This window comes from Hylobates moloch, unplaced genomic scaffold, assembly GCF_009828535.3.
Source record: "Hylobates moloch isolate HMO894 unplaced genomic scaffold, HMol_V3 SCAFFOLD_22, whole genome shotgun sequence".
Taxonomy (NCBI): domain Eukaryota; kingdom Metazoa; phylum Chordata; class Mammalia; order Primates; family Hylobatidae; genus Hylobates; species Hylobates moloch.
The window spans coordinates 29,065,128-29,179,753 of NW_026652297.1; the positions used below are offsets into that span (position 1 = coordinate 29,065,128).

Below are 114,626 nucleotides of genomic sequence, written 5' to 3' on the forward strand. Positions count from 1 at the left end.
TTTTTGTATTTTTAGTAGAGACTGGAATTCACCATGTCGGCTAGGATGGTCTCCATCTCTTGACCTCATGATCTGCCTGCCTTGGCCTCCTCCCAAAGTGATGGGATTACAGGCGTGAGCCACTGTGCCTAGCTGACACTGTATGGCTTTTGAGGGTAGAATATAAAAGACAACACAATTTCCACCTGGTCTGTCTTGGGACCCTTGCCCTTAGGACTCAGATGCCAGGGTCTAATGAGAACCCAGGCCACATAGAGCACTTTCATGAGGGTGGCCCAGATGGCGCCTGGCTTGGGTCCCAGGCAGCAGCCGCAGTTACCACCAGACATATGAGAAAATGTGAGCCTTTAGATGTTTCCAGACCCAACTACCGACTGATGACAATTGCATGAGAGCCTCTAGGCAAGAAAGTCCTGGCTAAACCCAGGCACATTCTGGAGCTGTGAGGGATACAATACTCATAAATGTTTGTTTGATGAGTATTAAAGTGTGTGTGGTGGTTTGACCGGCTGCCATGAAGAATTAGAACAGATAGTAAACATTTTCTACCAGAAATAGTTCTATGATCAAATATCTTCTGAAAATTCTATGTATTATTTTGGCATGTCACCAGGCAAGGTAACTGTCTACTGAAAAAATCATGACATCTATAAATTTGGAAAGAAGACTTTATTTCTTGTAAAGAGCTACAGCCTGCAAGGTGACCCTTCTGATAGGCCAGGAAGCTTAGCCTCCAGCAGAGCCCCAAAGGCAGGCACTCTGAAGGAGGGGTTAGAACAGGGATTTGTGCTGAATAGGTTGGCTAAGTATTCAGATTCAACAGGCTATAGGAGGAGCTATTAATATCCATGAAGGGGATCCTGATGCATGTGTACTGAATAAACGTGCATGTTACCTACCACCCATGTTCACATTCCACCCTGGTGGAACAGGGGCTTATGAGTCAGGGTCTGATGTTTGGTGAGCTGCATATGTTTTGATATTGCTTATCTCAAGGCTAGTGCTCCCTTAGCTGCTAGAGAAAAAGAAAAGCCTTGTAGCAGTTACAACATAGTTTATTCTTTAAGTGTAGGGGTGCAGGACTTAACCCTCGCCTACATGACCTTAGGTCTCATTTATTAATTTAGTATCTTATTGCCACAAAGAGTTCATTCTGTCAGTCTTATAATCTCTGTTTTAACATTAATGCTGGTCGGTTGTTATGTCTAAGGCAAAAGGCAGGAGATACAACAAAGTGTGTCTGACCTTCCATCCCATCGTGACTTAGGTTTTAAGTCACAAAAGGCAGGAGATACAACAAAGTGTGTCTGACCTTCCATTCCATCATGACTTAGGTTTTAAGGTTTCTCTGAGGTCCTCTTGGCCAACAGGGAATCTGTTCAGTCAGCTGTGGGGCTTAGCATTTTATATTTAGCTTTCAAAACACCTTAAAGTTTCTGAGAATTTGTCATTGCTTAAACGGTGCTTTCAATGACACCACCCTCCCCCACCCCTTGCCTTTTTTGGTAGCAATAAAACTCTTAATGTCTCAAAAATCACAATGTTTCACACAGCACAGTGAAAATACTTAGAAACACTATTGGTTTCAACGTGGTGTTCTAAATTGTTGCTAGAATATCTCATTAGGGGCTAAATTTATGCTTTTATGTGCATTGCTATCTTTCTAATTTCATCCTCTGCAACTTAGCAAGAGGTTTTGATCCAAGCCACCAAAGATCCTATCTGGACAGTAAAAACCTTTAAGAATGGGCTTGAGCTGAGCTAGACAGAACCCAGGAGTGATAGCACGGATTATTAGGCTTCAATGCAATAAAACTCAGGCCTCTAGTTAGCCTGAGCTCAAATGATCTACCTGAAGGTCTCCTGAATATCTAATTCTCATGTAGAAGACAACGTTTGCTGAAGCGTCATCTGAAGTTCACCAGAAGTAAACCATACAATGCTGCAACACAACCAGAGCAACAGTAAGGAGTACAGAACTGTGATTAATATGCACGTAGGGCTTTTGAAGAAAACACGAGTGTGACACACAGTTGGCTCTGAAATTAAGCTTTGACAAGAAGTGATAAAGGGAAGTGTAAGTTGATCATGACTCACTTGGTAATCTGGTTCCAACCACTTCCTCCTGTGTACAAACATGGCAAGCTCTGTCCTTCTTTTCTATCCAGAAATGGTGGGAACAGATGGCTTTGGAGAAATTTGTTTTGTAAGAGGAACTTCTAAATTGTCTGGCATGAGTTGTTTTTTTTTTTTCTTTTAACATGAGCCTTAGCTCCAAACACTCAGGCTTCCTAGAGGCCAATCCTCTATCACATTGTTGGGAGATGCCACTTTCCTTCTGACTACACTGACCAATCTCTGGCCTTGGCCCTTCTACATTTCTGCCTAAATTTCACAAATGAGGAAAGCTATAACTGGAGCAGAGATTTGTAGCAAAACAAAACAAAATAAAACCAACATAATACAATTAAGAGACAGAACTGAGTTGATTTCCTGCTTTGGCATTAACTGGTAGTGGAAGTTTTTTCAAAAGTAACTTGTCCTCACTGACTTCAGATTTCTTGTTTGGAAAATGAATAGGTTTGGCTCAAAGGCTAAGAATTCTTCTCACCTAACTGGTTATTCTGCAGCTCAAATCCCTGGTACATCCAGCAGCATCTCTACTGGACTCAATGGTGGTGTGTTGTAGAAAGCAGGGTTGTTTTTTGGTTTTTTTTTAATCTATCTATACCTTCTCTGGTTCTGTCATCTTCCTTTTCTCCACCTGTTCAAGAAAATCTCACACATTAAATGACCACACACGTTATTAGTTAACTTTGCCTCAAATAGCATCTCTAGCCTTCTCACCCCTTGTATTTTTCATTTGTTTTAAATTCTAACTACCCTTCTTAAACTCTACATACCTTCTCCTTATTTCCTGGTTGGCTCTTCCCTGTCAGCCTTCAATCTTGTCTCTAAGTCATTGGCAATCAGTAAACTGTTCTGTTGTGTCTTTAGCCAGCTTCTTCCCCTCTAAGCACAGTTTATTCTTATGAGAAGTCCTTCTTTCCAGGACAGAAAGGCCAATTCAAGCCTCATAAATGAAAATGTTGCCCCTCACCTGCTATCTTTTCCCATATGTGTGCTATTTGTTTTATTTTCCAGTATTTTGCTTGCCAGTTCTTTACTGCAAAATTCAGAGGAGAATGTTCTGCACTTGAGTAGGGTTTGTGAGATAACTGAATTCTCATGCTTACTTTGTTATTTGCTATGTGTTCTTCCGCAAGGGATTGGTGTGTGGCTTACGCAAACTCATTCCTTAGTAGAACCTGCCCTTCAGTCTTACAGTGTCCTCATATCGCAAATTAGCTGCGTTCCTACCTTGCTCTACTTTTTTCTAAACTGTATACATTAGGAGCTTATGTGAACTTCTTTAACATCTGATGTGTGTGTGTGTGTGTGTGTGTGTGTGTGTCAGAAAGAGAGGAAGAGAGAGAGAGGAAGAGAGAGAATATATGTGTGTTTGGTTTTGCCATCTCCCTGCAGAGTGGTAGGTAATGAATAATCGTTTATGGTATGAATGAATACAATTGGATAAAAGATGTGAAGATTAGTGAGGTTATAGCAAGTATCAATTTCTATTAATAAACAGAACAGGGAAACACCTACTAATTCACTTTACTTACCTAAAAAACAGACAAAGTTTTGAAAAACTCAACAGTATTTTTCTGTAGCTTCTACTGTTCATATTTATTTTAGAATTTTCCAAATCTTAAATCTTGGAATGTTTATTTAAGGGTGTAAAATATAAGCAAAATAAATCCTGACCTCTGGCAAACATTACTACACTAAGAATTAGTTGATTTCAAATTCTCAGACAATTCTGTTAATTCTCAGTGGATGGTGACTGTGTGAACACGCTGTACTCAGTGGGGTTAGATTTACCAATAAGAAGTACATTATTATTTCCAGTAAAATGTGCTGTCCACTTTGGCAAAAGTGGAATGAATTTATTAATTACTAGCTTACACTAATGCTGTTTTACATATAGATCCCAGTAAAGAACCCAACTAACCAAGACTGCAATCCACTTTGCCAGTATCAATAAAAATTGGCTGAAATGCCAAAGAAGGTTACTGAAGGATGTTGTACAAAACACCAGCTACTTTTAAAAGTGGTGTGTCTGTCTTCAAATGGTGAGTGTGTGTACAAGTCTGTGCATGGGGATTCTCTGTAACATCGTTTAGGACAGAAAAGTGTCAGAAGCCATCCCAGCAAAAGACATCAGTTAAATGTTGTATGTCGATAAAATGGAGTGCTATGAAGAAATAAAACAGCTTCAGAACTGCATCTCTTGGAAGATTTTCACAACAAATTTTTAAATGAAAAAGAATGTTATATGTTATAAAATGTATGAATACCACGCTCTCATTTTGAAAAAAGTAGGCCAGGTGCAGTGGCTCTACAAAGCAATATTAAAATTATGACATACTCTCAGAATATCATGCTGTAATTAAAAATGATGTATATCTGTATTTATTCAACTAGGGAAAAGTCATGTCACATGAAAAGGCAAATATATTTATATATGAAATATTTTTATATTACTTTGAGATAATATGTCCTGAAACCTGTCAAGGCAAACAAACTGGAAAAAAGCTAGCATCCAAAGTTAGCAGTGGATGAAATTTACATCTAGAGACTAGCATTCCAATTTGCAAGACACATTGACAAAAAATGGGGGCTATGCCATGTTTTATGCAAGTATTTCCAGAGTACATTATCCTTGAAAAAAATTATTTCAGGTTTTGTTGTGTTTTTAAATAGCACAAGCAATAGGCCAGGTGCAGTGGCTCATGCCTGTAATCCCAGCAATTTGGGAGGCCCAGGCAGGTGGATCACCTGAGGTCAGGAGTTCAAGACCAGCCTGGCCAAAATGGCGAAACCCTGTCTCTACTAAAAATACAAAAATTAGCCAGGCATGGTGGCATGCACCTGTAGTCCCAGCTACTTGGGCGGCTGAGGCAGGACAATCACTTGAACCCAGGAGGCAGAGGTTGCAGTGAGCCAAGATCGTGCCACTGCACTCCAGCCTGGGTGACAGAGTGAGACTCCGTCTCACAAAAAAAAAAAGAAAAGTAAAAAGTAGCGTACGTGTAGATTTGTAGAGAAATTTTCTAAAAGAATATACCCTGGAGTGATAATTTATATCAGTTTAGAGAAGTTAGAACCTTTAAAAACATTTTTTTCCCATTTTTCCTTGTTTGTCCTTTTTCTATTTTTCAATACTCAACATCAGTTAACATTATAATAAACAAAAATATTCCATGGTGTATATGTGCCACATTTTCTTTATCCAATCTATCACTGATGGGCATTTGGGTTGATTTTAAGTCTTTGCTATTGTAAATAGTGCTGCAATAAACATATGTGTGCATGTGTCTTTATAGTAAATGATTTATAATCCTTTGGATATATACCCAGTAATCGTATATATCATTAATGATTATAGTATGTATCAGTAATGATTGCTGGGTCAAATCCTTTGCAGGGACATGAATGAAGCTGGAAACCATCATACTCAGCAAACTAACTCAGGAACAGAAAACCAAACATCGCATGTTCTCACTCGTAAGTGGGAGTTGAAAAATAAGAACACATGGACACAGGGAGGGGAACATCACACACCAGGGCCAGTAGGTGGGGTAGGGGGATGGAGGAATACAGGAGAGAGAGCATTAGGACAAATATCTATTGCATGTGAGGCTTAAAACCTAGATGGTGGGTTGACAGGTGCAACAAACCACCATGGTACATGTATACCTATGTAACAAATCTGCACATTCAGCACATGTATCCCAGAACTTAAAGTAACATTTAAAAAAAATTCTCTTTTGAATTAAAAAATATATCTTCAAGGGGACTATTTGCTTCTATTAATATATGTTAAAGGTCAAGGAAAATCATGCCCTCTGCATAAGAAAATGTGTATAGATAACCCAAGAAGATGATTAATGATATAAGTGACATATATAAAAATTGAGCTAATTTACCCTTTCTTCAGCAGTGGCATCCTTAGGAATACCTTTGAAAATACCGTTTCATTACCATTTTTTAAATCTTTGCAAATTTGATGGATGAAAAATATGATCTACATTTATATTTTACATTTCAATCTTTAAGCAATCTGGAATGAGTAGATAGAAGATTCTAAGTTTATGTTTTTCTTTTCCATACATAGCTCTTTTTTTTTTTTTTTTTTGAGATGGAGTCTCGCTGTGTTGCCCAGGCTGGAGTGCAGTGGCGCAATCTCGGCTCACTGCAAGCTCCGCCTCCCGGGTTCACGCCATTCTCCTGCCTCAGCCTCTCCGAGTAGCTGGGACTACAGGTGCCCGCCACCATGCCCGGCTAATTTTTTGTATTTTTAGTAGAGACGGGGTTTCACCGTGGTCTCGATCTCCTGACCTCGTGATCCGCCCGCCTCGGCCTCCCAAAGTGCTGGGATTACAAGCGTGAGCCACCGCGCCCGGCCTCATAGCTTTAATTACTAAGACTGCTAATTAATATCATGTTTTGAGCCCTCTAAACTTTCTCCTCTGATGTGAAACTATAACCTTATCATACATTAAATACTTAGGTATATTTTGGTGCATTTCTGGACTCTCCTGCTCCACTGATCTATTACTATGCCTGTACAAGACCTTTAACTTTTTTAATTTAAAGGTGATTGATTTTAACATCTGGTAAGATTTTAAAACCTTCGTGATTGATTTTAAATCTTTAAGATTTTAAAATCTTCGTGATTGATTTTCACATCTGGTAAGAAAAAAAAAGTATGCTCACTTGGACTCACTTTATTGTTTGCTAAAATGAATTGAGAACTATTAATCAATACAGTTGGAACATGAATAACAGTGCCCTTGGGCCCTTTACAAGATTTGGCAGGTAAACTGATGATGTATTTCTCTAGGTCTCTGAGTCAGTAATTTCATGAGGAATTGTTTACATGTCTAGACTATGTTTCTCTTGCAGACCAGTATTTCTCCTGATCAGCTTCCCTGCTGTAAATGTCCTTAATCCCTGCCCTGGCTTATTTCCTAAGAACAAGCAGTAACCATGTACCATGTAGAACCCCGAACCCCCCTGGAGCTTCTTGGATTGTGTGGTTCATGTTTCGTTCTATTTACTCTGTTGCTCTGGGCCTGTTCACAAGATGTCGCTGTTTCTGACAAATACTTTCCTATAATAATACCTTCTAGAGTGTACCCAATAGGTATGGTATGCCAAGCAACACTGGGCAGCAGCTAATTAGGAAATGCTTGTTGTAGACATTTGAGAGCTTCTGCAAGTTTCTGTGATCTACATAGAGGAGATAAAACTCCCACCTTCCAGCTTCTGTGCTCTTATTCTTCCAAGTATTTTCTCCTAGGACTGTACCTTTTTCTCTCAGGAGTCTGCCAGCCTTTATCAGCTTTCCAAATGCAAACTACTTCGGTCGATCTTTTCCGATACTTTTACCTCAGTATTTCCCTGTGCTTCCTTTGGGAATTTGTCACCACACCATGGCTGTCTCTTCTAGACATTCCACTGTGCTTTCTGAAATGACTGTTCCTTTGTTTACAATTCATGCCTCACTTTTAACATTTCACCTTGTTTGGCTACACCAAGGATAACGTGCACCTGCAGGCTTTTAGTAGACGACCCTCATTCTACCACTTTATAACAATGACAAGCCTAGGATCCAGTGTTTGGTTTCTCTGTTTTCCACTTCCAGTATTATACTTTTTTTTTTTTTTTTTTTGAGTTGGAGTCTCGCTCTGTCGCCCAGGCTGGAGTGCAGTGGCACGATCTCGGCTCACTGCAAGCTCCGCCTCCCGGGTTCACACCGTTCTCCTGCCTCAGCCTCCCGAGTAGCTGGGACTACAGGCGCCTGCCACCACGCCCGGCTAATTTTTTGTATTTTTAGTAGAGACGGGGTTTCACTGTGTTAGCCATGATGGTCTCGATCTCCTGACCTCGTGATCTGCCCGCCTCGGCCTCCCACAGTATTATACTTTTTACATGTGTGCAAGCACCTCTTTTTCTATTAAGTTAGGCACCCCTCTACATTTGCTTAACGTGAAAGCTACTTCTCCATATTCACCCGGGATCTACTGCTCATTTCACAGGTTTCCTATTCTAATCCCCAGTTCCTGTCACAGTCCTGAGTGATAACAATGTCCATGCAATCCTATAGAAAATGCTTCTGTCTCAGTTCCTTGATAATCAGTTGCATTTTTCTTACCACTTCCTACGCCACTCGGAAATGGTTTCATCCTTGGCCTGTTCGTCACTTGAAATTCTCCAGCTTTGAAACAAAGTTTAAAAAGTTTTTGATTTCCCATTTTCTAAAAGTAATAATTTTCATCTTAGAAAACATTTAAGAAGTCATAAATAAAGTATATACAAATCACCAGTAAGCTTATAATATTGGTAATTAGTAGATTATATTTATCTATCCATCCTTCCATCCATCCATCTATTATCAATAGTCCATCATAAGTATGTTATCTAGTTACTTAGCTACCTGTCATCTAGCTATCTATCTGTATATTTAGCTATAATTCTTCCTCTCTACACCCACTTCTGCACACTCACACATGATACTAATATATAGGTACACATCCATATTTTTTCTGTATCTTTTTGAAGTGGCATTGGAGCCTATTCTGGCCTGACCTGCCAGAAGTAAGTATATGCTCTGGAGAAATGGATGTGTGAATGAATTTTAAAAGCTGTGATGTTTTAGTAAGCTCTTTTGAGCAAGATGCACAGTTGTAGCCATATTACCTCCCATAGTTTAAATTAAAGATCTAATTGCCTATAGCTCTTGACTAATAATCAACAGTGTGAAAAGTTGTGCTCTGTTCTGTGTATCTCCAAAGGACAGAGTATCAGCAGCAGAAAGATTAGACCCGAAAGCTCATGTTGGCATCTTACCCAATGTTCTCCTGCATGCTTTTCCCAAGATAGGCTGCTTCCTTTGTAGCTAGTCATTTAAGTGTGCTTCCTCCTTGTGGCTTTATTCTCTTGTTTTATAGAGTGGTTTTTTTAAAAAAATCTTTTTTTGGGGGGGGGGGTAACATAGGCCTCCTAAATTGTTTTACATACTTTTCATAAAATTATTTTAACAGCCATGCTTTGTTTTTGTTTTGCTTTTTTGGGGAGAACTTCAGAGAAGTGTTCTATCACCTTAGTTCTGCTCAAGTTGGTTATTTTATGTATATTCAACTTGGTTAGTATGATACTTGTACTTCTGTATTTTTCCCAATATATGTGTCAGCAGAACTGCCATGAAGGATTTATTGATCCCAACATCCAACGTGCTCCTTGAGACTCTCACTCAACTCTCAGCCCTCACTCCTAGCAGATTACTTTGTTCTTGTTTCATGGATACGATAATTTCCACAGTGTGCATACTTCTTCATTAGACCCCAATATTTTTTAGGTCTTGTGATAACCTCTATTGGATCTAAATCAATACAGGTTTTTAGGTTATGATAAACTATGTTGGGTTAGATCCATTATAGGCTATCACTTATAATCCATCACCCTAGTCGAATCCACTTACCTGCTTTCTTAATCCCAGCTCATCTCAAGCCCAATGAGAATGAACTCTAACCTGCCACTCTATAATTTTCATCCTTCTAGACTCTTTCAACTTACAAATAACCAGTTTCATCTTGGGGCAAAAAAAACAACTTGTTATTTCTCCTTTCCTTCCAAGTACAAGTTCTATAAACAATATATTTTAATTCATACTCTTTACTCAATTCTGCCTTTACCTCTCCACTGAAACGATCCTTGACAAAGACATCAGTGACTTACTCATTTCCAAATTCAAAGACTACTTCTTAATTACTATAATTTCTCGGGGATATTTGGTGTGTTGACTACTTTATTTATTTAGAAAGTCTCTTCTGTTCCCTGTTTGTCCACCACTCTGATTTATTCTCAGTAACCTGCTCAAGGCCCAGTTTCTCCATCTTGTATTTACTGAGTGTGAGCACATGTCATATGCTGGGTTCTATCAGCATGGCTATCTCCATGCCCTGTACACTACTAAACATGACTAGTGGGATAAGAGTGGTGATTTTCCCATTCTCGGAAAAAGTATTTGCACAGCCATTTTCATAATTTCTTCCTCTATCACATCTTAAGTGGTAGAAAGGGGAACATGGAATCCAGTATCCAAAAAATCCTAATTCCCATAGGAAGTGCAGGGAAATGAATGAATACTTCGTATTCATCAGGGCTCTCCAGAGAAACAGAATTAACAGGGGGGGTGTGTGTGTGTGTGTGCGCATATACACACACACACACACACATATATATCTCACATATGTATCTCTTTCCTATACATATGAAAGAGATTTATTTTAAGCACTGGGCTCACACAATTGTGGAAGCTTGGTAAATCAGCATTTTGTTTTCCCTGGAGAACCAGAGAAGAGTTGCAGCTCAAGTCCAAAGGTGGTCTGCTGGCTGACTTCCTTCTTGTTCAGGTGAGGTCAGTCTTTGTTGTACTAAGGCCTTCAATTGATTGGTGAGGCCCACCTGTATTATGAAGCATAATCTGATTTACTCATAGTCTTCTCATTTAAATGTTAATCTCATAAAAAAATCTTCTCAGGAATGACCAAGAATAAGATCTGACCAAATATATGGACATATATGGACATTCTGGCTCAGTCAAGTTGACGTATAAAATTAACCATCTACCTAATGCATGTGGGGCTTAAAGCCTAGATGATGGGTTGATGGGTGCAGCAAACCACCATGGCACATTAATACCTATGCAACAAACCTGCATATTTTGCACATGTATCCCAGAACTTAAAATAAAAATAAATTCAATGCCAAAAAGGAAAAAGAAATTAACCATTACACATTTATAGGTTAAAATTCCAAATCTTAATTTCTTCAAACTCTTATCTCTCAGTTAAATGACACTCCATTTAATTTATTTTCTCTCTTTTTAAGCCATTTTCACAAATGGCTTCATTCTCGACCTATCCCCATCTGTTTAATCCCAAATTAACAAAATATGAATATTTGGATGGCTGACATTCATACACATTGTGCATAAATAATCAACCAGTTTTTAAGAGGATGGGTTAACGACCTTCTTTGCTTGCAAATTGAGAGAGAAATCAGAATTGCCCAGTCTTGTATTTTGATTCTCTCACCTGAGCACCTCTTATCAATCCAGAAGCACATGACACAGAAGCAGGTAAGATTGTAGAATGACTCATTCCTAAAGAGATCAATATGTTGAATGTATTCTTGTCAGTGTTCTTCTACATTGCTTATTTAAAAGTGAGGACAGGGCTGTCAGCCTCAGAATCTGTTGGTCCTGGCTTATAAGATTTTATCTGCTCAAAAGATGAAGAATCAGTATATATATATATATATATATATGTCTATATATATACATAGACATACACATATATACACACACATATATACACACATATATATACATATATATACACACAATTTTCTGAATATACGTAGTAGGTTCATATATATATACACACATATATATGTATTTGTATTGTATGTTTTTATATATAGCACATTTGGGAGTATATATGTGTGTGTATATGTATGAATATATGTAAAATATATGTAAATATATATAGTACATCTGGGAGTTTGTATATGTATACATATACATACACATATATACGCACATATATATGTGCGTATATATGTGTATATGTATGTGTGTGTGTGCATATATATATATATGCGTCTACATACTCCCAGTTGTTTAAAGTACATTTTAATCCACTTATGATATCTTTGGGTATTATTATTCATGTGGGTGTCCATTACTTTGTAAAGTAGATCTAGGATTTTCAACCCAAAAAAGCTGATCCTCTTTGTCCTACAAAGGATCCACTGGAGGCCTTCTTAATTATGCAGCTATATAGTGAGCAGTCTTATCTGCTTTTATTTGCCCTGTTGGCTGGGGAGGGATTCCCATCCTAGGTTTATGGAGATGCTGAACACATGTTGCCTGGTCCTGGACAGATAAGGTTGACAAATGCTCATGTCACATATACTCATCGCTCAAGGAAGAGGACACTGCATGCCATAAAGGCCACATGAGGAACATAAGTACAGGGAACAGGGAACAACTAGGGCTGTGGGAAGCAGGCTTTGTAATTAGTATCAAAGGGGTGAGGTGCCCTCTGGTTCCTGTGGGAGTATGTGATTGCCTTATATGAGTAATTCTGTAGCTGGCAGGGAACTGAAGCTCACTACTCAGGGATAAGCAGGAACTTTGCCTAGTCCCTGTGATAAGGAGAGTTGTTTGACTAGTGGATGTTATCCATGGGAGAAAGGTGAGGAGCAAGATTGGTGGTTAAGCCATTCCAGGCCCTACCAGTTTTCCCCAAATGTCATGTCATACATAACATTGGACCTTAATTTTAGTCCTTATATCTCATCATGCCAGTGGAGAGTGTAGGGAGAAGAAAGAAAGCATAGAAGAATCATAGATATAGAGATGGGTGGTGTCTATCCTCATTCTACTTGGAAGGCAGATTGTTCTGCCAAGCCCTGTCTGCTTGTTAAGTGCATCAAATTCTGCAAATAGTGCGTCCATTGACTGTACACAATATATTGACATATCTGCTGATTACCTATTGCTTTAAAACTTAGATATTGTATGATGAGAGGATGGGCTGTTTCATGTTACAAAGGACCTAATAGCATGTAGCATGTCTTAAATACATAGCTAGTAATTCAGGGCCTGAGAGGTTATTAACTAATTATAAAACAGCAACCTAAGCAAGAGGGTAGAAACTTATGTAAATATAGTACCTGAAAGGTGATAACAAAATCGCTTGGCTTTCTTTTGTGGAAATGTATTTACTAAGCGCAAAAGCAAATAGCTTGCTTTTTTTTTTTTTTTTTTTTTTTGAGACAGAGTCTCGCTCTGTCGCCCAGGCTGGAGTGCAGTAGCACAATCTCGGCTCACTGCAAGCTCCGCCTCCCAGGTTCACGCCATTCTCCTGCCTCAGCCTCTCCGAGTAGCTGGGACTACAGGCGCCCGCCACCACGCCCGGCTAATTTTTTTGTATTTTTAGTAGAGACGGGGTTTCACCGTGGTCTCGATCTCCTGACCTCGTGATCCGCCCGCCTCGGCCTCCCAAAGTGCTGGGATTACAAGCGTGAGCCACCGCGCCCGGCCCAAATAGCTTTCTTTTCTTTGTGCAACACTATCTACTTACCACAGGTGGGAACACAGCAAGTTAGAATAGGAAACCCTAATAGCTTTTTTTTTTCCTCCTCTTCTAAGGCTCAGCAGTTCATGACCTGTGGTTCTGAGGCTCTGCTTGATTTTGAAGAGTGAACCTCTTTCAATTATGAATTTAGTGTACAAATATTTAGCAGCTACTATTTTCTAATAATTATATTGGAGTCTTGGGGATTTAATTATGAATAACACATATATCTTAAAGAAAATCTTGGTTAGGGGAGAAAAAGCTTATTTTATTAAATTTGGAAAATATTTATTTACCATGCTTATTTTTATGTAATTGTTAAATTATAAAAGTAATACCAACCACTGCTTAAAAATTAAGAAATAGAGGAGATAAAAATACTTATCTTCTTACCACACACACACACACACACACTTTCACACATGCCTCTAAGTAGTTTGGATTTCTTTTTCTGTTCTTGGTTTTTTATTCTTAATGGATTCTTGACGTTTTTATTTAGTTTTGATCTTTTTTTATATAACTGTAGTACATCATTTTGGCCTTAACAGTATAATGTAAACATTTTCTATAATATAAAAATTCATTATAATGGCAATTTTACATTATGGTTCAGTATTTTATTGAGCAAGCATGAAACATTTACATAACCATGTTCTTATTTTGGGACATTTAATTTTGCTTTTATCTTGTATTAACAATATAATTAATATCTTGATACATTTTACATTTCAGACAATCAATGGTTGAAGTATTTGTTTAATATTTAAGAAAATATTTTGAAATCTTGTATTTGACACTGACCAGCCTGTTTTTCTTTTGGAGGTTACTCTCTAACTCTAAGTTTGCACTTTTGTCTGTTTTGCTAAACTCAACAGAGGAAGGAAAGAAATCAGATACATTTTCAGCACATATACAATGTATGTAGTGAGCAGATGGAAAGAATGTGGTCAGCCATGTTAAAGTCCAATTTCCTGAAACCCCACCAAACATCTCTTAAAAGCATCACCAAAGCATTCACTCAGTGCCAGTTTTGTGCAGGCCATTTCTAGGTACTGGAAACAAATACAGTGCCTTGGCACTACATGACTCTGGTCTGCCTTTGGGTTGAAAGAGTGGTACTTTTCTGTCCGTTCCAGGAGCAATTGTAAGAGCGCAGCTTTTAAAATATTACTGACTAACTGAATAAAAACATATGTTGAAGATCCCACATCTAGCGGCCCCAAAATTTGTCACACATGATCAGAAATGTCTATTGTCTCTGATATTTCCACGATATTTCCTTCTTAGCGTTATGGTGAAGATTGATATGTGCTAATATAAGCCATCTGGCACATCCCAACTGCCCAGTGAGCATGTGATCCTCTCTCCTTTTCCGCTTAGCAAGACTGTGCACCCCCTGACCTGAGGCCGGGGCTCAGTAGGCGTCATCCTTTTTCTCTCATTCCCAGCTTTCAATTAAAAAACCATTTACTCTTCTTGCTACATGACCTTCTTTGAAATAATCCAACTGGCAAGCAGAAGGAAGGGAAAATTCTGGGCTGAAAAGAGGTGTTTGTGAAGTTCTTCGGAGAAAAGATACAATCTTTCACATGTACAGCCCTTCTTCTCCCCTAAGTGAATAGAGCACCTGGGAGCATAGCTATTTTGTTTCTGAGAGTGAAAGAAAGTTACGATGAAGTCCTTCTGGTGCTTCAGTAGTAAACCCCCTTATCTGGAGTTGAAGAGACAGTTTCTCTCACTCAAAACCACACGACTACGTGGATATTGAACAACCTGCTCCTGAATAAGTCCTGGGTAAATAATGAAAATAAGGCAGAAATCAAGAAGTTCTTTGAAAACAATGAGAATAAAGAGAGAGCATACCAGAATTTCTGTGACGCAGCTAAAACAGTGTTAAGAGGAAATCTATAGCACTAAATGCCCACATCAGAAAGCTGGAAAGATCTCAAATTGACACCCTAACAAAACAACTAAAAGAACTAGAGAAGCAAGCAAACAAATCCAAAAGCTAGCAGAAGACAAGAAATAACTAAGATCAGAGCAGAACTGAAGGAGACAGAGACACGAAAAACCCTTCAAAAATTCAATGAATCTAAAAGCTGGTTTTTTGGAAAAAAAAAAAAATTGGTAGAATGTGAGCTAGAATAAAGAGGAAGAAAAGAGAGAAGAATCAAGTGGACACAATAAAAGATGACAAAAGGGATGTCACCACTGATCCCACATAAATACAAACAACCATCAGAGAATACTATAAACAACTCTATGCGATAAACTAGAAAATCAAGAAAAAAATGGATAAATTCCTGGACACATACACCCTACAAGGACTAAACCAGGAAGAAGTCGAATCCCTGATTAGACCAATAACAAGGTCTGAAATTGAGATAGTAATAAATAGTTTACCAACCACAAAAAGCCCAGGACCAGATGGATTTACAGCTGAATTCTACCAGGGGCACAAAGAGGAGCTGGTACGATTCCTTCTGAAACTATTCCGAACAATTGAAAAGGAGGGACTTCTCCCTAACTCATTTTATGAGGCCAGCATCATCCTGATACCAAAACCTGGCAGAGATACAAGAAAAGAAAACTTCAGGCCAATATCCATGATGAACATCAATGCAAAAATCCTCAATGAAACACTGGCAAACCGAATCCAGCAGCACATCAAAAAGCTTATCCACCACGATCAAATCAGCTTCATCCCTGGGATGCAAGGCTGGTTCAACATATGCAAATCAGTAAACATAATTCATCACATAAACAGAACTAATGACAAAAACGACGATTATCTCAGTAAATTCAGAAAAAGCCTTTGATAAAATTCAACATCCCTTCATGTTAAAAACTTTCAATAAACTATGTATTAATGGAACATATCTCAAAATAATAGCCATTTATGACAAACCCACAGCCAATATCATACTGAATGGGCAAAAACTGGAAGCATTCCCTTTGAAAACTAGTAGAAGGCAAAGATGTCCTCACTCACCGCTCCTATTCAACATAGTATTGGATGTTCTAGCCAGGGCAATCAGGCAAGAGAAAGAAATAAAGGGTATTCAAATAGGAAAAGAGGAAGTCAAATTGTCTCTGTTTGCAGATGACATGATCCTATATCTAGAAAACCCCATCATCTCAGCCAAAAAGCTTCTTAAGCTGATAAGCAAAGTCTCAGGATACAGAATAAATGTGCAAAAATTACAAGCATTCCTATACACCAACAATAGTTAAGCAGAGAGCCAAATCATATATGAACTTCCATTCACAATTGCTACAAAGAGAATAAAATACCTAGGAATACCATTAACAAGGGATGTGAAGGACCTCTTCAAGGAGAACTACAAACTAGTGCTTGTAGTTCAAAGGAAATGAGGGAGGAAAGATAGAGGACACAAACAAATGGAAAAACATTCCATGCTTGTGGATAGGAAGAATCATTATCATGAAAATGGCCATATTGCCCAAAGTAATTTATAGATTCATTGCTATTCTCATTAAACTACCATTGACATTCTTCACAGAATTAGAAAAAACTACTTAAAAATTCATATAGAACCAAAAAAAAAGCCCATATAGCCAAGACAATCCTAAGCAAAAAGAATAAAGCTGGAGACTTCATGCTAAATGACTTCAAACTATACTACAATGCAGCAGTAATCAAAACAGCATGGTACTGGTACCAAAACAGACACACAGACCAATGGAACAGAATAGAGATCTCAGAAATAAGACCACACATCTACAACCATCCAATCTTCAACAAATCTGACAAAAATAAACAATGGGAAAGGAGTCCCTATTTAATAAATAGTGCTGGGAAAACTGTCTAGTCATATGCCGAACATTAAAACTGGACCCCTTCTTTACATCTTATACAAAAATTAACTCAAGATGGATTAAATACTTAAATGAAAAACCCAAAAATATAAAAACCCTAGAAGAAAATCTAGGCAATACCATTCAGGACATAGGCACAGAAAAAGATTTCATGAGAAAAACATCAAAAGCAACAGGAACAGAAGCAAAAATTGACAAATGGGACCTAATTAAACTAAAACGCTTCTGCACAGCAAAAGAAACTATCATCAGAGTGAAGAGACAACATACACAATGCGATAAAAATTTTGCAACTTATCTGACAAACGTCTAATATCCAGAATCTACAAGGAACTTAAACAAATTCACAAGGTGCGGTGGCTCACGCCTGTAATCCCAGCACTTTGGGAGGCCGAGGCGGGTGGATCATGAGGTCAGGAGATCAAGACCATCCTGGCTAACATGGTGAAACCCTGTCTCTACTAAAAATACAAAAAATTAGCTGGGTGTGGTGGCAGGCACCTGTAGTCCCAGCTACTCAGGAGGCTGAGGCAGGAGAATGGTGTGAATCTGGGAGGTGGAGCTTGCAGTGAGCCAAGATCGCGCCACTGCACTCCAGCCTGGACTACAGTGCAACATTCCATCTCAAAAAAAAAAAAAAAAAAAAACCCAAAAAGCAACCCAATCAAAATTGGGCAAAAGACACGAACAGACACCTCTCAAAAGGAGAAACTTACGTTGCCAACAAATATGAAGAAAAGTTCACCATCACTGCTCATTAGAGAAATGCAAATCAAAACCACAATGAGATACTATCTCATGCCAGTTAGACTGGAAATTATTAAGATGTCAAAAAGCAACAGATGCTGGTGAGGCTGTGGAGAAACAGGAACGCTTTTATACTGTTGGTCGGAATGTAAATTAGTTCAACCATTGTGGAAGACAGTGAGGCAATTTTTCAAGGATCTTTAACCAGAAATACCATTTGATCCAGCAATCCCATTACTGGGCATATAACCAAAGGAATATAAATCATTCTATTATAATGATACAGGTATGCACATGTTTATTGCAACACTATTCACAATAGCAAAAACATGGAATCAACCCAAATGCCCATTAATAATAGACTGGATAAAGAAAATGTGGGACATATACACAAATGAATACTATGCAGCCATAAAAAGGAATGAGAGCATGTCCTTTGCAGGGAAATGGATGGAGCAGAAAGCCATTTTCCTCAGCAAACTAACACAGGAACAGAGAACCAAACACTGCATGTTCTCACTCATAAGTGGGAGCTAAACAATGAGAACACATGGGCACAGGGAGGTGAACAACACACACTGGAGCCTGTCAGCGGGGACAAGGTGGGAAAGAATCAGGATAAAAAGCTAATGCATGTGGGGCTGTGGGGCTTAATACCTAGGTGATGGGTTGATAGGTGCAGCAAACCACCATGGCACACATTTACCTATGTAACAAACCTATACATCCTGTACATATACCCTGGAACTTAAATTAAAAAAAGACACAGTTTCTCATTCATATAAACTGATGGTTGTTAGTAATTACTATTAAAAGTATTTTAAGCTCTTGAATATAATAAATATCCAGAGAACACAGCATGATAATTATGTTTATGATATCTATTATTTTTTAAAAATAGATCTCAATCCTGAATTCCAAACATTTTTTTTCTAATTAATGACTGAATATCCTGTCTGTATGTAACATGTCCCAAATTACAATTACACATTTTTCCCCTTACCTGCTCTCTTGTGTGAATCTCCACTCTAAGGGAACAAGGCAATTACCTAACCCAGATTCTTACACAAAGATCAGGGAATCAAGCCATAAGCAAACATTGGCATCTCTACTGCCTAAATACGACCCTAACCTGAGCACTGACCTCCATTTTCACTGCTTCCTCACTGACCCATTGTTTTTTGGATGTGTTTTAGCAGCTTCTGAATTGGTCTGTCTTCTTCCACTCTGTATTTCTGTCTCTGTGGATAAATTTTAGAAATGTGCTGAAGTTCCACCAAGGGTGTTCCATTGCACTTGAAATAAGCCACTTTCAGGCTCAACATTCTTACACCCCTACCCCACATCTCCCACTGACTCTTCTCCTTCAGTCGCTCTAGCCACATGGATTCGCTTTTTGTTCTTGGACACGTTGAGTGTGCTTCAGCCTCAACCTTTTGCATTTTCTGTTCCCTCTACCTGAAATGCTCTTCCCTCATGTTTTTTCACGTTTAGGTTCTCATTATTTAGAGCCCAACATCTGTTACCTCCCAAAAGAGGAATAAGTAGCCCCAGCTCTCCTTCCTTCCTACCCCTTCTTGTTGGTCTTTAAGATAAGGCAATTAAAAATATTCATCTTCCTCACTATAGCCCTGAGCCATCTGAGAAAGCAGGCAAGGAAAATAAAGACTAAAATAGCCCCCTTGTAATTGTTAATGCTGGATATGACCAAAATGGGGTTTATAACTTTGGACTAGCATGTTTGCTAGCACTAGTTCCCAGAATTCACTAGGCTCATTTACCTTTCCCAGGAAGTCCAGGGGGCTGGCTCTGTTCCACATGAGGACAGCTCTTCACTGCACCCCTGGACACTTAAGGATGGAGAAGCAGAACATACATGTGCTCCCAAGAGGAGAAGAGAAACAACGCAGATGGGTCCCTCTACTCGCCTTGGCAAAATAAGACAAGGGTCAGAAAGGGGCTAAGAGGTTATGCTACTGGGTAGTCTTCCCATGGCAGGAAACAGTAGGAATGAGCAATGGATGTTTGTTCAGAACTTGTCATCTAGTTTAATTTTTTTCATAGCATTTATTTTGCTCACGTTCCCATTCCAACTAGATTCTAATCTCCAAGCACGTATACATTTTAATCTCTGTGTTGAAAGCCTAATCCCCCAAACCTATTCCAGTAGTTGGCACATAGTAGACACTACGTAAGTACTTAGCGAATAAACCCTCTTAATTTCAGCACCCCCATATCTAATTAATAACTATCTCTCTAATATACTTAATAAATATTTCTCAAACCTCTCCCCTTCTTTCCATCCCTATTGTTTCTGCTTAAATTCAGACTCTTGCTTTCTTTCATTTTCACTTACAACTGGTTTCTTTTCTCTTCTCTAATCAGGCTTTAGAGTCATTCTCTACACTGCTGCCAAGGTAATTGTTCTGAAATTTCCATCTGATTTTACACCATTCCATACTTCCTTTGGCAGCACTCATACCTTGTTGTATTATTTCTCTTTCTGAAATACTATCCTAAATATATTTATATTTTTATACACATACACATATATACATACAATTATATGTGATGATGGACCACCATCATACGGGCAATCCATTGATGACTGAAATGTCATTTATGTGGCACATACCTGTATATAATAGAAAGAGGGTTTAATCCAGGAGGCAGAGGTTACAGTGAGCCAGGATCATGCCAATGCACTCCAGCCTGGGCAACGTCTCAAAAAGAAAAGGAGGGTTTATATATATTTATGTGTGTATATGTACGTATATTTATGTGTGTATATATACACATATAAACGTATATACATAGTTATGGACCACATAAATGACATTTCAGTCATTGATGGATTGCATATATGATGTGGTCCTATAAGATTATAATATTGTATATCATTTCTATACTTAGATATATTTAGTTTCATGATACCATTGTATTACAACTGCCTACAGTATACAGTACAGTAACATGCTATACAGGTTTGTAGCCTAGGAGCAATAGGCTATACCATACAGCCTAGGTGTGTAGTGGTCTATACCATCTAGATTTGTGTAAGTATACTCTAACACAAACCAATGAAATCGTCTAATGACATTTCTCAGACTGTATGCCCATTGTTAAGTGATCCATGACTGTGTGTGTGTGTGTGTGTGTAATGAGTCAATAGTAATGATATGTATATATGCATGCATTATTCATGTGTGGAATTTATTTATATACATATATATATAACATTGTTAAATATGTTTTAGCACAGGTTTTGAGTGCTACCTTGTGCTTTTTCTCATTCTACTGTACTCCTCTTCATGCATTATATATGTTTTTTCACTCATGTAGTTCTTCTTTCTGCCATTTATGTTTTATATTCTGGCAAAGAGTTTGACAAGTCATGACAATGAAAGATGTCAACAATAATGCTGTATTTATCACAAAGAAACAAAGGAGAAAATTAAACTGACTGTCCAAATTCCACTTTTACGCTTGCTTGATACATCTTTGAGGAAATAACCAGGGAAGCAGAAAATAAAATTCATTTAGAGATTGGTATAAATTCTTTGACAGTAAAGGGAATTATAAATATAACTCTGGGCTACGAAGAATGATGAAAAATTATGAGAATGATAACTGGAACAAACTGTGATCAAAGGCATGTCACGACTACAAGAGAATTGAAAAGAGCCAAAGAACAAGTGCCAATTTAAAATTCCACATGTATCAGCATGCAGACTGTCATCATTCACCATTTCCAGTGCACTCTCCTCCTCAAGAGGCAAGCAGGAAAGTTAAACTTCTTCTCATTCGATCCCATCAGTGGTGACCATTCACCACAGGGTCAAAGTCAAGCATAAATTCTTATACTTAGCAGGATATCTTCCCATTCTCTCAGGCATTCTTTGCTCCAACAATTCCAAACACTACCAGCCATAAACTAATGTGCTATAATATATTGTCCTTACTTATTCTCATAATTCTTTTTTTCCAACTTTTATTTTAGATTCAAGGAGGTACATATCCATTTGTTACATGGATATATTGCGTGATGCTGAGGTTTGGGGTACAAATAATCCCGCCACCCGGGTACTCAGCATAGTATCCAATAGCTAGGTTTTCAGCCCTTTCCCCTCTTCCCTCCCTTCTCCAGCGTCTATTGTTGTCATCTTTATGTCCATGGGTACCCAGCGTTTAGCTCCCATGTATAACTGAGAACATGCAGTATTTGGTTTTCTGTTTCTGCATTAATTCACTTAGGGTAATGGCCTCTAGGTGATCCATGTTGCTGCAAAGAACACAATTTAATTCTTTCTTATACCTGTATAGTATTCCATGGTATATATGTACCACATCGTATTCATCTATTCTACCATTGATGGGCAGCTTGATTCCATGTCGTTGCTCTTGTAGATAGTACTGTGATGAACATACGCATGTGTCTTCTTGGTAGAATAATTTATTTTCTTTTGGCTATATATACAGTAAAAGGATTGTTGGGTCAAATGACAGTTCTATTTTAATTTGAGAAATCTCCAAACTGCTTTCCAGAGTGGCTGAACTAATTTACATTCCTACCAACATTGTGTGTTTCCTTTTCTCTGCGGCCTCACCAGCATTTGTTATTTTTTGACTTTTTAGTAGTAGCCATTTTGGCTAGTGTGAAATGGTATCTCATTGTTTTGATTTGCGTTTCTCTGATAATTAGTTACGTTGGGCAATTTTTTCACATGTTTTTTTAACTGCTTATATTTCTTCTTTTGAGAAGTGTCTGTTCATTTCTTTTGACCTTTTTTTTTTTTTTTTTTTTTTGAGACGGAGTCTTGCTCTGTCACCCAGGCTGGAGTGCAGTGGCGCAATCTTGGTTCACTGCAACCTCCTCCTCCAGGTTTACGTGATTCTCCTGCCTCAGCCTCCCAAGTAGCTGGGACTACAGCTGCCTACCACGCGTGGCTAATTTTTGTATTTTTATTAGAAATGGGGTTTCACTATGTTGGCTAGACTGGTCTCGAACTCCTGCCTTCAGGTGACCTGCCTGCCTTGGCCTCCCAGAGTGCTAGGATTACAAGCATGAGCCACTGCACCCGGCATTTTGCCCATTTTTAAATGAGGTTATTTATTTCTTGCTTGTTCAATTGTTTAAGTTCTTTATAGATTCTGGATATTAGACTTTTTTCAGCTGTGTAGTTTGCTCATATTTTCGCCCGTTATGTAGGTTGTTGGTTTGCTCTGCTGATAGTTTCTTTTTGCTGTACAGAAGCTCTTTAATTTAATTAGGTACCCCTCGTCCATTTTTGTTTTCATAGCAATTGCTTTTGAGGACTTAAGTCATAAATTATTTCCTAGGGCCAATGTCCAGAATGTCATTTCCTAGGTTTTCCATAGTTTGGGGTCTTACATTTAAATATTTAATCCATCTTGAGTTAATTTTTGTATATGGTGTAAGGTACGGGTCCAGTTTTATTCTTCTGCATATGGCTAGCCAGCTATCCCAGCACCATTTATGAAACAGGGAGTCCTTTTCCCAGGACTCCTGCCTCCAGGATGCACTCCCTGCCCTGTTTGGTGTAGACCTCTGACTTCTATTGATAAATCTATTGTAACACTAAACGCCTTGTGATATTGTGATCATTTATAGGTGGTACTAATTCTGTGCAATTATGGTAATTGAATTTATCTTTCTCAGATTGTGAACATCTCAATGAAAGTGATTGTGTTTTTTGTTTATTTGTTTGTTTGTTTGAGACACTGTCTCACTCTGTTGCCCAGGCTGGAATGTGGTGTTGCAATCTCAGCTCACTGCAGCCTCTGCCTCCTGGGTTCAAGCAATCAAGCAGTTCTCCTACCTCAGCCTTCTGAGTAACTGGGATTACAGGTGCCCACCACCACGCCCAGCTAATTTTTTTTTTTTTTTTTTTTTTTTTTTTTTTTTTTAGTAGAGATGGGGGTTTCACCATGTTGGGCAGGCTGGTCTCAAATTCTGATCTCAGGTGGTCTGTCAGCCTCAGCCTCCCAAAGTGCTGGGATTACAGACATGAGCCACCATACCCGGCCATGATTGTGTTTTTTCAACTGCAATCTCAGTGTCTGACACATAATAGCTATAAGTAAAATTACATTGAATTAATGGAGAAAAAACATGCAGTAATTAAAAGCTGAAGTATCCTTTCTGTTTCCTGGAAAAGACAAAGCAATGGAACTTGGGTTGAAAAGGCAAGAAATCTGTGAATCACAATCCTGATGGTTAAAATGCTCAGTAACTAGACTCAAAAATTCCCCTGTGGTTTTAGCTGATGACTGTATGATCATTTAGAGACATCAATAATCACTGTAATCCCTCTAGTATGAGAATGTGTTTCAGAATCTGTAAAATGATGCATGATTTTAGTGGACTAGGACTAGGTTTTGTGGTAATAACTGGTCCTCAGTGTTATTTCTATTCCTTAGGAATTTCATAATTATTTTTATTCTCCCAGAATCTTTTCAATAGAAATAATACTGGGAGTACAAGTCAGCTAAGCCAAGGGAAAGCATTAGAGTATATGACTAAGAGCCCAGACAACACATATTTCAGATTCCACTTCTACCACTTACTGAATAGGTGACTTTATCTGCTTAATCTTCTTAATCTATACAATGAGGACAACTGAGTCTTAATCTTTCGAATTTTGCCTTTAAAACCCCAATTTTTCACTTGCAAAATGATTGTAAATGCATAATACATGAGTATCATAAGGACTAATAAAATAACAAGTACAGTAGATTTAGGAGAGTACCTGTATTAGTCCGTTTTCATACTATTACAAAGAAATATCTGAGACTGGGTAACTTATAAAGAAAAAGAGGTTTCATGGCCTCACAGTTTCACATGGCTGGGGAGGCCTCACATTCATGGTAGAAGGTGAAGGAGGAGCAAAGACACATCTTACATGGAGGCAGGCAAAGGGTGCCTGAGCAGGGGAGCTGCCCTTTATAAAATCATTGGATCTTATGAGACTTGTTCACTGTCATGAGAACAGCATGGGAAAAGCCGGCCCCTTGATTCAATTATCTCCCATCGGATCCCTCCCACAACACATGGAGATTATGGGAGCTACAATTCAAGACTAGATTCGGGTAGGGACACAACCAAACCCTATCAGTACCTAAACTTAATAAGCAGCTCAATTGATATTAGTTATTTTATTGGTTATAAGTATGATTTTTGGACATGCCCATTTTAGCCTTACTACCACCAGTGACAGATCCTAAAATTGTATCCTTTGGGTCGTGAATCCTTTTTCCACACTCCTCGTTGCCAGTTATGATACAAATACCCCCACAGATCTAAAAATTATTGTGCTTATATTGTCAGATGTTCTTAGGCTAGTCCAAACTTTCTGAGAGTACCCTTCGGTGAGAATAGAACATAAAATAATGGAAAAGAGAACGCTATGTAGTGATTAGGTTGGATTAGAAATTGCTTTACATAACCACATATGTATGTGGGGGAAAATAACATTCTTATTAACTTTTTTCCTACAACTATATATATGTAAAAATATATTTAAATATATATATTTATATATCATATCCATATATCCATAATGTAAATAAATGTCTGGCATATTTTTCAAGTCTCATTAATGCAGTTGCCTCTTTCCTTATAGCTTATCTGGCTATAGTAATACGTTGGAAACGTACTACTTTGGGGTGGGGAGTATGGAGAAGGAGAGAAAACAATAGTTCAGATCAAGGAATCTTAGAGACAGGAGGCAGCCAGGACTTCCGCCTGCTGGGCCATTGTTGCAGGACCACAGCTTCGAGGTTGTGCAACACCTTTAGTAAACACTTCCTGAATCAGAGACAAGAATGAACCAGGGAGTTTCATTCTGTGTCACTGGAGAGGAGGCAGGGACAGGCCCAGCAGCACCCATCTGAGTGAGAAGAGCAGACACCATGCTCCTGGAATCACCCAGCATGTTGCAAGGTCTCCTGACAGTTAGTCTCCTCCTCTCTGTTCCAGGTACGTATTTAGCTCTTTTTCAGGTTCTATTGAATGCATTAGCGAACTTTTCATAGTCTCCTAATAGTTTTATTGTATAAACTATTTTGACTTTTTTCTTTCTCTTTTTTTCTCAATCAATTTTACTAACCAGTTGGGCTGGTTTTAACCTGTTGTTTCGCGGCTGCAAGTGATACAAAGACAATGTTAAAAAGAGGCAACAAGAGGTCTTGAACCAATATGTATGCATCTCATCCGAGAATATATAGAAATAAAAGGGACAATGTCATACAGCACAATTTAAATCATGAATATGATTTTTGACTGAAAAAGTGGAATTCATCAAAACCCAGCTTGTCATTTAAAGAATGGTAAAGATGTGGCAGATTTGGCTATTGATTACTGTGTACAAGGCTTAGGAAAATACCTGCTATTATTATGGGAGCCAGTTTGGCTCTTTCTGTTTGAGTGTAAATTTTTGTATTTACTCAGTATTAGTAATAATACGTGTGACTAACTGGAAATAATTAATACTTTTTATTTATAAGGTATTGTGATATTACTTAACAAAACAATATCGCCGTTAAGCTTAAATTGATAATTTACTTCTGTTTTGCTGGTTATATCAAACATTTAATAATTTGAAAGGAGAAAAATACTACTTCCTAACAAGAAATTATGTCTAGCAAGTCTCTCAATTTCTGGTGAATTCTCTAATTAGACTTTGGTTACATTAGATTGGGTATTGTTGATTCTTCAGCTTCTATTTCCAGAGCTTATTTAACTCAGCACATGAACTGCAGTGCCTCCAATTCCTCCCTAGTAAACCTGTTCTTGGGTCTTAGAATGTTTGCTGGGACCTGGGGATGGGAACAGATTATCAACTAGAGGTATGGGCTTAGGGAGGGAAAACTTTTCCTTGTCCATGCACCCTCTTAGTACTTTGTTGCTAAAAATGATTTTCCTGCATCTGATTTGTTTTCAAGACTTATAAAAATTTCACCTAACCTAATATCTTTAAATATCTAATTATTTTCCTTTTGTTTCTGTATATTTTTGCTTTATATAATATGTACCTATATCTGAACTGAACCTTTTCCCACTGTGCAGTGATCCTCTTCACCTCTAATGCCTTTTGCTTTGATACCTATTTTGTCTGACGTGAACGTGTTACACCACCTTTCTTTTGGTAAAATGAGCCGGAAATATTAAAAAAATATATAAAACTCATGCCAGGCATTTAACATTGACCTGAAATTCCTACTTTTTCAGTCAGACTTAATAAAAATCTTTTTTCTCTCTGTTCTCCAAAAATGTTATCACCAAGAGCTTTTCCAGAACCCCCTCTTAGCTGAAATACAAGAACTGCTTGGGCACTAGCTTAGTTGAAGAGCATAAAGATCAAGCTGGATCCATTAAGAGAGTCACATGGCTAACACTGGGGCCCATGCACATTACAGCCCTTTTGTGCAACTGGGCACACTAATCGGTTCTGCTGCCCCGACGATGCATGTATAACATGGCACCAAGAGATGCAACTTCCTCTGATGTCATCTCTAAAAGTGTGATGTCACCCCTCCTTTAACTTCTAGCTTCTATTTTTAAGGGTGTCTTTTTGCCCCTAAACTATCCCTGTTATGATTCCCATTTGGGTTGCCTTTCTACTCACAATCTAAGAAGTAAAGCAATTTTTATTTCCTACTTCTTCCTGTTCGTTCTCTGCCCCCATCATCAATGCAATACATACATGCCCCTCTGACCACGACTTCTGCCCAGTTCCCAGATGGTTGAAATAAAAGAGATGTAAAATAAGGCTGGTTGTGTGCAGTGGACTTCACAATCCCGAGAAAAAAATGACTTACGGGATTTCATCCTAGGAAAAGGAAAAACAAATATGTAAAAGGATGTGACAGGTGTTTGTGGGGTGAAGATGTAAATGAGTGCATCAACAAAGGGGAAAGGTCTTTACCTTATTACAGCAGAATACCCAGGGGGTGCAGCACTTTTTGTAAATATTTTATTTCAAACTACCAGTTCTTCCTTGCCTTTATAAGGTGACTAGAAGACTGAAAAGAAAATATACAATTTAATCTAAATAGTCAAAATAATAGACCTAATAGAAATGCAGTTTTTTTCCTTTTGTTTGTACTCACTTTTAATGCAAGAAGTTTAAAACCACAAGATGGTTTAAGGAGACGCAGAGAATCCCAGAACATAAGTCAATATCCTTGTCTAAACCCTAATTCAGCATTTAATATGATGTGTTCAGTTTGGAAGGAAGGCATTTCTTTGAACAGTTTCAAACACATTTGAGCAAAAATGAAAATGTCAATATTACATACTCATGTTCCCGTTTCCAAAATGACCCCAAACACATGAACAAATAATGTAGCAATCCAGACTAATGTCTCTCATATTAACGTTGTTAATGAGCTTTGGCTTTTCTAAAACTCAAAACAGTCAAAAATAATGATCCAGTCTAAACCAAAATAACAGTTTTCTTTTTCCTGATCTGTTTTTGCTAGTCAAGACTAATCCAGCATGTGAGTTCTGTGGGAGAGAGAAGGCAAGTATTAAAATGAATTAGTAAAAACATATTGTGTTACACCTTGGATTTGTGTAATCCCTGGATGGCAGTTAGTTGTGTTTGTTCCTCAGGCTTCAAAAATAATTAACCTGATGTTATTCAGTGGGGATGACGCTGCACCATCTCCCTTAAACTTAAGGATGGATGAGCTAAACAATATTTAGGTCTGTTACATCCCTACAATGGCTGTGTAATTTGTTGTATTCCAGATCCCATTATTTCAAGGACTTCTAGGTTTCCAGAAAATAAGAGCCTTTAAGAGAAATTCTATTTAGTTTCTTTAGAGAATATATGGAGTGACAAGAGTTTGGAAGGAGCTGGAATTCCATTCAAACTGAAGAGATTGAGAGGTTGCCAATGTCTTTTAAAAGAAATGTTGTGGGGTTTTTTTTGTTGTTTGTTTTATTTTGCTTTGTTTTTGGTTTCCATTTGGCAGTGTTCAGCCACCAAAAAGTCGGAAAAAAATTTCATAACTAACTTACATATTTTGAGCCCATATTTAAGAGCCAGTTTGCAATTTCTAATTTCATGAAACATTAGAATTCAGATACTAACTAGAAGCATAGAGGTCAGGGTGCATGTGAGAGAAAATTTGTGTTGCCTAGGTGGGTCTGTTTTCCTTCTCACCATTTCTGAATGGTGCTGAGAAGTAAACTCACTTCATTTTCTGCTTTTATACAAAAAATCAGGAGCGTAGCTATTATTTTATTCCATGAAGGCAGCTTGGACTAGTATTTCCTGTTAGAATCATGTGTGTTCTAACACAGCATTTAAAAAGATTCATGTTGGCTGCAACATTGGTGAAATTTGGCTTCGTGAACTCTATCTTAACAGGACTAATTGCATTGATTAGCTCCTGTAATATACCAGGCATCATGTTGGTGCCTTATGGTATGCTTGTTTTGTGTCCCTGAATTAAGGAGGCAGCAGGGAATTGTGTCAATACCGTCAGTTAATTTCTGGCAGGAGTAATTTTCTTACCTCTTGGCATCTTAGTGTTTCAAAATAATTACAATAATTAGAAAAATTTTAACTCAGAAAAAGAATCATCAATTGAATATTTCTTTAGGTTTTTGAACTTACGTTTCAAAAATTTTTTATAATTGATGTTATTCTTTTCCTTTACCAAAAGTTAATTTAACAGAAATAAAAGATGCCCAGTGATTACCTCTGTGAGAGCAAGAAATGAGGAACTGAAGAACCTCGTGATGTTGTTCTTGAAGTGTGACAATGTAATGAGGCTTATTTGATCATAATGGATCAGAATTCAGCTAACCTAATGATCACTGACTCTTCAAAGAGGTTATAGGGGATTCTGTATTTACATGCATAAATCATAAATCACTTGAACTAGCTTTAGAAACCATTTAATCGGCCTCCTTTTTTCAAACTATTTAAAGACTCAAACCAAATAAAAAATTAAAAAATACGGTAATGTCAGTGCCATGGCTTTAAGTAATTTTGATTTTTTTTAGAGTAATTCTTAAGCCACTGAAAGAAAAGATAGTTCATTACTTTAACACCCCGTTTTTGACTCAAAGAGTTCTTAACTGGTTTAAACCCTTTTTCTGTTCTTCAAAGTTAAATATAAGTGACTCTTGAGTCCTTAAATGAATTAAAGTCATTCTCAAATGATTAAAAAATTAATAACACTATTTTTTGAAAGTTTATACTTTGGTTTCTGAATAAAACTTTAAACAATGTTTTGCTCTGTGGGAAGTGACTGGAGTAAGTGCACAGTCCTCCTAGGTAAGCAATAAATAATACTTATTAAGTGCCTCAGTTATGTTCGTTAAAAGATCAACCACAGTAACATAAATGTATCTCACCATAGAACTTAAGATTTGAGTACTTTAATGAGCTGGGATTACCTTTAGAGACCCTCCTAGTCCTTACTCAGAGAAGAGAAAAAAACCTTTTCAGTTCGAGTCTTAGAAAGTTGTAGAGTTAGGCCCCATTCTGCTACTGCAGTCTACATTTTGGTTAAGCCTGTAGCCACCTTAAGCAGCTAAGGAGCAGGTCTATTGACTATATACAGAGCAGAGACTAGACCACATGGGCAAATCAAAAAGAAAATAGAAAATCTAATGTTAGCTTTGAGAAAATTGAATCTCTCTCTCTAAAATGACTTCTAGACCAGGTGCCGTGGCTCATACCTGTAATCCCAGCACTTTGGGAGGCTGAGCCACGAGGGTTGCTACAGCCCCGGAGTTCAAGACCAGCCTGGGCAACATAGCGAGACCTCTTCTCCAATAGAAAAAAAAAAAGCCAGGCACGGTGGTGCACACCTGCAGTCCCAGCTACTCTGGAGGCTGAGGTGGAAGGATGGCTTGAGCCCAGGATGTTGAGGCTGCAGTGAGCCGTGTTTGTGCCTCTGCACTCCAGCTTGTTGACAGAGTGAGACATTGTCTCAAAATAAAACAAAATAACTTCTAAAGACAACATGGAGAGGAGCATTTAAGATGCAGATAGATTGGATCAAGTCACTTTTCAGTTCTCTTTCAATATGACTGCAGGCTCAAAAAAGTCCTTCCAGGCCAGTGATTCTGTTTGAATTATCTGCTTCTCTAATTTTCATTTTTAAAATGTTCTGTATGCAAAAATGAAGGTTTTTCTGTATTGCTTATGCCAGCTCTATGAACCTAGTATTGGAGCCTTTTCTTACTGTGACATAGTTTTTTTTATTGCTGTTTTCAAATCCAAGAAAAATAGAATAAAAAATTGTACGCATTAGTTATTTTATTTTTCTAACATTGTATGGTTTCCAGTGCTTCAACTCAATTTTTCTGGGACTGATTAGCTTCTCAGAGGATTACTTTTGCTTCTATCTTCATTTCTTTTTGCCTGAGTTGTTGCTATTTCCCTGCACTGCAGGGATCAAAGATAACATGAAGTGGGAAAATCCAAAAGAAATACTTTCTCTAAATACAGTAACACTTGTAAACTTTTAATGGGGAAAGACCTGAAGATATAGGTTAAAGTAAAACGGTAAGAGGAAAGAGTAGCTTTCTGAGGTTGTCGCTCTCTTCTGGTGTCAGCACATTAATAACTCTGACATTCATCACTTCAGGCTTCTTTGTGTGGCATCGTTCATTGGGAATGCAGTAAGGATGGCCATTACTGACCAGCCTACTTCCGTTCTACCTGGATAAGTCTTTTCTTTTTCTTTTTTCTCAGTGAGTGCTATAAAAGAACTCCCTGGGGTGAAGAAGTATGAAGTGGTTTATCCTATAAGACTTCATCCACTACATAAAAGAGAGGTCAAAGAGCCAGAGCAACAGGTACAGCTTTTGATTTATCAAAGGATCTTGATTTGAGATATATATATATACACACACACACATACATACATATATTTATGATGAGAGATAGATATGGGATTTATAAGTGTGTGTTTACATATGTGCGTGTGTGTATGTGTGTGCCTGTATCAAGTGGAATTTGTGATGTTTTCAGCAATTACACCTTGGGGTTAAATAACAATGATTATATTTGTATTTGTTTTTGACCTTTTAAAAAATCTTCACTACAACCCAAAGTTATATTATTAACCTCATTCTACAAATCAAGTTTCTGAGAAGTGAAAGAAACTGTCCAAGGTTAAAAAGAGTAAATTTTTTTTTTTTTCTTTTCCAAACAGAGTCTCACTCTGTCGCCCAGGCTGGAGTGCAGTGGCGCGATCTCGGTTCACGCCATTCTCCTGCCTCAGCCTCCCGAGTAGCTGGGACTACAGGTGCTCACCACCATGCCCAGCTAATTTTTTTGTATTTTTAGTTGAGACGGGGTTTCACTGTGTTAGCCAGGATGGTCTCTATTTCCTGACCTTGTGATCTGCCCGCCTTGGCCTCCCAAAGTGCTGGGATTACAAGTGTGAGCTACCGCCTAGCCATAAATTTAACATTTTATGATGATTTATTCTATGTACTTCCAAAGAAAATTGGATGTTATCTATCTATCCATCCTTCCAAACACAACTATGACAATTGAAACAGAAATAGAAAACAAAATACAGCAGGTGAATGCATGTATATATGCACATTAACATGAAATTTATCTGTCTTTTCTGAATAGGCTCTTTTTAATGTTTGTACATTTCTTACTGCAAACGAAACAACATATTCTCAGTCAACATTTACTCAATAAACATTTATTAATTCTAAGAGAAAAGCTAAAACATGATGATTCATTCAATTATAACAATGTTATAATTACCTGCACTCTTAAGTCTTCTTCTGGGAGCCAGCAAAATACAGATAAATGAGACACAAATAATAGTTGACAGAAATACTCCGAAATCCAGCACACTTGGTGCACATATTCCCTCACTGGACACGGTTTCCCATAGCATTTCTTCTAAAGCAAATTTATGACAACGGAACCTGTATTTGACCCCATTTCCCAAAATAATTATCAACCACATGGTTTCACTAACTTAAGATGGAACCCCAAAGCATTGGATTCCCCTTCAATATGACTTTCTTCAAATGCTTTCTAAGACTTTCTTTAAAATGTCAGACACCTTGTTTCCTGTCGTGCATTATGCTTATTATCTGGGTGACAAAGTAATCTGTACACCAAACCCCCATGACATGCGATTTACCCGTATAACAAACTGGCACAGGTATCCCCTGAATCTAAAATAAAAGTTGGAAAAAAAAGGATTTTTAATATATTTTCATATTTAGTCCTTTCAACAAACATACAATGTAAGTGTATTTTTACAGTATTTTATTTCTAAGTGGAGAGATAGGGGCTCAGAAAATTTAAGTACCCTGCCTAGGAGCACATAGCTTATACATTTTAGAGCTAGTATTCAAACATCTGTTTGACTCCAAATGACAACTTTATGTGTTAGTATTATTTGTGGCTGCCTATCCAAGCAGCTAAATTGATTTAATATGTGGGAGAGTCCATATGTTCTCCTGAGAGCTTCTGTGGGATCAACAGAGGCTTTCTGGCCATTAAGGTAGCTCAAGTTCTGTTACACTAAAGTCTAAGAGTCAGTCTGTAACCCTGAGACACTGACAAGTTTGTTGTATCATTTACTGTTAAAAATAAGAGACTCATCAGTTGAATTTTTTTTCTAATAACTTTTTTTCTTTTTTAAAATTTTATTTTAAGTTCTGGGATACATGTGCAGAATGTGCAGGTTTGTTACATAGATAAATGTGTGCCATGGCGGTTTGCTGCATCAATCAACCCATCACCTAGGTATTAAGTCCAGCATGCATTGGCTATTTTTCCTGATGCTCTCCCTTGCCCTGCTCCCTACCACACCTGAGTGTGTTGTTCCCTTCCCAGTGTCCATGTGTTCTCCTTGTTCAGCTCTGAATTATAATTGAGAACACGTGGTGTTTGGTTTTCTGTTCCTGTGTTAGTTCACTGTGGATAATGGCTTCCAGCTCCATCCATGTGCTTGCAAAGGACATGATCCTGTTCCTTTTTATGGTTGCATAGTATTCCATGGTGTATATGTACCACATTTTCTTTATCCGGTCTTTCACTGATGGGCATTTTGGTTGATTCCACGTCATTGCTATTGTGAATAGTGCTGCAATGAACATGTGCATGCGTGTATCTTTGTAATAGAATGATTTATATTCCTTTGGGTATATACCCAGTAATGGGATTGCTGGGTTAAATGGTATTTGTGGTTCTAGGTCTTTGAGGAATTGCCACACTGTCTTCCACAATGGTTGAACTAATTTAAATTCCTACCAGCAGTGTAAACGCATTCTTATTTCTCCACAATCTTGCCAGCATCTATTGTTTCTTGACTTTTTAATAATCACTATTCTGACTGGTGGTAACCCTGAGACACTGATGGTATCTCATTGTGGTTTTGATTTGCATTTCTCTAATCATCAGTGATGTTGAGCTTTTTTCATATGTTTGTTGGCTGCATGAATGTCTTCTTTTGAGAAGTGTCTGTTCATGTCCTTCGTCCACTTTTTAAAATTATACTTTAAGTTTTAGGGTACATGTGCACAATGTGCAGGTTTGTTACATATGTATACATGTGCCATGTTGGTGTGCTGCACCCATTAACTCATCATTTACATTAGGTATGTATCCTAACGCTATCCCTCCCCCCACCCCACAACAGGCCCCAGTGGGTGATGTTCCCCATCCTGTGTCCATGTGTTCTCATTGTTCAGGGTTGTTTGTTTTTCTTACAAATTTAAGTTCCTTGTAGATTCTGAATATTTGACCTTTGTCAGATCGATAGATTGTAAAAATTTTCTCTCATTCTATAGGTTGTCTGTTCACTCTGATGATAGTTTCTTTTGCTCTATAGAAGCTCTTTAGTTTTATTAGATCCCGTTTGTCAATTTTTGCTTTTGATGATTTGTCATGAAATTTTTGCCTGTGCTTATGTCCTGAATGGTATTGCCTAGATTTTCTTCTAGGGTTTTTATAGTTTTGGGGTTTACATTTGAGTTTTTAATCTATCTTGAGTTAATTTTTGAGTAAGGTGGAACAAAGGGGTCCAGTTTCAATTTTCTGCATGTGGCTTGCCAGTTCTCCCAGTACCATTTATTAAATATGAAATCTTTTTTCCCATTGCTTGTTTTTGTAAGGTTTGTCAAAGATCAGAGGATTATAGATGTGTGGTCGTATTTCTGACCTCTCTATTCAATTCCATTGGTCTATGTGTCTGTTTTGTACCAGTACCATGCTGTTTTGGTTACTATAGCCTTGTAATATACCTTGAAGTCTGGTAGTATAATGCCTCCAGCTTTGTTCTTTTCACTTAAGATTGTCTTGGCTATACAGGCTCTTTTGTGGTTCCATATTAATTTTAAAGTAATTTTTTTCTAATTCTGTGCAGGATGTCAATGGTAGTTTAATGGGAATAGCATTGATTCTATAAATTACTGTGGGCAGTATGGCTATTTTCATAGTATTGATTCTTCGCATCCATGAACATGGAATGTTTTTCCATTTGTTTGTGTCCTTTCTGATTTCCTTAAGTAGTGGTTTGTGTTCTCCTTGAAGAGGTCCTTCACTTCCCTTGTTAGCCATCAGCTCAAATTTTACAAGTTCACCTGTATTTTTTGTGTTATCAACCTTTTGCTACTAAACCAATGATTAATTGTGTCCTTTTGGAAATTTACACTAATTATCTACTCTTTATGTGTTTTTGTCTCACAGTAAACAACGCTTCCAAGAAAAGCCAACATTTACACACACACACACACACACGCACGTGTGCACCAAACACCCTTTTTTCACTGAACATTTTGAGGCAAAGTTAAACACAGGTGAAGTGTTTTTAATCACAGCTGTAAAGTGATCTCCTCACAACTGTAAAAAATAAATTTGAGCTTTGAATAATATATTTTGATTAACGAAAGCCATAGACTAGTTACTGGCTCATACTAGATGAACAATATTAATTTTTGCAATGATTGACAAGGTGGATGAGGTTGATATAATGTGCTTGATATTTACTGCAGTTATATTATTTATCTAGTCCATTACTAGGTTAAATGGCTACATTAACCTTACATTTTCCTGATCCATAGTGCAAGTATATAGGATCTGAATTCAGAGGATTAGTTTGTGTTCACCTGTAAATTTTGTCCATTCTCTCTGTATAAATTTAGACAAACATAAACCTTAAGTTTCTTGTCTTAAAGTGGAGATGATCATAATACTTATATAAATATTTGGGGATAATGTGTATGAAAAGCGAGGAAGCATCCAAATTTTAACTCCCTGTCAAGATTATGCTATGGGCTGGGTGCATTGGCTCACACCTGTAATACCAGCACTTTGGGAGATTGAGGCGGGTGGGTCACCTGACGTCAGGAGTTCAAGACCAACCTGGCCAAGGTTGTGAAACCCATCTCTACTAAAAATACAAAAAATTAGCTCGGTGTGGTGGTGGGTACCTCGAATCCCAACTACTAAGGAGGCTGAGGCAGGAGAATCGTTGGAACCTGGGATGCAGAGGTTGCGGTGAGCTGAGATCACGTCATTTTCACTCCAACCTGGGCAACAAGAATGAAACTCCTTCTCAAAAAAAAAAAAAAAAAAAATAGAGTGAGAGATTATGCTATGGTGCTGCCCTGTGTAGCCCATCATATCCCAGATCCTATGACTAATTTTCAGTTTTTGTGGCTTCATGTCCCAGTTAATAAACCTTTATTTTAAAATTCTTCTTTTTGACATAAACTATCAACTTCAGTTTGCTTTTCTTAATAATATTCTTGTTTCTACTTCTATGCTTTTTTTAATGGATTTTTTGCTGCTTAAAATATTCTCTCTACATTTAGAGTCCCTCCCATTTAGGGGACTCTACATTTAGAATCTCTTATAGTTTTTGTTAAGCCGACTTGCCATATTCATATATACACTAATATATCCCTATCCTGAAATCGTGCGTCAGTCACAGTCAGTATTATAAAGTTTAGCTACTGATTTTAAAAAGAAATGTTGATTTTGTGTCAGGAGCGATGGTGTGTTCACAAGTGTCTGTGTGTGTGTGCATGTGTTTCTATGAGAGCAAGTGTAACCTTCACTTCTGGTTTGAAACTGTCCAGGTAAATTTTTAAAAGGTTTTTTTTTTTTTTTTTTAATACGTCTTTGCCATGTCTCTACTCCTCTTCCACCCTCATCTGCCAATCCTTGTCCTGGAACATAAATACTTGTTTCATTAATACATGTTGGTCTAAATAAATACTTGCAAAGCACATTATCTTTGAAGGAAATAAGAGTATTAAAATAAATACCATAGATAATTGAAGAAAAAATTACCTAAATAATTAGAACCTTTTAATGTTTCTTTAAATGGAAAATCTTTTATTTTTTTTGTTTCATCTGTTACATTTCCAAGTTCTCTCCTGCTCCCTTTGGTTGTAGAGAGTAGAAGAGAATATATTATGGGGCCTGATGAATATAATGGAATGAGCACTGAATGCTTCCACAGCATCTCAGAAATAAATATAACTCTCCCATGTTTACTTTTTAATATCTCAGGTGTCAGGTGATACCTTTGAATTACCCCACAATAACCATGTGGCTAAACCATTAGCAGTAACTTTTGCTAGGGTTTAATTCCAGCTGTTCACAGGAAGATATCAAAAGCCGCATGATAGGGTTGCCAGAGGAAATACAGAGTACCAGTTATAAGGTTGAATTTCAGACAAACAGTAAAATATTTTTGTATAAATATGTCCCACACCACTTTGGGAGGCCGAGGCAGGTGGATCACGAGGTCGGGAGTTAGAGACTAGTCTGACCAACATGGTGAAACCCTGTCTCTACTAAAAATACACACAAAAATTAGCTGGGTGTGGTGGTGTGCACCTGTAACCCCAGGTTCTCAGGAGGCTGAGGCAGGAGAATCACTTGAATCCTCGGAGGCAGAGGTTGCAGTGAGCTGAGATCATGCCACTGCACTCCAGCCTGGGTGACAGAGTGAGACTCCATCTCAAAAAAAAAAAGATAGATATATATAGATATAGATTAGATATATATATCTATATCTAATCTATATCTATATCCCACACAACATTTCTGATATAATTGTAAAGAAGCATTCCAACAGAATGAATCTAATTTTCCCAGCTAGTACATTTGCATCTGTTTTCCTTAGTCACTGATCTCTGGTTTCCATTCTTTCTCACATCTTCTAAACTCCTCCATGTGCAGGATTGTCACATTTAGCAAATAAAAATATAGGATGCCCAGTTAAATTTAAATTTCAAATAAACACCAAATATTTCATTAGTACATCACCATGGACACAGGGGGCATATGTATTTTAAAAAGTACTGTGTGTTTATATGTATAAACAAATAATATCCTCTGTTTATCTGAGATTCACATTTAATTGGCATCCTGTATTTTATCTGGCAATCCTGTCCTGTGACTTTTGATATCACCCTGTGAACATCCAGAACTAAACCCTAGCAATCTCTCCATGATTCCAGATTCTGTCCTATCCACCGATCTAAGACTCCTAATGCTGCTGCATGCCTCGTATCTCAATCCTGCCCTGTTAGTGTTCTTGGGTTCTGCCATATCATACTTGTTTTACAAACATAGACTGAAGAACCTAGTGACATCTTTGTTTGCCACACAACAAATATATGATTTCCATTGGCATAGACTCTTCTACGGTCTCTCAGGCACACCTTACGACTAATAAGGACACTGTCTTCCAGATATAAGCCAAGTTCTTAGGAGTTATCTTTGTAGCTTCTGTGTTGAGACTATGGGTCCTCCCTGTGCAAAGACTTGATTAGCAAATACTATTTGAAACAATCCCAAATTCATAGTGCAGTTGACCACCCTTATTATCAAGGGGATCTCTGTATATCCCATAAAAGCTTCATAGGTCTCACCCTAGATTAAGCGCTTCACTTCTCAAGACAGTGAACAGATGGAGGACTTTTGTAGTTATCATTATACAACTGTGCCCTGTGTTGTTTTATTATACAACCAGAGAACTGAGGCACTGGCTTTACCTGTCAGCTATGCCAGGGTTGTGACATCATCTTTCTGACTTGATCACACATGCCACATCGCTTAATATTTCAGCTAGACTGAAATAATCCTGTGTAAATAATTTTTGGGGGCTCGGGGTAAAGAACAAGGTAGAACTTTGAATATTTTATTCATAATTATATTCACGATTGTATTTATATGAATGACATAAGGACTAAATAAGTATGTGTTAAATAAATGACCAAATGAATAAGTAAACTCATGGACAAATAAATAAATGTTTATGACTGGAGCATATTACCCATGAACCTCCATAGATACATATTTAACATATACTCTGTGAAAGTCCCTAATGCTGGGAACTTATATTCTAAAGACAGTAACTGTTCTTCATAGAATTCAGCATCCAGATTGTACATGTTCTTAGAGGCCCAAACCATCTTGGTATTGGCCCATATCATAAAAGAAAATATCTTACAGCACAATTCTTCCCTCAGATTGAGAATTCTTTCAGGCCCATTAGCTGATTTAGCAGGGTTTCTAGAGCTCATGGATTTACTGTAAGTTTTGAACAACTGTTGTATTACTAGAATTAAGATCCTCTCTGTGCCTTCTGTGGCTGCCCTTGATATTTCCCGTGTGCCCATTGACATGACCTAGACCTTACAGATTTGCTCCATCCCAGGACCATCCAAGACTGTGGCTTTCCCAATCCACCCACTAAATCAGACCCATGACATTATTTTAGAGGAAATTTGGATCTATATGTTTCTGTGGCCGGCTAGTCTTACTCAGTAAAACCAAAATAATTTCCTTCTAGTGAGTGCTCTCCAAATCAAGGTGCATCTTACTTCTCTTGACTCATACTTCAGAACCCACAGAGTACACAACTAGAACACACTTCTTATCCTCAAACCTTGCTCTCCACCAGGGAACTCTCTTTCAAAAGTATTATTACATTACCCAGTGTACTCTCTTTCATAGAGGCCCTGGCTTTCTTCCTTGATCTTTCCTTCCATCCATCATCTTTATGCCAGTGTTGACCAAAACTCCACTCCAAAAGCATTTATTCTTTTCTAAAACAACCTTCAGCTAAAGTTTTAGTAACTAAATCTACTAAAAAGCCATTGCTGAACAGGAAGCAGATATCTGGAAGGCCATTTCTGGTAGAAGACCATATTTGGTATCATTCTCATAGCTTCATTCTAGCTAGTCTTTCTTAAACCTGAACAATAAGAGGTTATGACTATTCTGCATAACTTTTATTTTTAATGCCCTGTCTCTTTCCAGTCCCTGTCATCCATGAAAATGAGCTGAGTCCATCAACCTCTACTTATCTAGGCCCACATTGGGGGATATTTATAGCCTGGGATTATTGACAGCAGAGCAGACCTCAACCACTGAGGATTTAAGCAAAGTATGGACCGTAACAATTGACTTTGGAGAGGGCTAAATCCCAGCACAGTACTTATGATTTGATGACTCTAACATGCATTGTCTTTCTATGAGCTCAGATACCATACTGGCAAAGAGGCTTGACCTTAGGTCACCACACACAAAAAAAGAATCATCTATAAATGTGTTTCTCAACACCTTTGATCTATTATATTTTTTTGAGACGGGAGTCTCGCTCTGTCGCCCAGGCTGGAGTGCAGTGGTGCAATCTCGGCTCACTGCAAGCTCCGCCTCCCGGGTTCACGCCATTCTCCTGCCTCAGCCTCTCCAAGTAGCTGGGACTACAGGCGCCTGCCACCACGCCCGGCTAATTTTTTGTATTTTTAGTAGAGACGGGGTTTCACCATGGTCTCGATCTCCTGACCTCGTGATCCGCCTGCCTCGGCCTCCCAAAGTGCTGGGATTACAAGTGTGAGCCACCGCGCCCGGCCGAGATATCTTTAATGACAATAACAAGGCACTTACTAATAACTTTTTAGATATTGAGTGCAACCACAGCTAAAACCCTGTTTTATAGACCAAAGTCAGAACTTAGTACCCCAAAACATCTTTAAAATAATTCTGTGTAGTCCTCAATAGCTCTCCTTATATACCAATATCCAAGTTTAAAATAATTTTCCTTTTACATGGTTTACCTGAGGTAATATTTCTTCCTTCTAAATACCTGGGACTGTGGTTTCTTCTTGATGGTTCTTCCTCACATTACAGTATATATTCCTGTTATGTTTCTCATAGTTTATGTTCCAGTTAGTCTTGAGAAGACCTCAAGACCAAAAATCATGAGATGTGATAGAAGTTTTTAGGTGTCTGTGTACACTATTCCTTCTAAGCAGTTAACTTCCCTTACTCACTTCACCTGGGTAATTTATGTGTCGTCTTAAACATCCTCAAAAAAGCCTTTCCTGCCCTTAAGACGTTAGACATCCTACTATATACATCCATTATTATGCACATAACTCTCACCTCACTGTCTGTCTTTTCACAAGATTATAAGCTCTCTGACAGTAGGTACCAATTTTTCTTTCTTTTTTTTTTTTTTTTTTTTTTGAGACGGAGTCTTGCTCTGTCGCCCAGGCTGGAGTGCAGTGGTGCAATCTCGGCTCACTGCAAGCTCCGCCTCCCGGGTTCAGGCCATTCTCCTGCCTCAGCCTCTCCGAGTAGCTGGGACTACAGGCGCCCGCCACCATGCCCAGCTAATTTTTTTGTATTTTTAGTAGAGACGGGGTTTCACCGTGGTCTCGATCTCCTGACCTCGTGATCCGCCCGCCTCGGCCTCCCAAAGTGCTGGGATTACAAGCGTGAGCCACCGCGCCCGGCCAGTAGGTACCAATTTTTCTTGCTTAGAGTAGAATTTTCAAAACCAAGCAGTATCTTGCAAAGAAACAGCACTCACTCAAACAATACTTGTAAAATGCAGGGATGGATGGATGGAAGGATGGATGGATAAAAGGCTTTCAGATAATTTGTTTATTTAGTTGCCGGAGTTGTTTGATCTGTTAAAAGGGGAAGAGGCAAGCATTTGGTATTATACTGCTAAAAAATAGATATTGCTCGCTAATGACTACACAGATAGAAATATAATAGTCAAATGAATATATGTTTTTAATTACAAGTAAATGTTTGTATATTTTTGCAGGAACAATTTGAAACTGAATTAAAGTATAAAATGACAGTTAATGGAAAAATTGCAGTGCTTTATTTGAAAAAAAACAAGTAAGTATCTTTACCTGTGATATTAGCCTCAGCAAGAGCAAGGCAGCCTATGGAGACTGTGCTGAGTCTGTTGCTGCTTATGGCTCACACAAACCTGGACTATCAGCTTTTGCTGTCAAATGACTTGAGAAGTTCATTGGACTTAGCAATCAGCACAAATAACCACAACATTTTTGTGTTTCTTTCTCCAGGAACCTCCTTGCACCAGGCTACACAGAAATATATTATAATTCCACTGGAAAGGAGATCACCACAAGCCCACAAATTATGGTATAACAGAGTCTCTTCAATTTTTTCATCGGGGTTTTACCCACAGACCTAAAGGCAGTGTCCTTGCTAGGCAAATAATAGAAGTGAAACTGCATTTATAACATTAGTGCTTTTTTCAGCAGTAGCCATTACCTAATTGATCTTCCACTTTTCTTTTTTTTATATTTTAACAAGAACAAAACAATTTCTTGGCAACTCTGGTAAGTTTTTCCAGCCTTTAAGGACTCTTGTAGGAAGGTGGGTAGAAGGAGCATGTTATTTTCTTTTTTTTCTTTTTCTTTTTTTGAGACGGGAGTCTCGCTCTGTCACCCAGGCTGGAGTGCTGGAGTGCAGCAGTGGTGCGATCTCAGCTCACTGCAAGCTCCGCCTCCCGGGTTCACGCCGTTCTCCTGCCTCAGCCTCTCCGAGAAGCTGGTATTACAGGCGCCTGCCACCACGCCCAGCTAATTTTTTATATTTTTAGTAGAGATGGGGTTTCACCGTGGTCTCGATCTCCTGACCTCGTGATCCGCCCGCCTTGGCCTCCCAAAGTGCTGGGATTACAAGCGTGAGCCACCGCGCCCGGCCGGAGCATGTTATTTTCTTGAGAGTGAAGAGTTACATACCTCTGGTGCTCTCAATCAATTTATGTCATTTCTCTGGATTTGTGGTCTTTTCAGCCAAGACTATTTCCTCAATGGCAGTTGCAGAATTGTTTTTCTTAAACAAGTTTTCTTGACTGCTATTCATAACCCACCTTTTCTTTTTTTTTTTTTTTTTGAGACGGAGTCTTGCTCTGTCCCCCAGGCTGGAGTGCAGTGGCGCGATCTCGGCTCACTGCAAGCTCCGCCTCCCAGGTTCACGCCACTCTCCTGCCTCGGCCTCCCGAGTAGCTGGGACTACAGGCGCCCGCCAACATGCCCGGCTAATTTTTTTGTATTTTTAGTAGAGACGGGGTTTCACTGTGTTAGCCAGGATGGTGTCTCGATCTCCTGACCTCGTGATCCGCCTGCCTCGACCTCCCAAAGTGCTGGGATTACAGGCTTGAGCCACCGCGCCCGGCCACCCACCTTTCTCAGACCCACCTTTTCTCAGACTGAGCAGATGACAGTGTGTAGCCATGTGAGGGGTCATGCACCATTACCTCTTTTTCTGAGCTCTTTTCCATGGGAAGCCCTTCAAGCATTGTTCTCTGTAGCAATAATATCAGAGTTTACATAGGCCAACACCTCATCTGTCCCAAACTAGAAAGGTCCTTCATGGAACACCCACACGAGAAAATGTTAAGAAGGGCATTTTGCTCCAAATGCAGGCAAGAAATGTGCTGATCCAGCTAATCTGATGGAACACTTTAGATAAATCAAGAAAGTAAAAACAAAAGCCCAATCTGAATAACCCATCCTTTGGAAGAAAGCTTGTAGATTTTTGCTAGAAAAAAGTTAATGAGAAATTGGCCAAAAGGAAAAATGAGTGCCCAGTGTTTTAGGAGCTCAGGTTTTAAACTGACATATCCAAGTTTATTCCATCTAAATATTATTGACATTCATCCGACTTAGTCAACATTGACAGTTAATACCTTGTAAACATTTGGGGATCATTAACTGACATTAACAATTTTAACTTATATGAAATATTTTAATTATTTTTTAAACATCTTAGTTTACTGTTGTACAGCAGAATATTGTTTGAAAGCATTTAAAATCCTGTTTCAAGATTTCAAATGTGGCTTTAACAGCGGCACTAAAATTCACATGTACTTCTCTTTACAAAACCCCTTTTCCTTTAGGATGATTGTTATTATCAAGGACATATCATTAATGAAAAGGTTTCTGACGCTAGCATCAGCACATGTAGGGGTCTAAGGTAAGACTTGAGGAATGTTTTGCATGCACCTGTGATTGTGGTATTTATGTATATATCTAACCAACCAGATGAATCCCAAATATCATTAATTTTTATATAGTTGAATATAAATCATAAGGGCCATAAAATTTTGAAATTTGAAGAAACACCACTTCTCTTGATAGTGGCTTGTAAATTACATATCCGAATTGCTTTCAAATATATTTTTGTTAGCTTATTTTTAAAATACAGGATTTTGAGTCCCAGTTCTGGAGTCAGAATCTTTAGGTAATGGGAACTGCTCTCTCTTCTCACTCTTCGCTTTATTTTACTCATTAATTTAGATGGAGTCTTGCTCTGTCACCAGGCTGGAGTATAGTGGTGCGATTTCAGCTCACTGCAATCTCAGTCTCCTGGGTTCAAGTGATTCTCCTACCTCAGCCTCTCGAGTAGCTGGGATTACAGATGCCCACCACCACACCTGGCTAGGTTTTGCATTTTTAATATAGACAGAATTTCACCATATTGGCCAGGTTGGTCTTGAACTCCTGACCTCAAGTGGTCCGCCCGCCTCAGCCTCCCAAAGTGCTGGAATTAGAGGCGTGAGCCACCACCCCCAGACTCTCTCCCCACTTTAAGCTCTCGCTCTTTCTCTCTCTAGATTGCCTTATCCATGACCATGACATCCCATTCTGTCTGTTAATGATATACTACGCATCTGTCTGTAGTAAGGTGGCTCTTCTGATGTCCAGACTTGATTATCTAATTTTCTTTTTCATATTTTCAGTTGGATATCTTAAAGAAACCTCAATCTCAGTGTGCCTTAAACCAAACTAATGATTGTCTCTTGAATCTGGTATGGTTTCCATGTTCTGTATTTTAATCAATGGTATAATCAAATAATCACTTGCCCAATTCAGAAACCTAAATTCCTTGAGGTCTGCTTGCCCCTCAGCCCTGCATTTTCAATCCCTTATCAAGTCTTATTGATTCTATCTTCTAAACACTTTCTGAAATTGTTCATTCTGTCTCTACTGCAGTGTCCTAGTCCATCTACCATGATTCCTTATGCAGACTATTGTGATAAACCACATAATTTGTCTTCTCATACCCACTCTTGCCATTATCTAATTTTATGTACACTTAATTCAGTCTATTATATTCTCTTGTACTTTTTCTTCACGTCAATTATTATAATTATATGTAAGTACTTACTATATAATTATATATATTCTGTGATTATTTGATACACATTCATCTTCCTCATTTGAACATAAGCTCCATAAGAAAAGAGGCCATGTCTTCATTTTTGCTGTCTACCCTTAGTCCAATGCCTAATGAATAATGGGTACTCAATGAATATTGGTTGAATGAATCCTGGTTCAAGGCTTTAGCAGAGAAAATTGAGAAGAAATTGATAATATTTATTTGTCATGTGCTTTACACGTTCTCACGTTCAATCTTTACTATCACTATACTAGGCAGGTATCATGACAAATAAATGTGGAGAACCTGGGGCTTGTGAGTTTAAAGAATTTTCCCAATGTATCACAGTGAATGAGTTATAAAGCCAGTATTTTAACACTTATCTATAAAACTCTAAAATCCTTTTCATTATAAGTGTACCTTTAGAACAAGTATAGCATTAAAATTGGAAGAATGCTGGACCAAGTGTCAGGAAATATTCATTCTAGTGCCAGAACTGATATGGTTGGTCGCACGACACTGCAGCAGTCACTTCTCCCTAATATGTCTTATTTCCTTGTAGAAAATAAATTTAGATAATCTCCAAGGTATCTTCAGCTGTAAGTTTTACTGTATTTTTTTTGCCATGAGCTTAAATTGTTTTTGACATTGACTAGGAATTTTAAAGGTCCTCTTTTGGATCTTATAAATCTGTATGAACTTAAGCAGCCAGAACTCTCATGTTTTTTCAGGGGCTACTTCAGTCAGGGGAATCAAAGATACTTTATTGAACCTTTAAGCCCCATACATCGGGATGGACAGGAACATGCACTCTTCAAGTATGACCCTAATGAAAAGAATTATGACGGCACCTGTGGAATGGATGGTGTGTTGTGGGCCCATGATTTGCAGAACATTGTCCTACCTGCCACCAGACTAGTAGTATGTGTAACTTTATTTTTTATTTGAAATGCTCTCATGTACTCTGCCCTGGTTTCCAGAATCAGCAGTGCAATTTACTGAAACTATAGTCATTTTTGAAATTAGTAAGTTATAGAGACACTAATTCTTAAATATTGCTAGACATTAATGATTCATTTAACAAGTACTTAGGAATCAACTATTTTTTTTTTTTTTTTTTGAGATGGGGTTTCACCATGTTGGTCAGGCTGGTCTCCAACTCCCGACCTCAGGTGATCCACCTGGCTCAGCCTCCCAAAGTGCTGGGATTACAGGCGTGAGCCACCGCGCTCAGCTGGAATCAACTACTATTTTCAGCAATGTACAAAGTTAAAAATAAGTGTAAAATATAACTGCCCTCTAGAAGCAGGAACCTGTCACAGTATTCCCTGTAGCCTATAATAAACCACAAAGATATAAAGTATTATTATTATTAATTTGCTCTTGATTTTAGCCAAAAAGCTATGAAGTGATTATTATTATTAGTTTGAAATAAAACATCTTGCTGTCATCATAAATTCATTCAACAAATCGCTCTTAAAGTGCTGTCACAGGTGCTGGGGAGATAGAAATGAGCAAAATAGACATAGAATCTGGCTACAGGAACTTAAAATATTATTTTATGTGTGGAATTCTGCTTCTAGTCATATGAGAAAAATGAATATAGTTTTGTGTTTTAGACTGTAAAGGATATATCAAAATATCTTTGTTGACATTACTTTTATTTCCTTGTTGATACTACTTTTATTTCCAAGATTTATTTCAAATCCCATCATTTCTTTTAACTGCTCTCAGAGTCTGTGAGCACAGGGCATAATTTGGTCTAAATAAAAGTTCTAGTCAGTTTAATTTTCTGTAGGTTTAAATTCTACCAGCAAGTTCAGTGGTAAAGGTAAATGTATAGTCAAACCCAGAATACTCCAATACTTTTAAGTGCTCTGTAGATCACATATATCTCTAGTATGAAACTTAAAAACCAAATGAGTCAAAAATAATGATACCCATAATAATTTGTTAAGAAATATATAATATAAATATGTATATTGTGACATTAAAAGTATAAATTGTCAGGGGGAAGATAAAAGCCTAGAGTTTTTATACACGACTGAAGTTAAGTTGTTATTGGTGTAAGATACTCCATTACAACTATAAGATGTTTTATGTAAACCTCATGGTAAATACAAAAAAAATAACTATAGCAGATACAAATGATAAAGAGAAAAGAATAAAAATGCAGCACTACAGAACAATGACCAAATCACAAAAATAAACAACGGAGGAAGAAATGAAAAAAAAAAACTATAAAACAAAATGGCAGTAGATCCTTACCTATAAATAATTACTTGGAATGTAGATGGATTAAATTTTCCAATCAAAAGATAAAGAGTGGCTGAATGGCTGAAGAAACAAGATCTGACTATATGCTGCCTCCAAGATACACTTTTAAGCTTTAAAGACATGCATAGGCTGAAAGAAAAAGATGGAAGAACATATTCCATGCAAATGGTAACAAAATAGACAAACTCTTAGACTAAGAGAAAAACTCAAATATATAAAATCAGAAATGAAAGTGGAGATATTACAAAAGATGTCTCAGAAATGAAAAAAAAACTTCAAGTACTAATATGAAAAACTATTTGTCAATAAATTTGATAGCCTAGAGAAAATAGATGAATTCCTAGAAAAATACAACCTATAAGAGTTGAATCAGAAAGAAGTAGAAAGCCTGAACAGACCAATAACAAAAAGATTGAAATAGTAATTAAAAATCTTTCAACAAGGAAAGCCTAGGACTACATGGCTCTAGAGCTGAAAAGTATCAAACATTCAAAGAAGAATTATTACCAATACTTTTTAAAATTTTCAAAAAAAATAGAGACGGAAGGTGTACTGCTTAGTACTTGTTACAAGCCCAGCATTACCTTTATACCTAACCCCAGACAAAGACACCAAAGAAAGGAAAATTACAGGCCAATAATTCTGACAAACATTGAGGTAAAAATTTTCAATAAAATATTAGCAAATCAAATTCAACAACACATCCAAAAGATCATACATCATAATCAAATGGGATTTATCCTTGGCATACTGACTTAACATACACGAATTGATCAATGTAATATATCAATCATATCAACAGACTGAACGACAAAAAATACATGATCATATCAATTGGTGAAAAGGCATTAAACAAAGTTCAACATGCTTTCTTGATTAAAAGTTTAGGTGGTTAAATAATGGTGTGGAGTTAATGGTTCTTGATTTGAGAGTTTAGGCATAGAAGAAAAGTTCCTCAACTTCATAAAGGCCATTTATTTATTTATTTTTGTTTTTTGGCAGTCAAATATACCTTATTTTATTCCCATACAATGCTACAAATTATCTTAAGATATTTGTAAACATTCTATAGCAGCTAGGAACATGTTTTTCCAAAACCAAATCAAAGTTGACAGTTTATAATCAGAAAACTTTTTTACATGCCAGTTACATTTCAGAGATTTTGTCATTCTTATATTCTTCTTTTTTCATAGAAGTAAGTGCTCACTCAAATATGTGGGCCTTCTTCTGAAATTCGTTTAATATATAACTTTTGTCCTTGGCTTAGATGGAATTCGAGTTTTGATAAGAAACGTGTGGTTGAATGCACATAATCATAGGCTTTCAGCAACCACACACATGTTGATAGTGTGCAATGCAGTTGTTGATGATTAAACAATAATGAAAATTTAAGAACACTTGCATTATTTTATTTGAAGCTGGAATGGTGTGAAACTCTAAAATATGTCTCAGCCCAAGCAATAAGGTTTACCTGCCCACTCTTCCTGCTCCTTATTTTTTAAATTAAAAGCCATTTATGGAAAGCCACTGATAACATCATAATCAGTTGGAAAGAAGAAATAGAAAGCCATTCTTCTGGTACCAGGCAAAGATGCCTACTCTTGCCACTTCTATTAAACGTGTACCAGAAGTACTATCAAGAGCATTTAGAAAAGAAAAGGAAACAAACATTCAACTTGGAAAGGAAGAAGTAAAATTACCTCTATTTGCAGATGAAATGATTCTACCTATAGAAAACTCTAATGACTCCACTGAAAAACCATTAACACTAATAAATAAATTCAATAAAGTTGCAGGATATAAAACCAACATACAAAATCTGTGACATTTCTATACACAAATAACAACCTAGCCAAAAAAGAAATCAAGAACACCATTCCATTTATAACATAAATAATACTTGGGAATAAATTTTACTAAGGAGGTGAAAGACCTGTACACCGAAGACTTTAAAACATTGATGAAGGAAATTGAAGAAAATGCAAATAAATGAATATCCCATGCTCATGAATTAGAAGAATGTTGTTAAAATGTTCATACTACCTAAAGCAATGAGCAAATTCAACGCAGTCCTTATAAAAACCCCAATGACAGTATTTACAGAAATAAGAAAAAAATCATAAAATTTGCATGGAACCACAAAATATCCCAAATAGTCAAAGGAATTCTGAGGAAAAAAGAAGACATCATACTACCTGACTTAAAGTTATATCACAAAGATATAGTAATCGAAACAGTGTAATGGCATAAAAGCAGACACCTAGACCAGTGGGTCAGAATAGAAGCTTAGAAATAAATCCAAACATATATGGTCAATTAATTTTCAACAAGGGCACCAAAATGACACACTGGGGAAAGGATAGTCTCTTCGATAAATAGTGCTGGGAAAACTGGATATCCACGTGCAAAATTATGAAATTGAACCCTTTTCTTATAACTAAAAATCAAATCAAAATGAATAAGAAACCTAAATGTAATACCTAAAACCATAAAACTCCTAGAAGAAAATAGAGGGGAAAAGCTGTTTAACACTAACCTTGACAATGACTTCTTAAATACCATATCGAAAAGCTAAGGTTATAAAAGTAAAAATGTAAAAAAAGAGACTATATCAAACGAAAAAGCTTCTGCACAGCAAAGAAAACAAAATGAAAAGGAATCTAAAAAAAGGGAGGGGGGTGAGTGTCAAATATATAGAGGTAGAGAATAAAACAGTGGTTACCAGGGTCTAGGTAGGGACAGGAAATGGGGAGATACAGGTCTAAGGATACCAAGTAGCCAATGTGCAGGGTAAAGCAGTTGAAAGATCTAATGTACAATATGAGGACTGTTAAGGACAAACTGTAGACCAATTTAACAGAGTTTAATTGAGCAAAGAAAGGTTTGAGAATCCAGCAGCCCTCAGAAGCAGAAGACATTGAGGGCAACTCCATGCTGCTCGATGGTTGGAGAGGATTTATAGACAGAAAAATGACGTACAGAAAATGGATTAAGGTACAGAAACAGCTGCACTGGTTACAGCTTGGTGTTTGCATTATTGGAACATGGTTTGAACAGTTGGCCACCTTTGACTGGCCAGAAGCTGGTGAAACTCCTAGCTATATGTTGCTGTGAATATCAGCTCCTGGGTTTGCTTGTACAGGCCTCTTATCCCTCTGTTTCCATTCCTTGGTAACTACATCGAAAGAGCTTTGCTTTCGAGACATTTTATCGTTTTGGCTTTCCTCTACCTCAGGAGTGCTACTCCTTCTCATTTCCTTTCTGTCACCCTTGCTCTGATTGACTGGTAAATATTAGAGAACCTCACATAGCTCAATCCTGGATCTTTTTCTTTATCTATACATTCTTCCTAGGTAATCTCGCCCTGCCCTGTGCCTTATTTAAATAGGAACTGTGCACTAATGGCCATCAGATGTATATCTCTAGCCTCTGCCCCTCTCCTAAAGGCCAGACTGTTATAATTATCTTTTTAATATCTCTACTCAAACATCTGATATCACAAACCTAAAATATGCCCCAAAAAGAACTACCAATTTTTAAACCACAAACAAAACCTACTTCTCTCTTATTCTCCCCATTTTACTTAACACTACCACCACTCATCATTTGTTCAAATTTGGATCTAGAAATTATCCTTGATTCTCTTTTTCTTCATCCCTCCTTATATAGTATCCTTCAACAAGTGTCTCCGATATATTTTAGATCTTTTACTTTGCTCCCTTTTCTGACTACCCCAAGGTACCATCTCATAATAACCATGACAACAGCCTCTGCCTGACCTGTCCATCCCAGTTCAGCAGAATCCACACTCCACACAATCAATCCAGTGCTATTTTTATTGTAAGTCACATCACAACCCTTTTCTGTTCAAAGCCCTCTGATGTCTTCCCATTGCATTTAGTATGAAAGCCACACAACTGACCATGGGTCACAAACCCCTATACGATTGTGGTCCCATCGACCTCTCTGGTCTCCTCCTACTCTTTACTCCCCATCTCTTGGTGACCTTCCCCATTATGTTATAAAAATACAAGCATTTTTTTTTCTATGCTCTAAATATGCCAATACTATTTCACCTTAGAGTCTATTTACTCATTTTTTTTCCCTGCTGGAATTGTCTTCCAATTTATCTTTCCTTGCCTGGCTTCTCATTTTCCTTAATACACCTGCTTGAGGGCCAGCTCTTTAGAGAATTTCACCTATTCTGAAATAACTACCTAGTAACTCAATATCACATGCCCACTTTAATCCTCCACATAGTACTGGCCACCATCTGATATGTTTATGTTTGTCTCTTGTGAGCTCCATCAGCAGAGAGACCGTGTTGATTTCACTACTGCATTTGCAGTTCCCAGAGCACTCTCAGTGTATTGTAAGTGCAAATAAATATGTCGTTCCCATGGAGGGTAGGAAGTAAGTACATGTCTCATTAGATAATACCTAAAAATCTATCTTCAGGAATTTGTTCTTTGTAATCGAACTTTAGTTACCTATTAAAAGACATGCACTTCCAGAAATGCAATCTAATAAACTTTGATGAGCTATTATTTAGTAGGAATAATCTATCGGTCCCTTTTCAATGAGACAGTCCACTATGTAACTTTTTTTTTTTTTTGAGATGGAGAAAGGAACAGAACATTGGTAAATTTGAAACATGGGAGGGAAATTCAACTTTGCCTGAAGAGTACAAAGTAGACTAGAAACAATGGTGTCTCTGCATTGCACCATTGATAAAGGAGCAGGTATTTCACCAGGATATGAATTAAAGGCTACCAAAGAAAACAAAAAGCAAACTAACTAAAAACACTAGGAGGATGCTGAAGTCAAACTTTCTCTACTTTGTCTCAGGATGGTGAAGAAGTCTACTGTTCAAAACAATAGAAAGACTTTGGTTTTATTTCTAGCTCCCCTATCAGTAACATAATTTAGACCCCTTGGTAAAATGAACGAGTCAGACCAGAATATTGCTGGTGTCCCTTCACCTCCAAATTTATGAGCCTTGTCAGTAGATAATCCTGCCTGTTGAATTGGTGTTAAAATGCTAATATTGTCTGCCTTTACTCCAGATATCAACCAACCGCTTATAAAATTACAGATGTCAAATAATAGAAGAACTTTTGTGGGAAACGATGTCGTATCAGTAATTCTCCTCTTTATATTTCAGAAATTGAATGACAGGAAGGTTCAGGAACATGAGAAATACATAGAATATTATTTGGTCCTGGATAATGGTGAGGTAATTATATGAGATAAATGTGCTGTCTTCCAAAACTCCCATCCACATATATTTATTATGTGAGACATTAAATATCTGGATGAGATTTAAAGAATCATGAATATGAGCTATGGTTACATGTTTTTCTAAAACTATGAAATTTGACATTTATAATTAAGCTGATATGATTTCTTCTTTTCAGAGAGATCAGGGCAATTGATATGATATGCATAAATTGTTGGCACTTATAATACTATTTTCTTATTGACTTAAGAGTACCCAACTTAGTTTCCAATTACATTCTTCTGTCATTTTGTCTTTTGTTAAGTAGTTAAATCATTTGTAAATTAAAATTTATTCTCATTAGGGTGTCAATATAAAAGCTTAATTGGTCACAATGAAAGCTTAGTGAATGGAATCCTCTGAAAAGGCAAATCTTTGGTGATAGTCACTGTTTATCTTCTACTGTAAGAATGCATTTTCATATACTGGGTTTTCAAAATTTAAAATGCACATGTCTATGAAAATATAAGTCAACTATTAGCTCAGGCCCTAAAGCTTTGGCTTTACTTACTGTGCTTAATTCATGTACTGTTCATATACGTATCTCTTAAATTAATAAGATATTCCTTCTGTTAATTCTGCACAGCTTAGAAAACCATAGAATTTAAGTGAAAATACATTTGGAGTAATTCTTTAGAGCTTTATACTGAGCTACTACTTCAGAAGAGAAAACATCATATTCACTCCCAAAGTGCTTTAATGTAGCTAGATGAAAAGGAATTAATTTGATTCTAACTTTTAATTAACTCTAATAACTAATCTTTAATTAAAATCAATAATAAGTAATAGAAGATGCCTTTTTAACCTTCCAAGTGTATTCATTTTTATCAATGCCCATATTCTTTCTTAATTTTTCTTTTAGTTTAAAAAGTACAATGAGAATCAAGATGAGATCAGAAAGAAGGTGTTTGAGATGGCTAATTATGTCAACATGGTAAGACATATTTTATTACCTGCAGTTTTAAACAGTTTGCTGGGAGATGTCATTGGGTTTTTCAATGAACACACATGAAGCATGGAAGCAAAGTCAAGACATTTGAGACCAATGTGGCTGACTGGCTCCCAAAGGATGACCACAACTTTTGCTACATAGGTGAACATGAATATTAATACCACAAACCAACACTTTTCTTATTTACCTGCCACACTATTGTCAGGTATAAGAAGACATAAAGACTACATGGGTGCATTGTATTTTCCAAAAATCCACTAAGAAAATGCTGAAGACCAAATCCCAACAGAAAGCTGTTCCAGAGGGGAAAAAATAATTTAAAAAATGCCAAGCACTGTCACAGTAGCATATTTCATAAAATCTCATGTAATCCCCAGAACAATTCTAAATGTTACTAAAGCCTAATGCATAGCTAAGGAATCATATTCTCAGAAACAAAGTAACTTACCTAAGATCACAAAGTGAGAAAAGGATAGCCATGAGGTTTGAATATAGATTTGTCAGTTTTCCAAACCCATTTGAGTCATACAACTGACTATGTTCTTTAGACATGATTGTGTTATCTAATTTCCAAAATATTTAAAAAATGATTTTACAACCTTTAAATACTAATTCTTAGTTTTCTGTTTGTTGGATATATAGTTGGCATACTTATTTTGAAATGAATGAGTCTCTTTGTGGTATCCTATAAATGCTCTAAAGATAATTTTTTTTGTTGTTGTACAACATAATGCTGTAATATACTTATTTTGATATGCATATACATAGTGAAGTGATTACCACAGTCAATACATATGAAATAAAAAAGTAATACATTTCCTTTTTATGTTGATGAGAATGATTTGTGGAGGGCTAAACATTGATAATGTAGGAAAGACAGAAGAATTGTTGGAATAATCTTGATTGGGGGAGAAATAAGAGATTTAGGGCATAAATGGAGAAATTGGCCTTAGACTCAGAGGTTGTTCATTTATATAGCAGATGGAGAGGCGCAGGGTGTTTGGACAAGAATAGGTGAGGCGACAGGCCAATGGTGGGAGCTTGTGGACATTCTCTTCAGATTGCTCTTATAGTCTCAGTGTATGTGGAAGCAAGGACAACTGTGAAAGTCAAATTTAAAGGAAATGTTAGAATTATTAAGAAGAGGAGTATAAAAAATGTGTGCAGAAAACTGCATGTGAATGGAATTTGGAAACACAGCAGTTTTGCTGGAATGTATTAAGGACTACTTGAGCTTAGTTGTCACAGCTTTAAAGTGAGAGCAATCAGAACAATGTGTTTTCCCCTGTGTTCAAGGGCAGAAGGAGGAGAGATGTAGAGGCAAGTTGCTTTTAACCAGGATTGGAGTTTTGTCGGGTGAGTAAAATTAAGCAAGAAAGGATCAAGGAAGTTGAGGGAATAATCAAGTGAAGTATGATAACATGGCTGGATTTTAACTTCATTTTCAGTAACTGCATTCCTTAATGCTTTTCTTTTTTCCAAACTACCTTTTTTTAAAAGAAATATTTAAGTTTCTTAGAAAGTTGCTGTTGAGAATGTCTGTCACTGTGCACTTTTAGAAACTATAGTAGTAATTTAAGCTTTTATCTTTAGAGTAAGCATATTGTTTCATAAGTTTAAGTCATTATTTCTAAAGTTTATCCTATATGCATTGTGAATTATTTGGTTCCATCCATGTTTAAGATTAGAGGACCATTGTCTCATTCTGAAAATACATAAAATGGGTGGCTCATAAATGACAGCAATTTATTGCTCACAGTTCTGGGGGCCGGGAAGTCCAAATCAAGTTCCATCAAGATTTGGTTTCTGGTGAAGATTGTCTTCCTGGCTTGGAGACCGCTGCTTTCCCACTGTGCCTTTATATGGTGGAAAGGACAAAGCAATTCTCTGGGGATCTCTTTTTTAAGGGCACTAATCTCATTCACGAGGGCTCCACTCCCGTGACCTAATCACCTCCCAAAGGCCCCACCTCCTAACACCATCACCTTGGGAGTTAGGATTTCAACACATGAATTTTGGGGACACAAACATTCAAATTGTAGCAACTACTTAGCTTATTGTAAATGCATCGATGTACAACATTTCATCATATCATGTTACTTTAATGCCTAAACCAGCACCGAGCCAACTTTGCCAATTCTGAAATATTCTCACTCTGAGAGCACTGAAAAACATATAGGCAATTGAAGCCATAGTAATGAGCCACTGACACAAAATTATAGTATTTCTTAAGAGCACAAACAGGAATATGTTGTCTTAGCAGGGCCTTTTCTCCCCACTACCACCCCCACCCCCACCACCCAAAAGAGAAGTTTACAGACCTAAACTATCTTAGTGTATCTATCTTTTGTTTTGAATGGGAGTTTTAGTGTCTACAAAATAGTCAATACATTCTGTTTCACAAATATGCTTGGAAATAAGGTTTTTATACTGCTGTGATGAATGTTTAAAAATACAAAATATATTGAAAATGTTTAAAATGATATCACCATTATAATTAATTGCTTTGCCATTTATTTTCTTTGGACAGCTGTATAAAAAGCTCAATACTCATGTGGCCTTAGTTGGTATGGAAATCTGGACTGACAAGGATAAGATAAAGATAACCCCAAATGCAAGCTTCACCTTGGAAAATTTTTCTAAATGGAGGGGAAGTGTTCTCTCAAGAAGAAGGCGTCATGATATTGCTCAGTTAATCACGTATGTACAGATTTTCCCCCATTGCACACTATGTGGTATTTAGTGGATGCTTTTCTGAGCCTTGGCAAAGTGAGGGGTGCACATAGGGGAGTAGACATTTATAGAGCACTTACTTGGATTATATGTCAAATATGTTCTTATTTTGGATCCAAATATTTTTTCAAAAAAAGAGAGGGTCAATAATTTAGCAATAATTCATAAAAAGTTTGTTTTTATTGGGTATACCAGAAGAAAAGACAAGTTTATATAATGGAAAGAGAGTTTTTGATTCAGTGTTTAAAAAAAGAACTGATTGGCTTTAGGCTCAAGTTAGAAGAAACCTCTAAGATATTATTAGAAAAATTAAGTATTATATTCTAACCCCACATCTTCACTAATTTATTTCCTACTGAAATGACCCGTTAAGAACAATAGAGGAAATAAATCTAATGGCTGTAAATTATATGACACTGGAGCATGTTTTCTCAAAACAGTCAAGAAAATGCTGCTGGGTAGCTGAATAATATTTAGTTGAAATCAGATAGAAGGAAGCAGTAAGCATTGACTTGAAGTTACTGGAAAGTCTATTACCTAAGAAAACCATGAATTTCATGGGAAATCGGTGAACTGTGTCCTGCCAGAATTAGTTAATATTTCTGTGCTGGTCATCTGTTAACTGCATAACAAGGGAGCTTGAATTTCTGGGCTTGAAATAAGGCTTCTTCACTTACATAACTGGCGTGTGGGCTCATTTGGCTGGAACAGTGAGTCTGGTTGGTCATGTTTCTGTCTATATCCCCTTTCATGTGCCTAACTTGAGCTTCCTTCAATATGGCTATCTTAGAGTAGGTGGACTTCTTACTAGGTGTCTAGCTTTTCTCAGAATAAGCATTTCAAGAGGCACAAGATAATGCATCAAGGTTTTTTATGACCTAACTACAAAAGTCACAGGGTGTCACTACTGGTATATTATCTTAATCAAGGGTAAGTTGTAGGGCCAATCCAGATTCAAGGGGAAGTCACTACTCAGGCTGAAAATACTGCAAGCCTGGTTCATTGGTTGGGGGGTGGGTGGGTCACCTTTGGGAATTAGCCGACACAATTTCTTAATTTGGAAAGGTGAGTTTTAGACTCAAGAGCCCATTCTTTGTGGAGGGGTTTAGTGATTTTCCAAGGTCTCATAGCTGGTAAGTAATAAGGGAGCCAGACAAATTGCTGAATACTCCCTCACTGTAAGTAATAATGTGGAAGCTTAAAAATAATAGACGAGAAGATAAATGTATAAGTAAAAATAAATGACGATACAATGTCAAGAATAGATTCCTTGAAGAGATCAGAATAATAAAAGATATGATGAAAGGAAATAGTTGTTCTTCCAGTTACACAATTAATGTCTTACCATTTACCAAACAAATTAACAAAAGAGACCTATACTTAGGTATAAGTAGGTTAAAAAAATTAGAGTCCGAATATATTCTATTCACTTAAAAGATAAACCAAAATATATAACTCCAAAATGAAGGAAATGTTATTTTTTGCAAATGAGCTAGTGGGGAGAACTGAAACCACAAAAATGTAGAATGAAGTATAAATAAATTTGTGATATAATTTTAAGAGATTACAGGTATCGTAAACCATTTAAGTATGCATAATGTAAAATATATTTTCTCTTCTTTTTTTTTTTTTTTTTTGAGACGGAGTCTCGCTCTGTCGCCCAGGCTGGAGTGCAGTGGCGCAATCTCGGCTCACTGCAAGTTCTGCCTCCCGGGTTCACGCCATTCTCCTGCCTCAGCCTCTCCGAGTAGCTGGGACTACAGGCGCCCACCACCATGCCCGGCTAATTTTTTGTATTTTTAGGAGAGACGGGGTTTCATCGTGGTCTCGATCTCCTGACCTCATGATCTGCCCGCCTTGGCCTCCCAAAGTGCTGGGATTACAAGCGTGAGCCACCGTGCCCGGCCAAAATATATTTTCAAAATAAATATCTGAAATTAGATTAATAGATACAATCTGCAGGAAATGAAAAATTAGAACGTTTTCTAATTTTCTCATTTTACACAGCAGAATCGAAACTATTTTTAATATTGTTGTATGGGAAAATACAGGTTCAATTTCCCATGTAAATGCATCTACTAAGGAAATTAAAAACTTGATGCAATTTGGCAAATTTCTAGAGAGAATTAAGGGCCAGGATCTTGTACAGATAGCAAAAAAAAAAAAAAAAAAAAAAAAAAAAAAAAAAGGTAAAAGGAAAGAGTATGAAATTGTTGAAGGTTTATGGAAAAATCAAAAGGAACAAAAAAACAAAATTAAAATTACGAAAGAAAAAACACGTTATCTATGGAAGTATAAGTACAAATGATTCAAATCCCTCTCCAGTATAAAAATTATTTGAATAATATAAATGATCACTAATACAAATGCTTTCAAAATGGGCCCAATCCCTAAACCTACTGTAGCTAAAACAGTAGCTAATGTACAACAAAAGTACGTGATATAAAAATATGAGTAAAATATAAATAAAAACAAAGCCTGTGTGGTACTGCTAATATCCAAACGAGATATATATATAGAGAGATGTTTATTAGGACCAAAAATAGCCTTTCTTTTTCTTCACAAGGGATACATTTCACAATGAAAAGTGTTATATAATCAGAAATGATAGAAAATATTCAACATAATTCTATCTAGGTGTTTGGATTTTAAGTGACACAAAAGCCATTCTATAGAAAAATGCCTTATGCATATTCAAAAACTGAAGAAAAATATGAGAGTGATGGTTCACAGTGAGTTTTTCTGCTAACCATTTAGGGTTTTGGATGCATTGTCTATAAAAATAGAGCTTAGCATTATAATTTGTTGTATCAATTTATTCCTTTCTTGCAGAGCAACAGAACTTGCTGGAATGACTGTGGGTCTTGCATTTATGTCTACAATGTGTTCTCCTTATCATTCTGTTGGCGTTGTTCAGGTCTGTATGACGATAAACTGTTGGTTCTATGATTTACATTTACCAAATGCTTTTTAAAAAATCTATAGAGAAGATCATGATAGTTTTTTTCCTTTAGTCTGTTGACATGGTTGACATGGTTGACATTGATTGAATTTCAAATATTGAACTAATTTTGCATTCCAGGGTAAACTCAACATAGTGTTAATGCATTATCTTTTTAATATATTATTTAGCATGAAGTTTTTAGCTACAAACTCTCAGTAAACTAGGTATTGAAGGAAGATATCTCAAAATAAAAAGCTATTTATGATAAAGTGACAGCCAATATCATACTTAACGGGCAAAAGCTAGAAGCATTCCTTTTGAAAACCGGCACAAGACAAGGATTCCCTTTCTCACCACTCCTATTCAACATAGTATTGGAAGTTCTGGCCAGGGCAATCAGGCAAGAGAAAGAAATAAAGCATATTCAAATAGAAAGAGAGGAAGTCAAATTGTGTCTGTTTGCAGATGACATGATTGTATAATTAGAAAACCCCATCATATCAGCCAAAAATATCCTTAAGCTGATAAGCAACTCCAGCAGCCTCAGGATACAAAATCAATGTGCAAAAATCACAAGCATTTGTATACACCAATAACAGACAGAGAGCCATATCATGAGTGAACTCCCATTCACAATTACTACAAACAGAATAAAATACGTAGGAATACAACTTACAGGGGATATGAAGGACCTCTTCAAGGAGAACTACAAACCACTGCTCAAGGAAGTAACAATCCTGCACTTGTACCTGTGAACTTAAAATAGAAGTTAAAAAAAAGTTTTATATTTACCATCACTTTATTGCATTTCTAGCACTCTTTACTTCTCTATAAAAATCCAAATTTCTACCTAGTATATATATTTTCCTTTCAAGGGAATTTTTTAAAACATTCCTTATAATACAGTAAATTCTTTCAGTTTTGTTTGTCTAAGAAAGGCTTTATTTTACTTTCATTTTGAATGTATTTTCACAGGCTTTTTGGATGTCCTGTAACCCCAACTTACTGGTGGATTCAAGGGAAGTTATAGTTGTCTATCTCCCTTGTCCTTGTTAGTGTAAGAATAATGTTCTTTCCAGCTTTCTGCATCCTAGATAGAAATGGAATTAACATATTTTTTAGTTACTATCTTTTGAGTCTGGGTTTGTGATAGGCTTCATGGATGTACAGAAGAAGTAAAATACATATTTTCAAACTTGAAATAGCTTGCCATAGAATTGGAAGAGAAACTGGCCTACCTAAAGCAATAATTCTAATGTAGAGTAGGTAGCTTAGTGCTACTTTATGGAAGTGAAAACCATCCTAGGAATTCATAAGATATGATTGTTGATGAATATTAACATAGGAAAAGTTGCATTAAGATGGACCTCAGCCTATAATCCCAGCACTTTCGGAGGCTGAGGCAGGTGGATCACCTGAGGTCAGGAGTTCAAGACCAGCCTGGCCAACATGGTTAAACCCTGCCTCTACTGAAAATACAGAAAAATTAGTTGGACGTAGTGGCCGGTGCCTGTAATTACAGCTACTCAGAAGGCTGAGGCAAGAGAATCCCTTGAACCCAGGAGGCGGAGGTTGCAGTGAGCAGAGATTGCACCATTGCTATCCAGTCTAGGCAATAAGAGCAAGACACAGTCTCAAAAAAAAAAAAAAAAAAAAAAAAATGGACCTCAAAAGGTAGGTAGGATTTAGAGTGGGGCAAGACAGAATGGAGGTCATTCGAGGGCAGAAATCATTTAAGTTAGGAAAACCATTATTTAAAGAAAGAAACCATAAATTGAAAGGAACTTCATATAGGCCTCTAAACACATTTTTTCTCAGGCTTTTTGGCTTGCATTTTTCCCCATTTGGAAAGCTCCATATTTCTATATAGGAGGTTTTACCATGTTCATCTCAAAAGAATGAAAGAATATATAGTGTGTAGGTATCAACTTCCCAACTTACACAGCTGTTCCTTGTTTGCCACTCTTGTACTGTTCCTCATCAAACTTTACATTTAGTTCTTTGAGATGAAGTAGATAAGAGAATCAGACTTCTGTAGGTGGATGTTACTGGCAGATTCTTATCTCCTCAATAGGACATTTTAACCTGCAATGATTCTCCTGCATTGTTTTATTGCTCCTGGATAATTTACAGCTGCAGGCTCTAATTTATCTGCAAGCTTGGAGTTGAGTCCAGGGACCTCAAACCAGAAACAATCTGGTGATCAAGTTGGCTATAGGCTGGATTTCATGCAATGGGCAAGTTTTTAATTGACTGATGTCTACTCTGGGCAATTATGGAATTGAGAAAGATTCAAATAGAGCTAAAGTGCTAGGCTGACGAACAATTTTAGATCCGTAATGGCCAAATGCATCATAAACTTCTAAAAGGCAAGCCAAAAGTAAGGGAGATAGATCACTTAAAAAAAAGTTCTAATTTCTTATTGTTGTTGAAAATTTGCCATCTTTCTTGGAAAGAAAACTAGAAGAATTTCCTTCATTATAGGAACCTACTCAAAGAGCAAAGGGCAGACCATATATGCTGTGATGGGCATTCAGTTCCATTTAGTACTCTCTCTCTCTCACTGTGTGTGTGTGTGAGTGTGTGTGTGTGTGTGTGTGAGAGAGAGAGAGAGATGGCGGGTAGAGTGAAGTATAATTTCATTCGAAAATCAGAGAATCTTTTTCTTCTTTCATACCTTTAGGACCACAGTGACAATCTTCTTAGAGTTGCAGGGACAATGGCACATGAAATGGGCCACAACTTTGGAATGTTTCATGACAACTATTCTTGCAAGTGTCCTTCTACAATATGTGTGATGGACAAAGCACTGAGGTGAGGCTCTCTGGGCTCTGGGGACATGCTATGTAGCCCTGGTTTTGATCCACTGTGGGCTGTACTACTTTAGGTCATCTTCAACAATGTGTTCAAGTTTTTGCGTCATTAAATGTACATTTGTGCCAAGCCACCTCATCTATAGGTAATATTTTTTAATAACTAAGACATAATTTAAACATATTGTCTCTTTGCTGATGGGGCAATTCATCATTTTATCCTCATCTTATCTATACAAGACCTGGCTTCAGAAAAATCATTAGTGTTTTATCAGGTTTTCCATGAATTCAGCATAGATGGTGGTCAGAAAAGAGTTCTAGAATAAAACTCTAATTAAAGAAGAAACTACTCATAGGACAATGAAGACAGTCTATGAAAAGACATCACACATTCCCTCCCTGAATTAGGCAAAATTTTTAGGCAATCTTATCTTTAAAAATCTCACAAGCTTTTTTATATATTCATGTCCTCTTTTCTATACATACAGCTCACTCTATAAACTCTATTTCCTCTTTTCTATTTTCATTTCCTCCCTCAGCCCACTCAAGCTAGGGTTATTCTCCAAAGCCCCTGTACAAAACAGCGTATGGCTGCATGCCAGTTACAGAGCTTATGTTAACTCTCCCCTCTATTACAGCAGTTTTAAACCTCATCTTTATCTGTAGGATGAAGAGATCCTATCAATAGGAATTCCTCTAAAGGAAAGTGAATTCTGAGACATGTAAATAAATATTTTGGTACCTTTAGGTCTTTACATCTCCCAAATGATCTAAGATTATCTGGAGAAGTCAGAGACATATTTGTTTTATTAAAAGTGGCCTGGATGCTATACTTTGAAATATGACTATATTTTCTCATGAAGTTGGAGGTGGGTTAATTCAGGCATGCAAATGAGCTCACGATCTGGCAGTTGGTCAGTGGATTGGATTTTGTCTTTTGGGGCAGGCTGTGGGTGTAATTGTGCCTAATGTCAGATACTGCTTCCCACATGTTAAGCATGAGTATATTCCAGTTTTTCTTCCCTTATCTCCACAGCTTCTATATACCCACAGACTTCAGTTCCTGCAGCCGTGTCAGCTATGACAAGTTTTTTGAAGATAAATTATCAAATTGCCTCTTTAATGCTCCATTGCCTACAGATATCATATCCACTCCAATTTGTGGGAACCAGTTGGTGGAAATGGGAGAGGACTGTGATTGTGGGACATCTGAGGTACGGCCAATCACTTTCTAAAAGGATCTAGTTGTTTTTCAATTGCTAAGAAGATCAACTATAAAAGAATGTGTGGCCCACTATAACAGTGTAGGTTTTTTGGGTAATGTTGGGTATGTGCATTTGTAGGTGTTTTCCAGGAAAATCTTTCTGACAAGGAACCCTGCACTGCTAAACAGACCTTGCTAATTTCTCCCCCAGGGTTCCATCCTCATTCCTTTACTATTTACTAACTTGGGCCTTGTGTCCTCATCCCTCCCTTTCTAAATGAAATACTTGAAGCTCCCTATGTGACTATGACTTACCCAGCATTACTTTAGACAGAGCACTATGAGTGCTCAGAATACAAAGAGCTTGCTGGTTCAAGGTCACTGGGCTGGCAAATGGAGGAGCCAAGAACTGGATTCAAATGTGTCTGTTTCCAGCTCTGAAATGCAAGACCACCCAGCACAGGGATCTGGTGCATCCCTTACTGCTTTGGGACTCTGGAGTTATTACCATCAGAAGTTCTGTGCTGACCCTATTCACAGGGTGTCTGGGATTTTGAATGGGAAACTGCTTCCATGTTATTAATGCTTAATATAAGTAATGCATCAAGCCTTCAGAGTATTGACTTTCAGTAACTTTGAAATATGATTATATATTTGATTACGTATTTGCTCTATGAAAAAGGTAGTCGGTCCTGGTTGATGATTTTATTTGAACTGAGGGCTAGAGTTTTAACCCTAAAATATTGTAACCCTAAAATTCTCAATCTTCTATGGGAATGTAGACAGCTGCAGGGGAACATTTTTGAGGTAGGAGTTTTTCCAATACCTTTTGCAGGCAGGATTCTGACACAAAGCAGAGAGACTAAGACAAAGTATTTGCTTCAAGCACAGTTGAATTAACTATTAAAGTTAGATAAAGAGCTCTATCTTTAGCTTTTCAGTAGATATCCTGGCAATTGGATTTACTGCTAGATATGTACATAACTGATGAGTTGAAGGAATTATAGTCTATAATTAGACAAATCTTATTTTAAGAACTGTGTTTTTTTCCTTCATATTTTACCAAAAAGAATAGATCTTTCCTTATTATTGGAGACTGAGGAAACTAGTTAATAGAAAAATGATGTAAGTGGAATTCAGATAAACAACAAACCATCAGTTGCTCCAAAATTTCAGGTTTTCTAATTTTTTTATCTTTATTTTTTGAAAAAGTCATATTTAGACTCCATGAAAGTAACATATGCCTGATGAATATAGTATGTTACAAATTGTGCTGAACTGGGACCAAAAAGTAATGTTGCATTTACATTTGTTTCTCGTATTTCTTAGGAATGTACCAATATTTGCTGTGATGCTAAGACATGTAAAATCAAAGCAAGTTTTCAATGTGCATTAGGAGAATGTTGTGAAAAATGCCAAGTAAGATTATTTTATTCTATTTTAGTAATTATGATTACATCTTTGTACATTAACATCTCAGTGATTGTGTTAACTGAAATAAGCAACGCAATATTTTTCTTTATATAAAATGATATATTTACTATTTACGAAGCACTTACTCAGTGTTTTGCATACATGGCCTATCGAATCTTCCAATGATCCTTCACAGTAGGTATTATTTCATTTTGTTTTTGAGAAAAAAATGCAGAGTAGAAAATGAACAAAATAATATGGCCACTATTTGTCACAGCCTGGATAAACCTGAGAACATTATGCTAAGTGAAATAAGCCAGCATAGAAAGACAAACACTGCATACTGATCTTACTTGTATGTGGAATCCAAAAATGTTGAATACATGCAAACAGAGTAGAATGGTGTTTACCCAAGGGCAAGGAGGCTCGGAAAATGGGGAGATGATGGTCAAAAGGGACAAGTTACAGTTATGTAGCATGAGTAAGTTAAAGATCTAATGTACAACATGACTATAGGTACAGGTACAATGTGACTGTATTGTATATTAATAATTTGCTAAGAGAGTAGATTTTAAATGTTCTCACCACACACACACCCACACCCACACCTATGTAATAGACAAATACATCAATTTGTTTGACCGTAGTAATTTCTTTCTAAAATTTTATTTTTAATTTTTGTGGGCACATAGGTGTATATATGTAGTAAGCATTTCACTATATATATGTATATTAAATCATGTGCACCTTAAATACAGACAACAGAAAAATGTGAAAATAAACATGGCCACTGTTGAGTGGGATAACCCCAAGTGTGATCATCTCTAAAGCCAAAGCTGGTTACTCCCTACCTGCTGCTGTTTCTTATGCTCCATGTCTTTCTCAGGTCGAATCTCACAAAACTGATTGTATCTCCCTTTAACAATGTGTGTGGTGGAAGAGGTCTTATTCTGAGTAGTGTGGGGGGTATCCCTATCTATCTTCAATCTTTGAAGCCACTTCAGGGTGAAATTCTTCTAAATACGCCGTTTCATGTTCTCTGTGGTGCTTTTCTAAATTGTCCTTCAAGTTTAGTATTTAACTTTCTATTGTTGCGTATCGTTCTATATTGTGAGGATTTGTTTCCATACTTAGATTGACTCCTAAGGCCAGAAGACAGATTCACTTTCACCTAGCACAGAATTTCATACATTTTAAATGATCTGTAACTGCAGCATGAATGTGCATATGGCATACAAGGTTATAGGGAATGTTTGTTGTAATTTTGTTTTTAATGTCGGAGAGAGAGGAAAGGAAGAAGTTCAAAAGGAAGTAAATTTGAGAACTTAAGCAGTACTCAAAGAGTGTTTAATAAATGCTATTTGTTAGCGATTATGGTAGATAAAAAAGTATCCAGTTTCTTACTATTTAGGGCAATGATATACATATATGAAACATATGAAAATATAATGTGTGATCCAATGGCCATGTAGATAGCATAATGATATAGTAAGCTTTTTATGTACAGTCTCACTTGATTTTCACAATGGCCTTGTAAAGTAGATGTTGGATGGGGACAGGGATTTTCAGAGAGATTAAATCCATTTTCTAAAGTTCAGCACTCAGACACGTGCAAAGCCGATTCAAATTCCTGTCATCTAAATCTGAATTTGAGGCTCTTCCCAAGCACATGAAGAAAGCAGGAGCAGCAATTTGCATTGAAGGTGTCAGAGGAAACTTGGTGGGAAAACAGGCTTTCAACTGGACTTAAAAAAAGATTTTAGACAGAAGAGATTTAGACATAAAAGAATTTCCAAATGAGGGCATAGAAACAGCAAAGACATAAGATACAAGCATGGTTTGTCTGGTATCTGGTAAGGAATGGTCTGACTGGAGGCTTGGGTTGAATTTGTAGGATCTCACATGCTTGCAGGGAAATTTGGATTTGATCCCGTCACTGGTATTAAGATATTCAAAGTTATTTGACGCATTGAAAACATACCTGCTCCTGTTAGGAAGGAAAACAAACAAACAAACAAACATACTTTCTCAGTTTTGCAGGAATGGCAGAATTTGTTTCACTAAAGTTTCTCTGAGCAAATAAGAGTAAGATTTGCAGTAATTGATTACAACTGAGTTAATATATCAAGTGAATATTTGCTTATTTCTCTCTCATGATAAATCATTCTATGGAAGAAGTGAGTTGAAAGGAAATAGCTGAACCTACAATAAAAGGGATTAAGGATTAGGAAACTGGAGGCCTGGGAAAGTCTGAGTCTGCTGATCTGGTGCTTATAAGCTTATCTCCTTCAATACCAAAGATCCACTTCACCAGTAAATCTCTGAAGTTGCAGATTTAAATCTCCTTGGAGTTCCTGACAGAGATGCATTCCACAAAAGGAGAAATAACTCCCTTCTTTTTATCTAAGTTGTTGCCTGTATTTTTTTTTTTTTGTCCTGTACTTTTGTACATTATGTTTCTTTGGTGTTTTTGGTACAAATAATTCAGAAATATTGCTTAAAAACTTAGGGCATTAACCAATATTAATAGAAGTGATATAACAGATCATGGCTTTAATTTATAATGATAACGTAAGCTTCTGTGAAATGACACCTCCAACTGCTATGCCCAAAAAGTCCAAATGGAAAATGTTTGTGTTAATTTGAGGTCTTAGGGTAAAGCAGGTTAAGGAAAACAAACATCCTTCTATTTTTGTTTTTCTACAGTTTAAAAAGGCTGGGATGGTGTGCAGACCAGCAAAAGATGAGTGCGACCTGTCTGAAATGTGTGATGGTAAATCTGGTAATTGTCCTGATGATAGATTCCAAGTCAATGGCTTCCCTTGCCATCACGGGAAGGGCCACTGCTTGATGGGGACATGCCCCACACTGCAGGAGCAGTGCACAGAGCTGTGGGGACCAGGTAGGAGGACAAATCCTTTCCCCTGTGCATGTGCGAAGGAAAATCATTTCAGATGACAGTGTTTAACTATGGCCAAAGGACCATTCTGTCCTATCCTTCTTAGAAACTTTGAACTCAAAATCATGGAAAGGTTTTAAGATTTGAGGTTGGTTTCAGGGTTGCTAGATTTACCAAATAAAAATAAGGATGGGCCAGTTAAATTTTAACTTCAAATTAACAACGAAGTTTTTTGTCTTAGCATCAGTATATCCCATGCAATATTTGAGGTGTGCTCATACTAAAATTATTTGTGTATCTGAAATTCAAATTAAACTGGGTGTCTTTTTTTTAATCCGGCAACACTACTAAGATCATAAACCCTTGGAAATCTGTGTGTGTTCTGGTGTGCGTGTGTGCAGGGGTGGCAGAAGTACTGTGGGATGAGACAGAAATACGAAAAGATGGAAAAAAGAAAAGAACTCTGGAAATGCAGAAAGGCAATAAAGCAAAGTGAAAGTTCTTAAATGGTCACTTTGTCCATAACACCAAAATTTTAGAGACCATATTCTCTAATTTCACCAAGAAAACTTGAAAAATAAAAGTTTAAAGAGATATCTGAAAATTTAAACAGCAATTTATATAGTATTAAATAACTTTATTAAAAAGGCAATTTTAGATCATATAAGTGACATAGCTTATATGTGAAATCTAAAAAAGTTGAATGCATAGAAGCAGAAAGTAGAATGCTAGTTTCCAGGGCGTGACAAGGAGGAGGTGGGGAGATGTTGGTCAGAGGATACATAATTTAAGTTGAAAAAAAAAAAAAAAGGCAAGTTTTTAAAAACCAGTTATTTGGACTTTCTGGATATAATATGTATGATGTACATGTATTTAATTGCCATACCGCCTTCCTAATACAGTTTCAGATTCCTACTTAAATGACTGAAACAATATTTATTAAAATAGAGAAAATCTACATATTCCTAAAATTATTTGAAAGGGGTCATTGCATGCCAGAAACTTTTCATAATTCCTGAAAATAGAGCTAAAACAAGATTGAGAAAATCAACAAAAAGTCCTGACTTACAATGCACTGTGAAAACAAGAAACCTGGGAAACAAATAGACAAGACCCTAGAAAAACCTCCCTGTAAACTTCACTGTCTTTGGCTACAGTGGGTCGAGACACAATTTGAGGAGCAAATCTCAATGCCCTTAGTACGTCAGCAAGCTCACTGGTATCCTGGAACCAGGCCTCAGCAATCTTGCCTCCACTTCGTGGATGTGCAACGTTAAAGGTGGAAACAAAATTGATTGTTGCTTAAGAGGCTCATGTTTCCTTGGCTAACTTCAGTATACGGCAAAAACCAGGAGAAAGAAAATCTTTAGCACAAAGGTGAAGTTCTGAGCATCGCCTTTATTATCTTGTAGTAAATATTAACTGCAAACAATATTAACTGTTACCCTCCTCCCTCCTTTGTCCGACTTTATGATTAGTCTCCTCGGCAAATCTGTAAACTTCCTGGAACGGGGACATTGTCTACATTGTTCACAGTCGTATTCCCAGTGCCTCCCAGCACAGTGCCTGGCTTTAGTAAAAAGCTCAAAACTGTCTATTGAATTAACATTGAACATGTTTATCTGATCAGGAAATGGAGTAACCTCTTAAGTCATACATTTAAATACAGCCATTATAAAAGGCCAGAGAAAACAATTTGCCTAAATAAAATTCCAAATGTCATAATTCATAGAGGATCACGTATTTATTTTAAATTAAGCTGGGAAGTTTGAAAAGTCTTGCAACTTTGTAAGTAATTTAAAAATCGTTCTTTTTGGCATCAAATCATACCCACGAATCAATTGTAATTCCAAGTATTGAAAATGTGGCTAAGGCATAAGCAGGCAATTCGTCATGAAGAAATACAAATGTCCTATAAAATTAAAATCATTTTAACTCATTAGTAATATAGAAAACCGGAATGGAAACAAGTTAATCTTCTACATTTTCTAATTGGCAAAAGTTTGCTACAGACGTTAATGTTCAGTGTCAGTGAAAACATAAGCAAATAACTCCCTTTGTACACTGCTGGTAAATATAAAAGTTAGCATCATCTTTATGGAGAGAAAAATGCATACACAAAATCTAAAAATAATTGTTTTTTACTCCTTCTCCTAGCAATTGTACTCAAATATTTATGAGGATTTTTCAGCCAGCATTTTTTAATGATAGTGGATAATTGAAAAACATCTCAAAATCCAAAATATATGGATTAGTTAAATAAAGTGTATTAATTCAATACAATTTTTGCAGCTGTGATGCTTTAGAAAATGTAATGCCTGGGGAAAGGACAGCTATATTGTTAATTGGCAAGAAGTCATAAAACAGCATGATGCCAGATATATGAGTGGTACATTCTGCAATATTAGCAGCAATAACTCTGAAGTCTCAGACTAGGAATAGAATGCTTTTCCCTGATTATTCATGACTAATGATTCTTTTCTTCCGTGTAGATATTGTATTATAATAAAACATGAACACATTTTACTAAGATACAAATAATAAAAAAGGTAACAAAACTCATTTTATCTTGCACACTGAAACACAAAGTTCATTTAAAATGTTTTGAGTTTACAAGTCATCATAATAGGTTTAAAAGTATTTCTTAAAAACAATGCAGTATCTTCATAGGTGTTTACTTATTTTAACTGCTGTTTGTCAAAGGCTAGACTCAAAACTTCCAAACGTTTAAGACAGAATTACTTGTTCTTGAAGAGAGGGCACCTCAGCACAGAGGAGGAACATAGGTCTCTCTCTGTGCCTCGACAGGATTCTGTTTCCTTATTAATAAATTGAGAATGGCAATAAGAATGGCTAGTATTTGTCAACCATGTACTGCTGACCAGGCACTGTTCTCAGTGGCTCACCTATATTAAGTAATTTAATCTTCAAAACAGCTCTTTGAGGTAGGTACTGTTGTATATAATGTGTATATATACACTTTTATATATGTGTAAATATAATATTAAATATATATATTCACATATAAATTATGTATCCTTATTTTACAGATGAGAAAACTCAGGGGTTAAGACACTTGCCCACGTTCACACAGTTACTCAGTCTTGCTTAAAGCCTGAGCTCTTAACAATGAACATGAACTATGTGATGCCTATTTTTGTACCCGGCACATAGTAGGAGTTTATTACGGAGTAACAGATTATTTAAAAGATGATTTGTAATTCCAGCCAGTTCATTTGATACCAAATTACTACAGCCTATGTTTCTAGGAGTGGTCAATGGAATTATGCTAAAATAGTATTTTTCTTGCTTGTTTTATATTTTATAAATCCCTTTCCAGCACTGAATTTTTAACATCTTTTATTTTCAAATATCTCTTGAATCTCAAACATCTATTTTCTTTTCCCTGCTGATTGATCCTGGTCCCAGGAACTGAGGTTGCAGATAAGTCATGTTACAACAGGAATGAAGGCGGGTCAAAGTACGGGTACTGTCGCAGAGTGGATGACACACTCATTCCCTGCAAAGCAAAGTAAGTGGCCTTGTCTGAACCTTCCTGCTTCACAGACTAGAGCAATGGTACACTTCCAGCTGCACATTCTGATTTATTCCAGTTAAAGGGAAAGTGCATTTGGTCATCAACCATTTGACAAACATTTATTGAGTAACTACTATGTGCAATGATGCGGGCTAGGTACCGAGTCTAAAATGACAAATAAGAAATGGCTTCTTTCTTCAAGTATCTCATGGTGGGTGCTTCAGATGACACAAAGCACAGTCATTGTTGGGTAGAATGAATGGTTGTGATGGAACATGCAACAAAGAATGGGTCTGGTTAGAAATTTGTCCAGGGATTTCCCAGTATAAATCAGATGCTTTCTCAATCTCATGTTTTTCCTTGTAAGATTCAGAGTAGAAATATTTATCTATCCAGAGGAATAACAGATGCAGTGCTTGAACAGATTTAAACTTTCAGTAGAATTACATAAAGAAAAAATGCAATAAGAAAATATTGACCATTCATCTGAAGAGTTTGTTAGTTTTAGTACTGATATCTGGGAAAACACTATAGAACAGCGCACCAGAAGAACTTGGGATTTTTCTATGGTTTATTTATTTTTTATTTTATTTTTTTTGAGACATAGTGTCGCTCTGTCACCCAGGCTGGAGTGCAGTGGCGCAATCTCGGCTCACTGCAAGCTCCGCCTCCCAGGTTCACGCCATTCTCCTGCCTCAGCCTCTCGGAGTAGCTGGGACTACAGGCGCCCGCCACCACGCCCCGCTAATTTTTTTGTATTTTTAGTAGAGACGGGGTTTCACCGTAGTCTCGATCTCCTGACCTCGTGATCCGCCCGCCTCGGCCTCCCAAAGTGCTGCGATTACAAGCGTGAGCCACCACGCCCGGCCTATGGTTTATTTTTAATTGTGCAATTTTAAGATGGCTTTTAAAATTCAATTATAGATTAAACTCTTTGTACCTGCTCTAAATTTTACACATACCAAATAATTTTTAACAAGAGGTTGCACAAGATCAACATTTCCCAAAGTTTGTCTATTGGACACGAATTTCGCTGAATGACAGATATTACCAAACTATACTTTGGATATAGGATTATCTCTTGGTAGAATCTGTGCCTAAAGAACAATCATTTTCTGTGGTCTTGTGGTCTCTTCTTTATAGGAAATCAGGGCATATTCAAGAGAGGAAATTACGTAAAAGGCAGTATGTGAGGGCCAGAGGAAGGGCAATTATAGGTGGTGAATGGGAAGAGAGTGGGTCTCGCCATCTTTCCTCTGCAGTCTGTGCACACACCATTGTGCCATATATATAACTCTTTACATGAGCATTAGTTTCTGCAACTAGTGGCTCAAGCAGCTCCTTCACCCCATAAACTACCCTCCTAGTCATTTCTCAGTAGTCATTGGCTATAGTGAAGAGTTAGCCTGAAATTACCTGTGCCCTGAAGACATCCTTTATGGCTTTACCTAAATGATTCAAGAAAAACACACTCTCACGTTTTGAGAGAATATATGTCTTTCTCCACTCCTCAAACATATTTTCTACAGCCAAGAGATATCAAAAAATCTGATGTCATCACTTTCCGGATACTTTTTTCACAGCCCTCTTCTGAATTCTGCATAAAGCAATTGACTTCCACTTTATTGTCTTTTAGTCCTGCTGGCAGTAAATGAATGGCTTGATTGAGTGTTGAGCAGTTTAATCTGCACCTTCAGGGAGACAGTTCGTTTAGTAACTCCACCTGATGCCTTGCAGTGTCAAGGGAGGCTCAGCTTTGTTCTGACAGAATTATAGTGGAGACTTGGGCTTTCTTTTGGTGGAATTATTCTGCAGCCAGTTGTACAAATAAATGGGTAACCTCTCTGAAACAAGATAGAAATTGATGTCTCGGATGCCTCCATGATGTTAGGAATCCATGTTTTATCCTCTAGCTCCATCATCCACATGACCTTCATTTCCATGTGTTTCTCTAGGCCTATGATAGCTTCTCCAGCTATCATACTCCAATCAGCAAAAAATGAGAAAATGTTGAGAAATAGAAGATAATTCCTCATTTAAAGCCACCTTCTAGAATTTGTGCTTAAGATTCTGTTTTCTTCTCATGGGCCAGCACTTAGGCAACCAGCAAAAATTAGGTGTACAGGGATCTGGGTAATGCTGTTTATTTGAGCCATAATATATTGTGCTAACATTCAGGCATCCTATTACTGAGAAATAAGGGAAAATGGGTGTAAAGTACAACTAAAAGTCTCAGCTACAGGTAAAAATACCATCACTTAAATATCCATAGTCCTAGAGCATTTATATAAAACTGGAATTTGAATCCTGCAACAAATTTTGGCTTTTTCCTCAGTGATACCATGTGTGGGAAGTTGTTCTGTCAAGGTGGGTTGGATAATTTGCCCTGGAAAGGACGGATAGTGACTTTCCTGACGTGTAAAACATTTGATCCTGAAGACACAAGTCAAGAAATAGGCATGGTGGCCAATGGAACTAAGTGTGGCGATAACAAGGTAAGTTGAAATTGTGGTTTTCACTCAAAATAGTGTTTTTTACTTTGATGTGCTTTCTTGTTTTGCCCCTCGGTTATTCACTATGTGCCTTGTTTCTCAATTTTGGGGTTCACCATGTGTTAATAGAACCCATAGAGTTTGAATTTGGAACACAGAAATGAAAATGGTGCAGAACCTAGTAAATAGCAGGAATAAGCACTGACATTAACATTCTCAAACACTGTGGTGAAATTTGGAAATAATTGACTCTCATAGTCATGATTTCAAGAAGAGTATCATATTGTCATGCAGATAACACACAGTAGCATCCGTTTAACTTTCATAGACGAAGTCTGAAAACTCACTGAAAGTGCCAGTATATGTGATACTGGGCTTCATTTAACAGATCTGTATCTCATTAATAATATAATGAACTTAAATACAAGTACTGTTTAGCCAGGGCCAATCAATTCACGAACTTTGACAATGAGGTTTGTCTCTCATAAGAGATTAGAATTACCCTATTTACATACTCACTAAGATATCCACATGACCAAAGAGTTCCCCTGATTTTTCACCGTGGTAAAGCCAATCCTCAAAATATTATCTTATTTACTTAAACTGATTTGGCTATTTAAATATAAATTTATCCAATGATGAATCCAAAATTATCTTAGTGGTTCAGTGTGGGTATTGCTCATACGTGGTCTCTGAACCCCTGGAGCTGAAAATAAACATTTAGCAATGTTTATAAATCTGCTGATTTGACATTAAAATATTAGGTCTTGCCTATAAGAAGTACCCACAGTATTTAAACTTATTCCTTTCCCCCATTTTTTCCTGAAACATATGGCAACATCAAGGGCAAGGAATTTTATGTAAAATATACTATTCAATTGCGTTTTCCAGGTTTTACTAATTTCTTTGTATTTTCTAGCACTGAAGCCTTTAAAGACATTGAGACATTATCACATTACCTGGCATGGGTGTTGCGGTGCTTGGGCCTTAAGGGAGGAAGGTACTGGGACTAGGGCAGAATTGAGATGTTCCTGGGTCCCCTGGCATTAAGATCATCTCATTATTGCTTATCCCTTAACTTCTTGCATAGTCACTGCTTCTGGGATATAGAGTTGTTTGGATTTTTAAAAACACATAAATGCTTAGATAGACTTTATCAACCTTTTTGGGTTGGTTTAACTAAGAGGATAATGTAAGCAAGAGAGCCCATCTCTATTTCCCTTCCTCTACATCAGCCTCCTGGCAGAGCCACCTTAAACAACATCTGCTAGCCTCTTCACACAGACCTCAACTTTCTCACCTACGTTCAGAGAAGATGAAGCTTCATGTTTTCTACATCACTTTCAGGTTTGCATTAATGCAGAATGTGTGGATATTGAGAAAGCCTACAAATCAACCAGTTGCTCATCTAAGTGCAAAGGACATGCTGTGAGTTCTGAAAATATGTTTCCCTAAGCTCTCTGAATCTTATGACATTCTAGGTTAGTTATAAGAAAGCTAAAGGAATGTTTTCAGCATTAAGTGATGAGAATTACTAAGTTTATCCAAGCCTTCAGTAGCATGGTTCAAGGAGAAATTTCTTCTGAGAATCATTTATGAAATGCCTCTCATTCATTCGTATCTTTTGTAGATAGATGGAAGCCTGGAGACTGGGGTTATTCCTTTTTCTGCATGAACTTTATTATGGACGATTAGGGCCTTGAGTTTCTGGTCAGCCTAGCGGGGACAGTAACATGATCATTGCTCCCCTAGGTGTGTGACCATGAGCTCCAGTGTCAATGCGAGGAAGGATGGAGCCCTCCCGACTGCAGTGACTCCTCAGTGGTCTTCCGTAGGTAACATTACACATCTAACCTGAGAAAATTGCTCTCCTCTTCCAATCCTTTATTTTGTATTATATGAGATTTCATTGCCTCTTTTCTCTCTTCTTGAAATTTCTGTTCTATAGATATTGAATCCCCAATGTTTATCCCCCAAATCTCCTTAACACCTTTTAATTATATTTTCCATGTCTTTGTTTTCAATGCACATGCAAAAAGATTTCCTCAACCTTTATATTTGTAATGTTATTTTAATTTCACAAATTTTCTTACTTTAGGGCTCTTCCATTTTCATAGCAGCCTCAACTTAATGGAAAAATGTAATATCCTCATAAAACTCTCTAAGAATATGACTGGTTATTTTTGTACATTCAGTTCTATTCTTTGAATTATGTTTCTTTTGAGTTGGTTTGTTCTGTTCTGTCACCATGTCACTTGTATTCTGTTGTACTAGTTTTCTTCAGGATATGTGATCCTTAGTTCAATGTGGAATTGGTAGAGCTGGATTACTTCACTTGGGATTTCTCTGCATTTGTGTGTGCTGTTGTACCTACTGATATTTCTCTTGATGGGGGAATCTGGCTGGGAGCTCTATGGGCAGGTAGGCAGGTCTGCCTATAGGTCTTCACGGTGAGAAGGAGCCAGAGTAGGGACCCACCTCCAGTTGTTATGACGAGGAACATTTTACCCTGAGGAGGGAGCTCATCACCACATTTTTTCCTGAGAGAGCTGCTTTTCCTCATCATCATCTGATTGACGCTCCCCTCTCTGTCTGATATAGTGTAGTCATCATCATCTGACTGACACTCCCCTGTCCGTCTGATATAGTGTAGGTATCTAGAGGAAGCCTCTGTCCTCCTGTTCATGTTCCTGCATCCTCTGTTTGCAGAAACAGAGAAATTCTTGGGATTTTGATCTCAGGTGATGAGCCAATCTTGTTCTATATACACAGGAGATGAAGTAGACCTCAGTGAGATATCTGCCCCAAATTCAGATTATTAGACTTTTCAAGAGAGAACATTTATTTCTGATGTTTAGTCTATATTTATTCTGCTTCCATCCACATAAATCCCTTAACTTCCTATGTTTCTGAAGATTTTTAAAATTATTTTTTCTAGTGCCCTATGATTTTATTATATATACATGTATTTGTCATGTATTTTGAAAGGGGCATGAACATAATCAACTAATTAGAAAACTCTTTAATGGTTTCAAATGCTCACTAAAAATCCTTTTAAACTATGACTTTCTTGACTGCTTTATTTTGATATGTCTATTGATTTGCTAAGTCACCTCTATGAGTAATTTATTCCTGTTGTAACAATTCATCCACATAAAACTTTCTTAAGTTGTACTTATGAGAATGTATTTCTGTTGCCAAATATTTTTAATATTTCAATTAACATTCTATATCCTAGCATGCATAGCAGGTTTGATTGAATTTGGTTTTTTAAATCACAATTTTGCATTCATAACTCTATTAAAGTAGATGCTTATATTTAATGTCAAAAAAAAAACAAGGCCAGACTGATTTTTGTTGATGTTAAATAACATCCCTTTTAAAAGTCATTACGTTTGTTTTTGTTTAAATGCTTTTAGAAATAATTACTTAATTACTGCTTAATCAAAATGAATCACTATTTTATTCCTGGGTGATGTTCTCTTTCCATTATGATGTTACCTAGTGAGTTTCTTTAAACTGAGGATTTGCTTTTTTTCTTCAGTTTAAGAAATGTTTGTTGTTTTAGGTTTTAAAATTTATTTTGTTTCAGTTTTCTGGTTTCTGATTCAGAAATGTAAATTATTTATACAAAATATCTGCACTGTGTGATCTCCACATTACATTCCATATTAGGTCATTTTTCTTGTTAATTCTGGGGAAGTTTTTCAAGATTATTCTCTGTATCATAATATAAATTTTTTAGCAATGTTAATTCTCTTATTACTCATAATGACATTTAAAACTATTCAGTGGCATTTTTATGTCTCTTTGAAAGATTTTTTTATATCAGTTGGTTGTTTTCTCCTGTTTCACATCTAGTTTTTTTACAGCCTATATTTTAATTGCATTGAGAGTACCCTAAATTTGATTCTTTATACTCTTTTTCCGGAAGTATACGTTTCATGTATACTTCTACTTCTATGTGTTATTTTATACCTAATCTTTTGGTTCGACTGACGCTTTTTCTTTAGTTATCATCCAATAAGCACTGTTAAAAGTATTTCTCAAAATTTTTAACTTGGAGGACTAGCGATACAAATTTACAGTATATTACATGAAATTTGTATTTTAGCAGGATAAGGAGGTAGCTGGAGAAGTTGAAAATACATACAGTGGAAGCTTGTCTCAACTTATTCTATTTGTTGAAACCACTGTATCAGAATTCAGCTTTATCCCCCAAGCCTTGTTTTTATTTTAGGGCATTGTGTTAGTGGGTTCGGTGCCCTTTCAGTGCTATTTCTTATCTAACCATCAAGGTGAGGAACATTCCCTAGTTCAGAAGTGTCCTTGCCCCAAGAGGACAGACCCTAGAGGACGACAATTTTTACTATAGCTGGGGTCCAGAGGACAGACCCTAGAGGACGACAATTTTTACTATAGCTGGGGTCCAAAATCTAAACTTGAATGGGAAAAAATTACATTTTTATTTTCGTCAAATTCTACAGTTTAGAATTCTCTACAATTATGGGAATGTATGGCTTACAAACCATAATAGTATTAGCAATATTGCATGACTTTGTCACCAATAGAAATTACAAAAAGACTTTAATATCTCACTGCAGTTGTTGAATGTATCTCCAAATACCCCATGAGTATCATTTGTTTGAAATTTTGGTAGTTACTGATCCACTGTTAGAACTTATTATTTCAGAAGTTAATAAACACGTATTTTACTATATCATAAACTGTTTTATAATATTTTGACAACTGTATCCCAACATCATATTTTGACAACTGTATCGCAACATCAATAGCTTCCTTTAAATCTTATGCCTTTTATGAATGAATTTAGAAACACTCAGAAAAGGGGTTTATAGGCTTTATCAGATTGCCGAAATGATTTGCAGCATGACAAAGGTTAAGAGCGCTGCCCTGCAACGTGGCCATACACAGCCATTGGCTTTCAAGATTATTGTTAACACCATATTTTTGTGTGTAACGTATAATACAGCAAGCATGTAAATATAAAGGCAAACCTTATGATTTCAAAATAAACAGTCATGTTATATGATAAGGGCCAAGAAACAGACCCAGACATCTGCTTTCCTGCCTCTTTTCAGTCTGATCTCCCCTCTTTCTCTAAGGGTTGACCATTAATCTGTCTTTTATCATAATCATTTTGTTACTTTTCTTTCTTTTTAGTTTTGCTTCCTAAATACACATCCTTAAACAACAGCTTTTCGTTATATAATTCCATGTGTATAAAGTTTTTAAACACAGGAAACACAGCTTCCCTCACTATCAACACTGTCACATCCATAAACATACCCGGACACATCATTATCACCAAAAGTCTTTAAAGTTTGTATGTATGAAATTTTTCTATGCTCATTTTCTTCTTTGTCTCTACCTTTTGCTTTCACGATCATCCATTCTAGTGACTGGATTAAGGTCCACTAGTTCTCTTTCAAGTTTCTAAGAATTCTATCAAATACTTCCTTATTTATTAAAATGTTTTCCCCTTTATTAGTACTGTCGTATGAGTCAACTGGTTTGTAAACATTTATCTAACTCTGCAACCTTTGAATAAACCTAACTTAGAAATAATACCTTTTTTATATAGTGAAGGGTGTTTACTCTTATTTTATACTTTTGGGTGATATTGGACTGTGATTTTTTCATATTGAAAAAATTGCTGAATTTTGGTATCAAGGTTATGCTAGTCACATAAAGTGTATTGGAGAGTATTCATTTATATTCTCTGGAAGAATTTGTATTTGTTTGCTATCTTGTATTCATGGGTGATATTGGACTGTGATTTTTTCATATGTGTTCTGTAGTATTCTCCAGATATTTTGTTTATCAAGTTTATTAATTGTCTGATATATAAATTAATCCTAACATTGTTTGTTCTACCAATTACTGTGCTAGGAGTGTTAAAATGCCCGTACTATAATTGTGAATTTGATTACTACTTCTGGCTCTATCAATCTTTTATACTTTGAGAGAATATTATTATGTACATACAAGTTTAGAGTGTTGCTTCTTCCAAATTAATGAACAGTGTATCGTTATGAAATGGTTCTGTGTCTATGTAGTACACTTCTCACCTTTGAGAATCTATCTAGTACACTTCTTACCTTTGAGAATCTACAGTTCCTGGAGACCATATAGCTGTAACGTATTTCTTTCGGTCTGTATTTGCACTGAAATAACATTTTTCCATAGTTTTATTTTTATCCTTTCTGAATCACGTTTTAAATCTTTTTTCTTTTATTAAAGAAAGCATGCACATATTTTTTGGTAGTACTCACATCTTTTTTTGTTTAACTGAGGAACATTGTCCATTTAAATTAAATGTAATTACTGATATACTTGGGTATAAATCCACGATTACATAGTTTCTATTTGTCTTTCCTGTTTATGTTCCCTTTTCTCTCCTTTCTTACTTTCTTATAGACTTATTGATTCTATTATTTTATTAACTTGGATGTTATGCATTTCTTTTATGTTTTGATGATTACCCTAAAACTTCCCACTTCATTTGCTTTTTTAAAAAAATAAACTTTTTTTGTAGAGCAGTTTTGGGTTCACAGCAAAATTGAAGAGAAAGTACAGACAGTTGGCATATACCCAGCAACTCCCGCACCTGAACAGCTTCCCTCACCATCAACATCCCCCACTCCCGTGGAGTATTTGTTGATGGTAACAAATATTCCATAAACCTACATTGTTGACACATCATTATCACCCCAAGTCCACAGTTTACATTAGGGTTTGCTATTGGTTCATTTGCCTTTCATTTCTTTCTGCATTTCTGAACTTCTATCTAGGATTATTTTCTGTCTCTCTGGGTCCTTGCCCACTTACTAATCTCTACAAAGTAATTTTATCTAACATTTAAGTACTTTTATACTCTTTTAGGAAGCTTTTGTTTGCAAAAAATTTAAAGACTATCTTTAATGGGCAGGTTGATCTCAATTTCCTAGTCCATCATTACCAGAAACATGAAGAGGCTGCACTTACTCTTCAGTGATTTCTATCTTCACCTGCAAACCTTCCCTTATTATACTTCCATCTGTCCTATGCCCCACCTTTAGCTCCAGACCATGTCTTTTCAAGTTTGGTGTGTTTGTGAAGTACTGCCAAATTCCCATTTATTTCTCTGCTAATATGTCATTCTTCTGAAAATAGTTACAGTTCTGATATTAGTGCAAGTAAGTGTATATTTTTCATTCTGACTGTATCTACACTGTAACAGAATGCTTCACTGTTTTATTTTCCTTTGACTTTTTGGATTGGAATCTTATGGAGGGTGGCAAGTAGCGAATATTTGAACTAAAGTCATTGTCTTAGAATTCTGCTTCTGATGTGTCTACCTCTATCTGCATGTGTGTGTGTGTGCTCACACTTGTGAAATTTTCTTGCATTTATGCAAATATCAGTCATGCTATTGGTTTGCTGATTTCTGTAATAAGAGAACGGTAACTTTTGGCATTGCTCTTCAATGTTTTCCTTCCTGGTCTTTTGTGGTTTCAGATTATTATAAGAGAAATAAACAGTTGAGAGCAAAAGAGTGAAGTTATATTCATTATTTAAATTTATCAATACAAGAAAAAACACCGTGGAGGCCCAGGAATATTTGTTCAAACCATTTCCTCATTCCCAAGGTCACATAACTTCCTTTCTAATTCCAGTGTAGACCAACATCAGTGGAACACTCAATTATTTGTCTATCAATCAGTTCTCTTAGTCACACCTCAGCTTCTTATTTACTAAATGACAGGAATGTATTTTCAAAGTTTTAGTTTTTTTCTCTGTTTTATTCCAAGATTGCTTTTCAAAAATGTTTAATTTCTTGTTTGCTATCTTCCTTACTGTATATTCTCTTCTAATCTCCAAGCTCATTTCCCAATTGTTACAAACATTATCTAAGTATTCTCAATATTATGATTTTTTAACATATTTCATGTTAAATGTTTCCTATAGATTTCATGTGTATTTCTTCTACCTAATATAATTATCCTGATCAAAATACATCTTCATTTTACTGGCTATGGGAATTTGTGTTCATTAGAGAAAAGGGTAGCTGGAATGTGTGCTAAGTAAAGAAACAAGGACTAGTGTGTTGTGCAGATGATGTGTGTTTCTGCAGTCCTCAGCAGGCCCCTGTTCTCTGCTGCAGACTTCTCCATTGTGGTTGGGGTGCTGTTCCCAATGGCGGTCATTTTTGTGGTGGTTGCTATAGTAATCCGGCACCAGAGCTCCAGAGAAAAGCAGAAGAAAGATCAGAGGTGATCCTTTATCTTATCTTGCTGTAGGGACTCTTTGACCCCTATGTTACTTTAAATTCAGTGTATAACCTACCCTTTCAAATTGAATTGGTTTGCTCCTAATATTCAGAAATACATGCAGATACAGTCTTTTTGGACCAGAAACTGGGTTTCCCTTTAACTGAGAAATGCTTCACATCTAGAAATGTTTTTTTTCCTTCTGTTAGTCACCGTAGTTATAATAATAAGAGTGATATTAACTCTCATTATGACAGATTTTTGAATTAGTTATAAGAATATAATATCTAGCATTAATTGATCACTATATGATAAGCACTGTGTTAAGCACCGCCCCACCCCCTTTTTTTGTTTGTTTTTTTGAGACGGAGTCTCCTACTGTGACCCAGGCTGGAGTGCAATGCCACCATCTCGGCTCACTGCAACCTCCACCTCCCAGTTTCAAGCACTTCTCCTACCTCAGCCCCGAGTATCTGGGATTACAGGCACATACTACCACACCGGGCTATTTTTATATTTTTAGTAGAGATGGGGTCTCACCATGTTGGCCAACCTGGTCTCAAACTCCTGACCTCAAATGATCCACCCACTTTGGCTTCCCTAAGTGCCGGGATTGCAGGTGTGAGTCTCCACACCCGGCCTTGTGCTAAGTAAGCCCTTTTATATCTATTATCTTATTTAAACTTCACAAGAACTTCATAAAGTGGTTATTAGTTTCATTTTACAGATGAAACGTGTTTTATGTTAACCCTTACACCATTTTGCAAGGTTAAGAACTTCACATTTTGATCGATGAAGAAACAAGCTCAGAGAGATTATTAGCAAACATGCTTTCAGTCTTGCAGAGTAAGTGGTGGAGCCTGGGTTGGTCTCACAAACGTGATTCTGGCACAGTGGTTTTTTTTTTTTTTTTTTTTTTTTTTTTAGCATTTTTAGAGAAAGACTTATTTACCCATGATGAGTTTTTTAATATTGAGTAAGACATTAATAAAACAACATAATTTAGATGAAATTTGGATTCAACACTATCATTTTTAGAAGTCAGGGGTCTGTAGAGAACAAAAAGGAAATTAGTAGTGATTATGAATTACAAGGCAATGAAGGAGGCTGACGGGGAAAAATGACCAAATGACCCAGGGAGCAGATAAAAACCCAGGCAATAGGCAAGAAGGACACAATGGGAAAAAGAAGTTGGGAATCTTCTACCAAGTTTCCCTGTCACGCTGAAGGAGCTGCTAAGTCTATTGATATCATGTGTTTCTCTCTTACAGGTCACTATCTACCACTGGCACCAGGCCACACAAACAGAAGAGGAAACCCCAGATGGTAAAGGCTGTTCCACCCCAAGAGGTGAACTATATAGTCTAGGCTATGATTACCATGGCCCCACTTTGCGTTTCTCTCACACTCTTATCCCGACTACCTATCATTTCTACCCCGCAGCGTTTTGCAATTACACATTCAGAAATGTCTCCTTTGCCTTTTGTTAAATGCAAAAGAGTCCTTTGCCGGGGTTCATGAAATACAAACAGAATAAAGAGAACAAAGAAGGCACATACCAGATGTCTGTCTGTCTCTGTCTCTCTCTCTCTCACACACACACACACACACACACACACACACACACACACACCCTCTTGCTCTGACTCTAGGTTATTTCTTTGCAAATTGACCAATAGATAACAAAAATATCTATGTCTGTATGATAATACATGTAATATTTATAACCCAGATGTCCTACTCATGTCCTGTAAATTTAAATATTTTAGCTGAAGTTGTTTAATAACATTGGTAATCATTTTTTGATGAAAACTTTTCATTACAGCTCTGGGAAATACTTCTGTGGAATACGCCAGCTGGACCACTGTGATTTTCTATCTGGTCTCTTGGTGTCAGCTTAGTTCCAAGTTTCCATGCCTTGAAAAGTCTGCTTACTTAAAAACTGTGCTTATGAAACTAATGGTTCACTTTGAAATGTTTGTTCTTTTCAGATGAGTCAGATGAAGCCCCATGTGTATGATCTGCCAGTAGAAGGCAATGAGCCCCCAGCCTCTTTTGTGAGTTAGCAACTTCTCTTAAATATCACCCTAGTTCAATCTCCAGGAAATATTGGTGAAAGTCATAGCCCACAACACTTCATTATTTCTTCAGGACAATATTGAAATCTACGTGAATATTAATATAAAATACAAATTCTTCTGCAAAATATTTTGAAAATATAAAATATGAACATGTATGCCACTCTGTGCCAACTTGTGACAAGAAGAGGACAAATCTGCCTAATAGAGTACCACTGTTTTTATCAGCTCAGGCTGCTGTAACTAAATTAGCATAGACTGAGTGGCTTAAACAACAGATATTTACTTCTCACATTCTGGAGACTGGGAAGTCTAAGTTCAAGGAGCTGGCAGATCCAGTGTCTGATGAAGCAGCCTTCTGGCTTGTAGACAGCTGCCTTTTTATTGTATCCTCATATAGCAGAGGGAGAGCATCTCTCTTCTGCTTCTTCTTATAAGGGCATTAATCCTATCAAGAGAGCTGCACCCTTTCCAAAAGGCCCCACACCTCCAAATACTACCATTCTGGGGATAATTGTGGGGTGACACAAACATACAGTTTATAGCAATCATCTTTATCAGATATCTATTGACATTGGACTTAGGTCTCAACTGTGTATGTGCAACTAAATGAAAGCAATCAAACGCATATGTTTACAATATTCTCATGGGTGGGGTCATGGCTTCTCCATTTCTGAACTGATTTAAGCCTTTCCTTTATACACACCTATTTTCAGGACCCTATCTTTGAATTTAAATATTTTATCCTTTTACTAGCTAATTACAAAGCCAGATTTTCCACCACCGCCAATTCCTGCACCTATATCATCTTCTTTCCTTGTAAGTATCAGATAGTCATTGGTGAATTTTTAATCTCTCTTCTCCTCATTGCAAATACTGTCTCCAAATCCATGGGTTATCAGGATGTGTGCTTTTGAGGTTAACTTGAGACATCACAGCACATTTGTCCCAGGGATATCTAAAAAAAGCAAGGCCCACTTGCTATCTATAAATTAGTAGGGATATTGAGGTTTTATTATAAAAAATAGTATTGCTGTTATGTAATTATCAAGAAATGATAAATAGCTCTGCTCTGTGAGGTCTCAAAGATTCATTCCTAGATGCTTACTTTTTTTTTTTTTTTTTTCTGAGACGGAGTCTTGCTCTGTCGCCCAGGCTGGAGTGCAGTGGTGCAATCTCGGCTCACTGCAAGCTCCGCCTCCTGGGTTCACGCCATTCTCCTGCCTCAGCCTCTCTGAGTAGCTGGGACTACAGACGCCCGCCACTGTGCCCGGCTAATTTTTTTTTTGTATTTTTAGTAGAGACGGGGTTTCACCGTGGTCTCGATCTCTTGACTTCGTGATCCGCCCGCCTCGGCCTCCCAAAGTGCTGGGATTACAAGCGTGAGCCACCGCGCCCGGCCCCTAGATGCTTACTTAAGAGGAGACAGATAAAATTTTATTAGGTGGTATTTTACTTTATATATATTAGTCACAGTTTTCTGTAGGAGGTAGGGTATGAAAAATGGGCCATATATAAGCAAACCTGGAATAAGAGTCAGGCGCTCATGAAGTAAGAATTACAGTACATTCACTCATTAAATGGCTCCTGAGCATTTTTCTTGTGCCTGGTAGTCTGCTGTGGGTAAATGAGAAAGACCTACATTTGAGATTTTCTTCTTTCAAGAAATTTCACATTTTTAGTGAGAAAACAAGTCATATAAAAATGGAGCACTTAATTCTTCAACTGCTATTCAAGAAAAATATGGTGAGGAGAAAGTCAATGGGTTTGGAGTGGTTAAAGTAGCATGAATATTCATTGGTCGAATAGTTGGAATTTGAACTGGACCCTGAAAGTTGGGTAGAATTTAAATGAGTGAAGAAGACTTAAGAAATAATTTCACTAAGGAAATAAATATAGCTAAGATGGGACAAGCGAAGCATTTCTAATAACATGCTATTGTTTTTATAATATAGCATTTCTAATGACATACCATTGTTTTTATAATTAATGTAGCATACCATTGTTTTTATAATTAATGTAGCATAAAGACAAAAAAGCACTTCCCTCTACTGTTTTCAAGGATAATCCAATGTCTACACCTAAGGTAAGAGATCTATAGCCAAATTATTATATTCTTGTATTATAATCTCCTACTGTCAAGAGAAGGCCCACCATGTCTTTTTAGAAAGAATTTACTAAGAACAGTATCCATATGATTTGGAGATCGGTGCCGACATGAATGTGTATGGCCAATAATTAAAAAGAAAAATTAGAAGATTCTCAGCTAGAAAGCTATGTAGACACCAATATTATTTATTTTCTCAGAAATATTCCCTAAGGATGAACATGAGAAGAAACCTCCCATAGAATAATAAGGATAGTATCCTATAACTCTCCTCCTGGTCCCCTACCTTCTCCATATTATGCTAATTACCAGATAGATATTTAGATCTTAGTGTAGTGTTTTTCTCACTCCCTTCCTATCCTCTCACATTTCTAGTTCTTCATTTTTGCTGCATCAAGTGACCTATGAAATCGAAACTGACTTCAGATAATTTTAATTTCTTCATAGTTCAGCTTCATAATAGTAAATATCTAAATTTTTGAAGAAAGTTGATCATTTAAAAGTTATGTCTCTTTTAGGACTCAAATCCAAAAGCATGAAGCAACAGCTAAGCAAGAACTAGTGGCTAAATTATCAACTTGGAAAACTGGAAAATCTGGATGGCAGAGAAATATACTTACATCTCACTAGTATTTGCTCTCGACACAAGAAAGTTAACATTTTCTGATTCATGTTAGACTTTGAAGAGACTAAAGAAAATTTTCAAGAGGAACATATGCCTGAGAACCTTTGCATGAATTTAAAATTTCAATTATCCATTCTTATAAGAAGGAAGATGATTGTAAAGAAATATCTCTGAAGTTAAAATCTTTAATAGGAATTGATTCATTCTCTAATGAAAACAAAACATAAAAACATCACACTAATCTTGGAGAAATAAGAAAATTTGTACATCCATTAAATGAGTAGCAACATCTTGATTGTTTTAACCATTAACTTGTCAAATTACGATCTCAGTTAAGAAAATGATGTAAACATTCTGTTTTGTGGATCTCTTTCCTAGATTAGCTTCTGAAATCATTATTAGTATATCATTTGAGGTTTTCTACAATTTAGTAAAACTATGAATTAAAAAATGTTTTATCATATATATTTGTATAATTAATTACTGGCATGGTTAAAGTGGTTTTCACTTTTTAAATGGAGAAAATTTTAGTTAAATTATTAGGAAAAACCAGAGGAGGTTGCAAACTGGTGACCTGTAGGCCATGTTTGCACTGCAAATCTATTTGGTCTGAATGACATTGGACACATAATACTTTTACATGTTTTGAATGTATTGCTAATATTTAAAAATTGAGAGATCTTGCATAAATAATAGATTCCCAGCTTTGTCAGATGTAATCAAAAAGTAATCCGATGCTTTGTCAACAATAGAATTACATTGCCCATAGCAACCGTCAGCTTAGTTGATGGGTAATGTAGCAAACACTATTGGTTTCCTACCAAATAACCCCCTTTTTCCTGGCTTTTAGAGTCCCAATTTTGTTCACCTGCCCACTTCTAGGAAATAATTCGTAACTATCTCATGGATAAATCCCTATCCCTTTAAGTCAATTAAAATAACCTAATTTTTCCTTGCTAGTGGTTGACTTGGAGATGATTTTATAATCCTCCCCCTCCCCCCCCCCCCCCTTTTTTTTTTTTTTTTTTTTTTGCTAGTAAGACGAGAGAGGAATTATGTTAGGACACTTCTGGAAAATTTTTCCTCATCTCTTTTTCTGAATATGGGCATCTGAATACTCTAGCTGCTACTGCTGCACTCCACACTGATTATGAAGGCTGAAGAAGATAGAGCCGAAAGATGAAAAGAATAAAACCTGGCCTTTCAATGATGTCATTGAATTGGTAGATCAATGACTGCTGGAGTTACCTCACACTTTCTTGGTACTCATTATATGAGCTATACATTTTCCTTGTTGTTTAAGCCATTTTGAGTTGGATTTTCTCTCACTTTCAACAGAGATCATCCTAACTAGTAAAGTAGCTGTTTCCGTAATCAGGGAACATGCTTTAGGTTCATCATCACAGCTACAGTTTTTCTTGTGTTTGTCTGCTTCACCCATTTCTATCACTTACCTGGTCCCCACAGGCATGTCTCTTCATGAGGAACTTTATGGTTCATTTACCCTTGCAGTATGAGGTTCTAGATAAGCTCACTCTGGCCTCAAAAGTGAAGCTCAGTCCTCAGGAAATCCAGAGTCCACGGATCAAATCACTGTCAAAGATAGAGGCTTTCTTTCCATGTGGCATTTGCACGAGAACAACTTTAAAAGTAGAGCTTTATCTGCCCTGTGAGGTTTCAGAAGACTCTCTCCTGACCCAGAAATAAATCCCTATTTCCTAGAAAGCCATTATGTAGTTGTGACCAACTTGTGAGCCTTTTCTGTGTTGTGGTTGTTGTTTTTTTTAAATACCTGTCCCCAGTAATAGATTCACCTAATCCTTTTTTATACTGATGGAATGGAAGTCTTAAACCTATGAATCCTCAACTAGCCATGTACCATAACCCAAGCAAAAACTAAACCATACACTCTCAAAAGCAGTGGCATGTGAACATTCCTGCAAGTTCCTAAATGATGTCACTATGTCCCTGATGCAGATGCATCATACATCCTATTTGAAGAGAAATAATGCAATACAATGACAGGAAAACCGTTATTTTATCATAGAACTGTGAACCCAAGTCCTACAATGTTTCCCTTTCAGCTCAACTGCAGAGGAGTTTAGAACAGACTTTGATTTCACGATACTGTTTCCACACTTATATCCGTAACTTTCTAACTTTAAGGGAATTCCGCTTATTTGACATTTAACCACCTCAGATATGCCACCAAACCTGTTTTCATCATTAGTTATTTTTACCTTCTCTACTTTAGAAACAGTAAAATTATTAGGTTAAATTATGTTTTTATCCAGTTACTCTAAGATACCTTAGTGTTTGTCTACTTATTACAACTCACCAAATTACTGGTTTTATATAGGCTTTGGGAAGGCTTTTAGCTTTTTATAAAATAATGAAGTATGCATGAAAAAAAAGCAAATTTTAGTTGGTTGCAATCAGAATATGGAAAGGGTTATTATTATAATTAAGATTTTATTATTCACACTGGAAATCACTACTATGTGTTAAGGAATCGAAGGTGGCCTCTGGCAGCAGCCATTAAGAAAATGAGCCCCTGAGTTCAACGACCCTTAAATGAAGTGAAGTCTGCCAACAACCACTTAATAAGCTTGGAATTAGATTCCTTCCCAGCTGAATCTTGACTTCAGCCTTGTGAGACACCCTGAAGTAGAGGATGCAGCTAAATTTTGTCCAGATTACACACCCACAGAAACTGTATGATAATTAATATGTGTTGTTTTAAGTTGTTATGGTTTGGAGGTATTTGTTATGCAGCAATAGACAGCTGATACAAGGAAGTAGAGAACAAACATTTTCTATTAGTCTGTTTTCACATGGCTATAAAGAATACCACCTGAGACTGGGTAATTTATAAAGAAAAGAGGATTAATTGACTCAGAGTTCCACATGGCTGAGGAGGCCTCAGGAAAGTTACAATCATGATGAAAGAGGAAGCAGGAACATCTTACATAGTGGAAGATGTGTATGAAGGAGGAACTGTCAAAACACTTATAAAACCATCAGATCTCTTGAGAACTTACTATCACAACAAAAGCATGGGGGAAACCACCCCCATGAGCCAATCACCTCCCACCTGGTCCCTCCCTCAACATGTGGAGATTATAGCAATTAAAAAATGAGATTTGGGGGGATGGACACAGAGCCAAACCATATCATGTTTCAAATGCTCCAGATAGATAGGTTTAGGTGAAATTATATTTAATAGGCTTTCATCACTGCAAAACTTTTTTTCATTTCTTTCTCTATGTCTCTAGTCTCTTCCATTTGTTCTCCCTTCTTTACTAGTACTGAGGATTTGCTTGAAATCTCTCATAGCCAGTATTCTCATTTATCCTATTCTTTCTCACTTTGTGTTTGCTTGGTGTTTTTGGATCATTCCTTAAGTTTATCTTCCAAATTACTGGTTTTTATGTTATGTACTGTCAGTCCTCCTGTTCGCTAATTTCAAAGTTTATAGGTGTTTCTCTTGTTTACTTAATAACATTCTCTTCTTTCCTATCGGTTTAATTTTATAAAGGCCAACCAATTAACTGTTTTTAACTTCCATTTCCAGATATTTTAAAAATTAAAGCAAAATGTGTATAAAATTTATTACTGCTTCCCACAGTAAATATTTTTCAGAAGTACATGCTTTCTCAGCCACTTGACTAGTATGTGCCCCATCATTCAAAGACACCATTATTTCATAAGTGTTACATTGCTATTTTTCAGTTGGTGCATCCAATATTATCAGGTTTTAATATTGTTTCATCATATGTCATTGTTCATAGAATCCATCTCTTGACCATAAGCTAAATAATTTGCATATACTAGCATCTGGATATAATATGGAGAAACATGGAAATTTTTTTTCTTATCTGGGGTGATAAGCAAGTCTTTCATATTCTTTTCTCCCCGATTTTTTTTTTCTCCAAAGTGGGCCAAGCCAAGAGTGGCACAGCTGTGTGGAGAAACTGAGATCCACCTTGTCAGGGAAGAATCCCAACTCAGGAAAAAGCACCTCTAACAAAATCTGTAGCCACATTGGCACATCTGCCTTTGAATTCATTTTGTCTCTTTTGCTGCTTCCATAAAAAGGCCTTCCCTTGACAATGTTAGACGCTTTTTAGCAACTAGGCCTGAGTGGTCTGCTACAATGCCCAACACTAATACAGTATCACTATTACTGTTAGTAGTATGCTAAGCGAATAATATTGTTATAAAAAAATTCCTAAGCATGAAAGTTATGGTATATAATTTATTGTGAAGGCAACTTCTTGTGAACGTTAAACGGTTTATCTCCTTCACCTCATATTAAAGTCCGTACTCTTGGGATATAGCTGACATCTCAATATTAAATGACTAAGATGACTAAGTCATTTATGTTGCTCCCACCTCACACAAAGTTAAAACTGTTTGTTACTTTAAATATTTTGACAATGTTATTTTAAAATCTGGACAAATCACAGCTATAAAATAGTTGTTTAATTTTCTTCTGTAAAAAGATGTATGCTTGGTCAGGCGCAGTGGCTGATGCCTGTAATCCCAGCATTTTGGGAGGCTGAGGTGGGTGGATCACGAGGGTCAGGGGTTTGAGACCAGCCTGGCCAAGTTGGTGAAACCTCATCTCTACTAAAAATACAAAAATTAGCCAGGCAGGATGGCGGGCACTTGTAATCCCAGCTACTCGAGAGGCTGAGGCAGGAGAATCGCTTGAACCCAGGGCACGGAGGTTTCAGTGAGCCAAGATCGTGCCACTGTACTCTAGCCTGGCTGACAGAGCAAGACTCCATTCCACCCAAAAAAAGAAGCAAAATGAACAAAGCTGGAGGCATCACGTTACCTGACTTCAAACGATACTAAAAGGCTACAGTAACCAAAACAGCATGGTACGGGTACCAAAACAGAGAGACTGACCAATGGAACAGAACAGAGCTCTCAGAAATAACACCAGACATCTACAACCATCTGATCTTTGACAAACCTGACAAAAACAAGCAATGTGTAAAGGATTCCCTATTTGATAAATGGTGTTGGAAAAACTGGCTAGGCATATGCAGAAAACAAACTGGACCCCTTCCTTACACCTTATACAAAAATTAACTCAAGATGGATCAAAGACTTAAACATAAGACCTAAAACCATAACAACTCCAGTAGTAAACCTAGGCAGTACCATTCAGGACATAGGCATGGGCAAAGACTTCGTGACTGAAACACCAAAAGCAATGGCAACAGAAGCCAACATTGACAAATGAGATCTAATAAAGCTAAAGAGATTCTGCCCAGCAAAAGAAACTATCAGAGTGAACAGGCAACCTACAAAATGGGAGAAAATTTTTGCAATCTATCTATCTGACAAAGGGCTGATTTCCAGAATCTACAAAAAACTTAAATTTACAAGAAAAAAAAAACAATCCCCATCAAAAAGTAAGTGAAGGATATCAACAGACACTTCTCAAAAGAAGACATTTATGCAGCCAACAAACTATGAAAAAAAGCTCATCACTGGTCATTTGAGAAATGCAAATTAAAACCACTATGAGATTGCATCTCATGCCAGTTAGAATGGCGATCATTAAAAAGTCAGGAAACAACAGATGCTGGAGAGGATGTGGAAAAATAGGAACACTTTTGCACTGTTGGGAGTGTAAATTAGTTCAACCATTGTGAAAGACAGGATGGCAATTCATTAAGGTTCTAGAACCAGAAATACCATTTGACCAAGCAATCCCATTACCGGGTTTATACCCAAAGGATTGTAAATCATTCTACTATAAAGATACATGCACACGTATGTTTATTGCGGTACTGTTCATAAAGAAAGACTTAGAACCAACCAAAATGTCCATGAATCATACACTGGATAAAGAAAATGTGACACATATACACCATGAAATACCACACAGCCATAAAAAAGGATGAGTTCATGTCCTTTGCAGGGACATGGAAACCACCATTGTCAGCAAACTAACAGAGGAACAGAAAACCAAACACTGCATGTTCTCACTCGTAAGTGGGAGTCAAACAGTGAGAACACACAGACCCAGGGAGGGAAACATCACATACCCTGGGGCCTGTTGCGGGGTGAGAGAGTAGGGGAGGGATAGCATTATGAGAAATACCTAATGTAGATGACGGGTGGGTGGGTGCAGCCAACCACCATGGCACATGTATACCTATAGTAACAAACCTTCATGTTCTGTACATGTATCTGAGAACTGAAAGTCTAATTTTAAGAAAATTTAAAAAACGATATATGCTTAATATACAAAAGTTGGGAAACAAGAGAAAGTACTAAGATAAAAATTTTTCCTAATCTCACCAAGTATGATCTCTATTAACATTTAGAAATATGACCTTTTCCTCTCTTTTCTGTTATATAAGTATTAATTTAATATTTATGCTATTTGTATTATTGCTTTTAATTTTACTTAGTAATATGACACAAATCTATAAGAATATTATGCAGCCATCAATACTATTTTATTAGTGGACAATGCTTTACTTAATATCTGATTCAACAATGAAATCCTTTTTCAAAAATGTTTAGCTAAAATAATGCAGTGATGAACAATGGTGTATATATCATCTAAAGGCAGTTCTCTGTATCACAGTTCGGGTTCCTGGCCAAGCAGAGTCTGAGATGGATTTTAGCAGGCAGGAAATTTATTATGGAGTGCTTTCAGGTCAGGTTCGCTATTTGTTTAATGGAATGGGAGAAAGCAGGACTAGGCTGGAGTAGTTGGGAATGATGCTGCCTCAAAGAAGGCTTTAGCTGGCCCACCCAGCCCTGAACCTGGGCAATCCTTCAGAATGAAGCCAAGTTGAGGCAAAAGGGAAAAGCTTTTACTCCCTCATGTCAACTAGTCACAGGTACAAATTGCTCTCAAAACAGCTGTGACCTTGGGCAAGATGACTATTTAGTGAAAGCATTTTCCAAGGCAAGCTGATGGCTGTCTGCAGGTAGCACAGCCAACAACTGGGGGATAATTCTTCTGTGCTTAATGGGGACCTGTGCAGCCCAAAACAAGGCCTATTTTATTTTTTTTTGAGTCTGGGTTTCGTTGTATTGCTCAGGCTGGTCTCCAACTCCTAGACTCAACAATCCTCCTGCCTCAGCCTTCCAAGTCAATGAGATCACAGGTGTGATCCACCACACCCAACGTCTATTACTTCTTATTTCCTTTGGATAGTACTCTTTACTTTGGCTAGCTCCCTAAAACTTTTCCAACTTTTCTGCTACACTTTGCAAAAATTTTTCTCTAGTAGGCATATATGAATCTAAATTTCCATTAGTAATTTATGAAACTGTTTCTACATAGGCATTCTCATTCTTAATATCTGCCTATCTTAACGCCTTTCCTTGCTTAGAGGATTCCTACATTGCACATCTTGGAGATATAGCTCCTCTGCTATTTGCAGTGGCCACTGGAAATATTCTGCATGTTGTTACCAGATTCTTTTTATTTTTTCCTGGAGACAGGGTCTTGCTCTCTTGCCCCAGGTTGGAGTGTAGTGGCATGATCTTGGCTCACTGTGATTTCAGCCTCCCAGGCTCAAGCAGTCCTCCCACCTCAGCCTCCAAAGTAGCTGGAACCATAGGCGTGTGCCACCACACTCTAATTTTTGTATTTATTGTAGAGAAGGGGTCTTGCCATGTTGCCCAGGCTGGTCTCTAACTCCTGTGTTCAAGTGATCTGCCTGCCTTGGATTTCCAAAGTACTGAGATTCCGGGCTTGAGCCACAGTGCCTGGCCAACGCTCTTTTGCACCTATGACATAGTTATGGCCAAGGATCTACCTTTCAGATGCACCCTCCCAGAACTTTGAATCAGAATTATGTAATATAAAGCAGAAATTGCAGAGAATTATCTTTGGTGATGCAGGATGTTATAATAAGGTTGAGTTCCTCAGGAAGTCTTGAGACTAGCACCAGTTGCTGGTTCAAGGCTGGTCTAGTGCAAAGAGTATCAGCAGTGTCAGCTGAGTGACAGTGGCAAGGGTGAGACAGACATTCTGTATTATCCAGCTCCATGATACAGGCTGGAATTCCTCATTGCATAGCTACCAAGTTTGGTTCTCCAGTCCTCATGGTGAGTCCTTCAGCTACCTAAAATCCTTTAACTCAAATATTATATTTTATTGTGGTAAAATATATATGACATTGAATTTACCATTTTAGCCTGTCTTAAGAATATGATTCGGTGACATAACTACATTCACTGTGCTGTGCAGCCACCACACCATCTATTTCCAGGACCCATTCGTCATTCCAAACAGAAACTCTATACCCATTAAACAACAATTCCCCATTATGTTTTCCCCTCAATCTCTGGTAACCTCTATTCCACTTTCTGTCTCTGAATTTGCCTATTCTAGGTAGCTCCTATCAATGGAATTATACAGTATTTTTCCATCTATATGTCTGGCTTATTTCACTTGGCACCATGTCTTCAAGTTTCATCCATATTGTAGCATGTATCAGCATTTCATTTATTTTTAAGGCTAAATAACCTAATCATCTTTTAATATATTTATTTTCTATTTGAGATGGCTGGGGATAATTTCTATTGCTCCATGTCATCATTCAAATTAACAGTGTTTTTCTCCTGCTTTATACTTTTTAATTTACACTTTTTTTTGATGGCAAACCTGTTTTAAAATGGATAATGATACATACTTTATTCCTAGTATTTTAGAACCTCATTTAAATCAGTTATTGCCATTCTTTTCTTCATAACCACATCCATTGTTTCTTTCTGGGCTTAGCTGACCAAGCATAGGCATCGGCTCAATGTTGAAATCTTAGCTGTGCAATCCTGACGGGAACAACAATTTAAGGAAGTTCAGAAATTTATCTAAATGAAAAATGAAAAATGAAATGATGATGCTACGACTAGAGATAACGGTCCCCTCCTGATGTCCCAGTAGCTTTTGAAAAAGAAGGTATCAGCTGCTGAACCGCAAAAGTTGCTCCATTTCTCATAGAGAAGACTCCAATGCACAGGCCAAGTGCTGTGTCTCAGCAGATAACACTGTTCCCTTGTAAATCAACACGCCTTGCCAAGTTGGCCTTGATCTCTCTAACTGCTGTGGAATAGCTCTGAGATTCGTGGGTCTCCTGAGACATGTTGTAATTATAATTGAAATGGAGCCTGCAGGAGCCAGTTCCTGGCAAGACTCTCTCAGTTCTTTTGTGCCCATGGCAGGGCTGAGTAGATCCACTGGGAAGCTGCAGTCTCAGATAGCAAATAAGGGAACGAAAATGTAGCAGAAATATAAAGACAAGAGAATAAGAGAAAAGTCAGTTTATGGTGCGGGATGGTAAGCCACACACAGAAAACAAAGCATAGATAGTCCCCCTGGCTCTGCCAAAAACTAGCTCTTTAGCCTTATGCAAATAATTTCGATTCTTTGAGCATCTGTACATTTACTCATCTATAAAATGAAATTAAGAATGTATGACTTGCCAATATTCAAAGAGGATTTTTTTTTCTTGAGACAGAATTTCACTCTTGTTGCCCAGGCTGGAGTGCAATGGCATGATCTCAGCTCACTGTGACCTCCTCCTCCTGGGTTCAAGCAATTCTCCTGCCTCAGCCTCCCGAGTAGCTGGGATTATAGGCACACACCACCACACCTGGCTAATTTTTTGTATCTTTAGTAGAGACAGGGTTTCACCATGTTGGCCAGGCTGGTCTCGAACTCCTGACCTCATGATCAACCCACCTCGGCCTCCCAAAGTGCTGGGATTACAGGCATGAGCCACTGTGCCCTGCCCCAAAGAGGATTTTCTAAGAAACATGTAAGGGCAGCATGAAAATATAAAGAGAAAAGAGGGAAATGTCCATCATCTAGAAAGGTAAGTAACATGTATCCATCAGTGCCTATCTGAAGGAGGACTCCATTATTGAGCTTGTCAGCACAGAGACCCTCTCTGAACAGTCTATTGCGTCATGTCTTTAAGCAGAAAGTAAGATTTGCAGAAAGAATTACTTGCTGTTTGTACATATTTCACTGGTGAGTACATATTTCATTGGTGAGTTTTTTTTTTGTTTGTTTTTTTGAGACAATGTCTCTCTCTGTTGCCCAGGCTGAAGTGCAGCGGCATGATCATGACTCACTGCAGCCTCAACCTTCTGGGCTCAAGTGATCCTTTCACCTCAGCCTCCAGAGTAGCTGCAACTATGGGCATGCACCACTACACCTGCCTAATCTTTAAATGTTTTTTAGTGACAGGGTCTCCCTATGTTTCCCAGGCTGGTCTCAGGTTCCTGGGCTGAAGTCATCCTCCTGTCTCAGCCTCCCCAAGTGCTGAGATTACAGGCGTGAGCTGCTGTGCCCAGCTGAGTCTTTTTTCCTTGGTCTTTCATTCTCCCTCTGACGTGCTTTTAGAGTTCTCTCCGTAATCCTATTCAGTTTTCTCGTCTTCTATTATTAAGTTGAATCTCAGAACTTCTGGGCCAAATAAAATACTGTCCTAGATCTGAGGGTGCAGTGTGCAAAGACCCTGGATTCATATTTTGGGGAAATTAACATGGACTAAATTCACACAACTTTTAGAAAATAAAATCATAGCCAATTTCAAATTTGATTGTTTCTTAAAGTAAGGATATCATAAGGTAATAACAAAAGTATACAGTAACACATTCTGATTTATGTAAGTTTGTGTGTATTTTTGTGTGTTTGTATGTGTGCATGTATAATTTCACTTAACATTTGACAGTCTTGCACAGGAATCTTACTTTCTTCCACACAACCACACTGCCTGCAGCAAAACTATTTTGCACAGAGAAACACATTTAATACTATATTATTAAATATGAGAATACTATTTTATCTCTGGCAACGAATTCTTCTAGGCAATGTTTCCAGTGAAAGTGTATCTGAAGTTGCAGTTAAATCTTTTTTTAATTTTTTCACTTCCAACTTTTATTTTAACTTCAGAGGTACATGTGCAGGATGTGCGGTTTGTTACATAGGTAAGTAAACAGGTGCCATGGTGGTTTGCTGCAGATCATTCCATCACCCAGGTATTAAGGTCAACATCCATCAGCATTTCTTTCTGATCTCCTCCTCCCAACCCCCTGTGACAGGCCCCGATGTTTGTTGTTCCCCTGCATATGTCCATTTGTTCTCATCATTTAGCTCCCACGTATAAGTGAGAACATGCCATACTTGGTTTTCTGTTTCTGCGTTAGTTTGCTAAAGATAATCTCCTCCAATTCCATCCATGTCACTGCAAAAGACATGATCTCATTTCTTTGTATGGCTGCATAGTATTCCACGTTGCTTATATACCACATTTTCTTTATCCAGTCTATCACTGATGGGCATTTGGGTTGATTCCATGTCTTTGCTATTGTGAATAGTGCTGCAATGCAGACAGTGGATGTGTCTTTTTAACAGAAGAATTTCTATTCCTTTGGTTATGTACTTAGTAAAGTGATTGCTGGGTCAAATGGTATTTCTGCCTCTAGGTGTTTGAGCAATCACCACACCATCTTTCACAACAGTTGTACTAATTTATACTCCCACCAATAATTCGAAAGCATTCCTTTTTCTCCACAGCTTTGCCATCATCCATTGTTGACTTTTTAGTAATAGCCATTCTGCTGCAGTCCAATCTTATGCCCCTTGATTTTCTACTCCTGAAAATCCGTTCTCATTTTTTCCCATTCTTGTCACTAGTGATTAGCAGAGAGCCTGGGAAATGGTAAGCACTCAATAAATCAGCTAACAAAAGTCTTCCATCAAGATTCTGAGCTTAATACATTGTGTAATTTACACTTATCTGGTTTTCTTTAATTCTGTAATACAAACATTTACAAAGTCTCCATTTACTAAGTGGACACTGGAGCTAGAAGGATTAACCTCTTTCCCTGCTGTCCAGGAATTCACATCCTAGCCCTAGAGACCGACATAAATATAGAAATAAATAATCACTAAAATAAATTGCTAAAATATGAGAACAAGAAAGTACAGAGGAAACATTTATCAAGAGAAGGCATGAGAAGTTTCTCAGAGGAGGTGCCATTTAAATCTTGAACTCCAGGCAATTTATCAGACCTATAAAGGAAAAAGAGAAAAAAACGTCTTCTAGAAAATAACGGAGTTAAATAATGGCCTTGCAAAGTCATGAATCCACAAGGGCCATGACATGTTCAGGGAACTGCAAGCAGATCATCAAGACTGTGGAAAACCAAAAATTGTTATTTTTGAATATGTTTAGGTATTTATATATACCATGTTTCATCAAAGATACATACATATTTGTGCATACACAAACTTAGGAGATTTAGAAAAGTATAACACCCCCAAAAAATGAACATTTAAGAAAATTAGAAAGCAAGAAAGTTCTAGAAACCATAAAGCCATGGGTCAGATGAGACTTGTGAAATTTAAAATATACGGCCCTACATGTTTGGGAAATGTGTACTCCAAGCTGTACTCCAAACTATCTGAGAATAAAAAAGTAAACAAGAGAAGTAAACAGGATTTATATGAGACTCACAGTGTCTATAAAGAACAAACATACCATCATGGAAGACAGCAAAACCACATAAACACAACAAAATCAGCCAAGTGAATAAAAATTAATGGATAAGACTGAGCTGTACATACCATCGTGGAAGACAGCCAAACCACATAAACACAACAAAATCAGCCTAGTGAATAAAAATAAAAAAGACTGAGCACAGCTCTTCTGGCTTCTGAGACCTAAAATTTGTATTCAGGATGGTGTTGCTGTTGTATCCAACTAGAGAACCTGTCTGTACCTTTTGCTTGCCTCCCACCCTGGGAGCCGCTTAGTACTTCGTGGCTACAGACTCTTGGCTGCCTGCCCTAACCACACTGCAGTCACACACACAGTCATAAATAAACCCCAGCAGGAAGTGGGATATAGGCTCAAATTAGAACACCCTCTCAACCTTTCCATCAATAACTTTCAGCACTGCTCAGGGTAATGGAATAATTATTTCTAACTGAGCCGCATATCATGAGTTTGGAAGCCAAGTAATAGCTTGCCTATTCATATCATCACTGAACAAGTAAAAGTTATTTCACCTACTTTTAGAATACTTTAAATATTTTAAAAATATAGATCATAGCATCTTTAAATTTTCCTTCGAGGGAATTCAGTATCTGAAAACACAGTGGCTTTAGTGACATTGGTTACATTTATCACTGCCTAATCATTAATTATAATTTTTAAAGACTCTCAGTTGATTATTTGAGGAACTGTATTTTCCTACAGTGTAATTCCTAGGCATACTGGATGATCTTTTCTGGTGAATAAAGTATATGTAGGGTGTTACAGTATTTGTTCTCTTATCCTTTAATTATTTTATTTGTAATCAATCCAGCATGGAGTAAAAGAAATAACAGTAAAGTAATATGTAATATGTAATAACATAAAGTAATATGTATAAAAATATTGAAAGAATTCTTCATGTAATAATGGTTCTTGACAAAATGTATCAAGAACCATTTATACCAACCACTTTATACCAACAAAATCTGAACACAGAGGGAAGGAATCAAGATATCAGTATTTTAATAAGTTCTAGAGATGAATCTAATGTATACTCTTGATTAAGAACCAAAGATTTAATGGAAACAGCTCAGCTCTAGTTGGCTACCAACATCTTATGCCTACTATTATCTTAAGAGATTAATTGTATGCTGTAATGATTGATCTTGATTATTCATGCAAATTAGCATCCGAAATAGCAAAAGTAATTTGATTACAAAAAATTCAAATTCAAAAATACATGTTTGTAATGTCAACTTTTTATCCAAAGAATTTTCAAATTCTAAACGTAGGATATTTAACTGGTGGTACTGCTAAAGCCTCTGACTTTACCTGGAATAACATTATTACGTTTTGTTTTTATTACAGTAGTTTTTGGGGAACAGGTGATGTTTGGTTACACGGATAAGTTCCTCACTGGTAATTTCTGAGATTTTGATGAACCTGTCACATGAGCATTGTACACTGTACCCAATATGTAGTCTTATCCCTCACTCCCCTCCTAACCTCCACCAAGTTCCCCAAGTCCATTATATCATTCTTATGCCTTTGCATCCTCACAGCTTAGTTCCCATTTAGAAGAGCATAGGATATTTGGTTTTCCATTTCTGGGTGACTTCACTTAGAATAATGGCCTCCAGCTCCATCCAAGTTGCTTTAAAAGACATTATTTCTTTTTATGGTGGAGTCATGTTCCATGGTGTATATATATATATATATATATCACATTTTCTTTATCCACTCATTGGTTGATAGGCATTTAGGTTGGTTCCTTATCTTTGCAATTGTGAGCTGTGTTGCTATAAACATGCATGTACATGTGCTTTCTTCACAAAATGGCTTCATTTCCTTTGGGTAGATACCCAGTAGTGGGATTGCTGGATCCAGTGGTAATTCTACAAAGTAAAATGTTTTAAAAAGGCAAATAATCTTGAAAAGATCAGCTTGTAAATAATGAATAAAAGGAAATATTCAGACTTGAGATTATGATTTCCCTCCTGGTGGTTGCTGTAAAACTTCATATAATATCAAGCATAAATAAGAAAATGTTCATGACTGTAGCAGAACCCAAAGCATTTTGGGAAACTCGTAATAGGTGCAGCACTCTGTTCTTTCATTCATTTGAGGTTCATTCCTATGACCATGCACAAAAGATATGACTTTTTAAAAATAAACAATATTTTAGAGCAGTTTTAGGTACTTAGAAAAAAATTGAGCAGAAAGCACAGAGATCCTTCCCTGCTCCCAAACACACACAGCCTCCCCCACTATCAACATCTCATACCAGAGTGATATATTTGATCACTGATGACTCTACTTTGTCCCATTATTTTCATCCAATGCCCATAGTTTAAGTTAGAGTTTATTCTTGGTGTATGTTCTCTTCTATGGGTTTTGACAAATGTATGATGACATGTGTCCACCATTATAGTATCATACAGAATAGTTTTACTGCCTTAAAATTCTCTTTTCTCTGCCTATTCATCCCTCCCTCCTCCCTAACTCCTGGCAGCCATTGTTCCTTTTACTATTAATGGTTTTCCTTCTTTCAGAATAGCATATCGTTGGAATTAGACAGTATGTAACCTTTCAGATTGACTTCTTTCACTTAGCAATATTCATTTAAAGTTTCTCCATGTCTTTTCATGCAACATAACATTTCTTTTTAGGGCAGAATAAAATTCCAATGTTTGGATGTACCTGAGGGTAGCAGAATGTACCACTTCAAACGATGCCAGCTTGACATAGGATGACTTCAAACTAAAGGCATTTGAATTACAGCAGGTGCAAGAAGGGGGCATTCCAATCATCCACCTTTCTTCCTGAAAACAGGAGATTAAAACTCCCATGTGAATGATTTCATCATTGTATCAGGAGAAAGGAAACATTTTGCAATGTGGAGTCACAGCTGGGAGGATTCTGTAAAACCAGACCTTGTTAAAATAATGATCTTCCTTTGGCCTCCCGATATAATGTAGTTACTTTCCACAATTGCTTCTCTTTGTTCAGCGTAATAAAGCATGGAGGTTTTGCCACTCTTTGGGTCTTGGTTCCCTCGGAGCTTTATGTGGCTCCCATGCCACATAAAACTTGTATCATATAAATTTATATCTTTCTCTCCTGTTTGTTTATCTGTTTTACATCAATTTAATCTTCAGGACCAGTTGAAAAAACAAACTCTAAAAGGTACAGGTAAAATTTTCACCCCTATATTCTGCAGTGTATTTATCGATACACCTACTGAATGACATCTTAATTGCATCCAAGTTTTGGCAATTACGGATAAAGCTTGTATAAATATTCCAACTCAAGTTTTTGTGTGGATTTAAGCTTTCAACTCCTTTTGGTAAATCCTAAGTAGTGCTAACGCTGGATTGTTTGGTAAGTGTATGTTTAGATTTTTAAGAAACTGCCCATGGTCTTCCCAAGTGGCTGTACCATTTTGCTTTTCTACCAGCAATGAATGAGAGTTCCTGTTGCTCCACATCCTCGCCAGCATTTGGTGTTATCAGTGTTCTGGATTTTGGCCATTCTATTAGTGGTATCTCATTACCGTTTCAATTTACGATTCCTAACAACATATGATGTTGAGCATTTTTTGTATGCTTATTTGCTAGACCTAGGCTTTTGAAGTACCCCAGCACCCTTTACTTTGTTGCAACTGGAGATACTTTCACAAATAGATATTATAAATACTGACTCAGATGACCTCAAATAACCTCTGCATCAACAATTTGTGAAACTTTGTGCAACAGTGTCTCACCACTAAAGCCACATGAACTGTTAGTTTCGAGTTCTGTTTTCTTCTTAAAACACAACATAGAGAAGTAAAGAAGAAAGGTAGCTAGGCTGATACAACTTAGTTTTATACTAAAAAGGGGGTCTTAATGACCCACTAAACTGAATGATGTAGCTGTAAGTACATTTAATGAAAAAAGGAAACATCTCTATATTTACCTTGGTTAAAAAGAATTCAATGGTTTAAAGCAAATTGCCCATTTTTTTCACAGTCGTCTTTTTCTTTAGTCTCAGAAAGTACTGAGAAACGGGAAGAAACCCCTAGAGAATGTGGGAACCAGAGTGGGTTTAATTTTGGACCCTGGGCTGTGTGGTGCTTTGGCTTGGGTCACAAGGCACTTTAGGGAGTCTGAGAGAGAGAAAGAGAACGCATTGTTGTGCTTCTCTGGCCACTTGCCAACTTTGCCTCGGACACAGTGCTGTGTGCATCCCTGCAGAAGCTGGAACTAGTCCTAGTGGACTCTGGGATCAATTTAGGGTAATAGAGAAACCTTGTGCAACGTGACACCAGAGAAAATGAAACTAACCTCTGGCAGTTGCTTTCTCACTCCACCCCCTCTTAAACCTCCAAAAGGAGTAAGTTTATGTTGTTCACTCTGCTTCTCTAAGGACAAACAGTGAAAATCTGACTTGAACTCTATTTCTGGGTGGGGAGTCACTGACTGGTTTTCTGGTCCCCAGGTTTTGGCATCTATGAGGAGGATTCATCAACCCCCAGCTCCCTAAGCTTTTCCAGTTGATAATATGTGATACGCACTGCCCTCCATATGCATTGCTTAGTAGTGTAAGTCCCACACAAAAATGATATTGCTTGCCAGAACAACAATACATTGAGAAGCACAGACATTTGAAAAGAAAAATATACTGCATTATAGATTCAAATCTAAGCATAAATATCAAAAGAACGGTCAAGAAATAATAATATACATATTAACAGGCATAATGGATATCTGAAATTCGAAACCTTAAGAAAAAAATGAATCAAGGAACATTTTAGGTATAGAAAGTGGAATAGTTGAAATACAGAATAAAATAGGTAGAATGAATAATAGAATAGGTAGAACTGAGGAACAAATCAGCAAACGGGAAAGATCAAATAGAGAAAATTTTCCAGAAGAAAACAAAAATTAGCAAATCAATTTTTTAAATAAGAGTAAAAATTAAGGTAGAAGTAGAAATTCTAAAATTAAAATATGAATCCTACAAAAATGGATATTTCCAAAAAATGGACATAAGGGAATACTTGAATAATGGAGACGAATTATTTACACTTGAGAAAAAAAAAAAACATGGCAAGCCAAAGAAGAGAAAAGGAAAAACAAGGCATAAAACAACAATCCTGGCCTCCAAGAACATCATGGCATTATAAAAATATCTGGTTCAAAGGACTATAAATCATTCTACTATAAAGACACATGTACACGTGTTTATTGTGGTACTGTTCACAATAGCAAAGAACTGGACCCAGCCCAAATGCCCATCACTGATAGACTGGATAAAGAAAATGTGGCACATGAACACCATGGAATACTATGCAGCAATGAAAAAGGATGAGTTCATGTCCTTTGCAGGAACATGGATGAAGCTGGAAACCATCATTCTCAGCAAACACAAGACCAGAAAACCAAACACCCATAAGTGGGAGTTGAACAATGAGAACACATGGACACAGTGAGGGGAACATCACACACTGGGGCCTGTCAGTGGGTGGGGGGTGAGGGGAAGGATAGCATTAGGAGAAATACCTAATGTAGATGACGGGTTGATGGGTGCAGCAAACTGTCATGGCACGTGTATACCTATGTAAAAAACCTGCATGTTCTACACATGTACCCCAGAACTTAAAGTATAATAAAAAAAAATCAAAAACAAAGAGAAAATTCTGTAATTCTAAGAGAACTGGATTATCACATAGAAAAAAAGCAAGAGCCCATTGATCTCAGAATTTTAGAAGGAGGAATAGATTCAAGAATAAAATAAAATAGTAAAGTATTGAAGGAAAAGAACTTAGATTCTAGGATTTTACATTCAAACAGTCACTCAGTTATAAGGGTTTAGTTAAAAAATATACTCAGGAATACAGGGTTACAGAAACATAACTATGTAAAGAACCATTTGAAAAGTATTTTTGGATAAATTAATAAATTAGAAGAAAGATAATTTACAATATACTGCAAAAGACATATGAAACAGAGATAACCAAATACCTCAATAAAATTATGTATCCTAAACAAAATTATTATAACCAAATAAAACCAGAAATTATATCCATAATGACTCTGATTTGAAAGCCTAGATCAGTTCTGTGCAATAGAACTTTCTGTGATGAAACTATTCTGTATCTTCACTGTTCCATATGGTAGCCACTAATCACACAGCAACCAAGCTTGAAATGTGGCTTCTGTAACTGAGAAACAAAATATTTAAATTGTATTTAATTTTAATTATTTAAATCTTAATAGCCACATGGAGTTCATGGCTACTTTTCAGGCATTATAAGTCTCAATAATATCAATATGTTGTAGGGCTTGGGGGAAAGCAAGGGATATGAAGCAGGGTGGATAAGTTATACGACAAAGATTGATAGACTAGATAAAATATAGATACACATTATTTCTAAATAATACATCTAACATAGAATTTCATGCAAAGACTGAAAATGAACAGATAGCAATAGATGTATCAGCTCATGTAGGCACCTAATTATCAAATATACATACTTTATAGTGGAAAGCATCATTAGGGATAGAGGAGGTAAGTGATAGAATCACTGTATAATTTCAAAAGGTACAATTTGCAAAGACAATATAGCGTTTTACATATCTTTATAATTAATAAATTTATAAAATTAGAAGGAGAAGTTCCTATATCCACCTTCACTGTGTCAGATTCAACATTTCCTTTTTGGTTGTGAATAGTGCGAATAGGCAAAAAGCTAGGAAGAATATTTAGGCAAGCAGAATAATAGAATTGTCAACCCAGAGCTACTGTGCATATGCACTCAATAACAAGAAAAAACATACAAAATACTTTTGTATTACAGTACATAATCAAAAATACAATAAAATAATTAAAAATACTAAGAATATTTTAATAATAAAAGGAGGCAGGGAAGAAAAAGAGAAATAGAAAATAATGCAAAAAAGGGAAAGGGATAAGAAAATAAACGCAAAAAAGGAGAGAGAAAAAGCAAAATAGCATATCCCCTCATCATACCAATAATTACATAAAACACAAATCGTCAAAGCAACTAAAATAGAAGGTAGACACATTTTAGAAACAGTTTTAAAAAGACTGGGTTAAACCCTGAGAAAAATATATTGTGTTAATGTAAAGATAAAATTGAATGTAAAAAGACATACCATGCAAATATTCCTTAGAAGAAAGCTGGTGTGACTATAGGAATACCAGAAAAATTAGATTTTAGTAAGAAGAATATATATCTTAAAATATATATATATTTTATGTATTTGTTAGAGACTACATATATATCTCTATCTATCTATCTATCTATCTATCTATCTATCTATCTATCTATCTATCTATGGCTGGAAAAAAAAGAGCAGCATTTCCTACTAATTAATTCATCATAAAGTCATGATAATTCCAAATGTTATATGCTTGGTAATAAACCTTAAAAGGCTAGGGGCCTAGCTAGTTCCCTCCAGTCCTTTTATAAAAGCACTAATCAATTCCTGAGTGCTCCATCCTCATGACATAATCACTTTTCAAAGGTGACTCCTTTTAACAACATTGCATTAGGTATTGCATTTTAACATAAAGTTTGGAAGGGACGCAAACATTCAAACCAAAGCAGGTATATTCATTATTTAAAAACACTTCAGAAAAAAATAAGAATGGAAGGGAACTTTCTAAACTTGATAAAGAACATTGACCAGAAACCTACAGTTAATATTAAATCTAATGATAAAAGATTGAATGCTTTTCTCTTAAAACTAGGAACAAGGCAAGGACATTTGCTCTCAACACTTTTATTCAACAATGAGCTGGAAGTTTTAGCCAGTTCAATGAGACAACAAAAGCGGGGGGTCGGGGGTGGGGGGCTGAGGGGGGTAGAAAGCAACCATATGATAAAAGATGAAATGAAACTCTCCTGTTTGCAGATGACATGATAGTCTATTTAGAAAATCCCAGGCCGGGCGCGGTGGCTCACGCTTGTAATCCCAGCACTTTGGGAGGCCGAGGCGGGCGGATCACGAGGTCAGGAGATCGAGACCACGGTGAAACCCTGTCTCTACTAAAAATACAAAAAAATGAGCCGGGCGTGGTGGCGGGCGCCTGTAGTCCCAGCTATTCGGAGAGGCTGAGGCAGGAGAATGGCGTGAACCCGGGAGGCGGAGCTTGCAGTGAGCCGAGATGGCGCCACTGCACTCCAGCCTGGGCGACAGAGCGAGACTCCGTCTCAAAAAAAAAAAAAAAAAGAAAATCCCAAAGAATCTACCAAAAAATTCCTAGAGCCAGTAAGTGAGGTCAACAGGTTACGGATTACAAGATAAATACAGAAAAATAAATTATATTTTTCTATATGAGCAATGAATATAAGAAAACTGAAATGAAAAATACAATGCCATTTATAATTTTTTAAAATTAAATACTCAGATGTGAATCTAATAAAATATATACAGGATGTATAACCCTGAAAAGTACACAATGCTGATAAAGTAAATCAAAAAAGATTTAAATAAATGATGAGTTCATGTCCTTTGTAGGGACATGGATGAAACTAGAAATCATCATTCTCAGTAAACTATCGCAACGACAAAAAACCAAACACCGCCTGTTCCCAGTCATAGGTGGGAAGTGAACAATGAGAACACACGGACACAGGAAGGGGAACATCACACTCCGGGAGGGGGGAGGGGTAGCATTAAGAGATACACCTAATGCTAAATGACGAGTTAATGGGTGCAGCACACCAACATGGCACATGTATACATATGTAACAAACCTGCACATTGTGCACATGTACCCTAACACTTAAAGTATAAGAATACAATTAAAATAAATAAATAAATAAATAAATAAATAAATGGGGAAACATTCCCTGTTCATGGTTTGGAAGACTAAACATAGTAAAGATATCAATTCTTTGTGAATTAATATATAGGTTTAGCACAATTCCTATAAAAAGCTCATCAGGAATTTTTCTGCATACAGATAAGATTATTCTAAAGTTTACATGAAATGCATAGGATCTAATATAGCTAAAACAATCTTGGAAAGGAAGAATAAAGTGAGAAGCATCAGTTCACTTGATTTGAAGACATATTATACATGTATACAGTAATCTAGTTGTAATGTATTGATGGAGATATAGACATATAAATGAAATCAAATAGACAACTCAGAAATAGCCACATGCAAACACATCTGATTTTGAGAAAAGGGCAAAAGCATTTCAATAGAGAAGAGATCTTCAAGTAGTGCAGGACAGAATAAACATTTATAAGCAAAAAGGAAAACAAACCTCAATTTGAACTTCACAACTTATACAAAAATTAGCTCAAAATTGACTAGGGACTTAAATATAAAATACAAAACTATGAACTCTGAGAAAAATACATAGAAAAAAACTTCAAAATCTGGAGTGAGGCAATGAGTTCTTAGATTCAAAAGCAAAGACACCATCTACAGAAGAAAAAATTGATAAACTAGACTTCATCAAAATTAAAAACATTTATTCTGTAAAAATCTGTTAAGAGACTGAAAAGACAAGCTACAGCCTAGGAGAAAATGTTTGCAAGCCACATAACTGACAAAGGATGAGTATCTAGAATATAAAAAGACTCACAACACAGCAGTAAAAAAAAAAATAATCTAATTAGAACATTGGAAAAAGACATGAAGAGACATTTCAATGAAGAAGATACATGGATGGAAAATAAGCACATGTGCAAAATCGTAGTCAAATTCAAACCACAATGAGAAATCCTAAACACCACTCAGAATGGCTAAAATGAAAAATAGTGACAACACTGAAAATAAGCAAGGATGCAGAGAAATTGGATCATCCGTATGTAGCTGGTGAAAATGGTAAAATGGTACAGATTCTCTGAAAAATGGTTTGGCAATTTCTCAAAACAAACAAACAAACAAATACAGTTAACATGATGCTGCAATTACACTACTGGGTGTTTATCCTGGAGAAATAGAAATATACGCCACACACAAAAAAAGAATGCCAGGAATATGTATAGCAGATTTATTTGTAATAGTAAAAAAACAGGAAACAATCCAGATGCCTTTAAAGGGGAGAATCATTAAATGAACTGTGATGCATTCATGCTATGGAATACCACTCAGAAACCAAATGGAGTGAACTATTACATTCAACACTGGATGAATATTCAGAATGAAAGAACAATCCCAAAAGCTTACATACTGTATGATTCTACATACATTTTTTAAATGACAAAATTGTAGAAATGGAGTAGATTAGTGGTTGCCAGGGGCTGAGGAGGGTGCGGGGTGGGTGGAAGTGGGTGTGGCTATAAAAGGGCAACAGGAGGCATCCTTGTGGTGATGGGATTATTTTGTATTGTAACTGTACCAATGTCAATGTTTTGATTGTGATATGGTACTCAGGTTTTGCAAGATGTTACCATTGGGAAAAATGAGTAAAAGGTATATGAAATCTCTCCATATTATGTCTTACAACTCCATATGCAAGTACAGTTATTTCAATATAAAAAAGTTAATTTTAAAAACACAAAACTGACTCAAGAAATTCTAATTCCCCTATATATCTACAAATTGAATTTTAATTAAAAGCTTTTCTCACAAATAAAATTCTTGCTCACATGGTTTCACTGATAAATCCTATTCAAAATTAATGAAGAAACTATCAGAATAAAAGAATATCCTGAAGACTTAAAGATAAGACCTAAAACCCTAAAAATCCTAGAAGAAAACCTAGGCAGTACTATTCAGGACATAGGCATGGGCAAAGACTTCATGTCTAAAACATCAAAAGCAATGGCAACAAAAGCCAAAATTGACAAATGGGATCTAATTAAACTAAAAAGTTTCTGCACAGCAAAATAAACTATCATCGGAGTGAACAGGCAACCTACAGAATGGGAGAAAATTTTTGCAGTCTACCCATCTGACAAAGGGCTAATATCCAGAATCTACTAAGAACTTAAATTTATAAGGAAAAAAAAAAAACCCAATCAAAAAGTGGGCAAAGGAAATGAAGGGACACTTCTCAAAAGAAGACATTTATGCAGCCAAAAAACATGAAAAAAAAAAAGCTCATCATCACTGGTCATTAGAGAAATGCAAATCAAACCACAATGAGATACCATCTCACATCAGTCAGAATGGCAATCATTAAAAAGTCAGGAAAGAACAAATGCTGGAGAGGATGTAGAGAAATAGGAACACTTTTATACTGTTGGTGGGAGTGTAAATTAGTTCAACCATTGTGGAAGACCATGTGGCAATTCCTCAGGGATCTAGAACCAGAAATACCATTTGACCCAGCAATCCCATTACTGGGTATGTACCCAAAGGATTATAAATCATTCTACCACAAAGACACATGCACACGTATGTTTATTGTGGCACTGATCACAATAGCAAAGACTTAGAACCAACCCAAATGCCCATGAAAGATAGGCTAGATCGAGAAAATGTGGCACATATACACCATGGAATACTATGCAGCCATGAAAAAGAATGAATTCATGTCCTCTGTGGGACATGGATGAAGCTGGAAACCATCATTCTCCGCAAAGTAAAACAGGAACAGAAAACCAAACGCTGCATGTTCTCACTCATAAATGGGAGCTGAACAATGAGAACACATGGACACAGGGTGCGGAATATCACACCTCCCTGTCAGGGGGTGGGGTGGGGGGCTAGGGGAGGGATAGCATTAGGAGAAATACCTAATGTAGGTGACAGGCTGATGGGTACAGCAAACCACCATGGCATGTGTATACCAATGTAACAAAATTGCACGTTCTGCACATGTACCCCAGAACTTAAAGTATAATTAAAAAAAAGAATATCCTAAAGAAATTCTTTTAGAATATGGAAGAATAGGAGTCTATGCAGTTTGTTTTGTAAGATCAACATAATGTTGTTACATCACAATCTTAAAAAGGCATTACAAGAAAAGTAAATTCTAAGAAAACATCTCTAATGAATATGGGTACAAAACTCCCTAAAAAAAACTAACACTACATAAATATAATACATCATGATTAAGTGGAGTTTATTTCAAGAATGCAAGATTGGGTTTGTTAATTGCAAAGACCATAATTTACCTTATTGACAGAATAAAGGAGAAAAACCATAGAACCATTTCATTAAGTTCCAAAACAAAAAAATCCAACATTTTTCATAAAAACTCAACAAATTGCCAATAGAAAGGGAACTTCTTAATCTATAAAAGGGCAAAATAAAACTTACAATAACTTATTTGTTGATGAAATTTTGAATATATTTTACAAATATTTGTTCTACTGGTTCTAGCAGTATAAAAGGGCAAAGAAAAAAGCATACATGTTGAAAAGGAGTAGTGGGACTTGCTTTTTACAGGTGGCATGATAGTTTACACTGAAAATCTTACTTCTGGAATGAATAAGTTTATGTATGTGTGTATGTATATATATGATATATATGTATATACAACACATATACAAATATTGGTTATATTTCTATATGCTATCAATAAATAATGGAGAAATAATTTCATTTACAATACCATTGAAAAGCAAAAAATATTTCAAAATACATTTGATGAGATTTGTCCAAGTCCTCTATTTTAAAAACTACAAACCATCAATGAGACAAATATTTTAAAAGACCTAAGTGAAGAAATAGACGTGTTTATGCATCAGAATATCAATTATTACTAGTTTGACTCAATGATTCAATGCAATCCCAATCAAAATCCTAGTAAGCTCTTTACTGGGAACTGATAGGCTGAATCAAAATGGTACCCAAAATGTAGCAGACCCAGAAGAGCCAAAATAAACTTGTAAATAAGAACAATGGATTACATACATTACTTGTATTATATATTATACATTATATATTATGTAATATGTAAAATATATATGTAATTATATATTAAATATACATTATATATATAAAACCTATGTACACTATATATATATATATATATATATATAAAATGTTAGAAGAAATGTGAGAATTGTAAAGGCAAAAAGATAATGTGTTATACATATTATATATTATAAATATGTATTTTTTCTAGCTCATCAAGGTATCATTAATGCAAGATTTCATTGATCTCCATAGCTAAAAGTATAATTTATGTGCATAAACTTGTATCTTTATTTTTGCTCTGAATATAACACTAAGTTTTTGCTATGTTACTTCAGTCTTAGCAGTTATAATTTTAAGGCAAAAATGTTCATAATTAGAAAAAAACAGAAAAACTGGAGATACTGACATTATATGGGTCAGCAAAATTGGTAGGATCCAGACAAGATATTTAAACATTTTTTTGTTTAAATATGTTTTAAATAGGGTTGTAATGAACATAAAATGTTTGAATGCATGCAAGCCACTTCGAACCATGCATGGCTATATAATCGTTAGCTAATATTACTATTAACACAGTTTTATCCAGTAGGGATTCCTGGTGGGTTTGGACAAGCTCAGATTGGAAAAAATTATCTCATTAGATAATTCCAATATACTGATAGACCACCGAGGTAGGGAACATGATTCCTCCCCCAATGCCAGTCATAAGCAAATAGGGGTTCCTGAGCATCAAAGGAGTTCAGAGCTTGGCCACCACTACGTTACTCCTCATCTCGAACCTCTGACTCTTACAGTATCATATCCTTGAGATAGCCTTCTTCTTTGAAGCAGTTGAAGCCATCACAGAGATCTCCGACAGTAAAATATTTGAAATTCTTTATCAAGCACATCTTTTCCTACCTTAATGACCTTGGAGACATATATTACATACCTGGGTGATTTGAAGTATACTAGATCACCTAACCTCTTTGAGTCATCTATAAAAAGGAGAACCACAATCTTTGAACTGACTACTTGTATGTGTTATTATGACCAAAGAAAATCATGTATGCAAAAGTCCTTACTTGTGCAAGACATTATCATAATTTTTGTCCATGTTACTGTTCTATTTTCATTTGTAGTTAGGTAACATTTAAACATCTGCCCCAAATTAAAAATACGTTATTATGCAACATCCTAAAATGTTAAGTTGCAAGATTTATGGGAATAATCTTCTCTGTAATCAGGATGTTGGTCGTGATTTCTTAATTTTAGGATTATAAATTAAATCCTATGTTTAGTCAATCCTTAAATATTGTCTTCATAAGGCTCTGTAAATATTCTATTTCTCATTCCCTCCAGATGCATTGGGTAAACAATTTCTTCAGTGTTATCCCAGTTTTGATTTATAAGCTGATATTCAACTGTCTGATAAACAGCATCTGTATCTTATACAGAGTTTAGTTTTCAATTTTTTTTGGTGTTCATATATTCAATGAATATTTTAAACATCTATTATCATCATGGTGCTGTGGTCCTGAAGGGTGCCCCAGGATATGTATCTCCTGTTTTTAATGGATTAACAAACTGCAACTTCCATCAAGACACCAAATTGGAAGATTTATATAGTGGCTCAAGCTGAACCTTAGAACTTATTCTGGATTCCTCTGTCTCTTCCAACTGGGAGTGCCTACATACAATCAATCAGCAAGACTGACAATTGTATAAGCTAAGTATCTCTCAAATATGTACCTTCTTTAAGATCATTTGTTCCCCCATAACTTGACCCCTGCATGTATTAAAAGTTTTATATTGCATACCTGTTACTTTATTATACTTCAAGTTCTAGGGTACATGTGCAAAACGTGCAGTTTTGTTACATAGGTATACACGTGCCATGGTAATTTGCTGCACCCATCAACCCGTCACGTACATTAGGTATTTCTCCTAATGCTATCCCTCCCCTAGGCCCCCACCCCACAACAGGCCTCAGTGTGTGATATTCCCCTCCCTGTGTCTATGTGTTCTCATTGTTCAACTCTCAATTATGAGTGAGAACATGCGGTGTTTGGTTTTCTGTTCTTGTGTTAGTTTGCTGAGAATGATGGTTTCCAGCTTCATCCATGTCCCTGCAAAGAACATGAACTCACCCTGCTTTTATGGCTGCATAGTATTCCATGGTGTATATGTGCCACATTTTCTTTATCCAGTCTATCATTGATGGACATTTGGGTTGGTTCCTTTATGTTATGTTCAAGTCATGAGGAACATCTACTTCAACCAACAGTATGATTTTCTATATACTCATGGCTTT

General features: G+C 36.7%; 1 protein-coding gene across 3 annotated transcripts; it reads left to right on the forward strand.

The window, feature by feature from the left end:
- Window positions 1–25,715: 25,715 nt before the first annotated feature.
- On the forward strand, window positions 25,716–91,445 carry ADAM28 (ADAM metallopeptidase domain 28). 3 transcript variants are annotated; one of them, XM_032143738.2, is made up of 24 exons: window positions 25,773–25,842; window positions 31,586–31,689; window positions 41,958–42,034; window positions 42,226–42,304; window positions 44,070–44,146; window positions 46,063–46,252; window positions 52,773–52,844; window positions 53,749–53,820; window positions 56,369–56,538; window positions 59,404–59,488; window positions 62,199–62,329; window positions 63,365–63,542; window positions 64,862–64,951; window positions 67,652–67,847; window positions 71,274–71,376; window positions 73,718–73,877; window positions 75,222–75,302; window positions 75,627–75,705; window positions 82,042–82,150; window positions 83,419–83,473; window positions 84,139–84,204; window positions 84,982–85,044; window positions 86,249–86,311; window positions 86,851–87,951. In XM_032143738.2, exons 1-24 carry the CDS (start codon window positions 25,776–25,778, stop codon window positions 86,869–86,871), a joined length of 2,388 nt encoding a protein of 795 aa, XP_031999629.1. In that variant the 5' UTR covers window positions 25,773–25,775; the 3' UTR covers window positions 86,872–87,951. The 3 variants fall into 3 exon arrangements, with proteins under 3 accessions (XP_031999630.1, XP_031999631.1, XP_031999629.1); XM_032143739.2 differs by lacking the exon at window positions 84,982–85,044 and having other exon boundaries at window positions 25,716–25,842; window positions 83,419–83,497; window positions 86,851–91,445; XM_032143740.2 differs by lacking the exons at window positions 84,982–85,044; window positions 86,249–86,311 and having other exon boundaries at window positions 25,716–25,842; window positions 83,419–83,497; window positions 86,851–91,445.
- Window positions 91,446–114,626: the final 23,181 nt, after the last annotated feature.

Bases quoted from the DNA above. Each gene is read 5' to 3' on its own strand.
- ADAM28 (XM_032143738.2), top strand. From the start codon at position 25,776: ATGCTCCTGGAATCACCCAGCATGTTGCAAGGTCTCCTGACAGTTAGT. The intron at 25,843-31,585 runs GTACGTATTTAG...CTTTTTTCTCAG, and splicing joins TCTCCTCCTCTCTGTTCCAG to TGAGTGCTATAAAAGAACTC. The intron at 84,205-84,981 runs GTGAGTTAGCAA...TCCTTTTACTAG, and splicing joins ATGAGCCCCCAGCCTCTTTT to CTAATTACAAAGCCAGATTT.